The sequence below is a fragment of the Galendromus occidentalis genome, unplaced genomic scaffold (assembly GCF_000255335.2).
Source record: "Galendromus occidentalis unplaced genomic scaffold, Mocc_1.1 scf7180000076583, whole genome shotgun sequence".
Classification (NCBI taxonomy): Eukaryota; Metazoa; Arthropoda; class Arachnida; order Mesostigmata; family Phytoseiidae; genus Galendromus; species Galendromus occidentalis.
In genome coordinates, this window is record NW_003804572.1 from 1,439,477 (window position 1) to 1,546,663 (window position 107,187).

At 50.9% G+C, this 107,187-nt stretch overlaps 15 protein-coding genes and 1 pseudogene across 16 annotated transcripts; 11 read left to right on the forward strand and 5 right to left on the reverse strand.

Moving 5' to 3' along the window:
- Window positions 1-1,342: 1,342 nt before the first annotated feature.
- On the reverse strand, window positions 1,343-3,616 carry Idh3b (isocitrate dehydrogenase [NAD] subunit beta, mitochondrial). Its single transcript, XM_018642238.2, has 6 exons — window positions 3,501-3,616; window positions 3,167-3,226; window positions 2,410-2,693; window positions 2,202-2,334; window positions 1,832-2,068; window positions 1,343-1,723 (listed from the first exon to the last, which is right to left on the reverse strand). Exons 1-6 carry the CDS (start codon window positions 3,540-3,542, stop codon window positions 1,343-1,345), a joined length of 1,137 nt encoding a protein of 378 aa, XP_018497754.1. The 5' UTR covers window positions 3,543-3,616.
- A 246-nt stretch (window positions 3,617-3,862) lies between these two features.
- Window positions 3,863-4,462, forward strand: roh (reduction of Rh1). Its single transcript, XM_003739713.2, has 2 exons — window positions 3,863-4,178; window positions 4,297-4,462. Exons 1-2 carry the CDS (start codon window positions 3,952-3,954, stop codon window positions 4,373-4,375), a joined length of 306 nt encoding a protein of 101 aa, XP_003739761.1. The 5' UTR covers window positions 3,863-3,951; the 3' UTR covers window positions 4,376-4,462.
- A 2,524-nt stretch (window positions 4,463-6,986) lies between these two features.
- Window positions 6,987-7,999, reverse strand: LOC100908718 (uncharacterized). Of its 2 annotated transcripts, none has more exons than XM_029113353.1 (4): window positions 7,711-7,999; window positions 7,445-7,575; window positions 7,191-7,346; window positions 6,987-7,076 (listed from the first exon to the last, which is right to left on the reverse strand). In XM_029113353.1, exons 1-4 carry the CDS (start codon window positions 7,792-7,794, stop codon window positions 7,001-7,003), a joined length of 447 nt encoding a protein of 148 aa, XP_028969186.1. In that variant the 5' UTR covers window positions 7,795-7,999; the 3' UTR covers window positions 6,987-7,000. The 2 variants fall into 2 exon arrangements, with proteins under 2 accessions (XP_028969186.1, XP_028969187.1); XM_029113354.1 differs by having other exon boundaries at window positions 7,445-7,607; window positions 7,711-7,769.
- A 7,817-nt stretch (window positions 8,000-15,816) lies between these two features.
- On the forward strand, window positions 15,817-17,471 carry LOC100909005 (nucleolysin TIAR-like). Its single transcript, XM_003739714.2, has one exon. It carries the CDS (start codon window positions 15,931-15,933, stop codon window positions 17,023-17,025), a length of 1,095 nt encoding a protein of 364 aa, XP_003739762.1. The 5' UTR covers window positions 15,817-15,930; the 3' UTR covers window positions 17,026-17,471.
- Window positions 17,472-18,745: 1,274 nt separating this feature from the next.
- IleRS-m (Isoleucyl-tRNA synthetase, mitochondrial) lies at window positions 18,746-21,790 on the reverse strand. Its single transcript, XM_003739794.1, has 3 exons — window positions 21,560-21,790; window positions 21,252-21,390; window positions 18,746-21,159 (listed from the first exon to the last, which is right to left on the reverse strand). The coding sequence occupies exons 1-3, from the start codon at window positions 21,788-21,790 to the stop codon at window positions 18,746-18,748; spliced, it is 2,784 nt and encodes a 927-aa protein (XP_003739842.1).
- Window positions 21,791-24,202: 2,412 nt separating this feature from the next.
- Window positions 24,203-28,594, forward strand: LOC100897380 (oxysterol-binding protein-related protein 6). The gene is made up of 9 exons (XM_029110473.1): window positions 24,203-24,434; window positions 24,535-24,713; window positions 24,816-24,916; window positions 25,109-25,905; window positions 26,026-26,204; window positions 26,371-26,612; window positions 26,753-27,050; window positions 27,138-27,400; window positions 27,505-28,594. Exons 1-9 carry the CDS (start codon window positions 24,203-24,205, stop codon window positions 27,776-27,778), a joined length of 2,565 nt encoding a protein of 854 aa, XP_028966306.1. The 3' UTR covers window positions 27,779-28,594.
- Window positions 28,595-29,032: 438 nt separating this feature from the next.
- On the forward strand, window positions 29,033-29,770 carry LOC100909149 (uncharacterized). The gene is made up of 2 exons (XM_003739715.2): window positions 29,033-29,234; window positions 29,330-29,770. The coding sequence occupies exons 1-2, from the start codon at window positions 29,091-29,093 to the stop codon at window positions 29,606-29,608; spliced, it is 423 nt and encodes a 140-aa protein (XP_003739763.1). The 5' UTR covers window positions 29,033-29,090; the 3' UTR covers window positions 29,609-29,770.
- A 1,002-nt stretch (window positions 29,771-30,772) lies between these two features.
- LOC100897524 (apoptosis regulator BAX) lies at window positions 30,773-33,345 on the reverse strand. Its single transcript, XM_018642229.2, has 3 exons — window positions 33,076-33,345; window positions 31,710-31,892; window positions 30,773-31,572 (listed from the first exon to the last, which is right to left on the reverse strand). The coding sequence occupies exons 1-3, from the start codon at window positions 33,115-33,117 to the stop codon at window positions 31,063-31,065; spliced, it is 735 nt and encodes a 244-aa protein (XP_018497745.2). The 5' UTR covers window positions 33,118-33,345; the 3' UTR covers window positions 30,773-31,062.
- Window positions 33,346-41,908: 8,563 nt separating this feature from the next.
- Window positions 41,909-46,709, forward strand: Polr1B (RNA polymerase I subunit Rpl135). The gene is made up of 10 exons (XM_003739716.1): window positions 41,909-42,004; window positions 42,212-42,449; window positions 42,614-42,702; window positions 42,876-43,115; window positions 43,215-43,521; window positions 43,628-45,574; window positions 45,678-45,842; window positions 46,021-46,280; window positions 46,387-46,520; window positions 46,605-46,709. The coding sequence occupies exons 2-10, from the start codon at window positions 42,221-42,223 to the stop codon at window positions 46,687-46,689; spliced, it is 3,456 nt and encodes a 1,151-aa protein (XP_003739764.1). The 5' UTR covers window positions 41,909-42,004; window positions 42,212-42,220; the 3' UTR covers window positions 46,690-46,709.
- Window positions 46,710-47,112: 403 nt separating this feature from the next.
- COX5A (Cytochrome c oxidase subunit 5A) lies at window positions 47,113-48,030 on the forward strand. The gene is made up of 2 exons (XM_003739717.2): window positions 47,113-47,284; window positions 47,564-48,030. The coding sequence occupies exons 1-2, from the start codon at window positions 47,206-47,208 to the stop codon at window positions 47,938-47,940; spliced, it is 456 nt and encodes a 151-aa protein (XP_003739765.1). The 5' UTR covers window positions 47,113-47,205; the 3' UTR covers window positions 47,941-48,030.
- Window positions 48,031-48,623: 593 nt separating this feature from the next.
- Window positions 48,624-49,477, forward strand: LOC100897432 (protein FAM219A). Its single transcript, XM_018642230.1, has 4 exons — window positions 48,624-48,734; window positions 48,848-48,938; window positions 49,049-49,181; window positions 49,300-49,477. Exons 1-4 carry the CDS (start codon window positions 48,624-48,626, stop codon window positions 49,475-49,477), a joined length of 513 nt encoding a protein of 170 aa, XP_018497746.1.
- Window positions 49,478-53,222: 3,745 nt separating this feature from the next.
- Window positions 53,223-67,473, forward strand: Ncc69 (sodium chloride cotransporter 69). Its single transcript, XM_029110482.1, has 13 exons — window positions 53,223-53,430; window positions 58,174-58,389; window positions 58,505-58,706; window positions 62,627-62,629; window positions 63,182-63,694; window positions 63,792-63,903; window positions 64,034-64,173; window positions 64,352-64,579; window positions 64,690-64,906; window positions 65,025-65,948; window positions 66,057-66,390; window positions 66,537-66,803; window positions 66,963-67,473. The coding sequence occupies exons 1-13, from the start codon at window positions 53,363-53,365 to the stop codon at window positions 67,096-67,098; spliced, it is 3,360 nt and encodes a 1,119-aa protein (XP_028966315.1). The 5' UTR covers window positions 53,223-53,362; the 3' UTR covers window positions 67,099-67,473.
- Window positions 67,474-70,183: 2,710 nt separating this feature from the next.
- LOC114828627 (uncharacterized) lies at window positions 70,184-72,152 on the reverse strand. The gene is made up of 2 exons (XM_029113355.1): window positions 72,033-72,152; window positions 70,184-71,437 (listed from the first exon to the last, which is right to left on the reverse strand). Exon 2 carries the CDS (start codon window positions 71,417-71,419, stop codon window positions 70,286-70,288), a length of 1,134 nt encoding a protein of 377 aa, XP_028969188.1. The 5' UTR covers window positions 71,420-71,437; window positions 72,033-72,152; the 3' UTR covers window positions 70,184-70,285.
- A 2,311-nt stretch (window positions 72,153-74,463) lies between these two features.
- Adi1 (acireductone dioxygenase 1) lies at window positions 74,464-76,085 on the forward strand. Its single transcript, XM_003739719.2, has 3 exons — window positions 74,464-74,666; window positions 75,484-75,676; window positions 75,776-76,085. Exons 1-3 carry the CDS (start codon window positions 74,544-74,546, stop codon window positions 76,030-76,032), a joined length of 573 nt encoding a protein of 190 aa, XP_003739767.1. The 5' UTR covers window positions 74,464-74,543; the 3' UTR covers window positions 76,033-76,085.
- Window positions 76,086-83,552: 7,467 nt separating this feature from the next.
- Window positions 83,553-86,999, forward strand: LOC100898250 (SIN3-HDAC complex-associated factor). Its single transcript, XM_029110474.1, has 6 exons — window positions 83,553-83,611; window positions 83,743-83,911; window positions 84,065-84,287; window positions 84,378-84,606; window positions 86,578-86,707; window positions 86,835-86,999. The coding sequence occupies exons 1-6, from the start codon at window positions 83,553-83,555 to the stop codon at window positions 86,997-86,999; spliced, it is 975 nt and encodes a 324-aa protein (XP_028966307.1).
- A 13,823-nt stretch (window positions 87,000-100,822) lies between these two features.
- Window positions 100,823-102,397, forward strand: LOC100898399 (tigger transposable element-derived protein 6-like; annotated as a pseudogene).
- Window positions 102,398-107,187: the final 4,790 nt, after the last annotated feature.

The window sequence follows — 107,187 nt, forward strand, 5'->3', positions numbered from 1 at the left end:
TCCAAACAGAGAGCAACCTCTCCAATATCTCCGACGCCGACGCTTCAAAATCATCGGCACCCTCATTCCTCCTGGTCCGGCAGCGAGAGACGGAGATAGAAGCCCAAGGATCCAATGCGCCTCCAATCAGAGTATGACCGCCGAAGTCATCTGCTCCTTTTCTTTTCACGCAGTGGACCGCGGTGGCTTCGAGAACCCGGCGTCTGAAGCCCCAACGAGAACCCAACAGTGGTCAACTGAATTCGCCCTCTCTGTCGTAGGATATAACATAAGTCATGGAGGAGTAGACGCAGACTCGAGGGTGCAGTTCATCTTGGTCGAGGCTCGTATATTGAGTCTTGGGATCAGAAACATTCTGAAGATGCCACCAGCCAGTAATTTTCGAATGGTTGTATGAGCCCGGCGACGTCGTCGGTCGCGAGTTTTGGAGTCAAGGTCGTTTGAGGCCCCAACCATCAGAAACGGGGCGGCGTTCCCAACGTCGACGTCGAACACGAGCCGACGCTCCGCGATTGTGAATCCCAAAGGAAAAAGGCTCGTGGTAAGTTGAATATGCCGGCATCCCCAATGAGCGGGGAAGCCGAAGAATTGCCAAGCGAATTTCACTTTTAGCTTAATTCAGTTCTGAGACGGAAGACCCGACAGCGACTGCGTCAGAATGGATAATAATCGGCAGGGTCCGTCTGGAGAATGTAGTTTTGAACCCTTTCCTTCTAAGTTCATTGGTTAGATTTTTGATCCAATCCGACCTTTATTCCCGGAGCCGTCCACCCGGCAGAAACGACGCGAGAGTGGTGTTAGTCGACATAGATCCGCCGGCCCTGGGTCAGGTATGGGTCAATGGGGCTCAATCCACGTTTGTACGGCGGACGGCTTCGTCTTGCCGATCTTGGCGATCTTGGTCACGATGGATCTCTTAACAAGCGCCAGACCGAACCAAGGCACGGCTCCCGCGCTCCGAAAATGCAAATTGGAGGGGACAATGTGTACGTCAATATATTGAGTCCGAGAGAGACAAAGTTTTCTCATCACTGCCGATCCCCAAGATTCATCAACCATCACGAACCCCCGGAATCGGCTACAGGAGCAAGATCTGCACAACTATGGTACGCACAGCCCTCCGAGAGTGTCATTTCTGAAAAAACGAAGATCCAATAAAGCGATAGAGGAAAACATCCAATGTCCCTCCTGACATCCTTCTTGTCTTTATTCTCTGACTAGCTCCCCTCCGAATTCCCACGGGCATCTGCTCGACGATGGATTACATTCAGAAATAAGTTACAACTCGTTACAATTCAAGAGCTATAAGATCTCATATACGGCAGCTCATACGAATCAAGCCTCAATGAGGCAAATGAGCGATGACAGCTCCGAGGAAATCTGTAGTGCTAGCGTAGCCGCCGAGGTCTCTTGTCCGAACTTTTCCACTCTTGATGACCTTCTCGACGGCGTCGCGAATTTGAATGGCATAATAGTGAAGGTTCATGTGATGCAACATTTTCGCCGCACAGAGCAGCATCGCGGTGGGATTAGCCACGTTCTTCCCGGCGCCACCACCGAACGTATGACGGCTTCCAGGCTCGTAGACCACGCAGTCACTCGAATAAGAGGCTCCTGGGACGACACCAGCTCCACCCACCAATCCTGAGGCAAGGTTGTCGACGATGTTTCCGTACAGGTTGCCTGTCACTATCACATCGAACTGATGAGGGTTGGATACCAGCTGCAACAAGGAGAGGTGGAGTGAGTTTTTCATGTTGTGGTCGAACGAGTCCATGAGACCGATAGAAGCTCTAGATACCAGGCGAAATCGGTGCCGAACGAGTGTTACCTGCATGCAAGTGTTGTCAACGATCATGTGCTCGAACTTGATGCTGGGATACAATTGGGATATCTCTTGACAGCATCGAAGGAAGAGACCGTCTCCCAACTTCATGATATTAGCCTTGTGGACCGCGGTGACCTTCTTACGGTCGTGCTTCGTTGCGTAATCGAAAGCGAACTTTGCGATCCTTCGAGATTTCCTCTCCGTGACGATTTTCAGGCACTCGATCACACCTTTGACGCTCTGGAAGGCAGTGAAGTCGATTCAGTCCTCGGGAAACTTGCTCGCAAAGCTCAACCGCGCTCTGAGGTTCAGAGTAAGGACTGCAGCTGGCTCGACGCGAAATTTACGATGGAAACTCCTCAGAGAAACAAACCTCGTGCTCCAGAGCGGAGTATTCTCCTTCGGTTTGCTCTCGGATGACGAAGAAGTCGAGATTGTTGTGCTTAGATTTGATTCCCTGGAGCGATTTGATGTGCACCACATTGGCGAACAGGTCCAAGTCTTTCCTGGAGACGTTCGGGGCATCAGTAAATCTTCCCCTCGGTGCTATTCTCCTCTCGCGATCGGGACGAGTATCTCACCTGATTCTCATGTTCCACGTCTGCAATTCTCCCGACGACATCGACAAGGGAGTTTCCAACGTTCCTTTGAGACAGATTCCGTTCTTTCTCACGCTTTCCATGGCAGTTTCGAGAGGGGCGGAGATGGTGTGGTGGATTTCCGATAGGAACACCTCCTCGAACTCGACGGGCACGGAAATGGCCGAGAAAACTGCTTTCACACATTCCGCCAACTCTGGACCGACGCCGTCTCCGGGAATGAGGGTGCACTTGATATTTTGCTGCGGTCGGGAGACGGGCTCGTGCTGAAAATATCGGATTCGGGATTAGGTTCAGCCAGAGGGGATTCTGGGCTCTACTGGGAGCAAGCCTCGTTCCTTGGGGCCCCGAAGTGTCTCTTGGGCTCACTTCCTCCCCCAACACTCTCAAACCTCAAACCTCAAACAAGGTTGGTATTCGACATTGAGTTCGTTTTTACGAGTGAGGTGCTCACATCACCATGCACGGTTACTGTCCCAACTTCACTACGCGGGGTGACTTACCGCGGGCGCCTAGTTCGACCGCCGCGAGGATCAGAAAGATACATTAGATCGCTTTCTTTCGCCCTGTAGTCTATTGTCTCTCACAGGACCGTATACTCCCGACAAGGAACGATATTTTCATTTTGAATCGACACCGGACGAGGAAAGCCACAGATCGGCCCGCCAAGATTTCTTGCGCCATCAAGTCATCTTATGGACAGAGATTCGATACATAAACCATGGAAACAAGTACTCACGAAAGCGACGAGGTTGTTGGTGGCCGAAGTCCCGATGGCCCGGGAAGTGATGGCGGGAGCCTGCAAAAGAAAGGACTTCTATATCAAGCGAGCGCGGGCGGGTTCTCTCGGAGGCATATTCTTCCAAGATGGTGGTTTTTAACGAGTTTCGCCAAATGAGAAGACTTCTGTTCCCCACGGCCGACTCAATGGAAATTCACGGAAATAGATGTCCGCAGAAGTCAGTTTCAGCTGTGGAACAAGGTTCCTGGAACACCGAGTCTCAAGCGCGCGAGACTTCTTCCCCGATCTGATCGAGCTGTGGCTTTCAAAGTTAGACTCCTTTCACACTCACTAGTTGACCGAGCCGGGCAGCGGCCGCTCGCAGGAATACCATCGCGGGAATATAAAATAAATAGCCGCTGAAATGTTCTTCTGAAGGTTATGCCTCGGCCACCAAGATGGCCTCTGCTTTCAGAGAGCCTTACGGAGCGAACCCTGCAAAACATAAACAAACCGCTCTCGAAACTCGAAATTCTTTATCCAGCGCGGGAATTCGCCGAAAATTCTGCAGCAATCCATCATGTCATCTCGTCGCTCATGGCCCCTCCATGGGTTTTCCATGGATCATTCATTGGCTTATTCGTACAGACTTTTCCCTCATCGCGCGTTCTCGGATCGCGAATTCGTCTGCTCGTCCGGTGTGTCTGCAGAACGTTCCCTTTGTTTACAACTTCTGTCGTCGCATTGAATTCGCCTATCGTGTGGGTGACCTTTTCGGAAATTTCATCTTTCCCGGAGTGACGATGCAGGCCGTGAGGAACATCGCTCGCAGATCTCTGGCTCAAGTTCAAGTCAGGCAGGCAGCAAATGCCGCCGCTAACCCCAATGATCGCCGCATGAAGTATCCTTACACATTGGCCGCGATGATGGCTCAGTTTCCCATGAGACACTACTACAAGCATGCATGGTTCGTCCGAATGATGGTTCCATCTATTGCCCTTACGGTACTGCTATTCTGGAAAATCAACCAGTAAGTGTCGTGCCAGGAAGAGCGTTCGTATCGTATCAGTCGGGCAATAATTCCGCAGCCTCCGCAACAGAGGACATCCTCTCATGCTCTTTATCAAATCCTTAATAATGAATTGCAGGCTAGTTAATTCACCTGGGAACATCGCTGCCTGCGAAGAGCGGAAGAGAAAAGAGCAGGCCAAGAAACACAATCATTGAAGCGATAGGACAAAGGAGTCGGCAATGAAGTCGGGTTAACCGTATGAATTCACTCTGTAGGATGTCAATAAAATTTATGAGTCTTAAACAATTAGTTGTGTGAGCCACCCCAGACAGAATATTGTGATTGGCCTCACCACACAGCAGCCTTCACCCCCCCCCCCACTCAACGCCGGCCTACAGGCGGAGTCGCTTGACTGGCGAACTCATCTCGTCACATTACGATGAAGAGTGATCACTGATCAGGCTCGATGGAGTCCGAAAATTTCGCTCGACGATGCACCATCCTCGCATCGTCTTCCCTTTCGCAATTTGTGGTCGGGAAATCCGATCGAAATCTTCCGATGAAAGGGAGCCTGATCGGATGCCTTCTGCATTCTTGCGTCAGGAAGGCGATCGAGTAGATTTCAGACGATGTCTGACCTCATTCCCACAATGAGGGGGGCACCCCGGAGAGGTTGTGCTTAACTCAAATTCGTCCATTTGTGACCAGGATGAGAGTCAACTTATATGTAGCTCGCTGTGGAAACGTTCGTGAATACGTTCTCGGTCATTTATCGCACGATGATCTGGTGTTCAGGGCCCTTCAGACCCGTCCTCATCCGAAGGCGTGGATGAAGATTTCGATGTCGAGGGTGCGACGGAATGCCCAGAAAGGAGGAGAATGTCCTTGGACCCAGTCAACGCTTCGGGATCTCGACTGCATCACTCCTGCGGAATTGGCTATTATTCCGATCATTGATCCCCATCAAATTAGGGAGGATTAGGCCTGGACAGTACCCAATCGGCCTCGGAGGGGAGGCGGAGCGATGTCAACACAGTATCGTTCAGTAAACTGACCGAGTGAGGAAAAGTCCGCGCCACCTCCTTCAGGAGGAAAGCACAGAGTGTCCGATCCATTTTGTCTCTGAAATCTATGCAGGAGGACAAGCCTCCACGAATACCATGTCTCCGTACGTGGACAGTCTTCAGCCAGTCGGTCGCCCTAAGGATAGCATTGTGGCGATGGAGAAAACTTCGAACGGCCTGGATTTCTATTTATTTTTGGGAACTCAAAAAGCGAACAGGGAATGTTCTGACGGAAACTCCGCCACTCAGGAGAGTCAGCACTCTGGAGGCAACACTTCGGGGCAGTCTCCTCGGGATCATCCTCGCGTTGCCGCGTTGAACCTCTATCGGAATGCGCTGACGAATGAAGGACACCGCCCGTCCTTTTCCCCCTCTCGCAACTATGCGTTCGCTCATCTCCTTCAAGAGCCTCAAGACATCTTCACCCCGAACCCACGCGGTATCGAGGACGAGAGGTGCGAGACTTTACTCGCCCAGCATCACTCATACTTTGTTTTCTTGTCGAGCTCTCCTCTGGCCACCACTGCTCTGGCCTTAGGAGAGATCCGGCGATAACACGAGGCGTGGGCGACTCTGATCAAGACGTCCCAAATCAGCCGTCGGCCTCGGAACCACGGCTCGTGGGTCACACCGTCCGGGCGCAGTTGGTCATTCGGGGACCGATTTCGGGGCTCCTTGGAATTTGTGACACCAGCCTGCTCGGGACAGGAGATCATTGAAAGCTCCATGGCGGGCTAAGCTGCCGGATTCTAGACGGTGGCAGAGCTGAGACGGTGGAGGCTCCGGCGGTCGAGCGTTGCGCCGCACGGGCATAGATCTTCGTCGATCAAGGGCAGAACGAGTCTTACATTAGACCAGCGGCGGAGGTAGATCTCTGTCTGAGAGCAAGGTCCCGATCCAGGGAGAGACGCGGGGAAGTTGGAAGTTGTATTGAATCAACCTCCGATCGATCGGTCGGTCGGTCAGTTCGGGCAGAGTATACTACGGATACCGTTCAAACGAACGTATGTATGTGAGGTGCGTTTAGGAGGGCGACGGGAACGAACCTCAGAAATGGAAACCTATTGCGCAGGGTGCTTCCCTCCTATCGAACGATTCTTCCAGGGATGATGTCAGGCGCATTTTCAAGAGCACAAAAAATGTTATATGCAAAAACAGCCTGGTCATTTTGGATAACCCGACCGAGGGTCCGCTGTGCCACTCTAGAGCTCCATGGCCGTCCGAGTGTTTCGCAAAGACACCGAATATTGCGGAGCTTCGCTTTCCTCGGCATTTCCACCCGCCCAGTAGGAGGGTGCAAGCTGGAAAACTGTGGAGCGCACGCCTCCATTCCCTGAGAACTTGTGAGGAGTGGAATTACCGGACCCCAACAATGGACACCAATCAATTGCCTCAGCACACAGAGCACATATTATTATGTATATGAATAGCCAGCTGATGACGGAGGAAGAAATCGCCTGAGGGATAATCATGAGATACAAGGAGGGTGATCCTCCCATGGATTGCATCGATTCTGATCGCTGCTTTGGAACACAGGCTAGACCATCCGCTTCACTGTTCTCGCATTGGGTATACGGACTCACGATGGACGCTGAGAACGAGAATTCACAGGAGTAGCATCGCATTCGAATGAACTTAAGCTGTATTCATCGTTATCTGGTTCCCCGAATCTAATGAACCTGAATTGAGCCTCAGTGATCATTGCAAGCAAGCGAGAGCGATTCGCTTCGCTACTCTCTTGCTCGACATGAATGCCATATTCTCGTTCAGCTCGTTTTATTTAATGTATTTCTGAATCTCCGCGCGCTCTCTAGCTCGCGTCGTGAACTTGATGTTGTACTCCTCGTCGAATCTGGGGAAAAAAATATTGGAAAGATTAAACTCCCTGCAGTTTCAGAGGAGGCGCGAAGTGAAACGGCGTCATTCGGATGATTTTAAATTCTTGGTGTGCGGGCTGACTAATCACCTCTTGAAGTCTTCTTCTGTGAACGCTGACTCTTGCATGTCATCATCTTCGCTCTTGAGCGGGATAGAGCTCTCAGCTTGATTTTTGAAGATACGTCTTCGGACGAGATCGTTGGCGAGCGCTTTCTTCGTATAGCCGTTGATCTTCTCGCTGAATCTGGGAACGGTTTAGCTGGATCAGGGCCTATTTTAAAATATTTCGATGACTTTCTCCGAGATGCTCATATGGGCTCGAGGAGGGAGGTTAGAACCGACCTCTGGACTCTCGCAATGCTCTTTGAGAGATCCGCATTCGAACTCATCCTCCTCTTCCGCATATCTCCCATCAATCGACGAGTCTGTTTCTCCTTCGAGGACAACTTGACTAATTTCACTTTGTTCAGCTCCTTGGCATCAATCATTCGACTCAAGGATGCATCTGCGAACAGAGAGGGAAACGTTGGGAAACGCTTATGGTGGAAAGCTCAAATAGGATCAGGAGGATTCTTCAATGAGATATTACGAAGACAACCCTTACCCGCCTTCGCGGAAGCAGCCTTCCTAGCCTTTGACTCTTGGAGATCCCCCATCAGCAGAGCTGTCTTCTTCAGAAGGGAAACGGACATTGCTGTCACAGGTCCCGAATCTATCGACACGAAACTCGAATACGTCTTCGCACCTTCGCTAAATCACACGGAGGCCGACCATAAGATTCGAGCCTGTATGCCGAGAACTCCTTGAGCATTCGTCGCCTACTAGGAACCTGGGAAGGCCTCGGGTTACAGATCCTTCTTTCCAGGTTTCCGCAACTACACTTAAGAGAAGAAAAAGAGACTCGCGAGCGCCAGCAGAAGCACGCGATCGTGTTGTTGTGAGATGAGCAGACCATTGCGCGTTCGAATGTTCTGTCAACATACGAAGGAAGGGAGAGACAAAATGATCTCTGGCCTCGATCTGACTTCCAGACCTCTTAGGAGTTTTAGCACAGATTATGGACAAGATCATCGTCTTCTCCCATCGACGACAGATTCTATTATATTATCCAGGCATCCCGCCCCGCGCAGGTTCTAACCCTCTGCCCTAGAGGGTCCCAACAGCGGATCACGCCCCATTGAACATGGCCACAGCCTTCCACGAGAGTCCGATAGCCGCTGATCGCACGGCAGTCGATTGACACTTTTCCAATGAAGTGAGGAGCATGCTCAGACTATTATGACGTAGACCCTATGAACATGGTGGTCATGTGAACTCGGCGATCCGAGCGAGCATGATGGTCGGCATTGACTCACCGCCGTTTGACCGCCCGGCCGCTAGGACAGCGGGACGACCGCAGCGTCAGCATTGGATTCGAGCGACCCGCGCACCGTGATCGACAAGGAGGATTATTGCTGACAATCTCTCTCTTGAGGGAGAACCGCGGTCCATTGCGCTCGGATAAGGATGCCGATCGACGATTCGCAACCAGTCATCCTCATATATGAATAAGCACAACACCGTGATCCGGAGTCTGACTGAGAAGGGGGGATCGTGGCCGTCTAACTTTTTCTCCCTCATACGCACTCTCGCTTATTTCAATGACCCCTCAGAAGTCCCGCGCGTGATCTCCCCAACTAACAATAAGAGATGTTCCTATGATTGTGATTCTTGACGAAAGTGCCGTCATCATCATTCTGATCCATTTCTCCTGCAACTCCTCTCCAGAACCACTCCACACTGCAAAGATTACCGTGCCTACATCAATCTTCGCGCTCAATTATTCGGCTGATTTTCTCTACTCGGGGGTTGGGGAAAGGGGATAGGACCTTCCCATTTTTAACAGGCCGACAGTCTCAGATTCTTCGACTGTGATGTTTGATTCATGTCCAGTCCTTCGTGTCAGGTGTTGAAGTTGGAGGTCCTTGGCAGATACAGTCAGGAGTCAGGATAAAGATGCTTGAATATAGCAGGCCAGTAGAGGTCAGACCGTTCCGGTGCCGCTCAACGATAGCCGGAGTTTGGGAAATGTACAATGTAAAACCATTCGTTCATATTAGCCGTACTCCAATCCGAACTCAAGACTCGTACTTGAATTTGCTCCCTCCTCCTCCAGAGGACTCGGCCATCGAAAATCTCGAAACCCTCGGATTCTGACTGGAAGATATATTTCCTTATGCTGCTTTGGATAATCAAAAGTATTCAGCATCATATCGTCTCTCAAGACGCTAAATCATCTAGTCTCTAGTCAGATCAGACGAATCTTTCGAATACTGCTGCGCACCTTGTTGTCTGTCTATCGAGTCCATTCAATCTCGGGTGATCGACAGTACGATCTCCATCCCATGGGATTGAGCAGATTGCCTTCAACTATTCTTGTGAATCGAATCATCGGAGTAGTAAATCTGCCGAAGTCGATTATTTGTACATATATGGATACCGCTATAGATACCGGCTCTTCGCCTAAGTCAATCATTCGAACAGTCAATCGGAAAGTTCTTCCTGGGGGTCTGGGGTACCCATGCTCTTAACTCTGGGTTCCAAACGAGGAGTCGCACATTCATATATCAACTTTTCATCGCTGAGGCGGTTCGATATCGGTGCGTTCGCAATGGTCGCGTACGAAAAGAGCCACTCGACTTCTGAAGGGGACTGTGTATCATATTTTTCCGTTTCCTCGATGGATTTTTTCACCATTCTGTCCGTTTTATATTCAGACCTAGCTCTAGCTTGAGGCTCGGCGTCTGCGGCTGCCTCTGATAGATCGTCCTCGAAGTTCCAGTAATCATCGAACACCATTGGTTCAGCTTCCGGAGGTGGCATGCCATTACGGACGAGCTCCTTGAATCGCCCGAGGAGGAACGTCTGGTCGGCAGTTGAGATTCGCTTGCACCACCGCGCCTCGAAAAAAGGCATTGACAGTACAGTAATCGCTGCTTTCTCACCCACAGCCGTTCAGCAGTTTAGAACATCCTTGACGCTCGCTCTCGACGCTTCGCTGGAAGCTCGTGACGATAGACTGACAGAATCGAAAAGGTTCCTTTTCGACGTCAAGGAGCTGCTTCTTCAAAATGTGCTTCTTCAGCTGTGGCACCAGGACTCCGTAGTAGGACAATTTGTCACCCTGAAGTTGGTCGAGGGCTGTTGTCTCGCACCCCTCCGACTACCATATGGATATTGAAGACACTGTAAAATCCTGAAATGGCACGGTAGGGCGGACGGTGGACTGGATGATTCGTGGACCCCGGAGTAGACCTCCGTGCGAGTCCGATCACCACGAGTAACTACCTCTGTTCCATGATGGCGACCCATCACCGAACTCTCGACGACGAAGTTATGCGCCGCGCGTAGCTGTAGGTTTCCGTCCTCCGTACACCGTCCCGTGATATATTTATTGAACCTCCTTATGGAAGATTATATCAGTTTCATGCAGAATATCATATGTTTTATGCTGACCTCCGAAGAGCTCAACGACCATGTATGACGTCCGAGCGCAAACCGGCAGGGTTCGCGACAAGGGCAATGGCTACTGGCTCGGAGCATTTCACGTATTCTGCCATTTATGCGAAATCACCCGGGGAGATCGATGCATCGAGATCTAGCTCCTGCCTCAGCGATGGAATGTGATCTTTCATGGCCAGTAGCGCCCGAATGCTGTCGTAAATATTGTTCCGACGAGTCGCGACGGGTCGCAGCAAGCTTTTGCCAGTCACGCGCTCGACCACCTCCGCAACTTTGGGGCGACGACTTATCCTCCAGAGCTCGTTGCACTTCGCTAAGACTGCGTCGTGGCACACTTTCAGCTGTAAATTGGTTCTCAGAGTCCGATCGATATCTGCGGTCGCGCAAAGTGCGAAGGTGTGTGCCGCACATCTCGCGTGCGAGGGCAACAGGATTAAGGACCCTTCCTCGATGCAACTCCAAGATTCGACATCCAGTGGATCCTCACGCTCTTCTTCAAGGTCTCTTTCCGACTCTCCCACTTGCTCAACTATGTATTATGGTAGCCTCCGAGGAGAAGGTCGACGCCGAACTTCGTGGACTTCGTACATTTTCCACTCCATTCTCTGCGACATCGTCATCCTGTAAAATTACGGGCGAGAGAGAAATTCGAGCAGACTGTCTGATGGAATGCAATTTATTTATGAAGATAACTTCGAACGACAAACTCAACGAAGGCGTTAACGAAATTGGAGCCATTGTCGGTAGTGCAAGCCGTTATTTTCGGAAATTGGAGCCCGAATGACTCGTGAATTTCAGCGACGAGCTTCGCGATCTCGTAGAATGAGTCTTTTCCGTGCATTTGTCGACAAGCGAGTGCCGCCGACCTGCGCTCGTAGTTCTCGGTTAACCAGTGGCAAGTCATGCCGAGAAATGAACGTTTGCCGCCCGTCCAAATGTCTGCGGTTGTCGCAACCCAAGCTGACTTCGCCAATATTCCCGTCAAAAGGCCGCGGTAATCGGCGAACGCTTCCTTTATCTCGCGCCAAAGTTTCAAGTTCCATTCTCAAAACCCAGGGTATCCCTTTGAACGAATCTTGCTCAATCAATCGCAGCGGGACCAGAGTCTCTGTGACGAATTTCACTAGAGCGATGTTGAATCGTTTCTGAGTGACTTTCCTACCAGCCCGGGTTTGCTTCCTCGCACGCGGGTTCTTATAAACAAATTCGAACCGCTTCGCACGGATATATCTCGAAAATGCTGCGCAAACATCCACTCCATGGTGCCTCCGGATGAACTTTCAGGTTTGAGTTGCTGTTGCGTGCCGTTGTAACCTTCGCTTGACACGACGATGGGTCCGGGCATTTTTTCCAGCGCGCATGTTTACTCATCGACTTCTTCATTTGCCACGCAGTAACCGCTGCGTCGGTGCTGTGGGGCTCGAAGCAAGGACTTCGGAGGGTGTGACGGACCGCCAATGTGAGGTCGGTCCTCAGAAATGCTCCAGCCTCGGCCATGATATGCACTTCCTAGCGAGTGTTTCAGAGATTTTTCAGAGTAGATTTGGGTGAAATTTATGTATGCAAAAGTATATTCGCTTTATTTCGCACCTCCGATACTTCGCGAATCCCGGATCGTCGGGTTCAGCCACCCTAAAAACCTCCGAATACATTTGAGCCACTTTCCTATGGAGTGATTTGAGAATATATCGATATCGATATCCACCGCTTTCGAAATATCGTTATCGTTACTCATCGATATGAATATGCCCAACATTCCCCATCTAGTCCATCGTATCTAGGGAGTATTTGCGGCGAGCACGGTTCTTATGGATTCGGAATGAATCGGAATCAGGAAACACACACGGGATTCATTGACGACCACTCGTGTCACCGCGTGACTCTACGCCTTTTTCAGCACATGCACACACAATCTCTTTATTCTGAGAGAGGATGGGAGTTGCGCTAGTTGCGCTGATGACTGAACAGGCTCTCGACTGGAGGCGCTCACCCCAAAAGCGCTTATGACTGAGCGCGCTTGTGAATGAACGCGCTCATGACTGAATGCGCTCAGTGACTATATGCGCTCAGTGACTTTATGCGCTCATTGCCTATATGCGCTCATGACTCATGACTATTTGCGCTCTCTCTAAATGCGCTCGCGACTATATACGCTCATGGCCAGACGCATGCATGACTATATACGCGAAACACCATTTGCGCTGACAGCGCTATACGACGGCTGTATGCTTTTCAGACCATTTGGCTCATGTTAGCGCTTAGGATTGTTTGCGTTTATGATTCGTGGCACTCATGACTCATGACATCTCATTTGAGCTCGGAAGAGTTCCGAAATAGCACATCCTCGCGATTCGGGTCATGGAGGACTGCGAATCGATGCTTCAATTTATTGGATCACGCAGTGGGAAGAGTTGACTGTAGGTCCATGAGAAGGACGCTCAACGGAAACGTGGCATCGAGAGTTTCGGCATCCAGCTCCCAGAGGAAGAATGCGCATCGCGAAGACAAGGCTTCACGGATTATAAGGAAAGGCACGTGTCAAGGACGTGGTGAAAGATTTTATTTCCCAAGAAACCTGTATTATAAAGGGGAAGCGACTTACCACTGTGACACGACTTGATGAGAAGACACGATAATGAATTTTCTGAACTTTTCCTGGAGCTTGCCGGAAGACGTAACCTGCGCGCCGCGCAAGGGTGCTCGGTTGGTAGCCGACCGACGTCTCTCCTTTTCTTTAAAGACCGCCTCGCGCTCTGCTGGATCACAGTCGCTAACTGCCCTCGGTGAACGATGCAGTCCGACGAAGTGGAATCGAGATGTCCGATGTCCGATTGAATAGAAACTCGGCTTTGAATACAACTTCATATCGATTGATTAGGTAGACTCCTTCCTTCGAACAAATGCATCCATTCAGGGCCATGTCGTCTCAAAATGTGAGAGAAGATTGTCCAACGCACGGCAGACGTCTGTGGGCGCAATCACAAATGTGATCTCGAAATCATCTACGATCTTTCATCTTGCCCACTCTCGAATTGACAACGAAAACTTTGTCACGAATGACGATTGAAAAATTGTATCTTAGCAATCGCTTATCGCGAACAGTACACCGCATTGAGGGAGCAATCATGGTTTGCCACATTGGAGGAATTAGAGTAAATGGAATGAAGCAGGACATTGTCCAAACACTTAGTCCATGTACCTGGTTCCGGTTGAAGCAAGGATCTGAAGTCCTCGATCCGACGTGGAGATGATTACTCGATCCTTCTCATCAGCTTGAGGCCCCTGGTAATCTTGAAGGATATTTCCCGCCTGAGATCGAGTTGCTGATCGGGAAGGGATGACGAGCTCTCACCTTGCTGACTGGCTGGTCAAGCATGCGCTCTGGCGCCCTCGTCCGTCGAACGGATGACAGGGAATGTGTTGAAGAGACGTCGCGACCTGTTTGTCCCCTCATTGCACGATTGCTGACCTACACGATTCCCGGTTCCCGGGCATGTCCATTCTCTCTCTCGGTGATGTATCTTGCCCACGGGCGGAACATGCGATATTCTGCTCGGATCGCAGAATGTCGTGAATGTCGTGAAGACAAAGACGACATTCACGACATTTTGAGGGGGGAGGAAGGACGTTTGTTCTCAGAAGTCGGAATTCACGGGGAGTGCGGAGTCAAGCCTCGAGTATTGCTTACGACGAAGCTTGGTCCAGTTGGTGCTGCAATGTCCGAGAATCGAGAAGAAGTTATCGGGGATCATCAAAGCCTCACCGAATCTGTTAGTGTGAAGGAGCCCTCCGGGGAAATTGCATCTGAGAACGGAGGCGCGAAGCAAGCGTCGACCAATGAAGAATTTCTGACTCAGCGAGGAAAGCGACTGCTGTTCTCCGAAGGCTTCGCTTATCGTTTGGATATACGCGAGAAATCGGATCACTGTAACGGCCGTATATGGAAATATCCGGATGGTCGAGTGCTGCCGCGGAATGAGCACAATCATTACCCAGACTCCACAGATTACGAGCGAAGAAAAGTTTTGGAAAACATTAGGCGAGCCTCAAAATGCAGTTTCGGAACCTCTGCACAAGTCGAAGCTAAGCGGGTGGAATCAATGCCTGCAGGCATTGCGATGTCTTTACCCCCGATCCCGCAGTTGAAACGGCTCGTTCGAAGAACCAGGGCAGCAGAGACGCATGCTTGTCCCGCCATTTTGGAAGATCTCGTCATCCCTTCCGATCAGCAGCTTGATCATGAAGGGAAGAAATTCCTTCAATACGACAATGGGCCACAAGCTGGGGATGATCGAGAAATCATCTTCGCGTCGGACCGAGGACTCCAGATCCTCGCTTTCAGCGACATCTGGTTTACGGAGGGAACATTTGAGGTGGCTCCAACGCGAGTGGGCTCCACAGTACCCCTCGATCGCGCGAGCGAAACCCACCTGTCTAGCGCCCGAAGCTCTCGGAACGGCTGATTGAGCCGAGGATCTGCTAAACAGCGCCTGACATGAAAGGCTGATTTGTCAACTTGAGACATACATGGTAGACTGGTAGACATATCTGAATCAATAAATTACAATTACCAATATATGTTCCCGTCATTCTTATGAGCTCGTCTGACATAGGCTCAATGTACGTTCTTCTGTACGGTATCCCAAGTGTAGGTTCTACCGTTCGAAAGAACGCCGTTCTGCCGGATAGGCCGCTCGAAATTTCTCACGATTCGTGCCGATGCGACGACATACGACGTATGAGAGCGATCTATATGCTCTTCGCGGACTGGGGACTCGGCTTCCAGGACGAATTCAAGGAATTTTCCGCTCGTCGCTCGAGCTCCGCAAGCCGCTGAATGCGGAATGAGAGCGTTCAACCAGCTGCGGTAAAATAATTCCAAGATGGTAGAACACCGCTCGCTGGCTATATCGAATTCAAATCCCGCGGGTATTTCGCCGTTTCCGGTTCAGGATCCGAGACGGTCATAGAAGCTTCGTTCGGGAGAATTCCGACCGTCTGCGGTAGATGTTCTGGCGGTGATGTGCCTCATTCCGAGCTCGATTCTTCCGATATAGAGATTATAAAACGCGTTCCCGACCGTCTCTGCGCTCGCCAGAGCTCCTGGCTCCGTGACGATCGACAGAAAGCATAGATCATCGGTCGTCAGAGAAGCTTCTACGAGGCGTCCGCCGGTGTGATGATTGCATTTCGAACGGGTCCATCTTGATTCGCTCCCGCAGTGGTGTGCTTGCTTCGTGTGCTGTTTTGCGTTCTCGCTTCGAAGCGCTATCTCACGAGTGCTGTCATTGTCCGTGAGAGCTTTTCGGTGTCGTGAGTGATTCTCGATGTCCTTCCCAAGCCCCCAGGATGGCGGACAGCCCCGCACACTCTACGTGGGCAACTTGGACTCTGGTGTTACCGAAGACTTGGTGTGCGCCCTCTTCAGTCAGATGGGGCAAATAAAGGGATGTAAAATAATCCACGAGCCCGGAAGCGACCCGTACTGTTTTGTCGAGTTCGTCAATCACAGTGATGCGAGTTCGGCGATCACTGCCATGAATGCTCGCATGTGTCTTGGACGAGAACTCCGTGTAAATTGGGCCTCATCAGCAATCCAGCAACAAACACCCCATCGTCCCGACACCTCGAAGCATCACCATATCTTCGTGGGTGACTTGTCACCGCAGATCGAGACGTCAGATCTCCGTGAGGCGTTCAGTCCGTTCGGCGAGATATCCGATTGCCGTGTGGTGAAAGATGCCACCACTCAGAAATCTAAAGGCTACGGATTCGTTTCGTTCACAAACAAGCAGGACGCCGAAAACGCAATCCACACCATGGATGGCTCTTGGCTCGGAAGCCGAGCCATTCGTACTAACTGGGCTAGCCGTAAGCCCAATCACAAAGAAACAGGCTCTTACATCGGGGGTCATCATCGAGCGTTAAACTATGACGAGGTGTTCGCTCAGTCGTCTCCGTCGAACTGTACGGTCTATTGCGGTGGCCTCAATCAGATGGCATCGTCCGAAGACTTCCTTCGTCAGGCGTTCGACGAGTTCGGGGAGATTGTCGACATTCGCCTGTTCAAGGATAAGGGCTACGCTTTCATCAAGTTCAACAGCAAGGAGTCGGCCTGCCGTGCTATCGTGGCTCGGCACAATTCCGACATCGGGGGTCAGGCAGTGAAATGCAGCTGGGGCAAAGAGCAAGAACCGGCGCAACCTCAGTTCCCCTACGATCCCTACCAGATGAACTATTGGTACTCCGGCTACTCTATGGATGGCAACTACATGGGAGGAGATTACATGAACCAGATGTACGCAGCCGCCCCGTACGGTCAGTACTACGGCCAGTATCCGATGGCCATGCAAGTGCCTCAAGGAGCTCACGGAGGCCCGATGCCCTACCCGCCTCCGCCTCAACAATACCCCAGTCAATAAGTTAACCCTGACTACGATGTTTTGCTCTGATGATGTCTTCTAGACGGATCGACAATGCAAGCGCAAAATTGTACAATATAAAAACACTTGGACAAGTGTGGCTCCCTTTGACTGGTACAACCCAATTATTCATAATTAATATCAATGAAATTCTTCAAAGATGGTAGCGAACAAAAGCTGGTGAAAAAAAACATGGAGTACCGGTGACGTTTGTGCTCTTCTTCCTATCGATTGTTCCGAAGCTAGAGAATACGTTCGAGGTGTCTCATGATTCGTGCAGTATGGTTTAACAATTAAAGTTCGCTGATGATGTGTCCAGCGCGTATGGAGTTGAAGCTCACGGCGAGGAGGAAAAAATGGAAACGAGAAAAAACAACAACAACAGCAACAGCAACAACACAGTTATCCATCCATAGATCAATTCACAAGCTCATTTCCCACCTTCATCAATGTTCGCAGGGACTAGGTGTCTGTCGTGACTCGCTGCGCGGGACCTTCGTTTGCGAGCGACCTTTCGGGGGAAAACATGGGAACAGTGGCCCTTCCGGAGGGGATGACATGTGTCGGAAGATGAGAAGTCTATCGAGAAGAAACTCCCATCCGCTGGCACCACCAGAAGGGAGATACTACCATGGCCAACAACAGCAGCATCATCATCATCATATATCTACTACTACTACAACTACTATAAGGAGAACGCACGTCGCCTTCTTTTCAGAGTGATCTACGAGCCAAGCAAGAAACCAACCAACCAACAAATAAATCGACCACCCAACATAAGACTATCTCTAAACAAGCGACAACATCCGACCGATAGACCGACCTGATGATTGCTTGATTGATTGAAATTCGACTAGCCGGAAAAAATGAGGATCTATACTAAGTAAGGATTACGACTTTATTGATATCAACCTGTGCAAGAGTACGTTAGCCGACCTGTGGAGTTTGAGCAGAAATCTATTTTGTGAATACGTAGGAGTATTATTGCTATTAAAGATGATGATTGAACGACATGTGCGGAAAACGTTGTAACAAGAAAGACACGAACCAATAGGCAGACGGACGGATGAACAAAGAGAGAGCGAGCAAGCAAGCGAGCGAACGAGCGCGCGAGGGTGGTAGGGGAAAAGAAACGTCGTTCACGGCGGATAGATGGGAAAACGGAATCGCCTTGCTCTCCCTTCTGAATGATGATCTGTGTCGCAGCGGATCGTGGTGATCGCGTGGAGGTACCACACGTTGTGGAATCAAGCTTGACAATCCGCGGGAGCATTGTTGTTGACCTGAAAAGGCTAAGCTGAGAAACAAGAAAACAAACAACTCGGGAAGACACGCAGGTGGATAGCCACTATCGATATTTATGCAGAAGAAAAATAAAGATGTGTCTTCATTTCATCCAGCGTCCGACTCGTTCTTCCCTCTAAGCGTTTTGGTGTTTTCGTTCCTCGATTCGCTCTGACCGAGTTTTCATCGCATCGTATCTGGAGAAGGCCCAGGGATCCGGGCCGAAAATTCCGATATCCTCGACGGATCACCTGGGCCTGGGCAGCCCTCTCCTCCTTCTCAGTTGCGAGCCTTGAACGACGAAACGTTCCTGGGTCGTCGTTCCAGGCAATCGTTGCTGCAATCGCCGAGATTCAATCGACCGAGGGAGATGAATACGTGCGAGAGAGAATCTATTCACAATTTATCATTTATTACAAACACTCGACTAGTCCAATCAAACTCCCGACGTCTGAGCCTCCTTGGTAGAATTTTGGTTCAAGACACTTTCACAGAGAGCGCAGATATCGTCTTCCTTCTCTGAAACGAATCGACGGCATCGAGGGCATTTGAAATCTTCAGCATCTCCGACCTGCATGTAGACGCCTGAATCCACTTCCAGCGCCTCTCCGTGAGGATTGCCGACGATCAGGATGACTTTACTGCACTGTAGGAGATCCGTCAGCGATGAGTTGTGCGACCACGCGTCCTCTTGGAAATCTTGAATTTTCTCGAGTATCTCTATGCTTTTGAGAATGAGGGTAACGACCTTTGAGGGGGCTTGAACACCACTGTGCGCGTAAAAAACTTCCCGGCATTTCAGAAGGATGCCGTAACCCTCATTCACGCGCTCGTTCCTCCACCGCTCATCTACCCGAGGGATAACGTTCTCATGGAGCTTGATGTTGTGATGGACTAGAAACTCCGCGGCCAGATGCGGAGCGATCGGGGCTGTATAGCGAGCCAGGAAGAAGCCAACGTGTTTCAACGTGGTGCACGCCGATCGGCGCTCGACAGAGTGCTCGCCGTAGCAGTACAATCGATTTTTGATTGCGTGCATGTAAACCGCCGAAAGGTCCGAAATTACGAAATTCGAGATCTTTCTGCAAACGCTCGTGTAGTCCATATCGTCGTAGTCTTTCTGTATGGAACCCTCGAGCTCACACACGGTGTGTAGCATGGCCTTATCTAAGGCCAATAGATCTTCATAGCCAAGCTCCTGACGCTTCTGGAAGCTCGCCGTGTTGCCCAAGATGAACTTGAAAGAATTACGGAATTTCGATATGAGAACCTCGCATTCGTCGAGAATATTCTTCCCGACCAGAACGCTCTCCGAAGTGGCGGCATGGCTCGCGACCCACCAACGGAGAACACTGAGACCGAGAGCTTTCTTTCCATCGGTGATATCCGATGGTGCGATTATATTGCCGAGAGATTTGGACATTTTCTGACCGTCGCCGTCGAGAACGAAGCCATGCAGGAACAGTTTCTTGTACGGAGCTCGTCCAGTGAGCGCCACGCTGGTCAGGAGCGATGATTGGAACCAGCCCCGGATCTGATCGACACCTTCCAAGTAGAGATCCGCTTGTTTCCCGTTCAATACCGTAGACCAAGATAAGCCGCTGTCGAGCCAGATATCCATGATATCAGTTCCGAGCTCACCGTCGATTCCGAGGATATTTTTCGCATCGGGACGGTACCAGAAATCCGTGCCGTGGTTTTTGACGGCCTCGCATACTTGATCAACGAACTTCCTGTCCATGTGGACGGACTCCCCATCTTTATAGTAGACCGGTATGGGAACCCCCCAGGACCTCTGTCTCGAGATGCACCAATGAGGTCTCATGGCTAATTGATTCAAGAACATTTTCTTGGCGCTTTCGGGATGCATCTGGACTTCGTTCGTCAGAACCTCGACGGCTTTGTGTCTCAGAGAGCTAAGGTCGATGAACCACTGCAGGGAAGATCTCACGAGAATTGGCTTCTTGCTCCTCCAGTCGTAAGGATAACTGTGGATGTATTTGCTCACGTGGACGAGAGAGTTTTGTGCTTGAAGACGCTTGACGACTTCGGCGCTGCCTTCGGTCAGGACCTCGAGACCTCGCAAGTCGTCCGCTAGCTCATTGTACCGACCCTCTTCGTTCACTATACAAGGGTCCAGAGCCAGGTTGTGCTTCAGAGCGTTCACGTAGTCATCCTGACCGTGGTTGGGCGCCGAATGCACCAGGCCTGATCCTCGTTGAGAGTTCACGTGACTCCCCGGTAGGAAGATGCTCCGCCTGCCGGTCAGAGGATTGATATATTTCAATCCGGAGAAGGAAGCGGTATCGAAGTTCGAAACTACTTTCAGCTCGCAGTTGAACTCCTTCTGGAGAGCTTCGAGGAGATCAGCGCAAATGATCATTCCGTCATTTTCATGATTCTTGCGAACTATGATGTATCGAAGCCCGGGAGAGAAGCAGATCGCCTGGTTCGCCAGAAGAGTCCACGGTGTCGTCGTCCAGACGAGAGCCGAAAGCGACTCGACGCCGGAGGGTATGAGATGCTCGCCTGAGATCAAGGGAAATCTCAGGTAGACTGCTGTGCTCTCGTGTTGCGGGTTGTACTCCAGCTCAGCTTCGGCGAGCGCGGTCCGATTCGACGGAGACCAGTAGATGGGTTTTAGGTCGCGGAATACGTAGCCTTTTTCATACATGGTGCAAAATGCTCTGAGCTGTGCCGCCACGTAATCCGGATCCAGAGTCCGATAAATTCCACTGGGCCAATTGGCCATGATCCCCCATTTCCTGAAGGCTTCCAGCTGCTCGTCAAGGGTTCTGAGAGCGAACCCACGAGCTTTCTCTCTGATTATCAAAGGGTCCGTCGTCTCGCCTGGAATAAATCATCGTGAAAATCGAAAATAGTTCCATGAATGTCTGTTGGTGGGTTATCCCGCTGTAGAAAGACATTAAACTCTAGCTCACCCTCTGCGATCGCTTTGCTCTCTATGGGCAGTCCATGGCAATCCCAGCCGGGCACATAGTGTACTCGGTATCCAGACAAAGCTCGGTGCCGGCATGTGATGTCCTTCAATATCTTGTTGACGGCATGGCCAAGATGGAGCTTCCGAGACAAAAATTCTGGTTATGATTTGATCCATGCGAGTCGCGTTCGCGAGGGGGAGAGGGTCTGGCCAGGCTTCCGGGAACTTAGGCTAATGCGGAGAGATAAGCGTCGACTTCCGCCATACTCAGGAGGAATCGCGTCTCCGAAAATCAGTAAAATGTCTCACCTGACCGTTCGCGTACGGAGGACCGTCATGGAGAACGAATTCTCCCTTCGAATGATCCCCCTTCTCTCTCTGCCATCGATAGTGTTCATCGAAGTTCGTTGTCTCGGCCACTTGTCGGTCGTGCTCAGCCCTCTTCTTGTGCTCGATTTTCTGAGCGAATGTAGTCTTGGGCAGGAGAACCGTCGCCGAATAGGATTTGCATCGTTTGTGAACAAAACCAAGCGGACGCATTTCGGCGCCTGCCTCGTGCGGTACACCGAGTCAGAACTCTCAATCCTTGCAAGCACTCACGTTCCGGCAGAGCAATTCGAGTCAAAACGACCAGATCGCGGTGAGTTCCACCCCGTGGAACACTGCGAAACCCCGGTTCGCGCACACGTTTCTGTCCATCAGTCAGAAATCACAGCTCCCCAACAGCTGCCTAAGCGACGGAACACGTCGGTGAATCTCCCTAATGGACGGATCCTGTGACGGCCCCGCCGAAGTTGGCACATTTACCTTCTGTTGTGTTCGGCCGCGAAGTCAGGTACTTTTACTCCGAAGCATACAGCTGTTTTGTTCGAGTTCTAGACTATGAAGCGGAGCCCCCTGCTCCCCGGAACCCTTAATTGCTAGCCGACGAAGTTCAATATCCGTACCCTTCACTCACTAAGAGACAGGTGAAAAGGCTTCCGGTTCTCATCTATGGATTTATAGTAGGTAATATTGAGGATTCTCGTGGAGGAGAATTCGGGGTCGGCCATTTCGCTCTCTTTTCCACCGGATCTTATGAGGAAACGAGTTGTCATAGAGCTTTTGATTTATTGACGAGAAATTATAGAGCTCCCAGTTGTTGGCAATTAGTATTTCCGAATGTGTCTCAAATGTAGGCGGAAAGTAGAAATCGATCGTTGTCATCATTGAAAGACCTTGAAGGCGTATACGGGGAAGGAGCTGTAGATTTCCGCGAATATCTCGGCTCCGGAGCGCCGTAGATTCAACGGGCGTTTGCTCCCTATGCAAGTTTCTGTCACCAAGGCAGAGAGTGATTCATGCATTTCATCGCAACATCTGACGGGATACGTTCGATAGTGAGTCGTTTCGTCAAGTCTGTCGGGGAAGGCTTTCATCTTGGTCGAGCGATTCGCTGTTCGAGCTTTTCTCTGTCTAAAAGGGAGAACACTTTTGAAGAGACTTAGAGATTTACTTCGCTAAGTCGCTCCGGAGCACGGTGGCGCCAACTCCCCGCTTGTGGCTGTGCTTAGTTCTTTGTTGGGATCCGCGTCTGTTTGCTCAGTGGACAAGTTTCTTCCTGTGACTTCCAGTCCGATAATTGGAAGACGATCGGAGGAGTTTCACTGCCTGCAATTCGATATCCTTCGTTCCCTTACAGTCCGGTCAACGCGATGAGCGAACGGCACCCGACTGCGAAGAACCCTGAGGTGAGTTTGGTTTCTAATTCTCCGCGGTGAGGATTCGATTTCTCTGGGTTGACGGAACAGCTGGCGCAGCTGACCGTCGAACGATCTCATCGAATCGGGAAATTCTCGTCGTTCAGTCGCGCTTCTACGCTCAATCGAAAAGACAGATGAGTACCGTGATTCATCTGACGCTCATCTCCGCTGTGGGCTCGGAGTATGCTTGATTGATCGGTGCTGAGCCGCGTTCGACCCGCAGCGAGACTCGTCATGTGACTGTTTGGACAAGACATTTTCTGGATGAGTTCAGCTTATTGGACATGCGACGGCATCTCTAAAGTGGCGTCAATAGAGCTGAAGGCCACGCTCTTGCAACACGGTACCCTCCTGTGCAACCTGGTGCTGCACAGCTCCGAAGCCGGAACTTATCGGCTCGCTCTCTTGCTCATTCCACCACGTCGCGCTGGAGCGCTCTTGTCGCCTAAAGCTCGGATGACTGTCGACCCGGAACCTTCCGGCTCCTATATTCGTGAATCGTAAATTATTATGATCGAGCAATCTACTGCATACAACTCAAGTCGCTCCGAGGATCGGCGCGGTCCGGTGAGCTTTGTTTCGATATTCAAAGACTCTCATGAGGTTTGCTCTCAGTTGAGGGGAGAATCTCGAGTGAGATCTATGATTGATGTGTTAGAGGAAAGTTTCGCTTCCTCTTCCCCAATGGATCTCACTCTGGGACCACTGTTCCCTGGTCGAAGTATTCGGGGATCACCATCGACACGTTACCCTCACTGCGCTGGACGCGCCATTATCGGAGCCGGAGCGGTATAAACGCGAGACGCATCGAAATCCTTGCCTGCTGCTTTCTACGCGAAGGAAGTGACTGACAAGTGGAAGTGCATAGCTCGGATCTCTTTGGGAACTGACGCTCCTCAAAAGGCTCCGGTATTCCGCCGAATATTCGTGGTGAATCATGACCATCGCTATGCGCGTCGGCGACAAGGTCAAGTCGTCTGTGCGAAAGTTTCGGGGTTCGCCGCTGCTCGACTCTAATATTTGTGCTGCTCGGAGATTTGTGGAACTGGAAACTTTGCGTTACAAGGTACCTCCTGCTCAAGTCTCGCGGAGGTGTCCATCTCTGGTTGATACGCGTATTCTTTCGCTCCAATTCCCGTTCGCCGGTGAGACATCTCATATGACGTCTCGGACAGGGGTAAATTCAACATCTGCTCCCCCTTAACAGGAAATGACCCCGACCGATGGTCGAGGGACGCCTCCGCTGTCCGTGGGGACGGCCTCAACCGTTACCGGTCCAGCCGGTCCGGTCGCTAAGGTCATGCAACGCAAGTTCCACAGGACCCACAAAGACGACGACTGGGAGATCATGCGGGGCTTGAAGCTCGGCGAAACTGTTTCGAAGGAAAAACCCCAGAAACACGAAGGTTACGTAATGAAGCGTCGCAAATGGCCCTTGAAAGGTAAAATCACCAGAGCGGAGTCGTTCTTTCCGGATCGTGAGGTAGATTGGAGGAAATCCGGTGGCAGTCCGATTTTGAAATTCTTCGAAAACAATTCCAGGGTGGCATCGTCGATTTTTCTTCCTCGAGAACGGAACCCTATCTTACGCTAAGAATTCGAGTGACATGGCTCGTGGGCGGTTTCACGGCCAGGTTGACCTTGCGGTAGCTTTCATTTCTTACAAAGCAAAGGAACAAAGGATTGACATTGACGCCGACGAATCCATCTTCCATTTGAAGGTTTGTTGAGTTACGCTCTCTTGCGTACCGATACCCCCGCATCGCGGATCGAGTACGTGCTCCGGTGTTCCCTAACGTTCCCGTCCATAATCATTACAACAGTTGAAAGATCCCGGTTCGTTCGACAAATGGATCGAGCACATATCCGCACATCGGCGATACAAGCAACAGGAGCTATCGAAGTACGAGAATGGGAGTCCACGGTGAGCGACCTTCCCCTCGCAGTTTTCCCCCCAGATTACGACCGAGGTTTACTACCCAGCTGTATAATTCCCGATTCGGTTCGTCATCGACCGAGAGCCCTAGCATCGGTTGTTCGACTAATCGCAGACTGCAACGAGGGAATCTTGAACGCTTAAGATCCTTTTAAAGTATCGCTTCCCGTCCATTCACAGCTCATCGAATGAACAGAGGGTTTTACAATGGGTTCTTGACGCATCATCGACCCCGACGACGCTTTCCGAACGGCTTGCGATCCTGGAGAAAAATCTTGCCACCCTCGAAGATAACGCACAACACATATACATACGACCGCCACCCCGGAAGAAACCGCCGAGGAAACGGAGAGAAGACGAGGCTGTCGCAGACGAGGGCGTCGCGGCTCCCGCCGCCGGCCAGCCAAGCGATGTCGAAAGTGCTGCTCAGGCTCCTGTTCCAGAAGGCGACAGACTCAGCGAGCTCAGCGGAGGTCAGGCGAGCTCCGGATCGTCGGTACAAGACTCCTCATCTCCGGGTCAGGCAGCGAGCGATCCGTCGCAAAGCGCTCAGGAGTTCGTGGAGAACGCTCGACAATTGTTGGCGAGCCTACAAGAACTCGTCGGTCAAGTGGAGAATCAACAAAATAAGCGGAGCACCCTGCTCCGCACCCCGCTCGTCACCGAGACCGAGAGCCTCCGCAGCTTAGTGACCACATACAAAAGAGAAAATGCGGATCTGGAGGCACGTCTCGCGCAGATTCGCAGAATTGTCGGGTCGTCGACGCCGTCGGAGACGCCGCAGATCGCCACCCCGGTTGCCGAGCCTCAGATCGCGGCTTCACGTGCAGTCAGACGCCTCGTTCAGGAGGCGAGTCACGACACGTCGAGTATGCTGTCGACATCGGAGTTCTATGACGCGGCCGAACAATTGAGCGATTGTGCTGCTTCTTCCTCCGAGGGATCGTTCTGTTCCGAAGGGGACACCGAAGGAGAAGGTATGGCACATTATTGTCGATCCAAACGATTTCCGAGAGGTCAGGTTGGGCCGTCGAGTCACGTGCCGTCCTCTCTCACGGCGATGACGACATGCCATCAATGGATTCTTGTCTTTGCAGCATCGGACGACGGTACCGAGTACAATGCGAGGACGGGAGACCCCAACGGGGGTGCCAACGTCGGAACCGTTCGCACCATGAAAACTCGAAGAACGAAATTGCCCGTCCCGAAACCACAAAACGCCGACAACGGTCTCTGGTCGCTATTGTATAAGAACATCGGCAAAGATCTTTCCAAGGTGCGAGTTTCGTTCGTGTTCTCGTGGAACTCGTCGGTTTATTTCATTTTCCCTTCGCACCCTGTGCCTGCGGCGAGTGGGAAGGAACATTCTCCTTGTAAGGCCTTTTGTTCTCATCGAAGCTACGTGAAGTTTTTTGGTTTTTACATCTTCTGACATGCCCTAGGTCTCCATGCCGGTGACGATCAATGAGCCGCTCAATATGCTGCAGAGGCTTTGTGAGGAGCTAGAATATAGTGAGCTGATCGACAAAGCTGCAGAAACAAAGGATGCCATGGAGCGGATGGTTCACATCGCCGCTTTCGCGGTATCCGGCTATGCCTCAAGCTACTATAGAGCTGGCCACAAGCCCTTTAATCCGCTGCTCGGGGAAACATATGAATGCATCCGTGAGGATAAAGGATTCCGGTTCGTAGAGATATCCTCATTCGTTCAAAGACGATTACCGAAATTTTCTCACCGAAAAAGATTTCTCGCATCACTTTCTGGATATTCCCGGCGACGGAGTCTATCTTCTCTGAGATTACATGCATGATATTCACTTCCAGGTTCATTGCTGAGCAAGTTCAGCATCATCCCCCGATATCCGCTTGTTTTGTAGAGGGACAGAGCTTCACCTTCTGGCAGGACATTCGGATGAAAACAAAATTTTGGGGGAAATCGATGGAGATCATGCCAGTTGGTCTCGTTCACTTACAAGTCGCTGATTCGCATTATGTCTGGAACAAAGTGACAACCTGCGTGCACAATCTATTCTCGAACAATCAACGCTGGGCGGATCAATACGGAGAAATGAAGATCGAAGACATCAACCACAAGATAACGTGCAAGCTCACTTTCGTCAAGGTGAGATCTATTCCCTAGGCTTTGGTCTGGAAACTGACGTGAGAGCTCCTCGTAGCTGATCAGGATGCTAAACAATATCCCCTCCAGGCCTCATATTGGTCGGATAAGAAGCACGAGGTCTACGGATCGGTCCTCGATGCTGCTGGAAACTCCGTCCATCATCTCATGGGGAAATGGACCGAGGGAATTTACTGTGGTCCGGTGGCCTCGACCGCTCGCTGTGTTTGGCGACCTGGACAAATGCCCGAAGACTATGAACTCTATTATGGATTCTCCCGCTACGCCATGCAGCTGAACGAGCTGGACCCCGATGAAGCTGATAAACTCCCAATCACGGACACGAGATTTAGGTGCGAATTATTATATGTGTTCATTCATTTCGAGGGGCTCAGAGCTCACGACCTCCGAGCTGATGCCCCGTCAGAGATAGGACATAATTAGTCCAAACTTCCAGACCGGATCAACGCCTGCTCGAGAACGGTGACATCGCAGCGGCCGAGGCAGCGAAAGCTGCCCTCGAACAGCATCAGCGAGAACGGCGCAAAAAACGGGAGGAGCGCGGCGAAGAATATTATCCTCAATGGTTCCGGAAAGTTTTCGATGCGAAGGGTGAAGAGAACTGGGTCTACAACAGCCGGTATTGGGAGACGAGGGAGAAAATAGGGTTCAAAAAATACAAGTTCCCGGAAAAGCTCTGGGACGTCAATTTCGGGACAGTTTTATCTTGAATTCATGAGAACAGCTATTGGACTAGCAATATTTTTCGAACTTTCTATTGGATGACGCTCCGAATCATGACACACTGATCAACGCTCTTGACGCCCACTATACCGCTCGACACATGACGCAGCTACCATCGAGCAAGAACAATGACTCTCATCAACCAGAACAAGACATCAACTATTGGCATATCTCAGCACACAACATCGGATTATTTTAGCAACTGAGTTGGTCGGGAACCGTAAGGAGGTATCTCCGACCGTTTCAATCCCACGAGATATTTTTTATATCGTTGACAGACTTTCAAAGTATGTTTTCCATGCGGCACCATGCGAAATCTGAGGGTCTTGAAGGCACGAACGTTTTTCAAGATGTTCGAACTTGGATTTCGATCTGACAATTTGCTTGATGCAACGACACGACTCATACTATCAACAGCACAGTTCCCAGGGAGCGGGACTTCAGATGAATTTCCACACAAGGGTGTGGAGCGCATCACTCACGCCATCAGGAGCGATTCGGTCAGGGAAGTCCGACCAAACATTCCAGTGCTCTCAGAGCATGGGTCGGGATTCCCAGATAATATTTTTATTCGATGACTTCAGCGGGGGACATCAGGGAATTTTCTGGCTGGCTCAGAAAATAGAAAATAGAATGTTGATACTTTACACATGGCGACGCTTCCTCAAGACTTGAGAGCATCCATGAATCCGCGCGTCGACTAATTTTATTTGAGCAGCGCGGGACAGAACTGTTCTCGATGGTTATCAGATTTGAATGATATACGCGTATCCGCATAAAGCTTTTAATAAAGCGTTGTTTTTGAAGTGAGCATGCTCTCTTGCGTTGTTCTCATACATCCGAAATCGAGGCAGGCTTCACGATCAAGGGCGCTCCAGAAACGCATCAGATGTGCGCTTCGAATGTAAGTTTGTTTACTCGCCGGATCATTCCGTCAGTCCGGTACCGTATCCGAGACGAGGATCTCTAAGCCCATATTAAGCTGCTCGGCGAACTCTCTCCACATTTTGCTGCTCGATTTTGCCTCCCGAGATTGTCCCGAGCAATGATTTTCTCATCCAGGTTCAAAGGGGCTCGACGAAATATCGTTCGAAATAGCTAATGGCGGGTTCGACCTCGGCAACTCATAGAATGTAGTTTTTAGTCTCCGCGATCGGGGAAAGAGATTTCATCGACGTTTATTCAGTCAACTCGTGCGCGAAATATCCTGATATAAAACGGAGAGCAACCCTCCGATTTTCACTCCATCTCTTTGGAGCTTCGTGACCGTAAGCAGTCGAATTCACCGGGAGCGGAGATATGATGCGGAAGGATTGTCTTCTCGGTCTATCCATCGTTTTCATGCAGATCTTGGGCTGCTTGGCAAATGTAGAACAATTGGTACAAGTGTTCAACGCTGCCATCGACTCCTTGGCACCTCCCGACAAAGCTATGAAATTAAAGGTACCGTGTGCAATAATTGGGACCCTTGTTCGCGGAAGACGAGCACTGGACCCTGGAGCACCCGCACAATATCATCCGGATGACTTCATTTCCAGGCCGACATGGAGAAGGCTCGACCCTGTCTGGACAACTTGGTCGCTGAGTTGGGTGAGGGTACCTTGGATCAAGTTTTGCGAGGCATCGTGCCGCTGGCCATGAAATGCGGTACGATGCTCATGGGATCTCAGGGAGATATGGAGAGTCGAAAGAAGATTTTCAGCAAGTGCGCCCACGCCGAATCCGACGAGTTCATCAGCTCACTGCCGAAAAATGAGCAAAGCGCCTTCAAGACTGCTAAAAACTGCGTTAAGGACCTCATTGAGGACTTCTCGTGAGCTGGGAGTTCTTTATTAGGTTCCCGTACATATTCATCCGGAAGCCGAAAGAAGGTACATTTATCATCGGAATCGGGAATCGGCCATCGGGCCTCAACTCTCATCGGTTTCGGGTCTCGCACCTCGGAATTGGGCCGACCGATAGAGATCAAGCACCGACAGACGAAATCATGCGGAGCCTCGATTCTGGACAACGCCGTGGTCATCCGGCAAATGAGGAACACAACATTACGGAGCTAACGAAGAACTTTCACCTTTTGCCACTGCGGGGATTTCATAAAGAACGAAGATAGATGATTTCTTAAGAGTCGGTTTTGAATTTATTCAGATTCCATATCTTTCGTCATGATTTGGGAGTTCCCGATTTCGACTCGGCAGCTCAGATCGGCAGTGATCGGACGCCCCTACGCATCATCGTACAGTGTCTCTTCATTTGGGCACAAGACTGCATCTGAAGATGCTCCTGGTCTTGGTGGCATTCGACTGGAAGGATGCGGGGTATGGGGGCAAGCTCCTCAGGTCATCTTCTCGGATTCCACGTTGAATTGGAAGATGCATTCCAATAGAACACTCCACCCCAATGACGACGTTAACTGCTCGGGAAAACTAGATATGCTGGAGGTAATGCCCCTCGGCGTTCTCTTACTCGGTCATTTGCGGACAGTGATTGCGAGGTACCAGACCATTGCAAAATCAGAGGGAATATTAAGCGGACGTAACTGCGAGCAGCACGAGTGCGGAATCTCAAACTCACAGCGACTCGACATCAGGTGCGTTCGAAAGCTTTTTTCAGCTGTTCCGTCTACGGTTCGGGATGCCCCGCAAATATTTTATCGAAATCCATTGCAATGCTCATCACAATGTGGTTTCCTCGGTCTATTGATGTCAAAGCATGCTACGTCATGTCAGAAAGTTTACAGTTGGTGTACACATATGCACTGATGTCCTGAGTTCCAAAAATATCAATTTCCCGCATTCGAAAAATGATGGGTTCGACTAAGGCAGTGGGTCTCAGAGTGGGTTCCACGAAGGCCTCAGGTACCGCGAGCTAGCGATCGGCCTCCTCTAGACCCTAGAGACTTCTCACTCAATTTAACGGAGCTCGGTCCTCTTATCTGTATCCTCCGTTCTTGCCGGAAGAAGTCTATTATGAGATAGCTTATTTAAAGTGTATTAGGTTTTCGTTGAACCCCTTAGAGGTCCACGAACCCTGAGCAGTCTCTCCATGAACTCCGGTATCCCCGGAAGAACTCGATTCCGTCGCACAACCTCAAAATTAGATGGTCCTGCCGTCTGTGGTGCGCGAACTTCATACATGCATACAAAATGCTCGATATTTCGAGATTCTATCGATGATCCGGTGTACGCTTTCGTATTTTTCTCGAGTCTTTGGCAGAAGACTGAGCGATTCGATCATTGTCAGGTTGAAAGGCTTCCGGACAGCATGGCGTAGCTCACCAATTCTTCCAGATATAAAAAGCTATCCCGGCTGTAATGGCCACTCCAGTCGTGACGAAAACAGCTTTTGGCAAATAGAAGCATAGCACTCTCTCCCAACCCCCGTGTCGTTGAACCCAGGCGCAGACACGATTACAAAAGAATTCCCATAGCCACCCCAGAATCTCCCAACGGATGCCCGAACCAGGACTGTTCCTCAACACGGATATTATCAAATCTGAGCAGAATACGAAAAGGATCACCAAACGTTCTCTCGTGACACCGCCATGGAAGAGTTCTTCGAGGATCGAGAAAATGTTTTCACGATTGATGAGAGATACGTCCAAGGATTGAGCTCTGCGTCTCAGGAGTTCGCGTTCCCTCGAGCGCGCGAACTCGTCTGCCATCGCTAAGAGTTCCCGTCCGGCTTGCCGGAACACGGGATTATTCGCAACTAGTTGATCCTGGCTCGGGATCTCTTCTGGCTCAGGTCCCGAAAGGTGTTCGTAGATCATCTGAGCGGGGTCCTGAATAGAGAAAAAGAAAACTGAGATCGGTAATGAATGATCAACGAATGCATCGAGTGGGATTCCGAGCAGGGAGAGGCACGTAGAAATGATCATCGCGGAGTCTTCAGTGATTTTTCATGGAAACAGAGCCTCACCTCTTCCTCGTCAAAGACGATTCCATTCCGCTGTAGTTGTTGCGTCGTCATAGCTGTCAGGAGCCACCTCCCCTCTTGTTCCGTCTCCTCCTGAGACGGAACATCATTGTTCAAGTAGAAGGGGTTCAGCGGTATACTCATCCCACCCAGCAGGGGAAATTGTCGAGCGAGTCTCATTTCGTCCTGGAGGGAGATCCGGAGAATATTGGTCATTTGGTTATTTTGAGTCGAGGGATCCGGTTCGAATTCGACATCTCCACTGATTCGAACTGTGAGGGTGGATGTGAAAAAGTAGTTTTCTCTATACGTAGTAGATCCTTTCTCTTATTGAGGCTGACTGTGCCCTGCGTTGTCTCTGATTCAACAGGTGTTCAAGCTTGCAATCGCGACGATAACTGGCGACTAATTTCTATTAAATGAGGCAAGAATATGGGTCGGGAGGAGCGGGAAATTAATTCTCGATGCACCCTTGAAAGCAACTGATGAGGGTCCATCGAGACCTCATCGATTTCTGCTTCGGCATGCGATGATATTCTTGGATCCTTTCCGCTCGACCGCTGCGGCTCACAACGCCCCATGAGTCGCAAGAGGGATGACATCACTCCCCATTGACTTCATGTCTCGCTATCAGGGAATCAGGGCCGCTGACCGAGGTTTTGTGGTACATGAGATTTTCGGAGAAATGCTGCTTGGAAATTCTGAGGTACTATCGCGCTGCTCCCTTCCGAGTAGATGCATCTGGGTTTTGCGGTAGTACTTACGTATCAGTACTCTTCTCGGGGAAAAACAATCCCCTGCGTGAATATTCGTAAGTAATCGTCTATTCACCTACGAGAACCGATAAGCTCTTGGATGCGAGTCGGAAACCGGTCGGCGGGGGTCATGAAGTGAGTTCCGGAGACGAGGAGAGAAGGCGCATGCATGATCCGACCAAGATTTCCGATCAGAAAGAATGATTCCGCCTCAAAGCAGAAGATCTCCGTAGCCTCTCAAATTTCAGCGCAAAAATCAGCTCGAGATTCGAGGGAGACGTCGCAGATCGAAAACTTTGACCGCGAGATGCCGTCATCAGCTCCCAGAGCTTCGTTGAGTCTTCACTGCCACCGGGAGGGCAATGACACAGGGCGCTCTAACGGAACTGCGCATTGGGGCAGACGTTACAATGGAACGCCTAACAGAAATACGCGGGCTAAAAACTTCTCCATCGGACAGCGGCCTACTCTGACAGTGATCAGCGTCAGTGAACAAAGAGTCTCTGCGAGCTCGATGGGTCGGAAACTCAACTACGTAATCCCCATCTTGCCGGGCATACTCAACAAAAAAATCGAGATTAGCTTCAGAGCGGAGCCGAGATTTCTCAACTTACCTCTGAATCGTCACCAGACAGTTTTTGATCTACAATTGCCATATCCTAAACTCTGGAGTCTTCTCGTGAATCCAACATGTATAGTTTTTTCCACAGCCTTCGGCGCGCACAGCGGAGACCTGATCAGATAAAGCACCACCACCACCAGCGGATCTGTGTCTCACTCAGCGTCCTCCACGCGTTAGTGTCGGAAGAGTTCTGATCTGCCACTTCTCGCCGTCGCTGCTCCTAAAGCCGCCGCTGCCGCCACAGGCGCTCGCTGGTTGTCTGCTCGCTTGGTTTGTTAGTTGGTTTCTTTCCCGTTGGGAGGACAACTAGGAGAGGGAGTTCAGCGGCAGCAGCAACACCACAATAGCCAACAAGTCGATCGGTGTACATCGACGGAGCGACTGAGCTGTTGGTTCGAGCTGAGCCAACGAAACATCATTAGCCGCTCGAAGGGACGGCCGAACAGACGAGCGTGAGATAGACAAGGAGTTCGAGATATGAACGGATGCGCCGAGCGGACCGGGGTCGCTGTGGCGTCTCGCAACGAACGATATGTGACTCATCGCGCTGAAAAGGCTAAAAAGCTCTCTGACCCTCAATCGCTTGAGATAAATGTCTGCCGATGCGCATTTGGCGGAGACGGAGCACTTCACTTATCGCTCGAAGCAGTCTCGCAGTCTAGCGGACTGGAATGATTCAAAGGTCCGCTTGCGACTCGGTTCCCGATGACACCGTGCCTGCATGAAAGCGGTTCGCGCATTTAAACGGAAACACCCGTTTCTAGGAGCTCTTGACGAGTGCGTCAAACATGCGTGATAATGATTATTGTTAAATAATATGAATTATGAATATTGCTCATGGCACTCAACAGGCGACTTGCTGAAAAGTACTTCAATTTACCGGGCGAGACTGCCGGGAAATTTCCCCGGATAGAAACCCGCCGGAGATGGTGACGTTAGCGTTCGTTAAAGCGTCGTGATCATCTCACTTCTTCGGGAGAACGGACCAGAGCCTTCTGACCTGATGAACAGCCCGATCGCGCAACTTTATGCTTTTTTCGAGCGGAGTCTATAGAGCTTTAGCCGCCTTCGGAGACGATGCGGCGTTTAGGTCAATTATTAGGACTGCCGTCACCGTCCCGAAAATCGCCATTCAAGCCATCGATTTCGCCGGTAGGCCTATGCTATCGAAATCCGTTGGTACATCAGGCACTTCTGAAACCCCATATGCGCGAGTTCGACTTTCGCACTCAGCGGAATAGCGGCCATGTGGAAAGGTGAAGATTGTGAAACGACCTCGTCGTTCGTCGCCATCGGTTTACTGACCGGAGTAGAATGCCGGAAACTTGCTACCCGATGCTGGGATTCGGGTGTCGCCTCCTTCGAAGGAAGTAAATTATAAGGTCGCGAAGAGCCTCAAATTTTAACCAGATGGAAGACGAAGTACGTCGAGCCGGTAGGCTATGCCTGGGTAAAAACTTCTTCAGGTCGGGGGACGATCGCATGCTCAAGGAGCACCCCATCTTAGCAATGATCATTTACAAGAGCAATCATCAATCGAATCACAGGTTCTGCGTAGGTCTACTTATGAATTGCACGTCGCAAGAACTTCCAGGGGTGATGAGTAGTTGAGCTTAACGGTGCTTACGAAGCGGGGTGGGGATCGGAACTTCCTCTGAACCTCCGAACGCTCTGCCAGATCGGTGCATCGCCTTTCTTAAGCCGTCCCTTGAGACGAGCTCCAAGCCACCATATCTCGTCAGTGGTGCGGCTCCCATATCTACATTGGGGCAGAGGCTCGGAACTCCGATGCTTCACCTATGTTAGGTACCTTATCACTGCGAGTGAGAAAGCTCGCAACGCCCGGGGCCGGGTATTTTGTGAAGCCTCGCTCTTGAATATGCTGGACGGAGATTCACTCGAAGTTCCGCTCTCGAAGAAAATCGTTCCTGAACTTCCGTTCGGGACACTCAGTCAGAGGTCTTGGAGATTGCTTCTCGGATGAGTTCGTACTCACCGTCTGCGGAATACAGGGGATAGGAACTGAGCATGGGAAAGAGAGCCGCAAGTTAGTCAGCCGAATCCTGGATCCACCATCGACTATAAATTGAAAACAAAAAGAAGAGAAGTCCCTGAATGGATTTCAGACCAAGACGTGAGGAAGGGCCGCAGAAGACTCAGCGTCGTCCCTGCGGAAGCAAAGCTCTTTACGCCATTGGCAGCTTCAATCGAATTTCCTTCAGGTTCCCTAAGAAACTCTTCTTCCCTCCGGACAGAAGCCGGAGAAGGTTGCCGAGAGCATGGCCGACCGGAGCGCTGAGCCCCAGGCCTACGCCACAGGCCGTAAAAAGGTCTCGTACCGATAGGGAAAGACATCGAGGACTCTGTGGACCAAAGCGTGAGACGAGGGAGTCGATTACAAAGGCTATCGAATTGGCCGATCTCATCTCCTGACTTCGCCGCGTATTTGGCAGCGTCCTTGAGGATAATTGGATGGACCTACACATTCGACCAAGAGGCGCTCCAGACCACGATCTCCGTGGTCCAGTAGTTGCATCTCATAGGCCTCGACTTTGACCCATCACTCGCGCGGAGCGTGCTCTGCTCCGCGGGCGTCGGTTCAGTTTCATGTGCCGTATGAGCTATTTCATTCGGAATCTTCTTGCATTCGGCGTTGCACGATTGATTTCTGAACTCTCTCACTGCTTCGCTCTCTATCTGTCGGAGGAACACTCTGCCAATTCTACGCTGAAAGCAAGTAAACAGAGACTTCTCATGTCGGGAGAAATATTCCGACCTGCCGCGTATTGTTCGCCAGGATCGACCCGGAGAGTGGTCTTGGATTGATGGCAGACAAACATGCATGGATTCCAAGTGCCAAAAGTTCCGTCTCAGCTGGTCGTCGTCTAAAATCGATAACCATCGCGTTTCCAGAAAGCGGCAGCCATCGATCGCTCTCTCGGATGCGCCGATAGAATCCGCGTGTCCATGGACATGAGACAAAAAGTTCAGATTGTGACTTCGTTGAGGATGTTTCTTTGTGTCGGCAGAATCCAGAGATTCTGCTCCTACTGCACGGATATCGGACCCCAAGTGACGAGCCGATTGCTCTCCATTGAGGCTCCTCATAGCGCGGCCTGAGGCGATGGAAAGGCTCAGAAGAGTGCGGCGGAAGAAGCGACTTATCGGCTGCCTCGCGAGCTGTCTTGCGGCGGTATTTCTGTTCGCCTCGAGTCAAGATGGGAAGGAGTCGGACCGAGTCGAAGTAGAGTCTCTACCAATCTTCAAAATCTTCCACCCTGCGTACGAAGTGTCCGAAGTTGAAGAACTTCTCGTTGCATCGGCCGTTAAGTCTATAGAAGACGTCGTCGAGGACCGCAAGATGTTGCAGATTGAGTTGATCGATTGCCACTTGACCCGTTGGTTCCGCGAATCATCGCATCCTGTCCTGACCCGGAACTACAGGAACCTGATACGCAATGACAGTCTTGCTTACGATATCGACGACCCACGGAAGCGGAGGATTGTCATATTCTGCTTCAACTTTACCGTACCATTTAGCAAACCTGCACACCTACTGAGTGTGCTGGGGGCCGAGTCGTATCGTTTGCGAAACAGAGATGCTGGCGACCTCCTGATTCTGCTCACTCGGGATCTCCATGTTGACATCGGGAGGAAGCTCCAGGCATTCCCTGATAATTTCAAAGAAATTATCCACTTCGATGCTCGGCGGCGCCCTATCGCTTTGGTCTGCGTAAGACGAGTCTTCATGAAAGCCCCCTTCGGGTTCAGAACTGTCCTCGAGGAGGTCGAGTCGAAGCCTTCGTCGATAAACAAATGTCTCATGGACTGGAGTGCGAGCGACGAATTCAGAGATTGCCCTCCCGCAAGCTCACCGATTCAAACGATGAAGAAGATGGCTCTCGACCGCAAGACAGGATTCTTCGAAGTCCCATTCTCGAGCAACGTCGGGATCTGCATCAATACGTCAATGGAGTTCCGTCACTTCAGCTTGACAACGACCAACCCGGCCAGAGTCTTTCAATTCGTGGCCAACGACCTGAGCGCCTACGGTTTCGACAAACATGCCCCTGACCATCGGATCCGGGGAGATGTTTTCAACGGATCGATTCTGACTTCGATGATCCTGCTCTGTCTGTCAATCTGGCTGTTGAGCGACTCATGTTCCCTCGGAGAACTCGTGGATCTGCTTCTCGTGTTCTCGAGTTCCGGAAGGTGCTCGGAAAAAGTGAAGAAAAGCGTCACGGCGGCAGCATTGCTCTGGATCCTCGGAAGCATGTTCTCGTCTCTCATCGTCGTGGACGACATGACCTCGACGATCGCTATACCGACTGACTTCCATATCCCTCGACTTGAACAGTGTGGCTTCGCCAAATTCAAGATCGGTCCCCGGCTCCACACCTTGGTGACGGCAGATACTTTCTGGTTTCAAGTCTCCGAAATGTTGGATCACTCTCGAACGGAAGTTGTTTTCTGTGGCCTTCCACTCGAATTCCACAAGATACGTAACGTGTTGGGCTTTGGCAACCTGTATCGCGTTCCTCTGGAAGATCCCGTCGACAAGATCATCATCTTCCCTCGATGGTTCAACCCCTCGCACCATAGAATCGCAGGTGGGTCTGTAAGACTCAAACTCGCAAGCGGCTTTGTCGATAACAGAGAATCGAATGACTACGCTTCGATATCGCTCAGGTACGATCTACTCAAATCACCGATCGAAATCTTGCTGAGGAAGAGGTTGGATTCGGATACTGAGGAGCTGCAAAGGAAGTTCAAATGCTGCAGGGATAAAAAAAACGCAAGCTGGAGTTTCCTGAGGTTTCTCGCCACCTACGAGACCGAGCAGCGAAGTTTAGTAAAATCTGGCGACGAGTTCCCTCGGAGATTTCTATTGATCGCATATTCTGTCAGCGTGGTCTGTTTTCTGACGGAGGTTCTCATCCGTCTCATCGGTAACATCGAAATCACAGAGACAACACAGGATCATCTCGCGTCGCGGAACTTCACGCGACACAACTTCAGACCGAGGCGTGAGAACGAGTGGCAACGTCGGCCTCGCATCTCGAGCGCTCCGCGTTGATTATGGATGCAAGTAGTTCGAAGGTCAAGAGCAGATTTTTCCGTCTCAGAGATTGAGGAGAATTGAATCTCCGCTCACATACATATGTAGATCTAGATGACCACTAAGTCCATCGAAACGGGTCGCGAGGAGCATTCCGAATACGGACCGTCGCAACGAGCACACAGGTCGGAGCTGTTCGGCAGCGATCCCCCGGGGGAACACTTGTAATCGACGCGAAGGGTCAGGCTGGCCCCTCCATTTCACACAAGGCAAGGTCCTCATGCCTGCAGATGTGCGGCAGTCGGATAGGGCACTACACTGGCCAGAGGCGTTGCTGAGAGACCTCCGAGTCGCTGATTCATATGGAGGTCTGAATCAATTCACATTCGTAGTTTTTGTGGAAAAAAAGAGATGCTAATCGGTATACCGTAGAAGTGCTCGATATGTTAAGAATGTTCTGAGCAGGGAGCACGGCAAGGAGCTATCGGTTGTCTTAGGATCCTCTTTTTCGAGTGTGAAAGATGAAAATCATCGTTGTCCGAGCCTTTCCGAGAGAAAACTCTAGAATGCCTGTCGAATATGAAATAGTCATAAATTGATCGTTTTCTCCGGCATCGAAGCTATTCTTACGTCCCGCATCAAGATTATATGATGATCAATGGGTCGGTAGATGTTTCTCATTGGAATGCGCGAATCCTCATCTCCAAAGCTCATCGTCGAAATTCGCAGCCGTTGTTGGTTCCTCAGCCTTGGTCGGCTGAAATACAATTCTTTTCTTTGGATCGGCCAACTGGAAGATTCTGAAGGGAGCTTCCGTCGCTGAAAGGTAAATTGGTTTCATTCCAGAAGGCCCTGTTTGAAGGTCATCACATTAGGGACTGAAATCGGCATGGAAGACTCAACGCGCTCGCGACTCCGTCGGCATCATGGAGATCTCGATAAGGCACTCCTAAGGAGCTCGAGGGGGCCTACCGCTTTGATTCATGGCAGATGCATGCGGAACTTGCGGCTTGCCGGGCCGAGATTTCCTTGCGACCTGTGGCACACAAACTTTCACTGCTCTGCAGGTGTGCCGCACATCGTCGAACTTCACGACCCTGACGCCGCTTGCTGAATCTGAAAGCATCGGCGGCGAGAGAAGCTCCGGGCGGAGATCGGTTCCAGTGACGACACTCGTTTCCTGCAGTGGTTCACTAGTTGATTGAGGGAGCGAAATACTCTCGACGTCTGCGGGCTGCACCGCAATTTCCTGCGACTCTCGTTCCCGATCATCGCTAGATGCAGTGAGGATGTGGAGTTCCTCTTGTCGCTCCAGGGGCAGTTGAAGCGTCGCCTGAAGAGCAGCTGCATCCGGAAGGCTTTCTTGGACGACGACGACGTCGGGTTTCCCCGGAGGCTTCGAAGGGCCCACCGTAGGTTTGCGTGGTGTCCTCTCCTGGTCGATGACTGAATTCGCGTTTTGCGGTAAAGGCGAGGTGTACAGCTTTGCAGGCGATGGCGATTGATAATTTTTGAGGCTTGCCAACAAGTTCTGATAATAGGACACGGGTATCTGGGATCCACCGTAGAACTTCGCGTTCGGATGGAAAGGGGCTTGCGCTTGGTAGAACGGGTAGCCGGGCGACCCCATGCCAGGGATAGATCCTGCAGACAAAAGGGAAACGCTTCGGAGGATGCAATACTGAAGACTGACGGCGAATAAGAATCCTTCCTGAAGATATGACCTGCCGGCGTCCATACAGTATCGACCCACTCTGACAACTCGTCCTCGGAAAACAGAACGCCGGCGTAGTCACTACTCGGGAGGCAACTTGACCCATAGGACTGAGTCTCGATCTCTAGAACTCCTGTTACGCGTACCTGGAGGTAGCGCATCATAGAACACTTGACCCGTGGACGCAGCGAAACTCTCGATCGCCAGGGCGATCGTCCAGAGCCTCATTCTGGTCACATTGGCAGCATCAATGCATTAAAACGAATGGGCAGTTTCTTATAGAGCCAGTTCGGTAGATGTTCTCCACGACCTAAGGAATCGGCCACGCCTGTTAGACATTTATCGTGAAATGCCTGTTAAGGCGTAGCTCTGCAAATTCGTTCGCGCTTAATGTCGGAATCGGGCCTATCCGATTCCTAAGCTCAAAATCGAGGTATTTCAGAGGCTGATGCGAAAACGCGGAGCTCGGCTGAATATCTCTCGAGATAAATCAGCGTCGCGTTCCATCCTCACGATCCTGATCGGACGCAGCTGCTGTCAGAAGATACACCAGATTATGGGAAATGAGATGCCGAGCGTGGGATCTTCCCGCCGTCCTCCGGCGCAGGTCGGGGCGCGACCGGTGCTCATCCGGCAATTCGCTACGGCGCGGCGGTTCATCGTAGAGACAGATCATTCGAACTCGCCGGCGGTGGCGCAAGACGGTGGTAGGGGAACTGTGGTCCTGAAGTTATAGGGCCCCAGACTCGACTATACGATCATTCGACCTAAACTGAGTTCATCGTGAATTCGACCACGCTCACCACGCACTCGAGGAGCATCAAATGTCCCGGGGCTTTCCAGACCGTCTCTTGTTGTGGAAATCTCAATCAAGTCTATATTTGACCCTTAGCTGCCCGAGTTATACCTCGGGTAACTCACAGCGCGCAAGTCGTCGCTTGAACCTCGTAACTACGTACACGCTGGCCTCAGCGAAAAACGGTTCGTTGAAATGAATGTTCGACGCAACGAACTTGGTCGACCATCAGGCGAACGAGAAGCCGACCGAAGTATCAGAGAAAAACCGTACGTTGAAAATTCGAAAATCTGGTCAAAGGCGGTACCTCGTGAGGAGGCTATACTTTATGAGTTTATGAGTATTCGGGGAGTCCAATCTACAGTGGACTGTATCGCATGGTAGCAGAGTACTCGATTCGATCTGGAGAAGATTGGGATATAGAGAGAGAAGTAGCTTGATCACAGTCTATGAAAAACGGCTGAAGATCGCTCTGCGGAGGGGTTTGCCGTGAGAGATTATTTCTAAGAGTCAGGATTGGGGAAGTCATCCGAGATAGGGAAATATTGAAATGAATGATCTCAGCAACGGCAGCACCAATTGTTTTTGACTCCAATGGGTAGGGTCATCCGGGCTCGACGCACCGTCCACGACCCCATCATCAAGGAGAACAGTCACCAATAAGATCTATCGAATTGATTCAAAGAAAAAAAAAATCGTCTCGTCGTCCCCCGATTTTGAGTCTGAAGATTACCTGCTTTTCCCCAAGCCGCTGCTCGAGTTGTCTTCGCATGTGGCATCCTCTGATGGCAGTCCTCTCGACGATATTCTGGCCCGTTTCAGTACGTTTGTCAGATTTTTGTGAGCGAGAGTAGACGGACCCCCTCCCGTTCCAGATGAGGGATTGCAGCTCGTTCGACTCGAATTCCTATGAGCATCGATGGAGAGTCGGGTGGGAGCCGATATATGACTGTATCTATCATTTGGCTCTGCCGGAGATTGAACTCAAATCTCATCTTGCGAAGAAAATAAATACAACCGGTGCTCGACCGAGTATTCCTACATTGTATAATTAGCCACCAATCAAGATCCGCCTCTCGAACCACTTTACTCCAGAATCCCAACACCGCTGCCAAGAGCACAGATCTTCTTTTCTTGGAGACCAGCGGGGATACCCCGTACCTTGGGACGCGGAGCGAGGTCAAGCGCAAAAGGCCTCCCGCTGGTCGCGGACCCCTTTCTCGCGCACGTGGATTTGTTTACGTCCAGAAAACAGAACGAGCCAGCAGATTACCGGGAGAGTGCGCGTGCTCTGAAAACACGAATGGAATTTCGAGTGGAATTGATTGCTGGCATCAGCTATTAACGAGGTAACTCAACGACTTTTCGTGTGATGGAGAGAAAACCCGGCACCTCATATCTCAGGCTGCTCGTGCCGCTTACTCGGGCCGTGGGTCCAACCGTCAGTCGAGCTCCGACCAGGAGAAATTCTGATCAGACCTTCGTATATTTTCCCGCAGGGCTCTAAGGGGGAGAATCAGTTGGAAACATTCCTCTAGTAATCATCAGCCCAACAGAGTTTCAGGATGCCCCCGAATAACTCGAAGCCAGCTTGCACGAGCAGTGTGTTCCAAGGCTTTCCGGAAAGACCCTGTCTGAGTAAAATCCAAGATGATAACTTCGGAAGAATTCCCAAGCACCAGAACGCAGTTCTCCAAGAGGTCGCGAAGGCTCATCTCGAGAGTTTTGACTGGGCGATGGAGGAAGGTCTGGACTTGACTCTCGCAGAGATCGAGCCCCTGGAGTTCATGGTCGGTCAGTACGATTCCCTCATCTGTGAATTCGATCGTCTTGGCGCATCAGATCCGAATACCTGGGCTCTCGTCACCAGTCTCTGAGGGCCTGATTGGCGAGTTGCGAGCCGCGAGCATGGTGAAAAGTAGAGGTCGCTCGGGGTTCAACGATAAGCTCTTCTCCAGGCAAATCGAGGGTCAAGATCCGCGTTAGCAAAGCTGAGGTTCATCCACCAGCTGTGAGCAAGATGGCTGTCAACTGTAGATCACTGCAGGTTCGTTCAAGCAAGTTTCCTAGATAAATACTGTATACGGATTCGGGGAGATTCCGGGGAATGCAAGTATTCGCCCCAACTTCAACGAGGTCCGATTTTTTCCTCTTCGATGCTCCTCGGACTAGAGCCTTGATTAAATGAGAATATCTTATGACAGAACGTTTTTTTCGCAGATTTTCCCGAAAGAATGCAGAATCCGTCGCGTTACCTATCGCGGTAGACTCGAACTACGCTTCGACTGGTGGCTGAATGGATTGAAGCAGGAACCGATCACGAGATCATGCGGAGAGATACCGATAATGGTCAAGAGCAGAAAATGCAATCTTCACGGTATGAGTCCCGATCAGCTCATAGAGCGCGGAGAGGAGCTAGAGGAGTTCGGCGGATACTTCGTGGTGAACGGCAATGAAAAGGTGATGACATCAAAATAAAAAGCGCGTTTCCGAAGGAATTCGTGGAGAATCCCCGCACAAACCTCCGGGATAAGTTGAAGCTCATGTCTCACGATTCAGGTCCTGCGTTTACTCATCATGCAACGACGCAATTATCCGATCGCTATGGCTCGGAATGGATGGAAGGGCAGAGGGTCGATGTTCTCTGAGTTCGGCGTGTCTCTCCGTAGTTGTCGGAAAGACCACAGCAGCCAGAATATGGTCCTGCACTATTTGACGAATGGGACCGTGCAAGTCATGATCACGAACAGGAAAGAGCTCTATTTCGTTCCTATCGTTCTCTTGCTCAAAGCTCTAGTAGACAAGAGCGACTACGAGATCTACAAAAGTCTGATCAAAGGCTTCGAAGACGATTCTTTCTACAAAGGTAGGGGTTGTAGCGGGGACCCAGCCGCGGTCTATGCTTCATGGAAAAACCAGAGTCCAACGAGCAATTCCCAAATAATTCGTGAATTCTCTCATGTCGAACGCAGGCTGCATCACCAATATGCTCCGACTCGTTCAGAAGGAGAATATCCTGACCCACCAGGACGCCAAGGAGTTCATCGGAGACAAGTTCCGCATCAAGGTTTACGTTCCCGAATGGGCGACAAACTCCGACGTCTGCGACAAACTCCTCGATCGATGCGTCTGCGTTCATCTCGACGACAATGAGAGCAAATTCAACTTGATGTGCTTCATGGTCCGGAAGCTTTTCGCGGCTGCGAAAAACAAATGCGCTCTCGAGAGCGCTGACTCGACAATGAATCAGGAAATTCTCCTCCCGGGCCATCTATACCTGAACGTGCTGAAGGAGAAGATCGAAGGCCTCCTTCTCGGAGTCAAGTTGTCGACAGAAAAGAAACTCCAGAGAGGCGATCCCAACCTGGCCAATGTAAATTACTCGTTCATGTCCAACGCGCTAGGGAATGCTGGGGATCTTACGCATGCAATGAACTACTTCTTATCTACGGGAAACTTGATATCCAAGAGTGGACTCAGCCTCCAACAAGTATCGGGCTTCACTATCATCGCAGAGAAGCTAAATTTCTGGCGGTACATCGGTCACTTCAGATGTGTGCATCGAGGATCTTTCTTCATGCAGATGCGCACCACAAGCGTTCGAAAACTTCTCCCGGAAGCCTGGGGATTCCTATGTCCTGTTCACACTCCAGACGGCGGGCCATGCGGATTGCTCTTGCATCTGAGCGCCATGTGCGAGATTGTTGTCAAGCAGTATCCAACGAAACCGATCGTTGAGACTTTGGAGAACCTCGGTATGATAGAGGAGAACTCTCCCACCTCGTTGGATTTCCGAGACAGCTACCAAGTCCAGTTGGATGGTCGATGTTTGGGCTGGATCCACGAGGACGACGTGGAGAAGCTTCACGTGACGCTACGGTACCTGAAGGCGTCCGGGAAAATCGCGCCCACTCTCGAGATATGTGTGATCCCTCGAACAGAACAGAACTCTCTGTATCCAGGCATATTCCTCTTCTCCACACCGGCTCGTATGATGAGACCCGTCCTGAACAACCGGACTCAGGCCGTCGAATGGATCGGAACTCTTGAGCAGGTTCACATGGATATCTGCGTTGTTCCGGAAGAAGCGCACGAACTGACTACCCACCAGGAGCTCAGCGAGACAGCTATGCTCTCGATTCTCGCCAATCAGATCCCATGGCCTGATTTCAACCAGTCTCCGCGTAACATGTATCAGTGCCAGATGGGGAAACAGACCATGGGTTCCCCCATGCACTCGTATAGGAATCGGGCAGACAACAAATTGTACCGTTTGATGAATCCGCAGAGCGCGCTCGTGCGTCCAACGGCCTACGACCACTATAAAATGGACGAATATCCATCAGGTACAAACGCTATTGTGGCCGTCATATCCTACACCGGCTACGACATGGAAGATGCGATGGTTCTCAATAAGATGAGCGTGGAGCGCGGCTTCAAAGCCGGCTGTGTATATAAGACTGAAACAGTCAACCTGAGGAAACTCGCGGGCGACGTAGGGGTGCAGACATCCTGTGTCTTTGGGAGGAAGGCGGGCGACGAAGCTCTGGCCAAGTTCGTAGACTACGACGGACTTCCCTATATTGGAAGTAGGGTCGTACATGGGGATCCTGTTTGTTGTTACATCAATCTGACCACGGGTCAGCTCAAAGTCGTGAAATACCACTCAAGTGAGCCGGCTACGATAGTCGAAGTGAAGATATTGGGCAACGACTGCGGGACGGATACGCTGCAGCAAGTTCAGTTCACCTACCTCATCGACCGAACGCCAATGATCGGCGACAAGTTCGCTTCAAGGGCTGGACAAAAAGGTGTCTGTTCGACTCTGTGGCCGACAGAAAACATGCCTTTCACGGAAAGCGGGATGGTTCCCGATATAATCTTCAATCCTCATGGTTTTCCGTCTCGTATGACAATAGGTGAGTCCTCGCTCCCAAGTCCCACCGAGGGGTTTCAACCCTACCTGGGTTTAGATAGTTTGAGTTGCTTCCGAATATTTTTCGAACATGATTTGCCTGTAAGGTATGATGGTCGAGTCTATGGCTGGGAAGTCGGCGGCGCTCCACGGATACGTTCACGACGCGAGTCCCTTCAAATTCTCGGAGGACGATCCGAGCTCCGAGTATTTCGGAGAGCTCTTGCAGAAAGCAGGATTCAATCACCACGGCACTGAACGAATTTATTCCGGTGAGTGGATTTACTGGGAGGAATCCCCATCGTTCTTAGGGGAATTTAAGGATACGGAATATAATACAATATGGATATTGTATTATATTGGGAGAAGGGGGATGTACCTATGTTGTGGCCAGAATTAAGAAAGGAGAGAAGCAACGAGGAAAATAAACCTCTGTTTCCCTCAATGAAGGCGTCGACGGACGAGAAATGGACGCCGATATTTTCTTCGGCGTCGTATACTACCAGCGATTGCGGCACATGGTCGCGGACAAGTACCAAGTGCGGACTACAGGACCGATCGACTCGTTAACCAGACAGCCTGTGAAAGGTCGTAAGCGGGGAGGTGGAATCCGTTTTGGGGAGATGGAGAGAGATTCCTTGCTTGCGCACGGGACCGCTTTCCTGTTGCAAGACCGACTATTCAATTGTTCCGATAAAACGCTCTGCCAGGTGAGACTCGCAAAAGTCGAACTTTCCTATGAAAAATTTATTTTCAACGAGAATCCCCTACGCTCCTCATTGAGACTCTTCATCTGAGAAACTTCATGGAATTCAGGTCTGCGCCGCATGCGGAAGTGTCCTGTCCCCGGTGTACATGAAGCCAGAGCAATCGGTCGTACGCATCTGGACTTGCTCGGATTGCAAGAGCTCGAAGGATATTGTCGTCATTCCGATACCCTATGTATTCAGGTAAGGATGGCGCCCATAATGCACTTCGGGAGGATCATCATCGGTCAGACTCTCAACCGGATCTGAATCGTGAGGAATTTTCAGGTACTTGGTTGCTGAGCTCGCTTCGGTCAACATGAAGATCAAGCTTGACGTCAAATCTCTCGAAAGATACAAAGAGATTGAATAAACTATATTTTTCTCCGTTGATTGAGCCTACCTAATGCTCCGGCAAATTTTATCCATGTTCCCCCTCACGCGCAAGTATTCCTGAAAGATTATACGCAGGGGAGGATTTTCACGCGGTCGAGCCGAAATTCCAAGAATCCGACGTGGATCTTCGCAGACAGCAGGTCCGACAGAGCTGGGCGATGCTGTGAATATCCGGCAAAAACGCTGTGCCCATCTCAGGGCACCCGATAATGTAATGCAACGATATGGGGAGTTCCATTGCTGGTCCTGGGGGTCTTCTGGGACGCTCCGGATTAGAATGCGATACGTTAGGAGTATTGTATCCATTAGATGGGATTCCACATTAGTGTCCGCTGTATCATCAGTGAGGCTGGAGCAATCAAATATTCGCGCGTTTTTTTTTCGAAGTAAACAAAAACACGGGGCAGTCTGTCGTGAAGAAATCGTCTGCACCAGTGTCCTTTTGTTATTGGGGAAATATAAGCGGACTTTCGAAGCAAATTGATAGGTGAAAATGCTTCGTTCTGCGGCCAGATTCGGTGTACTTGCCGTGAGGCAAGGGGTCCTCTGCCAACGCGTGGCGCCGGCCATCGGTAAGTGATAAAGATGAGCTGAAGGACCTCCAATTCGTGGACAAGCAGCGATCCCATGAGGGCGTCTTGAGGTTATGAGGAATCTGTAAGGCATTCTTCTGCACCTTTCGAACGGCTCCTTGCTCGTTGCTTCCCCTGGGATCGTTGCTCACCGATAATCCCACCGACGAAAGAACTCACGGAGGTTTCATTCTGCAATTGTGCATGAGGGTTTTTCTCGGCACGGTGAAGAGCTCCGGTTACTCCTCTTCGATTCTTGTTTCCTCTTTCTCTTTGAAGGTGCTCGATCCTTTTCTGCGGCAGTGGAAGAAACCGATGCTGAAATCGATGCTCACTTCGAAGCGTACTTCAAGCGTGCGGATCTCGATCCATGGCTCCTCCGCAAGGGTCTCTACGACATTCACAGGAGAGACATGATCCCCAACCCTGAAATTTGCAAGACCATTCTCAAAGCTTGCCGCAAACTCGACGACTACGCCCTGACCACACGGTTCCTCGAGGCTCTGAAATTCAAATGCCGCGGCGAACCTGCCCTCCTAGCCTTCATCCTGAAGGAGATCAAACCGACGATGGACGAGCTCGGAGTCAGCACACTCGAGGAGATGGGTTATGACAAACCGGAGCTCTGGCTCGAGTACCCCGACGATAGGCTCTGAGCTTGTTTGAAATGAACCAGAAGAAGCATGTGTTATATAGTAGAAAGCGAAGGGTGAATAAAGTCGAATTAATCTCGAGGTCCTGAAACCACTCCTCCTCTATTTCGGCGAAATGCGGACTCCGCGCAACTTGTTCACTTCATCGGCACGGGAACAATGCGGGTCGTGAAGTGGCTCCTCCCCAATGCAAACCGGAGCGAACATTGAAACGTCAGACCAATTTGGTAGCCGATCGTCATCCGAGTCGTCATTTCTGAGCCATGCGCCTTATCGATTACTCTCTCAGAGAGCGAGACTTTTTTAGCTAGCTCAAGCTCCGCAAATGCCGAGAGGATATCTTGGCCACGGTCCATGAGCCGCAGTGATCGTAGTCCTGTACACCAATCAAGGAGCGAGAGGACTTCGTCTGCTCCCCCAGACGTAACAGCTGTTCATGCATCCTCTCCGTCCACAATCCTTATCGACCGCAGTGTCATGCGATACCCCAATTAGTATGCTCAGATGAGTAAGTGTAGAGTTTGGGTTCGATCCAAGCAGAAACGAAGCATGATACCATAAGCCGCAAATCCAGAATCCAGAGTTGGAGCTCGCAGCGCAGGTCAGGCACCGCATGGTAGGTAGGAGCCGATAGCGGAATCCCCATTTGGACCTTTCCCCACTCCAGATCCCGGCTGCCCCGAGCCATGGAAGATTCCGGAATCGATTCCGACTCCCGCAAAGGACTTCATGATGACGCTGAAAGCAACAGCAGCGACAGTGTCATCGACGGAGCCGACGGTAGAGGGGATTCTTACGTGAGTGCCTTCAGAGAGTGCCCTACGTCCCACAGTGTCGATTCAATTATCTTGTCTAAGCTAAGCTCGAGGGAAAAATATGCGTGTTCCAAGAATGAGACTGCTCCGAACAGGTAGCTCTACAAACGACGGATCCTGATGCAGAGGGAGCCGAAACGAACAAGCGGCCCAGGAAGAACCGGTCGCAGCTCCACAAACGTTTAGGTAAGTGAAGATCAGAACTATCCATCGCTAGCTGTTTTTCGCTCCCCGTATGAAGGTATTAATTCGAGAGAAGTGATACTTAGTCCTCAGAATCCACCTTAATATTACAGAGAAACATCTCGAGTCTGCCAAACGCATCCGATCAACTCGGGGTACCGAGGAGTCCAAATTAGAAACCAAAGGGGTTCCTATAGTTAGTGAGGAGCGGGTCGAGAAACCTTTGGTGCACTGGGAGAATGAAAGGTGGAGAAAATACAGAATAGCCTTCCGAAAGGAGGATTCTTCAACCTCGTCACATTCCCACCGGCGAGCCATCATCCCGAAGGACGATGCGGGAATTCTTATTCATTTTCTGTTCCAGTGAAGACGAATTCATTCCGCCGCCGCTGAGTCGGGCAGCGGCACGGGAACTGACCCAACAATTGATACGAGAAGGTTATGATCTACAATTTAGAGAAGAGGAAGACGAATTGGACCTCTTGCCCCCAACAACGACTCGCAAGGGCGCGTGTTGCGGCCATGTATGTGTGATATCCTGATTGGAGGCGGTGAGCACCGCATCGTCTCCGGAGCCAATAAATGGATGGCGAGCCCTGTCTAGGCTTTGAGAGCTTTTGATTTCGAACATTCCACAGCTAAGTCAAGCTGCTTGTGCTGCGTTCAATCTCATCGGCCCGCGGGAGAATCGTTTCCGTGGGGAAGAAGAGGAAACCTGCGAGTCGCCGAGAGAGTCTATTGCCAACGAGAACGGTGATCGAGAAGCTCGCTTTCAGAATCAATCTAGGCAAATACATAGAAGGGTGTAATAATTGGAGATAGAGGGTTTCATATATGTATGTAGATGCAGGATTGAATGATAAGCGGGCGAGCGAGTGTGGTCCGGGATTGCATCCATGGAAGCGAATAGCTCTGGTGATACGATCAGGCGATTTCCAGAAGAAAAGAGAATCCTTGGCTAGATGCGAGAATTCCGGGAGAATGGGGTCTGAAGGAAGAGATCAAACGCGAAAGGCTCAACACCAGGGGTGAGCGCAGAGGTGATGGATTCATATAGGAACTTCCGGCTCCGTCGAGAGAGCCCAATTCATGGCATCATCAGCTCACGAACGCGAGAACCCCGTAATTTTCATTGGAGCCCCCCTCGGACTTTTCCTGCAGCTTCTTCGATTCCGGCTCGGGGGTTTTCCTATAACCGACCGGAAAAGATCTCCCACCAGGGGTGAGGAAGAACCAGCGAGCTCCCAACATCTCGGAATTGTCGTCGGAGTGGGTGCATCAGAAGATCGTTCGTCGGACTCCGCTCCAATGCGCCGACCCTGGCATTCATCGACCCCTTCCGTTCGGGACGTCCTCAGCGCTTTTACCCATTTTACTGGTAGACTGAAATGGGGATTCGCGAGAAAATCCGCTTAATGAGGGCATACGACTTCTGCATGAGCTTATCTCGGATCAATTCATGAGCTCCGCGCTTTTTATGTCCTCGATATCCTTATCATGTTCCTCCGAGCCTCCATTGGCATCTTCAAATACACCCTGAATATCGACGAGCGCCGCATCATTGATTCACATGCCTTGAGCGCTGGTTTCGGAATCCTCCCGAGAAAAAAGTCAAGGTGGTTCGTCAGAATTTTCGGGAAGCGCTCTTTGTTCGGAGCTCTCCTCCAATGATCGAAAGGCGGGGAATCTAGCCATAGTCTCTCGGGTATTCCGGGTGACGCGACGCGGAAATTTGAAAGTACCGAGCCTTGCCGCGGTGATGCTAGGCGCGTATGGACCCAGCGGGGAAAATCTCCTGATTCGGTTCAGGCTCCTGAACAGTCCTGCGAACGGAGAATCGCGAGGAGCTTGGAGCCGGCGCGCCGATCCGGATCTCTCCTTTGCCCTCGCTCATACTGTCGCATGCGAGGCGTGCCGTACAGGAGGAGCAGGGACGCGGGTCAAGGCAAAGCACTATCGGCTCCTGCCACTTTCAGAGATCATCGAACCAGGAAAAATAGGAGCCCGAGCTCGACGGAGCCGCGAACATCTACCGAGCGAACCTCACTCAAAACTTCCGCCCGATATGCCTACGGTAGTTCTGGATTGACAAGATCGATGCTCAATCGAAGCTCTGGAACGCTCCTCGAAACTCCTCTCGGATTAGGGGGACATGCTCATGGAACATCGATAGCGCCGAACCCTAGATACACAGCGCAGCGTGATTCCTACCTGGCCCGTCCGTGAAAGAATACATACATTATTGACGACCACGAATTACATGTCGAGAGTATTCAAATATTTACTACAGCATTATCATTAACTGGAAGTAGCTGACCAGGGCTTGTTGGCGATGTCTGATGACTCCGTGCCAGCGCGACAGACACGAATTTCAAGAAGTCCGGTTTCAATATCAGGACTCCGGCAGGCTGTGAGCGCCGTCGACGGAAGATTTTCTCGGCTGTGTGAGATTCGGGCTCCTCGACTTCATGGAGCTGTTTGGATGTATAAGATATTTCGAAACCGCAAGTTCCACCGGAAGCCGCTCCTCGATCCGTATACTGTATCCCCGCCGGAGCGAGCTCATGATCGACCCGGGTCGGAGAACTTAGCGCATCTCGAGTCTACACTGCTCTTCGAAGTTTGTCTGAATAAATCCATCGATCGCCGATCCGCGCGGAATCATCATTGATATTGCTGACGAGGCTTAGCTCCTCAGTCTGTGGGTTCCTGCGTCACGTGCATGAGAGGACCTGTGTCACGTGGGAGTGCGACTGAAGTATCGGGAGCGGACCTATGCCTGAACGTTCCATTTTCGACAGATGGAGCAATTTAGATTGCAAAGCTCAAAGTGTCGTTTTGACAGGAGTCGCTCACGAAGCGGGGCCGTATGTCCCGATGCATTGATTGCTTTTATGGTGAATGAGCTGTCTCTCCATGAATCATTTAGCCAGCCTGGCCACAAGTGGAATAGAACGTGTTCGACAAACAAATGAGATCGAAGTTCTTTCGGAAGAGGGTATTACGATGACATTCATGATGCCGTCATGTGTGTATACTGGATGACACGGCGGTGATGTCAAATAGCGGCGCCGCGTTCGGCGGACCGTCGTCTGAGACTCCTTTGAGAGAACATCTTTTGAAACAAGCGACGACATGATGGGAAGCAGTCATTTTTCCCCAGCTTCCATGAAATTTATCATGAAGAATATTAAGGCTCCGCTGAGTGGTAGAGCGGTCTTTCTTAGCGCCACCACCATAGGTCAGACGGCCAGCCTATTCGAGAAGCTTCCGCCTGTCACATCCGAATTGCCACGAGAGCTCCTGATGTTGCCGTTAGTGATCTCCGTCAACGTCATTTACGTTCGCGGCGAGCCGGTAGGAGAAATCTCGGTCAGATTTTGTGACAGACAAAGACCAGAGGACGATCCATATTCCTTGACAGGGGTACAAAGACCGAACGGAAATTCAGAGCTCGGAAGTGATCAAAGATCCTCCTCATGCTATTCACGATTCACGAGGAATTCCGAAATGCCTCCAGAGCGAAGCCCTCATCCAATTCACCTAATAGCGAAATACACTCAAAGCCAGCCCACCGTCCCTCTCCAACCCTCGGCGGACTCGGCTCGCGGATGCTGGATCTAGATGATTACTAGAGGGAATATTCGCGCTATCTGAAGGGTGAATTCATTGCTGAATTAGGTTATCTCAGCCGTTTGGTCGACGGGCCATCCGAATTCCGCCCTCCCCCTTTCGGTACCGGTCTCACTGGCCCTTTCGTTGGTCTCTCTGTCGTTGTGACTATGAGTCTATCTTCGCTCGCTCGGTGTGTGCCTGGTCCGGGCCCTCTCCCCGACTGCTCTCCCATCCTCCCTTCTCCTCCTCCAAGACGACAGGATAGCAAAAGGACTAGCCGGTGTCGACCGTGGTGTCAAACAGCGGTTCCTGTCCGTTCGACCGGTCGAGGCTTGAACTTCGATCGAGCTCCGAAAGTTTTGTTCGAATCGTTGCTAGGATCACATTTTGCTTGGCTAAATGAGCGAGATTTAGTGCGTGTTGAGCTTGTGAGGCAATCCAAAACTCAGTCAGCAAACCTCTACCTCTACTCAGCGGCCCGTGCCCGGGATCAAGGTTAGTACTGGAACACTTCACTCCGAATACTAAAAAGGCGCCAGCCGGGAGGCGGCCAATCAGCGCCCGCTCCTTGGCCCTCGGAACGGATCGCGAATGTTTTTATCGCTCTTGTCCCATGCTCTTGATATTGGAAGGCGCTGCCGAGCTACGTGTCATGTGGAATAAATATCATTTGCGACAAGAAGATCTCAGTCAGTCAGACAATTCGGAAACTTCGGTTTTCTGTGGACGAAGTCTGTTCTGATCTTGACATCTGGTGCGCTTTCCTGGAAAATCCTTGTCATCAGCACTGAATCGCGACACACTGTCTTGACATGTGGTGGTTCATTCGAGCGCAGCTCTATGCCTTAATCCAGTGGCTGTCAGACGATTCAAATTCCCGGTAGGAAGATGCTCTCATATTCTGCGATATTCTCTTTTCCTCTCCGTCTTCGTCAGTCATCACTCTCGGAGCGGACAGTTCGTGCGCTCTGAGGAGGCGGAACTGTCTCGGAAGCGGCGGCTGCCGCACAATGCGCCAAGAGTTCACTTCGACCGTTCCTTCTTCCGAATCGAATCCGTGAACGGAACTCTCGGCAGCATGAACTGCAGAGTGTTTCGTTGTTCGTTGGGAGCCGGTGAGTTTCCAGTGGGTAGACGCATGAGCGAGCATGGCTTACTCAGAATCGGAATTCTTACGTTCGAACGTTCCGTGAAAGTGTTCCGAGAGAGATCCGTGTTTTTCGATCGGGCTCCTCTGTACTCTGAAAGCGATAATATACTTGAGGGTTTCTCGACTTGAGAATGAAAGCGTGTAGCGGATGGCAGCAGAAGAATATCGAGAAGCTCAAGGAGGAAGTCTGCCGTCCGGCGCTCCTACAGCTGACACCTAGTTAGACAAATAAAACCCTCTGCATGTCTCTCAGCACCGTGTGCTGGTGAACGGACTTTGAACCACGACTCGGGACTCGACTCTGCTCGGCAAGGCGTCTGGAATAGAGGGTAGTTCACCGCTTGACTTGCGGACATCAATGTGAATAATTTTCCGAGAAGTCGGTGTGTCGTTCCCCCGGTGAATCGACTTGTTGAGCCGGCGCCGTGTCGTTGCTAAGTGCGTTTGCGGATTCAGTTGCCGGCGGTCTGGTGGAAGAGGCGTACGTGAGGTCGATTCCGTTTTTATGGAGAGAAGAAATTTTCCACTTGGCTACTTCATCCAGAGGTTTCTGAAGAAGAAGAAGAGGAGCAGAAACCCTGTGGGCGTCTGTCGTTCCCTCGTTCTGTCGGCTCCGGTGGACCACGCTACTTCTTCGTCTTTCTGCTCTGTGAGCGACGCTCCGTAGAAAAAAGGCACACGAACGTTCGACGTGTTGGCTCGCTTGGGCTGATCGTTTGTCGGTGGTTGATCTGTTGTTTCTAGAGCATTTGTTAGAAACCGCCCGCTCATTTTTCTTCTCCGCCCGAATCTTCCGCAAATTCACTCATCTACGGTAGTAGATCCGCTCATTCATTCATTCATTCATTCATTCATCCATCCCTTAGAGGGATTACGTTCCCCTAGCCGGACTTCTGGCAACATCCCCATGCCGATGATCCGTCGCCGATGTTCGCGCAGCTGGCTCTTCGAGCGTCAGGCTCAAAGAACGTATCCAGCGTCGGCATCGTAATAAAACTTTTGCCGATATAGCAGGCCGGTGACACTCGATCAGCATAAGCTCGAACCAGGGAGAAAATTCACGCCGTGCCGTACGGAATCCCGAGATCACTCTCCTAACAGCTGGGCGGGGAACCACGAGTCTGCGCGGAGCTGCTTCCGAGTTCAATTATGACCGGATTTCCGTAGAGCGCACCTCCAATCGACATACAGTTATCACTGATCACTCCAACACGCCATCCGATCCCTGTTTCTGCGATCGTTCGATGGAGGTCAGGACGCAATGAATCGATGGTGAACTTTCTGAAAAAGGTTCAGATGGAAGTCTGGACGAGCCTTTCGAACTTCCGGTGTGCGGACGGGAGCCGCTCTCGGAGCCGTTCCGATGGCCTTCGAAATTCGATTTTTTTCTGATCGATCGGGAAAGCATAGCCAGAAACTCACACCCAGCCGGAGCTCGGGCTCTGAATATACCGAGCTTATAAATAAAACCGGCGCGAGAGGCACAGCGCGAGGGGTACCCCGGGCCAGACCAGGCCTCGGCCAAGCGAGCGTCTGCGAAGATCTTGTGCATGTAGTGAAGGTTGCCGTCCGCGACAATCGTGCGCGGAAACAAGTACTCCTGGGCTTTTCTACCGAGAGTGTGAATTCGAGGACATAAGACTTTTTCCACCGCTCAAACACGTTTGATCAGAATATGATAGGAGGCCCTTGATCATGACTCGTCCTCGTATATGTTTTCCTCGCCTCGTTGCGAATGCTCCCCGACTCGGACCTTGATGCCCACGCTTCTGAGGGTGTCACTGCTCACAAGTTTCGAATCCGGTTCGGTTCCGTTGAACCACAAGAGCTCGTTGTCAGAAGCTTGTCCTCCAAGTCAGAAACTCTGAATAACGAACAATAACAATCCTTTTGTCGGCTTCCGGACAGAAGAATCGATTGATCGAGGGTCAGTACAAGGAACCGTCTTTCGAGATATTCCGACGTGGCGGCGCCCGCGCGGCACTGCCAACTTTTTCAGCCTCGTGCGCTACTTCGGAGCTCTCACTAGGGAGAAATTCCGCTCATTTTGGGGAGCTTTTCCATCGATATATTCGGTCTTCTCCAGGACTCCGGAGGAATTGCATGAGTCCTCCGAAATTTTCGGCATTCCGTCCTCACGCACTCGATTTCTCGTTGAGCCTTAGTGTTGAACCACTCCGCTCGGTGGAACCTACCGTTGGTCTTCTCAACGTCGAGACAGCGGGGAGCAAAATACACAAAGACTTGCGCTCCTCGTGGTCCGAGCTTGGGCCCTCCTGATTTGTGATTGAAGCCGAATCTGCCCCCAGGTTGAGCTCACGGTAAAATATGAGCCCGTTCTTGGCGGTACTCCTCAACTCTTGCACCCTAATGCTGATCGAACAGCAAGCGTGCGTGCAAGTGTGGATCCCCTTAGTGAACTCTTGTTCGTGAAGGGGCGCAGCCATGCAGCCGGAACTGGGCTGGCTTGAGACCATCAGTAGTTCATAACTTTTCCTGTGACAGTCAGAAGTGGCGGATACGCTGGTGGTCTCGTCCGACTGGTCCGCTGCTGGAGAGGAATCCATAGCCGGCTCCACGGATCCCACGGACGAGTTCATTTCGAACGAGAGGGGAGCTCTGAAACAGGAACAACAATTCTTGACCAGAGAATGCTCGATTTGCGCATCAACATTGTTGCTCTTTCCGTCGCGAACTCATTTTTAATGCCTGTTTACCAGTAGCGAGATATGGACTTCCGGAGAGACTTCCCGACGGAGGAAGCACATGTTTGACACGGATTAATGGGCTCGTCTCTTGACACCTGATGCGCGATTGTCTTCGCCTCAGTCTTATCTCGACAGGCATGAGATTCCAACGAATCTCGGATGTGCACTGGAATGTAAATTCGAATTTCCTCTCTAGTCAAGCCGAGAAGCTCGATCGATATTTTCCGAGAATGATGCCTGCGTTCCAAGTGATCAGACAATTTTTCGCGACGTTCTTCGGTCCGCGCGGGGCCTTTGGCACGCGACACGCCCGGGGTTGTCGCGATTTCTGGTTTCGCCCTCGGCGAGCGGAGTCTCCTAGATGTCTTGGGGAGGGAGAACCTATACGACGATATTTATTGGTCAGCTTCGGCGACAACCGCTCCAGGGACGCGGAATCAACTCCTCCCATACATAGACGTCAAGGCTAGCGTCCTGTTCGGGTCGAGGAATATTCCCTTCACCCTGCATCGATTACATCATTGACCGACTGGACCTCTAGAATTCTAGAAGTCTGACAAGCCGTGGCATCATTACAGAGGAAAGCGGAATTCGATGTCTGCTTAATCCATTCCGGCTCTGAGTAACGGTAGCAATCGAAAAGTCCTTCGCGTGCGCGCGGCAACCCTTCGTCCTCAATCTTCGGCACCGCACCTCGAGGATTAGGAGTGATGGAATGTCGGCTGTGTGACTCCTTGAAATGCTGATCTGAGCTAGAGGTCTTTCCTCTAGGGTTAACGGCATTCCGAAACTTCGTATTTTAGCAAGGTAGACTCAGAGGTGACATCCCACGACATGGTGTTCTTGGCGGTCACATTCCCCACACGCAGAGAGAATTTCCCGGCGAAACGGTCAATTCTCCCTTCTCCGCTCTGTATTGGGAGTATCTGCAGATCTTGGAACATCAGTTTGAAATGGTCTGCAGCAAGGAAGAGCGTGAGCAGCGTCGCCGGTGGGTTGTCACGTGGAAAGGAAGTAATTAGCAAAGAGTCCCATGCTCACAGGTCTCTCGTCTCGTGATCAATCGGAACCCGGCCGATTCGATACGATCCTTGTTCTCTTTGAACAGTAGCGCGGGAAGTACATCGATAGGCAGAAGCTCAATGAAAGTTTGAAATCCGTGTTATCCTTGCATTCTCCGATCCCATACGTCCCTCACGAGGACTGTCGAGCTGTAAGTCGTCCGGGTGGATCGGAGGAATCCCACTCTCTGAAACTCGCAAAGTTCGCTGTGCAACGGGAACAATCCCATGAAGAATTATTTGAGTGGATTTCTCACCGAAATAACGTTTCTCTATTGGACCCTGAAATAATGATCGTGGAATTGTGCGGGTATGATTAGAGCAAGACTTGATTCGCTTCCGCTCGTTTCGCAGTCACTCGATTCGGTGCCTTTCATCTCGGCGAAGAGGAAGTACACGCGTGTTGGTCCCGGCGTTCTACAGCGTGACTATCTCCTTTTGTCCACAATATTCGTTCGTGGAGACATCCAGGCGGATTCGCGCGCGTATGTTGCTCTGTAGGAGTCTCTCGTTTCCTCCAGAGGAGGGAAGTGTTTTGAAACAAATGCTTCACTAAACCGGAAAACGAGCGCCGACGGCGAAGAGATCGTAGGAGATTCGAGGATTCATGCAGAATCTAATGGTTCCGACGAGGTCTTCGAGCATCCGCGGCGTTTTTCAGGTAACGAGCTTAGGAGTCTCATGAAACGATCTTCCTATTCCAGGATCATGCCGGATTCGGCTAAGCTGGCGTCTCCACCCCAGGGCGTGTTGAAGAAGCCAGGCCATGTCGGCCATGTCACAGCAGCGGACAAAGAGGAGTGGATCTCTATGGAGAAGAGCAAAGAAAAAGATGCGAAGGATAAGAAGAGCCGATTCCAAGTTGCCAAAGTAGATTTTGCGAAGGGTTTGAAAGATACGGAAAATCAGCATAGCAGCAGGTAAGATCTCTCCCTACCGGGATCTCGTTCGATTCTTGAACTCAAGCACTAGTTCTGTGCGCCTATATGATGGAAGGAGATATCAGAACCCGAGTCGATCGGTTCCTCATTCCAGTGACGATGATGAACAACCCGGAGGTGGGGGAAACTACAGCAGCTCGTACGACACTCACAACATGCGATCGCTTCATCAGTATACTCGGGAAGCTCTGCCGAGACTCGATCATTACCGAAACGTCATGTCTGTCCATGGCCATATGGACAGACCCACCCTCGACGAATTGCATAATGCCACATTGTCGCTTCTACCCGAAAAGGTTTGTGAGCCATTTACAGAGAATGAGTCAGTCGGCGCGAACTTCTTGGTTTCAAACAAACTCACATCGTCGCAACCGTCGATGAGTCTCTTTGTTGGGATTCCTTGTTGGCTTCTTAAGAAATCCGGTCCACTCTCGAGGATAGGCTGGAAAGCTGTCGGTTCAGCATTCTTCCCGCGTGCTTCCGAGACTTGGAAGCGGAGAGCTCTCTTGAATTTATTCAAAGACTCCGGGCGTTCGAGAAGATAAAGAAGAGAGCATCCTCTCAAGAATCCATTGTTGTTGGGTGACGGTGGTTCGCGGAGGGCTATCGAGATAGGCGCTCGTCATAAAAGTACAAACTTTGGTCTAATATATCGTTGTCTTTTTTCGTCTCCGTCCTCAATTGAACTATGATCTCGTATCAGGACCGTGAGCGTCAACACGATAGACCTCCATGATGAAACCCTTCATAGCCTCTCCAGTTGAGCGTCAGCCTCCCCATATCATAATTCGAGCATTGGAAACAATCATGTGCACTGCTTCTCGTGGCACAAGATAGCCTTATCTGTCAGACTCTTCCCCCTAGGATAAAGTTGGAAGCAGCTATTCGCCACTTTGATGGACGACGCAGATTATCTCTCGGAAGTGTCGAGGGCGGGGTCGCATTGCTCGTAGATTAAGGCTGAGACCGTCGTTGGAAGGTCAGTGACGCTGTTGGCCCTATAATAATCTAGGGTGGAGGAGCAGGGTGTCGATTGGTACGGGTATGCTGACTTGTTCGGTCGAACTCTCAAGTTGCTCTACCACAGGTCGTTCCGATTTTCCGATTGGCATGATCTGGCTCTGACCCGAAATTCCTTATTTATAGCAGCGCCTCTGTTTCTGTTGATGCCATGGCTTACCGCCACAACCGCATCCAAAATGTTCTCGCGGCGGACACAGGTGGGCTCACAATTCGGAGTCAGGCATACCTAGCTTCAATTAGTCTTCCAAAGTACACGTTCAAGGCCGTGGAAGGCGATGGCGCTTTCGTTGTTCGAAGCTGTACCTCACTGCTCGCACGGATATACGACTCCGCGCGGTTCCCAAACGGGACCTGGGATGATAGAAAGATAACTCGACCGACACCGCAGACTTGCCTTATTATCATTTGAGGTCGATGGTGTGGTCCCCATGAGCTGGACGAATCAGTCGAATAATTTTCCGATTGAGTAGAGATGGCTCCGCACACGGATCAGGTCCTCAGTCCTCAGCTCTGAATTGTTGAGGGCGAGCGCATTCTTCTTCTCGAGCCGCGGTCGATTTTCTGGAATCCTCCATAAAGAGGCAGAACGCGAAATTGATTTGACAGGTCTGAAGCGGCTCTACGACTGCGCGCGTGTTTCGTATGTGAATCCTGGGCAGCAATAACCGCGGAACTTACTCGGAGGGGCTCTCGACGTCTGAATACTAAGTCATATGAAGTTGACTCAAAGTCCTGGAGCAACCCAGGAGCCGAGCTCTGGTTCGAGAATTCCATGCATTCTCTATGCGGTCGAAGTCTCTGTCTGCTCGAACAAATGCGAATTCTGAGGGAGGAATATGAATTCCCTCGAGAGCCTGAATCGATGCATGAACCGAGCGCGTCCGCCGTCCAGACACGATTCATGTAGAGGACACTTCTCTTCACCCGAAAAATGCACCCACCGGAGTGGTGTGTGGTCCTTCGGCAACGAAGGAATCCCGCCATCGGAGAGCTTCGAATATTTAGGAAAGTGGCGGACCTGAATCAATATTCTACACCCTTGAACGTCCAATCGAGAACACCTTCAAGATGGTTCGAGGTGTCAGCTTGCTGGGTGAACTGCGGTTGCATGCCAGAAAGAGGTCTCGATTGTATCATTGCTTCCGAATTCGTTCCTTCCCTGTGCTCGAGCTACACCCTCGATCCATGTCCGAGATACGCGCTCGATAAGATACTGGCTCTGTCAGATACTGAACATTCAGAAAGAGCATTCTCGGAGGCACTCGAAAGGGTGACTGATGGTTTAGGAAGACGTGACTTTCTCTTGAGGCCTAGGGAACCACCGGTTTCTTTTGAGCCGAGTCTGTATCTTGTAACCAGATAATCGGCATATCAATGCTAGACAGTTGACATTCTCGACAGCGAAACCCGAATTTCGTGCTCTGTGTATATATGTAGAACCGGTGCTGCTTGCGGCGATGGTGATGACGAGCATGACAGTTCCAGCGACCAGCACGCAGCACTTAGCTCTCGCTGTCAGCTCGTCGCCTGATGCGTCGGAGGAACATTTATCCTGATGAGGAATCCTTTTTTCATTATTTTCAACTAGTGAACGTTGAATCTACGGATGTTCTGTCCTCCGGGAGACTAGCATGCGGTTTGGCGCGTGATTCCATCATTTCATCTTATGACGTCGGCCAGCTGGATCGCGCGCGACAGCGCTTGTCGCTTCGCTTCTCTGAGCAACTGAACAATAACACAAGAAGAGAGAGTCATCACATTCACTCATCCCGGGCGTCGCGTCGAGAGAGTTTACCGTTTCTCACATCCGTTTTTTTCATTGAGTTTGACGCATGCTCTGGATGAGTGATATAATCACATCGGATTAGGTCCGCGATTCCGATATTTTCGAGTGGATCGAGTTGATACCCGTTCAGAAGGACTCAACTCTCCATCTTAGCGGCTAAACGGCGCGGACGATCCGATACACGAGCGGAGAGGCCATCCTTTCTGCATATCTTGAGCAAGCTGCCCGACTTGACACGAGTTCGTGACCTCGGATCCAGCGTCAGCTTTCCACGAAGATTTTCCTTGCCGTGTTCCCTACTTGGGTGCTAAGGAATATTTGATGGTCCTCTCCACCGACGCTGTGATTCGGCTGCGGTCGGACACGGATCCAGACTTCGCACGGGCATGAATCTGGATTCCGTAGAGAGTTTCTCTCTTCGTATTGCTCGCCTTTGAGCGAAAACTGAGCCAACAGAAGTCAAACTAATGATGCAAGCGGTAGAAGCAACTTCTGTTTGCATCAGAAGAATTTTTTTTTTTCTGGAGCAAACGATGCGCGGATGGCACTCGAGCGAAGAACCCAGGAGCGACGATCATTGGCCCATGGGCGTGGGTTTAAACAGTTGAAGGCCTGTCAAACGAAGCGGCGACGGATGCTAAGACGAACTACAGGCCGGATAGCTGTTGCTAGATAGGGACTGACAGACAGATTCAAGAGAGTAACGTTTCGAACAGGAGAGAAGGACTCGCTCAGATTTTGCTCGGCTGGGCTCGGACGGCACGAGAGATCCGCGTGTTGGTTTTCCCGGCATCACGGTCTATGATGCTTTTTTTTAGCGGCGGTGCCGCGCGTTAGCGTCGACGACAGCAGCCATGGCTCTACCATGGATGAACAATAATTACGAGCGTTGCTTGCCGGCAATCAAAGCGAGGCCAATCATTGACATGAGGAAGGCACCTTATTCGAGCAGCCGTGGAGCGCCATTCGGCACGGCAGCGGGCGAGGCGGCTTATCCCTTATCGCTGCGACCATTATGGTAGCTGCTTCTGCAATTAGTCGCTAACGTGTCGTTGTCGGTTCCGCGGAACCGATCGGAATTCCGGTGTGGATGAGAGAGGATCCTCATTCAAAATACATGGATGGATTCTCATGCGATATCGCGAATTAGGCGATTCTTTTCTCGATGTCGTCGTATAAAGTATAACAAATAATTGACTCGATATGCATATCGAACTTTGTTGGAGTGAGCATTCTTCGAGGCTCCTGGAGCTCGTCAGCGACCAAAGGCCTCGGAGAATACTCCGGAAATTATAAGACTCCGCCGAAGGCCAATATTCCGATCCCTGGAGCATGAATTCCTTCTTTCGAGAGCAATTATAGCGAGCCTGTCTTCTGATGGCTCACCGGAGACACGGATATCGATAGCAGGTTTTAGAACACTGAGGAATGTTCATAAAGTTCAGAAGCTGTAAATAATGGGGTGCTGTAAAAATTACAGTCCCTGGTAGCATATGGTTCGCTGGTCGAAACTTCTATCTTCTTCAAATGCGTCGGGATCTCTCTGTCAAGTGATCAGAATAGGCTTTCGTTCTCCTGTACCCCCGCCCCTCCCGCCTGTCCCAGAGCCTAACCTCGAAAGACCGCATGAGGTCATCACACTCTACCTTATCATGGGTTGGAGTCCTGACTCCAGTCGATAGAGGTGTCGGTCTTCTCCGCATACATAGGACGAATCTGAGGACTCTGACTCAGAACCGATCAGAGCCTTGCCGTATTGGAACTTTTCCGGACGAGCCCCTCTGAGCTTGTAGAGCGAACCTTGACCGAGCGGGATCCATTGACTGATTGCGAACATCAGCAGCCAACCGGTGTCGCTTGCCGAGCTGCGAATTTCAACGAATTATCACTTGGTTGGATACACCTGAAACAATCAGCCGCTGATCAATCATCCGATTACTAACGCAAAGCGTTCTCTCGCAGAGCAACGTCAAATCTCCGGGCGAACTCGACACCAAAGGACAGCTAAAACTCGGCTGGATTCAAGGTGTACTAGTACGCGTGCTCCTGAACATTTGGGGAGTGATCCTTTTCTTGAGGCTGTCATGGGTGGTCGGACAAGCCGGAATCGGTCTGACGATGGTCATCATCATATTGGCGACCGTCGTGACGCTCCTGACCGCGATTTCGATGTCCGCCATCTGCACGAACGGCGAAGTGAAGGGCGGCGGTACCTACTACATGATTTCGCGATCCCTCGGTCCCGAGTTCGGCGGGTCGATCGGTGTGATATTCTCCCTAGCCAATGCAGTCGCCATCGCCATGTATGTCGTCGGATTTGCTGAATCTGTCCGAGACGTCCTCGTATCGAATCAGGTCGAACTAGCCGATTTCCTCGCTCACGACAACGGGATCAACCTCGTGCGACTCATAGGCATGGGTACCTGCATCGTTCTCTTGTGCATCGCTCTCATCGGAACCGAATGGGAATCCAAGGTATTTGTATAAACCAGCCTGATCTCCGAATTCAATCCGCCATTGAGGGCGCTCTGAGAGATTGAGATCAAAAAGAGTTCTCCTCGATCCCCCACAGGCACAAATGGTGTTGCTGGTGGTGTTGCTCGGTGCCATGCTGAACTTCATTCTCGGAGTCCTCCTGCCCGCTCCCGAGTCAAAAGTCGGCAGGGGTTTCCTAGGACTGTCTGGTGAGCTCGAAATCCTGCATCGTCATCAAAACCGAATTCGTAATTTAAACAAGATCGTCTCTCTTCGAGTACTGAGTGAGTTGATTGCGTTTTGGCAAACGCACTTGACGTCGGATATTTTTGTTTACAGTCTCGCTGATCGCTGAGAACTTTGGCCCGGCTTTCAGTCCTGAAGGCGGCAAAGAGTACGGCTTCTTCCAGGTGTTCGCTGTATTTTTCCCAGCAGCGACTGGAATCCTCGCCGGTGCGAACATTTCCGGCGATTTGGCGGTAAGTAATACTAAACATGCATTCAGTTCAGAGCATTCATTTGAGCTCATGGAAGCGAGCTCCCTAGGATTTCATCCTTCTCGGATCGAGCGTGGAGGCCGCCATGCCTACCCACAGAAGCAAGCCTGCGATAACCTATGTGTTTGAAATTATTTAAATCGAGTCCTTTTCTTCGCAGGACCCGTCGGTATCGATTCCTAAAGGAACAGTCCTCGGTATCATCATCTCGTCCATCTCGTATATGATTTTTGGCTTCCTGACGGGCGCTTCCAACCTTCGCTACGCCACTGGGATAGCCCCTCCGAACGCAACCGATCTTCCAGTTGAGCGGCTCATGGAGATCGTCGGAAGACCCGGCCCTTGTAGCCATTCGGAGTGTCCGTACGGCATGTTTAACGACGTCAATGTAAGTCGTTGAGCTAGCCTCCACATGATCTCGCTGTATAGACGATCTCTCCCTTGGCTGCTGCCTGGAGAAGAATTCCATCCCTCTCATAATTTCCTGTACTCTTCCAGATCATGGAGATGGTGTCTTTGTTCGGTCCTCTGGTGAACGCTGGCATTTTCGCCGCAACACTGTCATCGGCACTCGCGTCCCTCGTGTCAGCACCTAAAGTATTCCAGGCTCTGTGCAAGGACAAACTCTTCCCGCACATTGACTTTTTCGGCAAGGGTTTCGGTCCGAACAACGAGCCTACGAGAGGCTACTACCTTGCCATGGCCATCGGAATGTGTAAGCGCTTGAGCAGAACTCTCGATTCACTACCATCTGATAGAGAAGCTCATTCGGTGTGGCGGGAGGATCCGCGCTCGATATACCCCCGGTAGTCATTCCGTTTCATCGATTCCAGGCTGCGTCGCGATCGGGAAACTCAATCTGATCGCTCCGCTCATCTCTAACTTCTTCATGGCGGCCTACTGTCTCATCAATTTCGCCTGTTTCCACGCTACGTTCGCACGTTCGCCAGGCTTCCGTCCGTCGTTTAAATACTACAACATGTGGACCTCATTCGTCGGCTCCGTACTCTGCCTCGGGGTCATGTTCGTAATGGAGCCCTACACAGCTTTGATCACGTTCGCCGTGATTTTGGGATTGCACATATATATCGGCAAACGTAAACCCGACGTGAACTGGGGTAGTTCCACGCAGGCTCAGACGTACAAAGACGCTCTAAATGCCGTTTACAAGCTGCAGCAAGTCGAGGATCACGTCAAGAACTACCGACCTCAGATTCTCGTGCTTTCCGGTGAACCTAACCATAGACCGCCTTTGATCGACTTTGCCTATTCGATCACGAAGAAACTCTCTCTATTGATGTGTGGTCACGTCGTACGACCCCCACTTTCGTACCGAGCACGACACAACCTAACACTTCGCGCACAACAATGGCTCCAACGCCGAAAAGTCAAATCCTTCTACTCGATCGTTGTCGAGGAGAACAAACCGAGGGGAATTCGATCCCTGTTGGAATGCTCCGGAGTCGGGAAGCTGAAGCCTAACGTTGTCATGCTCGGCTACAAATACTCATGGATGACGTGCAACGATGATGAACTGGAGGAGTATTTCAACATCATCCATGAAATATTCGATCACCATATGTCCATTGCTATTCTCCGACTGCCGGAAGGCCTCGACTACGCGGAGTACGCGAACACCGACGCTCTGATGTCGCCCACTGAGAATGGAACCAAAGATCAACTCAAGTTACCCGGGATGGATCGGAACGAGAGCACGCTCTTCCCGAGGAATGTCTCGTCTGCACAATTATCTACCGGTGAGGAAGTCTCCCCGTAATCGACATTTGATTTCTCTAACGGTTTAGACTCCTCAATGCCTCATGTGTCGAATATTATCAGTCTGAGAGCTCCTTTTCCACGCTTAGGTGGAAGTTCCCGGGAGGCAACCCCGCCCGCCACACCTCAACCGGAAAGGAAAACTACGCCTTCAGGACGAGATTCCAGAGAGAACGAAGAGGAAGAAGCTCTCGTCTCTCGTGAAAATGCCAAAGAATGCCCGAAAGAAGTACTCCTCAATGTGAATCAGTTCCTCCGCAAGCAACGCAAAGGAACGATTGATGTTTGGTGGTTATACGATGACGGTGGGCTGACGATGCTGGTGCCCTACCTCCTTTCTACCCGGAGCAATTGGAGTTCTTGCAAACTTAGAGTTTTCTCTCTGGCCAACAAGAAGGAGGAACTCGACCGAGAACAGAGAAAGTGAGCACCAGTCTATTTCCATCGATGGAGATACAATGTGTGCACTGTTTATCGAGAGAAGGCCTCTGCTCCGCGGCTTCTCGTGCACGAAAGCATGACATGAAATGACCGAAAATGAAGAATATATTCCCGAATAATTCTTCTAGCATGGCGACGCTATTGAGTAAATTCCGAATGGAATACTCTGACGTTCTCGTGATACCAGACGTGCAGAAACCGCCCAGCGAAGAAATGAAACGAGAATTCGAAAAACTTATCGCTCGTTGGAGAACAGATCAAGACGAGGCACCCGAGGACAACCGGCTCGCCATCACAGACTCCGAGCTGCTCGCGCTCAAAGCCAAAACGTACCGTCATCTGAGACTCCGAGAGTTCCTTGAGAAGCATTCTCGGGAATCCAACCTCATTGTCATGTAAGTTCAGCTCGTGATCGGCACTCTCGGCAGAAGAGCTCTTTGGAGTTTTTTCGACTGATATTATTTTCTCGAAGGGCTGTTCAGCCTCCATTTGAAACATTCGAGTCATAGGCTCGCGGAACTCTCGATGACCAGAGACCAATTATTATATTCCAGGACTCTGCCGATGCCTCGAAAGAATACGTGTTCTGCCAGTTTGTACATGGCTTGGCTGGAAATGTTAACGAAGGATATGCCACCGTTCCTCTTCATTCGAGGCAACCAAACGTCCGTACTCACCTTCTACTCGTAGACGCTTCTGTCTGGCGTCACCTGGAGAGACCAGCCGCGGAAACTTTCCAATCCAGTGAAATATTTAGAACGACGCCTTAGTACGTGGGATCGAGTGCACCAAGAGGAATCGAATCTTCAACAAACAGTCTCGTTGTGCTGTATTCCCCCTCCCTCCATAAAATTTGTTGCTGCTACTCTTGCTTCCTCAACGCTCTGAGACAGAGCAAGGCCAACTCTTGGACCAAGTTCCCTCTTCTTCGGCACAAAAGATATCTCGATGCCGACTATCGTAGCGGCCGATATTTGAATTCCCGGTGATGTCTCGACGAAAAACTATGCAGATGGCCCGCCGTCAAGAGTGAATACGGGTCGAAAGAGTTCAAATATGAGAAATGTGAAGCATGTTCAGATGATGGAGATTTTTACCGCTTCCGACTTAGCCGTCGAGTTCATTGACAGTGCCTTCTGAGTATGCCTTCGGTAAGGTCGAACCGATGCGATGATCGATTTATATCCCAGCAAGCTTTCATCCTGTCGGTCATCCATTCTGGACGAGCTTGCCATCTCGTGAGTGAATTTGATTCACGAACCGATGAGGATTCAGAACTGGTTGTGCTAGTATGATCAGCTCGGCGCTGCTTTGCAACGGATCGCAATCTGGACTGATTGAAAAACCAGAATATTGAGTCGAATCTTCAAATCGACTTCATGCAGGTTTACTTCCCACATGGTCTTTCACCACATTATACAAATGACATCTGATCGTTATGAATCATGATGTTTTGGAGAAGAATTTGCCTTATCTAGATGACGATGGGTTCTGAATGAATGTTTCCACCTTGCTCGACGCCTCGAGGCTCAATGAGGATTTGTTCGCTTTGTGATCGTTCGCTTGCTTGCCGATCGATTCGGCGCAGAACCAAGGAGCTCGAGTCCAGGGTAAACTTAATGTGCGGCACTCTGAATGAAAGTGCCGAAACCAGGAAAATGTACAAAAAAGGTTTGCAGCCAGAATCGTCCTTGATTCATGCGAGTATTTAATGGAACAGATGAAACAGAGAATATATGAATAAAGAAAAATATATTCAGAACCATCGCGGCATTCCGTGGGGACATGAGACAATTCGAGATGAATGAAGTATCCGAGCATTCTTCTCGCCTCTTGACTCTAGAATAGTAGTCATCATTCATAATTTACTTTAGAGCTTCACCAAGAGATAATCACTCGGAGGCGTAAACAGCAGCCTTCTCTTCTTCTGAATGTTCTTATATTTCATTCCTTCAATATTTTACTCGGGTACTATGCCCCGTATCCTCCAGTGGTTCAAAAAGTGCAATATATGCATCAAGCTCAAAACACCACTTTAGAATGAGCATCTGATTCTTTCTCTCTTGGAGCTGAACTCGCATCAAATCACGCATGAGTCATTCGGGGAACGGAGCGCTAAGTCTATAACGCCTCTGCACGGAAGAAAAGGATCGATTCCACTCCTTCATTCCGCCGAATCGAGAAAGACTCTGAGATTGTTCCGCACCGAGAGCGAGATATTCTTCTCAATGACCACATCTTCCCAGGTACGGAAGCCTTCCGGAGGTCCGTAATCGGAGTCGTCTTTCCGAATACCTTCCACGCCTAAAATCATCTGCATGCAATCCGTGGCCGCAGCTGCGACTCCATCGTCAGTATGTCGCGCGCCGCGGAAGAAATCGTTCCCCGGAAACGATACGTGATCCCATGCAACAATCTTGTAAAGCCCATACCCGGAGAAGTCATCACCCTCCTCCTGGAAACGGACGGGCTTGCACAGCTGAGGTAGGAGATGTCGGCGGTAAGGTCGCGTTCGCAGCGATATATGGCCGATTCGCTCAGTTTCCGTTGCTCCGGAAAAAGGAACATATACCACGCAATCGATGCTCGATAATTTCTTGAAGCTATCCCTGAGGATCTCTTTGATGACTCTCTGTAGGAATATCGGGAGCTCTTCGCAGTATCCCCCACCGAAAGCCCCGCACCCGATTCCGGGAATCGTGATCATAGCCTTATTACCGTCTCTGGATTGAGATTGAACGAAATGGAATAGCGGCACCAGGCGCCGCTTCATAAGAGCCGCGTATCTCTCATAACCCAAACGACCCTCCTTGTCGACGATCTCTTCGCGGTCCGGTGAATGATTAAACGACAACAGAGGTCCCGGAACGAAGAGCAGATGGGCTTTGAACGGCGGGTCATGAACCTCGAAATTTTCATCCGAACGATCCCACGCCCCGTTGTCGTAAACGGTGACCTCCACGGCTATCGAAACGTCCCCCAAGATGGAGAACTCCTCCTTGGTCCAATCTTTCCCGTTTAGGAACACTTGCTTCTCGGCGAAAATGCAGGGTTTCTTCGTTCGCAATAGAGATTCCAAGAACTCTTCGGTGGAGAGTTCAGCTACGGACTTTTCAGCGAGAACTCGCTTTAGGCGAGCGCCCGGCTTGACGGAACCCTTCACCAAGGATTCCTTGTAGTCGATGAGTTTCTGTAGAGCGTCACCATGGAGGAGCACCGTGTAATCGGGGGTAGACATCATCCGCTTCTGGAAAATGTAAGAACGTGTTTTCCTCATACTATCTGTCAGAAGTTTCTTTCGCGGTACGAGGCTCTCACGCCGGGCGGATACACCCATTGTTAGTCTCCCGGGAGGCTCGACCTTCCAAGCGACAACTCTCCGTCTTCCTGATCTCAGGAACGTGCTCGAAGTTCAGTCATTCATTTATTGTACTATTTCTCCATTTCATAGAATAAGCTTTGCCACTTGGATTGCTCATGAGAGCTAGACGATCACGCTAAGAGTCTGTGTAGCGGCTTTCGCGAGATGCGCTGGCCCTCCTAAATTCCGCGTTCAGCATCTGACTGAGGCCGATCAACAGCTCTCCCTTTCCTCCTCAATAGGACTTCTCCTCCTCTCCGCGAGGTGCCTGATATCTTCTTGGAATCGTTTCTTCGGTCGTCACCACCGGAAGCGGCGACCCTTAAACCGGTAGAATCAAGAGATTCCGCGACCAGTCAAGGCACTCAGATAGCTAGATTGAAATCGTTTCTGCATGGCTCAAGAATTCCCGTTTATTGACAATGAAATCTCAGGGAGGCGCATTCTCGGCGATTGCGCAGTGCGTATCACCTTCCAGAGATCACCGGGCAGAGAAAAGGGAGCTCCCACGGATTATCACATTAGGCGTCGTGGGATGAGGTCGCTCTCCGCTACTGAATTCCCCTCCCTTCGGGACGTCGTTCCAAACTCGACATTCGGTGTGATACGGAGGTTCTCCTTAACTTCGAGCAGGATATGATTTGCTTTGACCACGCTCTCCCAACTCTCATATTGCTTAGGTGGCATATAACGACCACGTCCATCGTAGTGGCCATAGACTCCCAGGACCCTCGCCATGCAGTCGGTAGCAGCCGCCGATACTCCGTCGTCAGTTTGACGCTTGCAGCGGAAGAAGTTGTTTCCCGGATATGAGAAATGATCCCAAGCTACGAGTTTGAAAAGATGATCTTTTGAAAAGTCGTCCGATCCTTCCTCGAACTCTTTTGTTTCTGAGAGCATCGGGGTCTTGTGTTTCAGGTGAGGTCGGACGCGATACGAGATCTTTCCTATTGAAGTGCTCTTCATCTCGCCGTCGAAAGGGACGAACGTCGTACATTTTATATAGAGCCAGCGTTGATGGTTCTGGTGCAAGATCCTCGCTATGGTTTCCTCCAAGATGCTCGGCAACTCTTTGGTGAATTTACCCCCAAACAGACCGCAGCCGATACCCGGGATGACCACCAATGCCTTCCTCTCCTGGCTGGACTTCGAGTTGATGAAGTCGAACGCCGGCTCCAGACGTCGTTTCATGAGCTCAAAATATTTGGATGAATTCAATCTTTCACCCTCGACTAGGTCTGTATAGTCCGGAGAGCGGCTACCGGTCAATAGGGGTCCGGGGACGAAAACGAGATGGGCCGTGAACGGTACAGCGTGCGTTTTGAACTCAGCATCCTTGGGCTTCCAGCATCCGTTGTCGAAGACTGTGACCTCTACTCCGAGGCAGACGTTCCCCAGAATTCTAACCTCAGCTGGCGTCCAATCCGAGCCATCTCCCTTCAAGCTCCTTTTAGCGAAGAAAAGAGGTTTTTTCGTCTGAAGGAGTAGTTCCAGCATCGATTCTGTCGACAGATCTTCTAGCTGTTTTTCTTTCAAGAGCTTCCCGAAGTGAGACCCTGCTTCCGCCGACTTACGCAATAACGCATCGCGATAGTCTGAGAGACTCTGCAAGACATCGGCTCGCAGGAGGATCTCGTACTGTGGTCTCATGGTCTCACAGAAATGTCTCTGGAAAATCAGAGCAATTACTGAGTTACGGGCTCACGAGACAGCAGCTGATGAATACTCCAGCTGAGACCCTGCTCGCGACGCAAGGTCCTTGTGAGGCTCTTCCACATGGACATGAAGGTGACCACGAGGGAATGTCTCTTCCTGTTCACGTCAAGCCACACGCGATGCAATCGAGCCCTCAAGCTCGTTCGTTGACAGGTTCGACGATGACTCGAACCAAGCGCGTCGCTCCCAGATACCGTCAATGCAGACCAGGGCCTTCTCCCCGCGGATAGCTCAATAGTTATGATAGTCGATGATAATTTCTTCCGTTGGTCGGGACACTCCGCAGCGAACGACGGGCGCGAGCTCAATCTTAGCCGTGGATGTTCAACGCGAGACGGTGGAAAGCTGGAAGCAGCCTAGCTCCATTCACGCCTTCGTCGGGGCAAACCCGGCGCCGCGCCGTGAGTAATGCCCCGAGCCGGCAGGTCGAAGCCATGACGTAATAGCCGCCGTTCGCGGTGATCCAACGACTGGATTTCCGTCCATCCGATTCGGAAAGGCGGAGCTGTCATACATACTATAATGCCTCAATAGTCAAATGGCTCACCTCAAGAAATCGAGGAGCTCTTCTCTCTTTATCCAATCAGTCGCTGAATTGAAGAGCTTAGATTGCCTTGAACGACTCTTCGACTGATGTCCCCGACGAGCCGGCAGTCAGCTGTGTGACGGATTCCAGACGGTAAGAGAAGTCGGGTGAGGGCGACGTTGTCAGGGTTACGCATGGTGCACTACAGTGATCTCATGCGAGGTTATTATACTTTTCTGTAGGTGAAGCCACGCGGAAACAGTGTATTCTCGACTTCCTGGCGTGCATTTCGATGCTCCATCTTCTCCCTCGGACTAGGACAGATTGCGCGAAGCCTTAAGCGGAACCCTGCACAAAATTCGATTTGAATTATATAAATGCATTCAATTGGGTAGATTCGGGAGCCTGTCCTATGTTGTCGGCCAGGAGATATTCTTGTATCAGAGAGGAAATCGCCTGCGAGTTCAGGCTGGGAGATAGTTCCCGCTTGCTCCTCTCTACGAGGGAGGGGAAGCGGCGTATGACCGGTAGCGCCTAATCCTCCGCTGGTGAGAGAGTCTAGGTCGCCCTTCGATGCAGGTACTTCTGTCTCGAGAATCAGCGGATGAGTCTGATCCAGTCTCAGTTTTCGGGAGGTTCTTGTAGCGTTTTCCTACATCACAATATGCAAACAATAGAGACGGATCAAGGTGACTGGAACCTATTTCTTGTATCCATTCCCCTTGAAGACTTGGGCAGTCGGGGCTTGGAGAATGGAAGTCTCTCATTCGCGAGTCAGGTTCTAATGACCTACCAGAGTTTACAAACCCTCCAGGACGCCGAGTTCACTTGTGGAGATCGCCAGGGACCACCCGGATCACAATAGGAGAAAAGGGCGAGCCACAAGTTAGCAAACGAGGGAAAAGTTGCCACGTCTTCGAAGAACTTGCTGCTCTCTCTAATGAATGAAAAGATATAGCTCCGTCCTGTTCCAAGTCTCTGAGGTAGCGCGTGTAGTGCCGACTGAAAGCTTCGTCTGGAGGAGGATGAGGCATAGGATGACCGTCGTGCATTTCGAGAATATTTAGCATAACTAATTTTGCGCTGGAATGAGCACAATATGTGAAGTCGACTTCGAATGACATCCGAACTCCGGTCGAAGTTCGACTGACAAGTTTGGCGTCACTACGGGTCTCTCGTGCAGCCTTATTTCCCTCTCCAAATTCCTATATAAGGGCAGCATCGGTGCAAAATCGGTGTCTTAGGAGCCTAGGAGTTCAGAATGAAGACGACGTTTGTGTTCCTCGTTGTAGTCGCGGTCGTGGTGAGCCTCTGCTCGGCGCAAACGTTCCAGTACAGTCGGGGATGGACGAATGGGAAACGTTCTCCCGGCGTGGACCTCGAAAGCAAAGTCCGTATGCAGTATTTTCTTATCCTTTCTCATATCAAGACCGAACGGATATTTTCGGTGAACTATTGTCTCTGAACTATTGTAACTTTTCTTCTGCAGCCCGAAGCATACAAGATGTCGCCCAAAGATGCCTTCACCCTACTCGACCTAAATCGACGGATCTGTATGTTCCTTTCCGGTGGGCGCGATGAATCGTAAGGACCCCCGCTGGAGGGCTTGCCAGGTGCTCCGACTCCGAGACTCTGCTTTCCTCCCACGCTGATATAGTCAAGAGAAGTCAGTCAACATCAATGCGTCTTCAAAGAAACCAATGGGAACATCCATCGTGTGGAATAAATACAACTGAGCATTACCGAAGTATTTCATTCATAAGTTTCCTCTGTGCAAGCCTTGATTCCGACAATTGTGGTGGGTCGCTCGATAGACGAGAGACGGCGCGGCGCAGCCGCTTTCAATCGTACTGACGAATGCGATCCCTCGGGATAAGAGGCAATGACCGACGGCACGACGGCTCTCCAGATAAAACCCAGAATATGAACTCGAATTCCGCTCCGAAGCGGGGTTGACTGGAGCGATGTCCGATTGTCCGATGCCTTGAGCTGTGGAGGAGTCTTACTGATCGGGCTTCCAATCCATAAGAGCCATCCGCGTAAATCCAACAATTCGGATCTCCAAGAGAGGAGTCCTCTCGTTTGTCGAGGCATTGAAACTGATGACTGATGACTACCTCGAAATCGGACATGAGGAATGGATTCCCGACTCGAGCCCTGAAGTGAGCCTGAGACGCCATTGAGCGTATGCTCGCGAGTGTGTCCATTCTTATCGGTATGCCTGAGCCGATCTCCTGGAGACGAACCGCAGCAGAAACAATAATACGTATAGGTATAATATACTCATAGGTAGTTCGGCAGGACGAGCGATTGAGGTCAGGGAGGATTAAGACTCGCCGGGTGCTTTATCAGCGCTCGCCGACGTGTCGAGTTGGCTCTTGGTGAGGAGCCAGGCTTTGACGGTACAAACAGTACTGATCATCGTCATCATCCGAGCCGCAAACTTATTCTAGAGTTCTTTCTAAAGCCTCCTTTGCACTGATTACAAACTACCTGTTCTACCGAAGTCAGCCCGTCGTCAAAAGTTGCAACATGGTCCGTGCGTACTACATGAACGAGTCGGCCGAGGACCAAAGGTTACCGAATGAGCTAAGTCCACCGAGACCGATAGACTTGGATCAGCTGTACCGTCGAACAGGTGTCATGTACTTCAAGGTAGGAATGACAGCTCAGTCCTTCGAATATTTCCTGAGTCGAGATCGGTGCATTGTGAGAAGGGAGTCTGAGTCCTCTGGATCGCCACGCCTCCACTCTCTCGATCATGCATTTCGCGAGCCGCTCCCCTACTTGTGGGAAACTTCCTTTCGGGAAGGTCTCCGCCATCGCTTGGTGGATCCGTTAGTGCCGACGAGAAGCTCTGGGAGCGCTCGCCACCTACCGTCAGCGAGTTTGGGGATACCACAAACTATGCATAGCGAAGCTGTCCCGCTGCGACCTCTCGATACCGCGCGCACAAATGCAGCGACGGTGTCCGCCGCCGCCGACGCAAAAACCGGTGAATTCATCACAGGGTTCATACACGAACAAGGGAAGTGCGTGAGAACGTACGCAAAGACGGAGCAACTCATCGAGCTCGTTGTTCGGAAAGTCAGGGATGGAGACTCGTAGTCGCTTCGCGATGCTCTGATATAGCGTTTGGCCGCTCAACATCCGAATATTCGGTCGGTGTGAGCGACACGCACAGAGACCTTCAACTACCTCTGATTTCCCCGCATTCACGGGCGGAATCGGCGCTCAGCATCTTTAAAACCATGACGCCGTAGACTACAGGAAGCAGACCACAGGTCGCTGAGGCTTCGCCTATCGTCGAATGCTCGGCCAAGTCACGGAATTCTTCTAGCGAAAAAATCATTTTTCTCGGATCTACACCCCATCGCGAATTTCTAGAGGGAAAGCTCCATCGCGTCTGATGGTCTTTTTGAATATCAATCTCTTATCAGAAAACGAGACTGACGGCTAGCTTTTCTTCCAGATAGACGAATCGGACTGGTCTGGAGAATCAACCGAGGGAAAACTCGGAGAAATCAGCTCGACGCGAGGCTATACATACAAAGACGTCTGCGAGATCTCTCGAGAAATGCTCGGCGCCGATTATGACTCTAAAATGAAGATATTCTTCAAAGAGCATCTCCATGCCGACGAAGAGATCAGATTGATTCAAGACGGTTCGTTTCCCGATATTCGATGGCATTTGCTCCGCGAATGAACCTCAGGGTGAAGATTCTTACATGTTCTAGAGAGAAGGTACATGTTTTCGTTTTCAGGGTCCGGCTATTTCGACGTGCGGGACAGCTCGGACGCTTGGATTCGGATTCACGTGTCCAAAGGGGACCTCTTGATCGTGCCAGCTGGGATATATCACAGATTCACGCTGGATACTAATGATTACGTCAAAGCTATGCGTCTTTTCGTGGGCGAGCCTGTGTGGACTCCGATAAATCGACCCGCCGATGAACATGACGCGAGGAAAGAGTATTTGGACAATTTGAAGAACAAGTTCGAACGGGGCGTCCCTGCTTGAGACAAGCTCGGAAAGATCAAAGGTGACTGAGGAAACCTCTCAATAAAGGGCCGCATATTGTCTTCGATGTTCTCATTGGCCGGGGTAAGGTGGATCTGTACGATGAGTTGGGCTCTCTCCAGACGCTACCTGCATATAAGATACGAGATGAATGGGTAAGCTTCCCTGGGAATAGCAGTGCGATTCGCTAGGCCGAAGTATTCGGGAACCTCGGGGCTCATCGTGTGTCACACCTCACCCTTATATTGGGGCTCGGGTCGGGCTTCCTATCGATTTACAAGTAGTCAGCAATTCGAAGAAATGCGCGGAGTTCTTGCACCGGCGACATCTTCCGGGTTCAGTCTACGGGAACAATGAAACTATCGCATATGATGAGCTTGACGCGAACCAAATCGATTTTGAGACATCTGACCTCCTGTGAGCATTATCTGCTTACGCATCTGAATCGGGCTGCGGAATCGGGCTGAAAACGCTCGTCAGATCACGATTTACACGCGTTTCCCTGTCTCTAAATGCCTCCCATCTGATGCCGAGCCCAGCAGATAACCACAGCCGATTCTTCCATAGAAAGAGAGCAGGAACTTGTGGCGAAATAATCGCTCCCAGAGGATAAAGGCGATAGATTTTTCGGCGAGTGTATTCTTGTTGAACTAGGAGGAGCATCGCCCGGAAAATCCGACCTCTCAAGGAAAACCCGGCCTGAATCTGCCGCGGTGGGCAATGGTCGCGGACACTACCAGCTCTTCTTTCCGCCGCAGGAGTCATCTATGCAGCTGAATCGTCGAGCTTGAATTGGGACCGTTGCGCCGTAAAATATTCGATTTCAGCTCCATCACGGCAGATCGCGACCAGTCCAAGACGGACGAGGATGGTTCGCGCGCCAGTCCATTCGTTTGCGGACATCGTGGACACCAGGCTGCATCCTCGCCAGAACAGCTTCATTCCAGCTTGCGGGAGATCTGCTTCATCCAGGTCCATCCGGAAACATCGGCAACGATGGTCCGGTTCTCGGTTTTTCTTTTCGAGCACCGAATGCTCTTTTCTGCTCCCCACAGTGACACGCACAGTGACGAGGGAGTGTGATCCCGTGTCCCGAAGCATCAGACCCCCAAAAATAGATTCCATCGATGGAGGAGCACTCCCTGTTGCCCTCAGTCTTCTGCGAGCGACAAATGCAAAGATAAGCTGACTCTTACTTCGCGCGACGCGTCTCAGAGAGAAAGCCGAGCCCGCCCCGTTCCGAATTTCGACTTCCCTTTGTTCGACATGCAGCAGCCTAGCGCCTCGCAGTGCGACATGGCTCGGCAAAGGCGTCGGAATGCAGCAAAAGTCGGGAATTTCTCACGAATAAAAAATCGTACATCGTTGCGTACTCCGTATCGTGCATCAATTGCTCCTGTTGTGCACGTGGGGCTTAGCGCATGGCATCGTAGAATTTTCATTCTTGCATACGTTCGGTCAGGCGATCTTAGGTTCCGTCGCTAGCTTGGCTTCTGAAAGCTTCGGTATTTGATTCGAGAATAGGTGGAGAGAGAGAGCGCGCTAGACGATCCTCCCGACTACCCAAATATCTCAAAATTCATGTGGAGCCACAGTGTTCTCTAGATTCGGTGCAAACTGTTCGAACGGGGCAGCGAGCGATTCCGAATTCCGTCCTCCGTAATTTCTATTCAACTCACGAGGGCTGATCTTCGAATTTTTTTCTAGGTCGAAAGCTACTCTTACTGCATGCGCTGCGCTTCGTGACTACCTGCGTGGATCAAGGCAGCTCGGGTGCAAAAGAGATTTATCCAGGACTTAGCATCTCGCAGCCGACCACGGAGAGAAAATCCGAGAGAGGGCAGACTCCAGCTGATGACGAGGACCGTCGAACTTGACGTCGGACTATTCCCTATTGCGTTCATTCTGACTGTGACGTCGAAAAGAATCTTACGGAATTTTTGGGGAGATTTCCTCACGGAGGAGCTCCACACGGCGCGCGCCATGTCGCAGACGTAGCCGATCGCAACGGGACTCTTTCGTGAATCTTCTCCCTCCATATATGTGAATCCTCGCAGTGAGGGAAGACCTCCGTCATTTGGCGGTCCCGTCTACGATTCGGCACAGGCTGGAGGAAGTGTTACCGTGGATTTATTCACTGTTTTTCCCCGCTAAGTAATTCTACCCATCACTCGCTCCGAGCGCGTAGGATGAGACTCGACGAATATAACAGTGACCGAGGCGCAAAAAAAATAAACTTCCAGCTCGATCTTTGCTCTGGAACTCGGATAGCCGGAATTCGCGCTAGGAGAGCGCGCTAGAAGATCTCGCTTTCCCTCGGGAGCCCGAAAATCTCAAACGGCATGTCGAGCCACCGTTTCACGAGATGCGACCCTTCCATCCACCCAATCATCAGGCTGACACAACAGCTCCACCAGCGCGCCTAACCAAGCAACTGCCCGCCCGTCTGCCAGCCTGTCCGTTTGCCCGCCCGTTTGCCTGCTTCAAGACAGACCACAAAAGGGGGTTACCCTCACCCACTTACCACCCGGACCGCCGTCGGTCGGGCTGGCAAGCTAACGGGCGGGTAGGCAGGCAGGCTAGCTGGCTGCAGGCGATCGGCCACCCACCCAACTCCTCTCCTATGCCTGCCTCCCTCCCTCCCTTCCTCATCGGGGCCGGCCATTCACCCCCAGCCAGGTTCTTTCTCCTGTCAGATTCGCCAAGCAACGGAGTCGGGAGCACCGTCCGTTTCCCTCGGTAGGTAAGCGATCCAAATACTGGATTCCATGCTCTTGCTGCCTGTTTTACTGGTCGCTTGGTCGGACGTCCGCCAAGACCGACTACTATCTGACTAGCTGATGCTTACTGTGATGTTCTACGGAGCAACGTCTCCTCTCTGTCACTTCCCGGCGCCTCCCGGAGCCATCGTGCGCGGTCGCACTGCCGCCGCAGTACTGTGTGTGCCGTCGGGCCTGTTCTACGCTTATCGACTGCGCAGTTTTCGAGCTTTTCACAAATGTTAGTGCAACATCGTGTTGGATGGAGGTGCGTGAGTGTTCGCCTCAGAAATTCCCTGGATAGAACGACTTGAACGCCCACCGACCGCGCGGAACCGGTTCGTCGCCGACCTCCGAGTGGATGTCCCCTGTTGGATCGCAGTGTACCTCCTGTGCGTGCGTGTTAGTGCTCTGCGGATGCCGCGAGATCCATCCAGGAGTTCCGAGAGATTTTTTCACGAATTGCTCAGAACAATAATTCCAGCGAGCGAGCGGTGTTGCGACACCGCATCCGTCTCGTCGCGGTCAGAATTCCGGAGCCGGCAGCCTGAGAACGGAAGATACTGCGGGAGGCGCGTAAAATCTTCTCGCAACCGGGAGGCTTCCCGCAGAGGGAAAGATACGGTCGAGTCATTGTTTCTCGCATCCGGAAGGTACACGCTAACATGTAGAATGTTCGATCAGCTGCTCGGAAAGCGGCTGCAATATATAGCAAGCCAGATTCTGCAAGGGCATGCCGAAGGGAAAGGGCCATTGCGTAACGCTTTCTGGGGGAGGTGTACGGAAGCACCGTCCTCTCTCGTCAGAGGCGAGTCGTCTAGACGGCGTTGTCTGGCCGGCTTTTGAAACGGTCAGAGCTCTTCCGCAGCCTAGTTTCTGTGAAACGCTTGAAGGCCGCGGCCTTCCGTTAGGCTTAGGGCTCGATGGCGTGGCTTGGAGGGCCCCGAGCGCGTCCACTCGCTCCCCGACTCCGCTCACTCGACGCTCGATTCCGAAAACAGGCAATGCCGGTTTCTGGCCATGTCGCAAGCTCCGATATCTAGGCCACTCGTGGCAGTGGAAGCATAGGTTCTGTTTTTAACGGATTTTCCCCCAAGATCGTTCAATTTAGGCTCCGTAGAGATAATCATCCGAAGGCAATATAGCCTCAAAATGGCGACTCCAATTTTTGAGAGTTCGACCTGGAAGTCGGGTGATGCCGAAAACTTAATTTTGACCGGTCCCCGATTGATGAATGAACGACACCGATCGCGAAAACGCGTACGGAATCTTCGCGGCCTGCCTTGCGCTTTATGCTCTATCTCCTTCGTCTGACGCAAGGAAACGTGGCGGTGGGACTCCAACTCGCCCGATCGCATGTTCCGCGGCGAGAGCCCCGTTCGCACTCAAATCTCTCGAGAGCCTCCGGAGCATGTGAATTCACAGTCGCTGAGCCATTAATGTAAAATCCCCTGCCCGCGAGCTTGTGAATTCCTTGAGATAGTAGAAGACGCATGGACATTGGAAAGAAGTTCTCGGAGCTTTCACGATTTCTTGACGTTGGGCGCCGGAGGGAAGCTGGAACAATATAGATTTGATCGAGGGAATCGTTCCTAAGCATGATATGCGAGAAAACTACGCCTCAGTATGCCTAGAGGTGAATGACCTGTTAGGGATAGGGTGGCGCAGGTTCGTCGACGAGGCGCGTCTAGCAATCCCAACGCTTTCGAAACAGTCGAAAGCCGAGACTCCAGTATGATTTTCGTGGGGGCCAATGAATGTATGACCGATCGAGCCCTGTGTAGTTCATGTATCCTGACGGACTACGTGTGCCGAGCAATTGCGTAGAGAGAAGATCTCTCGACGAGAGAATGCAATCGACTAGAGTTCCTTAAGGGATCTTGGCTAATCTCTCCTTTTGGCTCGCGCGGTTTTCTGACATCTAGTTCATTCCCCACCGGGAGGGAGATCGGAACTCTAGCCAGGTGACACAGTTCATTCTCAGATTCGATCCACCCTCGAATAGCTCGTCGAATAGACGGGGAATCCGGAAGAGTCGTCGAGGAGGCGACTGCCGACGCTGCCGCTAGTGCTTTGAGGGAGGGACACAGATAGCCGTCAGAGAGACGGGGCTTGTCTCCCGGTTTTTCCGCTTCGGGAGGGCCCGAGTAGAGGGAGCTACGGTCACGCGGACCTTGGGCTCCAACCTGTCATTGGCTGGAAAACGAGAGCGAGGGCCAGCGAATTGGGTCAACCGGCCGGATAACTAAGCCTGCCTTTCTGCTCGCCGAACGGCTTGCTGGGTATGCCTCCCGAACGGCAGCCCCTGTCGAGGACGTCGACAACAACGCCTATGCCGGCGTCGACATGATCGGGAATGCGCGTTATTTACACTACGATCGAAAACGCGAAAATTTGGTTCCGAGTCGACGAGGTTCCGCGCGATGGTCTTACGGAACAGCGATTTATCAGATAGTTTCCGTCCACGACAAAATCGAACCGCATGAGGATGAGTACCAACCGCGCGCACCATCGATCCTGACTTTCTCGATGCATCCGAGACTCTCGGATATCCGGCTCCGATTCAAGGGAATTTCGATCTGCTGATTTTGTCAACCCGGGTTTCCGAGCCGCCTTGAGACCTCCCTCATCCATCGCCCTAGGAGATCCCTAGAAGAATCCCTTATTTCGTCGATCGCGAATTGCGATTCCGAAAACGGCGGTGGAGGGACTGTTCGTGGTGGCCTTAGCCGGCGGGGGCCCTATCGCGTTGGGCGAGTGGCTTCATTGTCGTTTCGGTAGGAACATGATGACGATGCCCTCTGGTGCTGCTCGTTGCTGCCGTCAGTTGTACTCCTCCTCCTCTGATAGACCGCTTAGATGGCAAGCAGGCCAGCGGCAAGGCACCGCAGACAACCATTCCCTCCTCCAAGTATACGTTTTTCAAGCGACAGCGGACTGCTGCTGCGGCTGCTGCCGCCGCCGCCACCGCTGCTGCTACCATTGCCGTAAGGGAAGGAAGGTTGGCAAGCACACAGAGCAGCCTTAGAAGCAGCGGCTCTCTCGACGGCTCTCTGGCGGCGGCGGCAGCGGCGGTCGTGTTGGTGGTAGCAGCAGCGGCGGCGGCGGCTACCTACCGGCGACCTAAAGGTTGAGACATTAATGTGAGTTAAATTGCTAATCACTCGGGATTACCATTCTACGGAAGAACTCCCGGACGCCAGACAGGAGCGCTGTCTAACGGAGGAACGATTGTCATCTGTTTCTGTGATGTGCTTCCCTCGCTCAGGATCGGCCCCGTGTCTCACATGTCCGTCGTCGACTCCGCCGTCCCCTGCACGTAGACGTCGTCTCGGTTCCGATCCGTGTCCCGAGAGCTCGAAACTCAGTCGAGCTCTCAACTCTGGAGGCATTGAATTCTGGAAGCATCCGGAAAAACCGGAATACGCGACGAATTCGAGGCCGGGATGACCTCGTGTCAACATGCCTCTCTCTCGCCTCAATGGAAAAGTCACTAGGGGAAACGAAGCCACCTCCTCGAATTTCTACGATTCGCACAAATTCCACGAGCGAAACATAGGCATGACACGAGCAGGGAACATTTAGTTTTATTCTCTGAACAAAGGTCGAGGTATCCCGGAACGCCAAGGGTGACCACGGCAAGCCTTATCTTCACTTGTGAATCCATCGACGCCACGTGGGGTCTCCGTAACGGCATCGCCGGTCTACAGTGCGCAGTGTGGGTTTTTTTCCGCACACTCGCTCGGGTCGCCCGTGAACTCAGTAACGCTAGGTTTACCGAGAGATTGTTCGCCGGCTCCGAAAAAGGGCTGCCTGCTTGCCTCTGTGGCCGGCTGACTGCACCAGCTACTGCTCGACCCAATTATAAACGGGCACCCGTGAGAGCCCGTGAGTGAGCTGACAGCGAGAATCTAACGGATGCGCTCTCGGCTTAGCCCTCCCGATGCCCTCGTCATGCTCTCTGGTAACACTTTGAAGAGTTTGATGAAAAGTGGCCGCTCCGAGGCTTTGTCGCTAAAATCAGCACGACGCGGCTCAGGCATCCAAGGACTCGATCTCCCTCTGTCTGCACAGATATCGATTTGTATCCGAATCGATCATCTTTCAATAGCGTCCGACGGAGCGGCATCATGGAGCAGGCTTCGGGCATCGATAAACTATCATTTGTAACCGGGATACGAGTAAAGGCCGCCTCCTCGAAGAATATCGAGCGTACACCAGAGATATCATTCAGTCCACGAATTCAATTCTGAAAACAAATTTTCGATCTGTTTTATCTCTTTATCATTGATTGGTGAATTCCCTCTCCCAGTCGGTCTCTCTCGATCAACGACACGATGAACGCCTCATGCCCCGTCAGTTGTGTTTGAAAGAAAGTCGACGACGTGTTGAAATCTATCCTATCCCAGCTGCACGCTGGAGCCGGGGAGATCTAGGCCGAACAGCCTTCGGACGCCGCAGAATTGCCGAGAAAAAGTAGATATCCTTTGCATTACCAGGAACATGCTGACTCGTTTTTCCCTAGATTATCACGAAACGAAGTCATGTAATTCTCAAGAAAGAGAATGATGGGAGCTTGTAATTCTTCGATGAAGCGCCCATCCTCCCCGTAGTGAACGAGCCTGTGAACGAGCAGCCTGTGCTCCCGGTTCCTGACGTAGACGCTGCTAGATGCCTCAACTGATTCATGAGTTTTTCTCATTCCAGGAGGAGCGAGAAGTAGGGCGTTCGAGGTGGGCCCCGCACAGTGACAGAAGGAAAATGTTCAGTTTTCATAAACCAAAGATCTACCGTTCTGTGAACGGATGCTGCATTTGTCGGTAAGTCAACCGCGCTCACGAGTTCCTCCAAATGAGATTGAGGACATCGATTGTTCAGCTTAGTCCTGATTGAACTTGAACTCCGTCGAGAGATTGAACTTGAACTGAATCCCATCTCGGGACCCTTGCAGAGCCAAATCATCCAGCTCCCGCTTCACGGACTCTGCTAAGTATGAATCCGAGTTTGAGAAATGTTTCAAAATCAAGGAACGCCGCGCCGGTGAAATATGCAACGCATGCGTGCTGCTCGTCAAACGTTGGAAGAAACTGCCTCCTGGCACAACTCGGCATTGGAATCATGTGAGGATCAGAAATTGTTCATACTACGGTTTTTTCTCAGACGTTGGATTCTCGAACTTGGTTCCCCGACCCTGACACGGATCTCACGACCCGCTCCCACGGCAGTGAATTCAACCCCGTAAACAAATCTATGTTCTTCGATTCCCCCTGCAGGTGGTGGATGCGCGGGCAGGTCCCGGGACCAAAGGCGCTCACATGGGACGAATCACAAATCCCAACCGTTCGAAAGCCACCAAGATAAATAAGAAGAAACCTCTTAGGCCGCCGAGGAGGCTCCGTGAAATCGAATCTCTTCAAGACAGCCTTGCTGGAGTTTATGGAGAAGAACGAATGAAGAGGTCGTCGAGAAGGAATAGCGATGGCTTCACATACTACGGTAAGATTTCTCGCTATGACATTCCGTAAAATATCTCGAGTTGAACCTCTCGATCCGAAGTAAAGTAACAAATCTCTTTGTTCCCTCCAGAGGATAATGACTTCGATAGCGACAGCTCTGTAGATTCTGATAGGCTAGAAGCGGAACCCGAGACGCCTGAAGTCAGCACAGCGTCCTCGGCGGAGGAAGATGAAGAGGAGTGGGATCCTGGTCAAGACGGACGGAAAATCAAGGAACAAAATCGACAGAAAAAGAGACAATTCAAGTCACAACATAACCTGAAGATGTCCTCGTTCATCGACAGCTCTTTCTGGAGAAAGTGAGTTCGCATAGCCGATCGTTAACGCGCGATCGGAAACCTCACTCGCAACCTGTCATGAGTCGGAACCAAATTGATTCTTAATTTCTCGTGGTCCCATCTGGCTCAGTCTCCCTATGTGCTCTCAGAGATCACTACAGAGTTTCCACATTTTATCGTGTGCGGAGAAGCTGCGCTTATAACCAAAACGATGCTCTTGCTTGCTTGCTTTTTGATCGTGGACCAGCCACTCCAGTCCAAGCTATGCTGAGCTGCTCAAGAGAGAGTAAATGGGAGCGTGTATGGCGATGCGGTAGATGCTCTGTGGGGTTTCTTGTGTGGGGTCGTTGAACCCTCGATGACGTCACTGGCTTGTCCTTGCTCCAGTCAACGAGTGCCCCAGCGAGCAGCATCGTTCTGTTTTAGAGCTGACCGAGAATTCAGGCGCAGCCACAAAACGAATCTTCATCGCCTCGATAGACCTGTTGTCAATCTGTCAGAGATCGGATTTCATGAGTAGTCGATTTATCGATGACTCGGCACTACCGGGGCTATAAAACCGCATACTTCGGATGCTCTCTCGATCCCACACAGTCGGCCTCAAACGACGAACGGGGAAACCTGGAAGCAGTCACGGGCCAGCTGCAACATTTTGATACGAGTGCCGCTCAACAACATTTTCTGTCCAGGATGACAACCCTGTCAACGATCGGCTGCTCTTCGGCTCAGCCGCGCAGTCTGCCCCGTCCGGACTCCTCTCTATTCAGGGGGAGAGCTTAGAGTTCATTGCTCCTTCGATCCAGATGTCCTCCTACCAAGAACACGTCACTCTCTTCTCTGATTTTGCCAACACACAGACCCCAATATTACCGCTTCTCGCTACCACGCAGCCTCGCTCAAATGCCCCGCTTCGAGGAGAATTTCTGATTTTTTGCCACTAAGCCGAAAATCGAAGATCCTACGCTCGGGGATTATTCCGAAGGTGACGAATGCAATCTTTCGTCGATCTTCCGGATTCAATCGACGCCGATCGCCTCACTGCGGCGACATTCATCGACGGACAGGGCATATGCATTCCTGATTGAGAGAAAATTACGTTTTGTTGTATCGACCCAAAGACTGGCTCGCAGAAACCGGCGCAGCGGTGCCCCCCGCCCGCGAGACTGTCGAAAAGTGAGATCTGTACTGCGTTGAATCGAATAGCACAATTCACATGATTCTACGGCGGGCAAGTGAACACCGGGCGCCAGCTATGGTAGCCAGCTCCCTGAATGGGGAGAGCAGGTCGTTGAACTCGGACAGACTCCGTTCTTAACATCAGACGTGAAGGTCCGCAGAGAACGAAACTTGACCAAGGTCATTCGGAACATCTCCTGATGCCGATCCGCGCGGAAAGCCTCGATATGTTCGAAACCGTGGGGTCATACCTTCGATGGTTGTCGCAGAACATTGCGCTTGGTGGGGTGAACGACCTAAAACGGAGTATCCCTCGACAGAGAAAGCAGGACACACGCAGGAGAACCCAAGTCGACCCACACCACACACAAAGAAGGCTGCCTTTTTTTCTCATCGATTCCTGGTCTCTACGCAACGGAACGGCGAAGCGATAATCTGAGCAATGCCGAATATATGAATAGAGAAACACTCTCAGAGCGAGGTCCGAAAGCGCGTCAATCGCCAACCTTGTTGCTGACTCGAGACCCTCCTATGCCGGAATCCTCCACCCACAAAACGCGCTTTTTCTGAGCTCGTTGCTCGGCTCGATGAGTCGCGCTCCGATTGGTCGAGTCTGAGCTCTTGCTCCCGTCTTGCCTCGGAGACTATGCCGAGCTAGGCGTCCCTCCTGGCTGTGTTTGTCGGAAGGAGAGGCGCGCCGGAAAAGCTTGCTCGGCTCTCGATCAGTCAGTCGATGGAATTCATGTCTCACAAGCTCCCGAAAACCTGCTCTCCTACAACGTGCGGGCTACCAATCCGGGAATCTTCAACTTGCAGGGAACGTATATGCTGCGGTGTGGTTTTCAAGGGCCCTCACGACGAGCTCTTGATCTATCCGAAACTACTCAAACCCTGTCCGTGTCGATTGCGGAGGAATTCAACATCCAGCCAGCTGTCGCATTCGCAGGTAAACTCGGAACGACCCATAATTCTGAACGGAACTCAATATTTTAAGGCGTCTGATCTTGAGTAGGTAGCTCGAAATGCTCCGCCGGTGGAACATGGCTGATGCTGACATTTGCGCCCTTCTTCAGGATTCCAACAGTTCCGTTTGTGCTACGCCGAACTCGGATGTCCTACTGCCAACTAGTCCCGAGTCTCTCACGACTTCGGATTCCTTCCCATCAGCGTTCGCCGCCAAGAACCTCCAGCAAGCCGTGGCTGTTCCGAATAGCCCTACGGCAGAGCCCTTCTTCTGACAATGAGTGGACAACGACATGTTGCAGCAAGTGCGAGTCAGCGACAAGTGTGTATCGGTTCGAGTGAATCCGTGCGCGAGGCGTGTTTTGAGAATGCATGCAATAGATAAGGATCATGATTACCTGGTGGAAGGAAACACTACGATGGCGTCTCAGCGAGCAGAAAGAGCTCGATTCAGCTGAATCTACGCTGAGTATTTCCCGGAGCCCGGATCCCGATCCGATCCGGGAACGCATAGCGAAGTCAACGCTCAGGAGAGTGGAACAGGGCTTGAATGAAAAGGGTGACATGGTGCCGGGCGCGAACTCGTTCCGAGTTCGCCATGTGCAATTAGGATGCGTTCGATGAAATGGATAACGACGGATGCTAGAAAATAAGGAAATGATTAGATCGAAAAGAGGAAAAGCGACCTTTCGGGTCTCGACGGGGAAACGTTTCGGGACTGCGGGGATTCGAAAGGATCCAAGGCCGCCAGCGGACCCATTAGACACACATTTCCGACCGAAGTGATGATCTCAGGTTCACTACGGAAGTCAGTGAGCCACCCCACTCGGTCGGTAGGGAGGAATTGATATCATTAAGTCAGCGTCTACGATTGGGACGATGATAAAGGGAAGTTCTCATTGAGAAGAGATCGCGGAGAGCAGATCGTGAGAGCGAGAACCGACGTGTGGTATCTAGAGAAAATGCTAAGGAGAAAAGCCCGAGCCGATAGATTGTCTCTCGTGAACGACAAATTTCGACGAGATAACTGTCGCTGTCGGTAGTAGATTCAGGAAGGATTGTCGTTCGGCGACAGCTCGGACGCCCGAGTCGACACACTTGATCAATACTTGATATCATCATTTACTGTCGCATCGTTTCTAGGAAGCGGATATTAACGACAACATAACTATAATTATCTACAATAATAGCGAGGTAATTCCGAACAATAACAACAACAAGAACGATTTCGGAAACGGTGTAGAACTTGAATGGCGCCGAAGACGTCAGGGATGCAACTACCCATAGAACGAACAGTCAAACTTGCTGAGCGTGCAAAAGATTACGAGGAACAAAAGTGGACGGTTTCGGTTCTATCCGTTTTTCACACCCTCGAGGAAACTCAACAATAATTCTGGACTTATCATCACCAAAGATCTTAGAGAATCCCCCAAACTTTCCAACAGATAGTTCGCTGCAATTGTTCCTTTTTTATTTTCATGCCATAGGCGACTATGCGTTCCTAGCTCCCCTCTTTGCCCACGAGGAGCTTTTGTGCTAAAACAGCTCCAATACTCCTAAAGGGAATCTGATCGTAGAGTTGCTCGAAATCAACGTTTTTCCGTTTCGGGCGAGATGCATATTTGGGGGAGAGCGACGCTCTGGGTCTATGGGGGGATTATACTCCCACAGCCGGCTAGCTGATGCTCGAATGTTGAGCCGATCGATCGATTGATTGATTGAACAAGTGATCCTTCATTGATTGACTGCTCGATCTTCCCATACGCTCCCTGATGGGCTGATTGAGCGCTTGATCGATTGTTGTTTCATTGAACAAATGATTGTTCGGTTGATTGGTTGATAATCTGATTTATCGGTTGTACCGATGCATAATTGTACCATCCGTGGATTCACGGATGTCGGGGTTTATAATGATTTCTCGGCTAAAGCGAGCTATGATCGGCTGCTAGTAGATTCCGAACGCGCAAATTCGAGTACGACGATGCAATACCTTCATTGAAGTTTTTCCGATTCTAGTCAAAGCGGATTCTTGGCTCGATTCCAAAAATTTGCTGCTTAGTGAGTTGTGGAGCTCGGGACTACATGTTTATTTCCCTTGAAACCTTGTTTGACCGTTGTAATTTTTGTTGAACAAATCTTGAGCATCTTCTATTTATTGCATATGACCGATCAGTATGGCTGCTGTCCGCTCGACTGACTGACCGATCGACTGAAGGGAAATTCGATCTTCAGTCGATCCATCCGTCTTTTGCTGTTCCATCTTCGGACGGACAGAGCTCCCGATCGAGCGATTCTCCTTCTTGGAGTCCCCCGATCCAGAGCATCTGGAAACATGACAGCTGAAGACAAGTTCTTGTATTTATGGTTGATTGATATGTTTGTTACCTAGTAGAGAGAAAGAAATAGACAAGGGCAGGCATCTCATCGGGAGCGATAGCTTCTTCGTCGAAGTAATGATGCTCAACGAATGCGGATGTCTGTCGGATACCTAAAGCCGAGCTCTGAATCAAATCGTCCCGTTGAACTGCAAGATTATTCAGACACGACAGGGAGTGTACTAACTAACGCGGAATCGGAGTTCGAGCGCCCGACTGCGGCGCTAGCGTTCCGAATGCGTCAGCCTCAATTGCGGCGGATACCCTGAACCTCCTAGAACCCCCTGTCTCCCCGAATAGGGATCTTCAAAACGAGAAGAAAGCCTAATCGCAATTCGCCATCGGCCCCAGTCGGATCGATCCCGATGGTCATTGTTTTGTGCAAGGACAAATTCTTGTTGTTATCATTCCTATCACTATTGTTGTGCCATCACGTACCAGCGACCATCAGAACTGAGAGTGCGCGAAACGTCTGAGAAACCTCCGTCTCCTATCTGCTACGTATGATCGTTACCCACAGTTACCAATCGTTTGGATAACTTGCAGTCAAACGCTTCAGAGCCGGCCGGAATAGGAAGGTTCAAGAGTGAGTAAGTTCAACTGTGCGAATATTCAGCGAAACGCCTATGATGAATGATGACAACACCTGTAGACGAAAATATACTTTTAATATATTGACCCAATTTCCCAATCGTTTAGTTGAACTTTTAGTCCGATGCTCGACGGCTTCTATACGTCCTCCGATCGCATGGAGACGTTCGCCTCGTGAGGGAATTGTATGATTTCCGCGATGGGAGTCGGCTAATCTAATAATACCTGTTGATGGGGCCCTCTCGACAGAAAATAACTACCTACATACATTTAAGTGGCCTGAATGAGTCGTTCTCGTCTCGAGAACTCAAACCTGAGGAGAACCGAACTAGAACTCGAAAAGATGCAATACCACGGAAACTACATTCATCTGATGAGTAGTCATAAAGCTATACTCAGATGTCATTCATTATTGCTGGTCAAAGAATGCACATACCCGGTGGAGTGGGAGAGCGGACCGTCGGACTGCGTTCACGAAGGAGCGATCGAATTCTCTCAGACTCTGAAGGAATATTCGACTCGAGACGCCAAAACTTGAAGCAACAATTGACTCTCAAACCATTAAAATACCTAAATATATTAGGAAAAACTCGACAACTTCAGTGAAACCTACGGAGGCTGTGGAAGTAGCCGGAAGACGCAGTAAACGATCTCTGGCCGACTTTGAATCAATACATACCATGGATTTATCTCAAAAACTTTATCGATTACAGCAACAAAGTGGGCTCTACCACAAGTACGATCGAAAACACAAAAAGAGAAACCTGACGTACGAACCGGAACAAATCCAAAAAAGATCGAAATATTTTTACTCAATCTCACAATCAATGATAAATTGTCATATGAACAACGATCGAAAATCTACAAAAAACGAGAATAATTTTAACGAAAGCAACAGAATATATCCGCGTGTTCTCGATCTCGGTCAACGTCGATTGTGATTCCACGCTCGTTTCGCGGGTGAGATAAAACCCTGCAAAATCTCATTTGAACAAACAGCTCACATCTCATGATAAGTGAAAGTATTCAAGTATTCTGAATCAGAACTGGACCTAACTTGATTTTTCGATGACTGATTGATCGGTTGATAGATTAATAGATAAATCACTGATTAGCCGATTGGTAGCGGCAATCGATTGGTTGGGCTCTTGGAATCGCGGATGGAAGTGGGAAAGTGTATGTGGAAAGGCTCTCGAGTATCTCGGTGGGTGCTTCCCGGTATGACTGCGGTGTGTTTTTTAAGTGGAAGTTGGCTATTATGTTTTTTCTTCGATGGAAACCCCCGCAAAGGAGAACCGAAACGACGGGGTTTCAGCCACGAGGGCCTGAACAAGGTTTATACAAATATATTATGGAAATAAAAAAATCATCTAGACTCCCGAAACGAGGTGTGTTCATTCATTCGAGTGCGAGGAATTTCATGGTGTTCCTTAGTCCCCCGACGCGACCTCATCCGACACTTCATAACCGTTCCTGAGATGGAGAAAACTTATAGTGCGGTTATGGAAGAGTTCCGATCGAAGCGCGACTTGTTGAACGAGGAATGGGTCCCCGGGAGCTCAAATGTTGTATTGGAGGGACTCAACTATTTCTTTCGCGCTGTCTCGGGTGACGATGTCCCCGTCAGCGTTTGGTGGGGCTCGAAGAACCGGGATCTCCGCATCGGTCCGCGATACCTTTCCAATACACCTCGGATCTCGCCAGGAGGATGTCTGCAGTCTGCATCACACACGGAAGGAGTAGTGCCGAATCTCGAGAACAACGAATTCGGAAAGAGGGCTGTACAGTAAAAGCTCGTTATAACGACCCCCATTACAACGAATTTCTCGGTACAACGAACAAGGAATTTCGTCTCCTTTGGCCAGCTCGCCATAGGGATAGTGTTGAGCGGCATTCGTTACAGCGAAAACTCGGTACAACGAACCACTTTCGTCGGTCCCTTCGTGTTCGTAGTAACGAGCTTTTACTGTATTCCAGAAAATACGTGCTTCCATCGACGGGCTGAAGTCTTAAGGCTACAGATGCGGTGCGCAGAACTGTCGAACGACGAGGCGAGGGGGAAGAAAGCGAGGAAGCACGATGATGATAATCCAACCTTCTCAGATAACTCCCTGATTTCCGAAGAAACGGAAACGAACGCCACCAGGCGTAGCACGAAAAGAACGGTTGCTTCGCGAAATTCACAGCCGGGGTTACAACCACTCGGGGCCCATCGAGCGGCAGGTTCTGTCAGGCATTATGACGTGTCTCGGATCGGCAAGGCCTACGAAGGGGTGAAGATTCCGAACGAAACCTTGTCCATATCGATGATGCAATATCCTGTTCCGACATGTGAACCCTTATTTGATTTCCAAAAGAGAACGCCCCCCTTCCTTATGGTAGACTTTTTTGCAGATGCGCGATCTCTGCGCGACGCACCGGAAACGGGTCTGGGCGTCAATCGCTCTTGCAGTTGGCGGAATCGTTTCATTTCATCTCGTCTCGTGGATTATGCTGAAGGTGCAGCTCGACAAGCTCTGGCTGGAAAAGACGCTGCAAAGGGAGGCAGTCAGGAAAGTTTGCGACTATCACGTTCCGCTGCCCATCTCCAGAGACAACAAAATTTCACCGCTCATGTGTGCTCAGGATCTGATAGAGAACGTTGCTGACAAACTATCTCAGGCGTATTCCATCAGAGAATGCGACGAGTCCCTCTTCGACCACATTCGTTTCATCGAGAAGGACAAGCTGGGCACATCCCTCGATAGAGTTTGCGACAAGTGGCGGCTCAATTGTACGCATGTCCTGAGCGACATGAGTGTCGAATGTGGCGAAGCATGCACGAAGTACATGGGTATGCGATTGAACTTCGCCGCTAAGAAATTATCGAGAGCGTTCAGTGAGAAGAACTTGTTCTTGTCATGGGCGAGCCACGACGGCATTCTCGTATACGATAGGGGAACAACGCTGGCGTATGCTCTCTTGGGAATGACCGACTATGCCTCGGCCGTTATCGCTGCTGCGATCGTCGCAGAAAAGCTCGATCGGCCAACGGGATTGGACTGGGCTTCGATTGAGCTAGAGCTGGAGCGTCAAATTGAATCACGAATGAAGCTCGGACAGCACACTACCAACAACTCACTGTTCGACGGATCGCCCTTGGAACTCTACTGGGCTCTGAGAATTGAGAACTATTGCAACAAGTTCTTCAGCTGGAGTCGACAGGTCCTGTCTGAGGAGTATTTCCCTCATCTGAGAGCGGCTATTCAGGCCTTGAAGACAGCCTAGCCTCGATGATTATCAGGATCAATCAAGAACTTTCTCTCAGTCGAGGGGAGATATAAAAGAAGAAGCATCGTTGACACAAGCGCATCACTTCTCCCGAGAGCAGTCATCGCAGGCGATCTCAAGAAACTCCAGGAACCTCTCTTGTTCACCCTGTCTCGCTTCCCAGATCAGCTGCGAATCGAGAGGATCGTTGGCTTCGAATCTAGGCAACTAGTTTTCCGGCGATCGAATCGTGGGAGGGAGATATACAGAAAAATATCGTACATGAGCTCAGCAGATCGTTGTTTGATTCGACTATGATGCATGAGCAAGCTCCCCTCCTCGGAATCGGGAGCCGCTGACTTTTCCATTAGCTTCAGATTCAGACGTGCTTTGAACCTCTCCAGAACTGCCGTCTCCAGCTCCATGCCCCTCAAGCTCGAGGGACACTCCTCGGTACTATGAAAGCTCCTCAATGGGACATGGGTCGTACGCGTCCCCGGTCTCAACTCCCTCCCTCCATCAGGATTTGCGAGGCCTCCGACCGAGACCCCGTGGAGCCCATGCTAATGCGCCCAACCATGACTTCGCCTCCGAGGGGTCCAAGAACGGTTACCTCTACGGCTCTGGGTCGAATTGTCCATACGAAACGCTCTGGCTCGGCTGCGGCCCATGGCCCCGTCTTCTTCTTCTTCATTGGTGGCTTCGACGCTGCCGAGCTCCGAGGAGCCCTGGAGACTACGAGGGCTGCCTCGGGCCACGGTTCTCTGGGTATCCAAATTGTAGCTCAGGCTCGCCTTACTTACAGCGTAGCAGCTCCTCCTGCAGCCATCGGCGACCATCCTCGAATTCACCGAGTTTAGTTGTTTCTCCAATGCCCTCAAGGATTCCAGAGTGGTCCTCTCACCAACGTCAGGAGAGCCGGAAACAGTCTGCCGCTTAAAGACCGATTTCGCCGGGCCCTCTCGCCCTGCCCCGCCCATACTCTGGCTCCTCTTGACAGGGAGCAGCACATCCACAGCTCGTTACCAGAAACTTATTGGCTGTGAACGGTATGCAGGACTTCCTTCCTTGAGCCTTTCCGTCCGGGAGAGACTGTCGGAAAGACTCTTCCACGGTCATCATCGCGATCGATTCTTGTGGCTCCTTCCATGAGCAGAAGGACGTGTCGTCCGTCTCTTTTCAATACAGAGGAACATCGCCGAATAGGGATGAGTTCGAGAGAAACGAACTGAGACTTCAATGATAATGAGACTTTTATTGTCGACCAATCAGAGAAATATTGATCAGAGTACCGATCGCGGAGAGCAATCCTCGATGCTTACGTGCGAGAGCTAATGATGGCTGAATATTTGAGCTGATCGTATAGAACAGGAATATTCAAGCCGTTCGTATAGAAGGGGAATATTTGCATGGTGATTTAGTATGTGTACGGACGGAGCTCGTTCTGAAAAACTTGTCGAGCAAACTCACCGAAGCTCCTGCGACAGTTTAAAGATCATTCGAAGGGTCCAACATAATTCTCAAGAGTGGACTTCCTCGCGAGGAAGAGACGAATCTGCCGCCCGAACTGATCGACGCTGAAGATGGCTGTCGACATGCAGAGTCATCTTCTGAAAATCCTCGGAGTGCGGAAAAGTATATTGGGCTATCATCGCGTAGTGCGCGTGCTCCTCCTCCTCACGGACGTTCTGTCGTTCATGTACGTCGTGCATGGATGCTACTTTCTGAGCGGCCTGTACCCAGACACCTCGGAAATGACGTATATGCTTTACTTCACCCTGAGCACAGACATATGCTACGCTCTCTGCGTGTATGTCTGGGGCATACGCTACGCGAAACGGAGCTCTAGGTTCACATACGCCAACGAAACAACGATCTGGACCAACGCTAACATTACGGCACTTTTGTTGTCAATCATTTGGGTCATGCAAGCGAATGTGGACCTGACGAAGAATTCTGTTTTCGTCGAGTTATATTTCTGTGGTGCGCACTGCGTTCATCTGATCGAGCTATTCATCTGTTCCCTGCTGAAGCTTCAATATCTCTCTGTGAGTGTGCTGATTTCGTCGGATCTGAAATCTTACGCGAATGAAATTTCGTCCGTAACATCGAGAACGACTTATGCAAATATTCGTCAGAGCTGCGAAAGAATGGAGAAACTCAACGCCGCTCTTAATGCCAGATACAACGGTTTCCTGCTAATGTTCCACATTCAGTACTTTGTGCGACTCGTGGGAGAGATACCGAGTGTCGGCTCGATGCTTCAGTGCGGTGAAGGTTTCTACTTCGTCCTCCTTAATGTCTGCCAACTGCAAGTCTTCCTCTTGGTCATGTCAAGGATCGATTCCGTCGCAGAGACATTCCATAAATTCCGTCGTGAGGTTCTCAGAGTGGCTACGGTGCATCGGAACGATTACCTCACGCTCTTCCTGAGACGACAATTGGGTGTGGAAATGAGTTTCGGCACGAGCTCTTTATTGTGCTGGAAAACATGCCTATCTTTCCTCAGTTTCTGTTGGAGCTTCGCCTTCATGACCTTTCAGCTGGCAGCTGCCACCAAGACATGGAAATGTTGGACTGGAGAAGCTTGAGTGCTTAGGATTTCAATGTGGAATCCTCCATTCAGAATGGGTAAAATGGAATGCCTTCCGAAATATCGTTCCTGTCGTCATTTATTAATCTCACAATATCTATCTACGAGTCAACCTTGCTATCATAGCTCGCAATGATCTAAGCAGGTTTCTGAGATGAGATCATACATGAGATCGATGATCGGCGCCCGTTCAGCATTCCCTTGTCCGCCTCAGGATCAAGCTGAGAGCAGGGACAGACGACCTCGGATAGAGAGGACCTACCAATCGGAGTGTGTGCTCTAATCGTGTACCCTCAGCCGCGCGTAACGCCCCAGATGCCCGATCCTCGGATGCGCGCCTTTTGAGGGCTTAGGTTTGGTGGAAACTGACGAATCATCGCATTGTGAGGCGACCTGAACCTCCTCTTCTCCAAGTAGGGTTAAGAGCCGGACAGCTTCCGGAATATGGGACATCTGGGAGTCGGGCAGTCGCTACATTCGGAGTTGGAGATCGAGGGTGATCTTCGCTGATGTGCCCGATCGCTCTCGAGCTCTACGTCAAGGCCTAGACACGCACGCGTCGAGCGTTCTGACTGATGGGCCCTGGGCGAGGGCAAGGAAACCGCGGGACATGCGTCGGATGGGTCTGAACGCATGCGGAGGACCAGAGTGAGGTCTGCAGGTATGCTGGACACATAAGCTGTGACACATCCCAGCGAATGATTAGGACCCCTTCCTGCTATCGTAAGTCTGTTCCCCCATCCTCTGTGGTGCTTCGACAGGCTCATATCTCTGTTTGCTCATTAGCGCAGCAGACTTTCGTCCACGTTCCGGCTTCGAATTGCTGGTGGAGAGCAATATTGGCTCGCTTGACGATTCCTCGCGCGAAGAGGCTTCCCGTCCATAAGCAGATTCATGGAAAACAGAGTCCTGCTGGGCGCAGATCCAGCGTCGTTTAACACATTCGGGGGCGCGGACCACACATCATTGAGTGCCTAATGGAGGTTGTTTCGCCCCAGCTCGATAATTATTCTTCTCGGGCAGCAGAACGAAGATTGGTGAATTTGCTAAATGACCTCTCTTCGGGCGTCCCTGCTGTAATGATCGTCTGGCAGTTATGGGTGATGGGAATTCGACACAATGCCTGCGGAGGCTCTCTCTACTGCGCGCGTAAAGCGCTCGCCTCCAGCGCAAAGTTCTGCGAAGAGAAACATCCTGCGCTTCACCAGTCGTCTTCTATTGGAGATCAGCTCGAGCGATCGCATCGATCCATACCCGCTATAAGAATGATGTCTACGAGCCTCGAGCCATCCGACTCGACCATCATGATCGAGGACGAAGTTGCGTGAAAAAGCTCATAGTTTCCTCATGCTGACTCAGATAGATAGTGAAAGGAAGTCCGATGTGACAGCCCCACGGTTCCGTGCGGTTCTGAAATCGACTTCCGTTCGCGACTTCCAAAGAAGTGGACTACACGGAATCGGGCGCCTATTGGGGAAAGGTCCGAGCTGATAGTTCCTTAACGAGATCTGCCGAAGACAGCCTCGCAGATTCGCTTGACGGCTCCTTTGAGCGTCCTTGCGCAAATGATTGTCCGACCTTCATTCGCGTAATTGGGAGTCTCATAAGGAAGTCCGCATATCTGAGAGCACTCTCTCCACTGCACAGGAACCGCTCGCCACTCGAACAGCATACTTCGTATTCTTCTTGACACTGCCACAATGTTTTCGCCAGGTCCTCACAGCGATCGTAGGAATCCGCGATGGACTTACTCCGTGTTCTCCTCAAACTCCTCGGTGTATTGAACAGCAGACGCTTTTATCATCGCGTGGCGCGCGCTACACTCCTGCTCATGGATTTACTTGCTCTGCTGTACACAATACACAGCTGCTATTTCGTGAGCTTCTTATACCCGGACACTTCGGAAATGACCTATTTACTTTACTTCACTCTCTGCGTCGATATTGGTTACGCCGCAACTGTTTATTGGTGGGGTTCGCTCTATGCGAATCGGAGTTCGAGACAAAGGTTCGATCGGAAGATAACAAACTGGAACAACTTGAATATCGCGATATTACTGGTCATGCAGGCCTTCATCTTCAAAGAAGCTGTGGAAATCCTCTCGGCGCTGGAAACATTTGTAGAACAGTATTTCTGTGGGATATACTGCGTTCCCCTTTTCGAATTGTTCGCCTACTCCGCCTTGAAATTCCAATATTATACGGTCAGTTTGCTGGTCTCGTCAGACCTGAAATCGTATGCGAATGAAATCGGAGCGATCACTTCTGGTGTCTCCCGAGACAGTGTCCGTGAGTGCTGTGAGAAGATCGAGCAGATCAATGTCGCCCTCAATTCGAAACAAAACGCCTTCCTCGTGATATTCCATGTACAGTACTTCATTCGACTTGTGGGCGAAATACCCAGCGTAGGCTCGATGCTCCGATGTGGAGAGGGTCTCCTTTACATCCTTACGAACATCTGTCAGCTGCATGTCTTCTTGCTGCTGATGTCTCGCATCGACTCGGTGGATGAGAGCTTCAAGAAATTCCGACGTGAGGTTCTTCGACTCGCAACGGTGCATCGTAATGACTACCTGGACGTATTCTTGCGACAAGAGCTCGGTGTCGAAACTAGAATTGGTGCCAGCTACATGCTGAGCTGGAAGACGAGCTTCTCTTTCTTGAGTTTTTGCTGGAGTTTTGCTTTCATGGTATTCCAATTTACCGTTGAGACGAAAACATGGACCTGTTGGGACGATACTTAATCCGCATTCAATACAAGATCGAGTGACGTCGTTTCATCCGTCTACTCATTCCTTCGTCCGGAGTCCCTCAATTCCCCGCCATCGCGCTTCGCCTCATCGGAATCCGGTACGTCCTCTTTTCGCTGACTTGGACGCCAATCGCAGGGAGTCTTGGAAAGACAGAATGGCTTCTCTTATCGTGCAGAGGAATCGACGTCAACAAATCGTGTCGGGGAGAGACTTCTAGAGGATTGAGAGCTCCCGGCGAGCGAGGATTTGGTTGTTCCGGGGACGCGCGTAAATATTACAGCTCTCGATCATGAAACCTTGCCGCGAGCCGCATCGATCCATCCACGTGCTTGAGGTTCGGCTGCGATTCATTGGTTCTCTCCTAGCCCAGCGAGAGTCTTTACCCCAGGAGCTCCGAAGACCGGTGATTCCTCTGATCGTAACGTGAACTGATCAACTGATACGCATGGAATTGACTAAACGTATTGGAGAGTGACAGGCACAAGCGGAAAGTGCAAGGTGGATCGAATCACGCGTGGCAAGCTCGAGATCCTCGCCGAGGAGCCAACGGGTAGGGGAGGATGCCCGCTGCGACATCCCTGAGTTCCGAGCGCCATGAATGCGATTTTGGTCGAATCGGGGAGCGGATCAAGCGGTTTATGACTTTCGGAGGACCAGTCACTGCCTCAGAAGTATCAAGCACCTTATAGAGGGGGTCCCGTCCGAGTCTGATTCTTCCCCATCCCGGCTTCCAGACCCAAGATCAGCGAATGCGTTCGATAGGCTTCTCCGGGCTATCGCTGCGCGCACGATGGCCTAGCGCTCATTTCAGGAATTAGGCTCTGGAGATGACCAATCTTTGTAATCTACTCTCCATTTCGATATCTGTTTGGCGAAGGCTGCGTATGGTTGGGGTCAACTGTACGTGTCTCGCAGCTGAGGACGCCGCTCCGTCGGTGCCGTTCAGACCGGGGAACAACACCGTGGAACGACGTCAATATCGCCAATGTGCCTCCCTTGCAAGCCTTGATCCTCGAATAGATTTTCAGAGTCCTCAGAAACCTTGATTTTCTCATCGAACTGTAGATATAATCGTCGTATATACAGCATACCTCTCTTCTAATTGTAAGAGGTCTCCTACTCCCCCCTCAGGTTCCAATATAATCTGGTCAGCTTTCTATACTTATCGGATCTCAAGTCGAGGGCGATCACCTCGAGGGTCTCCGCGGAGTGGTAAAAAAATCCAGGGGATCCATGTTCCTCTCGAATCGAATCCAAACGCTTTTCTCGTAATTCCCCACAGGCTTGACTTCACTCTACACTGTGGGTGGGATACCAACTGTAGGCTCGAGGCTTCATGGCAAGGAGGGCCTTGTGTACGTTCCAACGAACGTGTGCCAGCTTCATGTGTTGGTGCTGCTGATGTCTCGCATTGACTCGGTCGATCGAAGCCTGAAACTCCGACGAGAGTTTCTCCGAGTGGCGATGGCGCATCGGAGCGATTCCTTCCAGTCGAAACGAAGACGCAGGAGGCGAACCTGTCTTCCTTGAGCTCATGCTGGATCTTCGCTCTCTTGGTATCCCCATTGAGAGACGCGACGGAGACGTGGCTTAGTTGAGACTATAATGGAGGGAGATCTGCATCAGATTTAATCACCAATTACTACTTTAAGATCATCTATTGATAGCTACATTTTCCGTCCTTGATCGGGGACATTCAATCATATATATGTACATCCATCAAGTCAGGGCAGTATGGCATTCTTCAAACTCCCGATATCCGCACTCGCGACTCCGTATGGAGACCAGAGGTCTTTCATTCCAACGATCTTGCTTCCTTCCGGGAAAGTGGAGACGAAACCAGTTTTCCGTAGAGGAACCGGACAGCTCCTCTCGACTTCGACCCTAATCCGACCGGTGAATGAGGTCCTCGTGACGAACCCCACGGAACGATCATACACTACAACGGAACCTTCCTACAACATATTGACTCGATTTCGAGGTACAGTCAAGTGCCGCTAAGTTGGAGCTCCTATAAGTTGGAAAACTCCTCTAACTTATAATTTAGAGTCGCTTTTCTCATGGTTTGCTAAGTAAAAGCATAGACCCCGTGTTGACTCTCTCCTCTAACTTATAAAACCTCCTCTAACTCATAATTTGGAACGATTTCGCCGCCCTAAGTTGTAAAGCGCGGAAAAATGATCCACACAGCCAAGGTTTAACGTCCCGGGTACTGTTATTCACATTGCTTCCGAGGACGGATCCATAGAGCAAAAATGTACCCAGGAGGATCGAGGCCGAGTACCTGCGTTTCCGTAAGGAATATTTTTCCGGCAGCAGGGATCGAACCCACACCGCCTTCCGCGCGAGCGGCGTCGTTGCGGCTATGCACGTTCGCACGAGTAGCGACAAAAGCGCTAACCACTCGACCACCCGTCGGTTCAACCAACATGACTATGACGTCTCAATGCACACGTGCTTCTGTCTGATGTTCGTCGTGCGTGAGCTTCTGTCAGCTACTTTTGTGGCCAGTTTCGGTGAAGGGAGGGAGTGAGGACCATGCCCACCAACACGAACTTAAGTTTGAAAGACAAAGTGGAAGTTCTGGGAGAACTCGAAGCAGGTAGAAGTAAGCTCGACGTAAGAAGAGATTGGAAGATCTCCCAGGCTACGCTATACAATATCAAGCGAGATGCCGAGACGATACGAGCACAAGCGGCTCTGAGACGAAGCGCGAAATGCAAGCGGTTCAGGAAGTCGAAATTCGGAGATGTCGAGTCTGCTCTCTTCAAAACCTTCAGAGAAGCTCGTGCGTCCAATCCTACCCTGCCGATTTCTTCATCATGGCTCCAGGAGAAAGCTAAGTCCCTAGCAGCAGAGCAAGGCGACTCCGATTTCAAAGCTTCGAACAAATGGTTGGAGGGTTTCAAGCAGCGTCACCGCTTATCGTCAAAGCGAACATGTGGCGAGGCAGCCAAGGTCAATCAAGAGGACGTGAACCAATGGCTGGAGAACAATGAAGGGATCCTGAACGATTACTCCTGTGAAGACATATTCAACGCGGACGAGACAGGTTTCTTCTACAAAATGATGCCGAATCGGACGGTACATTTCAAAGGAGAAGCCTGTCATGGTGGAGAACAAGCGAAAGATCGGTTCACGGTTTTGCTCTGTGCAAACTTCGCGGGCACCGAAAAATTGCTGCCCTTGGTGATTGGTCACAGTAGAAACCCCCGATGTTTTCCGAAATTGGCGAAGCGCGAAGCCTTCCATGACAGCGCGAAGCTGGGTTGCCACTATCGATCGCAGAAAAGGGCATGGATGGATACAGCGATCTTCACCGAGTGGCTCTTGAAGATTGAGGGAGATTTCAGGAAGCAGAAACGCCGAGTACTTCTGCTCCTGGACAACTTCAAAGGTCATGAGGTGGATATCGAACTCAATCACGTCAAGATTCTCTTCCTTCCTCCGAGGACCACATCGAAATCGCAGCCCATGGACCAGGGCATCATTTGTAACGTGAAACAAGTTGTACAAAAAAAGCTGTCGAACATTACTGGGCCATGGCACAGGACGGTCAAGTGAAGGAAATAAATTTGCTCCAGGGTATCCGGTTCCTGAGAGAGTCATGGGATGATGTCAAAACTTCCACCATATTCAACTGCTTCAAGAAATGCCTCCCGAACGTTCGGAATGCCAGCGCTCAAAGTGAGAACAGCGATGACATAGACGAACCGGATCGAATGATTATCCGAGACTGTTTCCCCATTTCCATGACTTTCGGGGACTTCGTTCAGGCTGATCGGCAACTTGTGACTTCCGATGATTTCGAGCCTGAACACAATGAGGTCCTCAGCGAAACCTCGGATGAAGAACCCGGGTCCCCCTTCGAGGAGCCCAGTTGTGGTTTCGTGACCGGCCAAGAGGCTCTCCGAGCCTTGGCTACATTGGTCAACCATTGCTCTCAGAGACAAAATATTGTTCCAGGGATCAGCAGGGCTCTACATCAGTATCGAGATCTTGTTATTTGTGACATTCTACAGGAAAAAAGACAGGCAGATCTTCGATATTATTTTTCGAAATCGAAGCCTTAGTTGTTTGGTTGTATTTTGAAGACGAGAATTGTATTGATGGGGACTGACTTTGTTCGGAACGGTAGATAGTAGAAACTGAGTACGGTACATAGTCAGGACTCTCCATAAGTTAAAAAACGTAAATCCGCATGGAGAAGATGGAATAAATTAAAGCAGATATCCGTTCATGATCACTATCGTCAATTTTATGCCTACATTCATGGAGGCAGATAATAATCAGCGCGCATCTGTCCGAATTAATCCGGTCTAGATTGACCCTCCCCTAACTTATAAGTTAGAAAAATATTCAAACCCTACTCCCGAATTTTACAAGTTAGCGGCACTTGACTGTATCTGGTCTTTTTTCCGTGAACAGGAGAGCAGGGGACAAGCCCGAAAATTTATTCTCTTATGAAGGACGATATTCCGCAACCACGGTGGAGGGCCCGACGTTTTTAGGCATGTTTCCGATTGTTTGGTGAACGCATCGAAAGAGATGTACGCTCGTGAGTGACTCATTCAATATTTCTATACCAGGTCTGATGACGCATCGTCCGGGCAATTACGTATTTCAATGGTTCTATGGGAGATGGCCTATGCTTCTCATTGGAGCTGGCCTGGTAGTAAGAAGAGCCCCGATCCGCGTGCTCCGGCGATACTCTCGTCCTGGATTAGATCCGAAGAGCAGCGCGGCGTCGTATTCTTCACAAAGCTGTGTATGAAACAAATCGGGAGGGGAGGCTGAGAAGAGATCATATCATACATCACACCCATCATACAAAAAAACCGAAAACATGGAGTAGTCTCAAATTCGCATATCTCTGCTCCCAGAGGTGAACCTGGGAGGCCTCGAAAGCCTCTCTCGTAGCACTTCATCCATTCTGGAGATTCATCTGTCAGATCATCGGCGGAATTCTCGCGTGCATGACAGCAATCTCATGATCCATGGAACTGTATCCGTTTAGGATTCATAATGGTCATCGGTTATCGGCATTCGCATGTAATTGCAGGAGCTGCTCCGAGATCTGTCCAGCGAAACAGGTGGTTCTGAACAAACGAAATGAACACTCCGAAGCGAAAACATCGAAATCTGACCTCTCGTACTTTGATTTCGGTGACAAGCCCAAGTTTTCGAGATCTCGAAGGAGGGTCGTAGATTCGTTGAAGTTCACCCTAAAGAGCCCCGGGGTACTCCCGACCAGATTACGTGGCGCGAGCGACCCTCCTTCCTCCTGCTTATGAACATTGTTCCTTTCGTGTATACGTGCGAAATACAACAGCGTTCTCGTCTTGCTCCATGTCCAGTACTTTCTCCGATTGGTGGGTGAGATTCCTTGCGTGTCGGCACAATGCTGCAGTGTGGAGAAGGACATTTTTACGTCCTATTGAACGTCTGCCAACTACAAGTCTTCTATTTTCGCATGTCTCGGATCGATTCCGTACATGAGAACTTTCAGAAATTCAAGCGTGAAGTTCTCAGGATCTCGGTGATGCACCGCAGCATCTACTTGGACGTATTCCTGAAACAACAGCTGGGTGTCGAAGCGAACATCGGCGCTACTTACTACTTATGTTCTGTGCTGGAGCACATGCCTCTCGTTTTTGAGCTTCACATGGAGCTCCGCTTTCATGACGTTCCGATTCGCCGCCGCGACGAAAACATAGACCCGTTGGGACGTTTGATTTAGTCATGCGACTGCGACACCTCAATCACCGGTTCGATAAAGCTGACCATAAGCGTCAATTGGGGTTCTTTTCTGTACAATGAGATATCTTAGTTCGTAAAGTCGCGACTCGCCGCGAGCTCCACCGGACCACGAACTCCAAGCCAGTAGCTTCCGCGACTCTCCTCGAGCTCCCCACTCTGTGAAGCAGCTTGGATTACGGAATCGAGGACTTGAATCAAATGAGAGAACGGAGTGCAACTTTTCTTCCAAGGATTCATTGCGAAGAGTCGCAAGAATTGTCTTAACAAATAAAGGAGACTACGAAACAATCGATCAAGTATGTCTTGAATGTCGCTTTGAGGTCTCGCACCGAGAATTCGGAGTTTCCGAATATTGTCTGGCGTAGAAATATTTTATATCAAGGAATAGTCCCGGGGAACGCTCTGGGTCTGCCTCCCGTCGGCGGATTTCTCCTTACGCATGAGGCATTTCCGAAGTTGTCTTCGGTACGTATAGTGCTTGCGTGTCACATGTCGAGATTTTCCTGCGAAGGGCAAAAGAAGTCAGGTCTTCCGGAATCGTTGGACCTCGACCTAGTAACAGAAAATTCCGTTAAGTCAAAGGCTCCATTACTTCGGGCAGTCTGCTGGTTCAAGCTCCTTGGTGAAGCACACTTCCACCCCGACATAGATCTTCTGAGCCCCACTAGCTTTATCAGTGAGCGATGCTGGCCTGCAGACTAGGTTTGGACTCGCGTGGAATCCCGATATGTGAAACTTCCACGCTTTTGTTTTGACAGTTTTATTATCACCCGGCTGGTGCGCAAAGCCTTCCATTTTCGCTGAAGTGAAATACGAATTATTAATGATCACCGACCAGGCGAGACGGACGGAGCATAAGTCAGGCTGTGCGACTTTCCTCTGCTCGATGTTTAATGATTAGGGATACTCACTCTCGAAATCAATTTTCTCGGCTAACTGCTGTATGGTTTCCAGGTAATCATGGAAACTGTCCATTTCAGCCCTTGAAATTCCGAAACCTTCAATTAGGTACACCAAAAAATCGCCTCGTGTCGAGAGGTCGTCGAACAAAACACTCAAATATGCCAATGAATGGTTGAGCGTGCATGTTGGAAGGACAGCTCACTCTTCCCATTGGAGGAATTTCCCGTGGAGCTTGTATTCTCGAGCGAGGGTTGTGAACATCGAATCCTCCGTTGTTTGTACCCAATAATCCGCGAGTCCATCCCTTATCGCTTCAAAATCGGATGACTTCCCTGATCGGGAATGTGATGAATAGGAGCTCCGGTCTCGGCGACACAATTAGCAACTGACATCATGAGGTCCAAATTTTATCGCTTTAATCTCTAAGAATAACCCACATAATTTCTCCAGCTCGGGCACGTCCAGATCCAAATTCGCGTGAGGTTTCTCGTGTGCGACGCTCCTGACTTCCCGCAAGCTGAGGACTGTCCAGCTGAAGAGTCGATCATTTTTTTCGCGAGAGCCCGGATTCATCCAACATGGTCTCCCGCCTGAATCCTTAGTGGAGTCCCGACCCTTTACAATATTCCACGGTGGACCAACTTACTCATTCTCGGACTCGCCGACGCTTTTGATGCACGGCGTACCATTTGGCTGCACTCCTTTATAGCAAAGACCAGGTATGTAGGCGTACGAAAGCATCATATCAGCCTCTTTCTTCTTGAGCTGTTTCCTCCGTCCCCTAACGGCAGATTTTGTCTGTCAGCGCCGTTTGAATGCCGGATCCACGTACAAGCTGATATAGCCGAGCCAATTCTCTCCAAGGTTTGCCGATGCACGATGCTCGGTCAATCGCTCCTATACGTTCCTTCGTATGGGGAAGTACCGCAGTTCGGGGAATACTTACTTCGCTAATTTTCTCTTGAGTGGATCATCTGCGCTGGGTTCCTTCACCTTCTCATCCGGTCGACGACTACCTTGATTCGGACCCCCCGGTGCGACTGCATCTCGATCGTGTTGTGAATCTTCGAAACCGATCACAAAATCGGAATTCTTTCCAGCTTCGAAGTCCGAACCGAAACGCTTTTTCGTTATTGGAGGTTTCTCTGGTCGCACCTTCTTTCGACCTTCAGGATCTCTGTAGTTGAAGTTGGGAATTCCCCTCCTAGCGTTTTCTGCCCGAGGACTCCTCAAAGAAGACGCCGGTGCGTCTGGCGGTACATACGGCTGACCGAATACGTCCTCCAATTGACGATTAGATGACCACTTGAAAGGAGTCTCGGCTGATACGATCCTGATGGTCTCTCGAAACCTATTCTTCATATCATCCAGAGATCTCTCGTCCAAGATAGAGAGGATCATCACAACCAGGAAACAGACGACTACAGCTTGGATAATATCCCCCGCGAAGCTAAGAACTCCGGGCCCGCCACCCCGTAGTCCGACTCGCCGATATCGAAACGCCGCTCCCGCGAGTAGACTGCAGAGAAATGCGCAGGCATTGAATTCGAGTATGCCCATCACCTGGAGCCCACCTCGTAGCGAATTTGCAGAGAATTTCGTTGTTTGTATTTCAAAGCCGTTGCCCATGTGAATCTGTTCTCCAAATTCCTAATTGAACTGAGGAAGGGGTAGCGTCTCGAAGAATCTACCGGGAGCTCACAGGATTCTGATCTCGGGTCTCGGGGATACCACGATTGCTCGTACCATCGGAAGGCGAGTGAACCTCTCGTCCTTGTCGGGAGTTTTGTGCCTATCCGTGCCCCCTTCGGTAGATGTGAGCCCCTCGCACTCCCCTGTTGGGAGGAATTCGTGCCGTGATCCGTGATCCTTTCACCGAGTCACCTGGAGCGTCAGAAGTCTTCCTGGGTTCTCGTGGTGCCCGTAAATCATCCCGTCATCGCTGGTCCCATCGAGAGCCAACGTTCCGCATTAGCGCTCGTTAGAATTCAGCGATGGATCGAGGAGACCCGTCATGTCTGGGATTCCACTTTCTCGAAACCTTCGGACTCAATCGTCTTAGTCGCTACTTCTAGAAGCCCAGGAACGTGAGTTGCTACGACATATAGGCTCTTAGAATATTGAAAATGCACAGGACAGCGGACCTGGGCATCGGAGATAAACGTTCGCTATGGCCGGTCGACAAGGAACGACCACGGGCAGTGCAGCTGACGAGAGCCTCCTCTGGAGTCGGAGCTATG

Excerpts from the sequence above, each read along its gene's own strand:
- Idh3b (XM_018642238.2), bottom strand. The coding sequence starts at position 3,542 with ATGGTATTCCTGCGAGCGGCCGCTGCCCGGCTCGGTCAACTA. Across the intron at positions 2,335-2,409 it reads ACGTGGAACATGAGAATCAG|GAAAGACTTGGACCTGTTCG; the intron begins GTGAGATACTCG and ends GAACGTCTCCAG. Across the intron at positions 2,069-2,201 it reads ACTCCGCTCTGGAGCACGAG|AGCGTCAAAGGTGTGATCGA; the intron begins GTTTGTTTCTCT and ends ACTGCCTTCCAG.
- roh (XM_003739713.2), top strand. The coding sequence starts at position 3,952 with ATGCAGGCCGTGAGGAACATCGCTCGCAGATCTCTGGCTCAAGTTCAA. Across the intron at positions 4,179-4,296 it reads CTATTCTGGAAAATCAACCA|GCTAGTTAATTCACCTGGGA; the intron begins GTAAGTGTCGTG and ends AATGAATTGCAG.
- LOC100908718 (XM_029113353.1), bottom strand. The coding sequence starts at position 7,794 with ATGTCCGTTTCCCTTCTGAAGAAGACAGCTCTGCTGATGGGGGATCTC. Across the intron at positions 7,576-7,710 it reads GGAAGGCTGCTTCCGCGAAG|GAGCTGAACAAAGTGAAATT; the intron begins GCGGGTAAGGGT and ends ATTGATGCCAAG. Across the intron at positions 7,077-7,190 it reads ACAGAAGAAGACTTCAAGAG|ATTCGACGAGGAGTACAACA; the intron begins GTGATTAGTCAG and ends TTTTTTCCCCAG.
- LOC100909005 (XM_003739714.2), top strand. The coding sequence starts at position 15,931 with ATGTCCTTCCCAAGCCCCCAGGATGGCGGACAGCCCCGCACACTCTAC.
- IleRS-m (XM_003739794.1), bottom strand. The coding sequence starts at position 21,790 with ATGCGTCCGCTTGGTTTTGTTCACAAACGATGCAAATCCTATTCGGCG. Across the intron at positions 21,391-21,559 it reads CTCCGTACGCGAACGGTCAG|CTCCATCTTGGCCATGCCGT; the intron begins GTGAGACATTTT and ends TTGTCTCGGAAG. Across the intron at positions 21,160-21,251 it reads GAGCAAAGCGATCGCAGAGG|GCGAGACGACGGACCCTTTG; the intron begins GTGAGCTAGAGT and ends GATTTATTCCAG.
- LOC100897380 (XM_029110473.1), top strand. The coding sequence starts at position 24,203 with ATGACCCCGACCGATGGTCGAGGGACGCCTCCGCTGTCCGTGGGGACG. Across the intron at positions 24,435-24,534 it reads TCGCAAATGGCCCTTGAAAG|GGTGGCATCGTCGATTTTTC; the intron begins GTAAAATCACCA and ends AAACAATTCCAG. Across the intron at positions 27,051-27,137 it reads GCAAGCTCACTTTCGTCAAG|GCCTCATATTGGTCGGATAA; the intron begins GTGAGATCTATT and ends TATCCCCTCCAG.
- LOC100909149 (XM_003739715.2), top strand. The coding sequence starts at position 29,091 with ATGATGCGGAAGGATTGTCTTCTCGGTCTATCCATCGTTTTCATGCAG. Across the intron at positions 29,235-29,329 it reads ACAAAGCTATGAAATTAAAG|GCCGACATGGAGAAGGCTCG; the intron begins GTACCGTGTGCA and ends CTTCATTTCCAG.
- LOC100897524 (XM_018642229.2), bottom strand. The coding sequence starts at position 33,117 with ATGGCAATTGTAGATCAAAAACTGTCTGGTGACGATTCAGAG. Across the intron at positions 31,893-33,075 it reads TGTCTGGTGACGATTCAGAG|GACGAAATGAGACTCGCTCG; the intron begins GTAAGTTGAGAA and ends ATCTCCCTCCAG. Across the intron at positions 31,573-31,709 it reads TCGTCTTTGACGAGGAAGAG|GACCCCGCTCAGATGATCTA; the intron begins GTGAGGCTCTGT and ends TTCTCTATTCAG.
- Polr1B (XM_003739716.1), top strand. The coding sequence starts at position 42,221 with ATGCCCCCGAATAACTCGAAGCCAGCTTGCACGAGCAGTGTGTTCCAA. Across the intron at positions 43,522-43,627 it reads AGACGATTCTTTCTACAAAG|GCTGCATCACCAATATGCTC; the intron begins GTAGGGGTTGTA and ends TGTCGAACGCAG. Across the intron at positions 46,281-46,386 it reads CCGATAAAACGCTCTGCCAG|GTCTGCGCCGCATGCGGAAG; the intron begins GTGAGACTCGCA and ends CATGGAATTCAG.
- COX5A (XM_003739717.2), top strand. The coding sequence starts at position 47,206 with ATGCTTCGTTCTGCGGCCAGATTCGGTGTACTTGCCGTGAGGCAAGGG. Across the intron at positions 47,285-47,563 it reads ACGCGTGGCGCCGGCCATCG|GTGCTCGATCCTTTTCTGCG; the intron begins GTAAGTGATAAA and ends TTCTCTTTGAAG.
- LOC100897432 (XM_018642230.1), top strand. The coding sequence starts at position 48,624 with ATGGAAGATTCCGGAATCGATTCCGACTCCCGCAAAGGACTTCATGAT. Across the intron at positions 48,735-48,847 it reads ACGGTAGAGGGGATTCTTAC|GTAGCTCTACAAACGACGGA; the intron begins GTGAGTGCCTTC and ends TGCTCCGAACAG. Across the intron at positions 49,182-49,299 it reads GTGCACTGGGAGAATGAAAG|TGAAGACGAATTCATTCCGC; the intron begins GTGGAGAAAATA and ends TTTCTGTTCCAG.
- Ncc69 (XM_029110482.1), top strand. The coding sequence starts at position 53,363 with ATGTGGTGGTTCATTCGAGCGCAGCTCTATGCCTTAATCCAGTGGCTG. Across the intron at positions 53,431-58,173 it reads TCAGACGATTCAAATTCCCG|GATCATGCCGGATTCGGCTA; the intron begins GTAGGAAGATGC and ends TTCCTATTCCAG. Across the intron at positions 66,804-66,962 it reads GAATCCAACCTCATTGTCAT|GACTCTGCCGATGCCTCGAA; the intron begins GTAAGTTCAGCT and ends ATTATATTCCAG.
- LOC114828627 (XM_029113355.1), bottom strand. The coding sequence starts at position 71,419 with ATGAGACCACAGTACGAGATCCTCCTGCGAGCCGATGTCTTGCAGAGT.
- Adi1 (XM_003739719.2), top strand. The coding sequence starts at position 74,544 with ATGGTCCGTGCGTACTACATGAACGAGTCGGCCGAGGACCAAAGGTTA. Across the intron at positions 74,667-75,483 it reads CAGGTGTCATGTACTTCAAG|ATAGACGAATCGGACTGGTC; the intron begins GTAGGAATGACA and ends CTTTTCTTCCAG. Across the intron at positions 75,677-75,775 it reads GATCAGATTGATTCAAGACG|GGTCCGGCTATTTCGACGTG; the intron begins GTTCGTTTCCCG and ends TTTCGTTTTCAG.
- LOC100898250 (XM_029110474.1), top strand. The coding sequence starts at position 83,553 with ATGTTCAGTTTTCATAAACCAAAGATCTACCGTTCTGTGAACGGATGC. Across the intron at positions 83,912-84,064 it reads CAACTCGGCATTGGAATCAT|GTGGTGGATGCGCGGGCAGG; the intron begins GTGAGGATCAGA and ends TTCCCCCTGCAG. Across the intron at positions 86,708-86,834 it reads GCCAGCTGTCGCATTCGCAG|GATTCCAACAGTTCCGTTTG; the intron begins GTAAACTCGGAA and ends GCCCTTCTTCAG.